The following is a 122,677-nucleotide window of genomic DNA, read 5'->3' as shown; positions in this document are numbered from 1 at the left end:
AGTAGGGTGTTTATAGTCAAACTAGACAATGGACAAATTTGCAGAAAGCACCTGGATCAAACGAGGCTGTGGTTCACAGACTGCCCTGAACAACCCACAGCAGACACCACCTTTTTCGAGCCCACAACACACACCCAAAGGATCAACGACACCACACCGGACCAGGAAATCGAACCCATCACACCCAACAGCAAGGCCAGGCTTACCTAGCAGCCCTGCAGGGCCAACAACACGCCAGCTCAGCGAGGGCACAGCCAACACACCAGAATAGACATTTGTACCGAGACGGTTCACCAGGGAAAGAAAGGCTCTCGACCGCCTCACCTTGTAAATAGTTTTCACTTTGACTTTGAGGGGGGAGTGATGTTGTGTATCTGTAAAGCATGCACTCCCATGTTCCGCCCCAGGGAGCTCATCCCCTGAAGTCCCAAGGGATCCCAGTATCCCTTCGGAGCACTGTATGTAAGCCGGCCCCTAAGTCCTGTTCCTCACTCTGGAGTGTCTTGTTAAAGACTGAGGTCACTGTTACTTTAACCTCCCTGTGTGCAGCCTCATCTGTGTTAGGAACACAATAGTTTCTATGAGATCCCCTCTCACCCTTCTAAACGCCAGTGTATAAAGGCCCAGTCGATCCAGTCTCTCCTCATATGTCAGTCCAGCCATCTCGGGAATCAGTCTGGTGAACCTTCGCTGCACTCCCTCAATAGCAAGAACGTCCTTCCTCAGATTAGGAGACCAAAACTGAACACAATATTCCAGGTGAGGCCTCACCAAGGCCCTGTACAGCAGTAAGACCTCCCTGCTCCTATACTCAAATCCCCTAGCTATGAAGGCCAACATACCATTTGCCTTCTTCACTGCTTGCTGTACCTGAATGCCAACTTTCAATGACTGATCTACCATGACACCCAGGTCTCGTTGCACCTCCCCTTTTCCTAATCTGCCACCATTCAGATAATATTCAGCCTTCGTGTTTTTGCCCCCAAAGTGGATAACCTCACATTTATCCACATTATACTGCATCTGCTATGCATTTTCCCACTCACCTAACCTGTCCAAGTCACCCTGCAGCCTCTTAGCGTCCTCCTCACAGCTCACACCGCCACCGAGTTTAGTGTCATCTGCCAGCTTGGAGATATTACACTCAATTCCTTCATCTAAATCATTAATGTATATTGTAAAGAGCTGGGGTCCCAGCACTGATCCCTGCAGCACCCCACTAGTCACTGCCTGCCATTCTGAAAAGGACCTGTTTATCCCGACTCTCTGCTTCCTGTCTGTCAACCAGTTCTCTATCCACGTCAGTACATTACCCCCAATACCATGTGCTTTGATTTTGCACACCAATCTCTTGTGTGGGACCTTGTCAAAAGCCTTTTGAAAGTCCAAATACACCACATCCACTGGTTCTCCCTTGTCCACTCTACTAGTTACATCTTCAAAAAATTCCAGAAGATTTGTCAAGCGTGATTTCCCTTTCATAGATCCATGCTGACTTGGACCGATCCTGTCACTGCTTTCCAAATGCGCTGCTATTTCATCTTTAATAATTGATTCCAACATTTTCCCCACTACTGATGTCAGGCTAACCGGTCTATAATTACCAGTTTTCTCTCTCCCTCCTTTTTTAAAAAGTGGTGTTACATTACCTACCCTCCAGTCCATAGGAACTGATCCAGAGTCGATAGACTGATGGAAAATGATCACCAATGCATCCACTATTTCTATGGACACTTCCTTAAGTACACTGGGATGCAGACTATCAGGACCTGGGGATTTATCGGCCTTCAATCCCATCAATTTCCCGAACACAATTTCCCACCTAATAAGGATATCCTTCAGTCCCTCGGTCCCCTAGTACTTCCGTGAGGTTATTTGTGTCTTCCTTCGTGAAGACAGAACCAAAGTATTTGTTTAACTGGTCTGCCATTTCTTTGTTCCCCATTATAAATTCACCTGAACCTGACTGCAAGGGACCTTCGTTTGTCTTCACTAATCTTTTTCTCTTCGCATATCTATAGAAGCTTTTGCAGTCAGTTTTATGTACCCGTCAAGCTTCCTCTCATACTCTATTTTCACCCTCCTAATTAAACCCTTTGGCCTCCTCTGCTGAATTCTAAATTTCTCCCAGTCCTCAATTTTGCTGCTTTTTCTGGCCAATTTATATGCCTCTTCCTTGGATTTAACACTATCCTTAATGTTATGTATTGATCTGTGTATCGTCCTGGTACCTTAAAAGTATAGTAAGCACAACGGTACACCACAGAGGGCGCTGTGGTGGGAGACCTGAAAGTACCTGCAAGTACAGTGGCGACAAGGAAGCGGACGAATTCCACGCAACCATGGCTACTCTGGGCTCGCTAAAGGATTTTACCGTGGGCAATGATTGTGAGGCCTTTACGGAAAGGCTTGAGTACTACTTCACAGCAAACGATCTGATGGAGGACATGAATGCACTGAGAGAGAACGTAAGGCGATATTGCTCTCCAGTTGTGGCGATGAGGTTTACTCTCGTCAGGGATTTGCTGGCACCCGGGAGCGCCAGGGACAAGTCATAAGAGGAGCTGACTGAACTCATTCGTGACCAGTTGAAACCGAAGGAGAGCATCCTCATGGCCAGATACAAATTTTACCATCACTGCAGACCCGAGGGCCAGGATGTCACCAAATATGCTGCAGATCAGGAGACTCGCGGCGCCGTGTGATTTTGGGGCATACCTTGACGAGGCTTTGCGGGACGTTTTCGTCATGGGGATTGCCCAAGAAGGCCTCCTTCACAAGCTGCTAGCCACAGAACCCACGATCACCCTGACAAAGGCCATCACCATCAGCCGGGCACATATGACCTTGACTTGCAGCACCAAACAAATGATCCACACAGTCTCGAACCCAGCAGGCACTGTCCACAGGATAGCGCCCGCCACGGACAAAACTGCAGAACGTGGCTCTGCCAGGCAGAAGAAGATGAGGTGTTGGGACTGTATACGTGCACTGATGATTCGCCCCCAGTGATAATGGAAGCAAAAATCAATGTAGTCCCTGTGAGTATGGAAGTGGACACGGGCTCGGGTCCGTCGTTGATGAGTCAGAGAATTTTTGATAAACTGTGGATTAACCCAGCTGCACGACCCAAGCTGGTTCCGGTCACGGTGAAGCTGCGTACCTACACCAGGGAACTGATACCTGTTCTTGGCAGAGCGGGGGTGCAGATATCCCACGGGGACGAGACACACAGTTTACATTTGTGGGTCGTTGCAGGCGATGGGCCGATGCTCCTCGGCCAGAAGTGGATGGGGACGGTCCGTGGGAGCTGGGAAGTCCTCACCACTCCACAGGCTGCTGCTCCCTGGGGTGCTGCCGTGCCCCGGGTCCCCAGAGAGCAGCGCCGACCGAGCTGGAGCTGTAGCCTCAATCCACCCACAGGCAAGCCCCAGCCCCGGACCTCAGGCCACAGAGATCCTGCAGCCTTAGCCCCCACAGGCAAGCAGCCCTGCAGAGGCGGGCCTAGTTGGGTGGGGGGGGGGGGGGGTGTGAGTCGGTGGGGCGCTGCGGGCGGAGTGCGAGGGATCCAGGATGGCCGGCGGATCGGAGGGGCCCACGCAGAGGGAGAGTGGGGCGGTGGCTGCAGCTGGAGGCTGGCGGCCATGACGGCCGCAGGGGATGCGGCTACGGAGGCCGCCGGAGAAGCGATGACGACGGCCGCAGGAGAGGCGGAAGTCAGGTGGCAGCGGAGAGAAGCGGAGGCTGCGGCGGCAGGGGGCATCTGGAGCGGCGGAGAGCAAGATGGCAGCGCCCAAGGAGAAGCCTCGTGGAATCCTGCTGCATCAAAGATGGCGCCTTAAAAAGGAAATGCATCCGGGAGTCTTAAAAGGGCCTTATCACGTGGTGGTCCCCACAAAGTGACTTCTGTAAGGCAAGTGCGAGTCTAAAATGAGCTATGTTAATGTGAGATGATGGATTTATAATAAAAATTTATATTTTAATGCTGAATGGTCACTGTGTTTGTGTAAAATAATGGATATGAAGTACAATTAATGATAAGAGCTAATAAGGAAATCAGGGATTCGTTACCAGTTAATAACTATTTAATGTAACTGCTCAGTGTACCCGCAACCCGTTGACGCAACATCTGTACCAGATAACATGTACCATACAAACGCACTGTCTATGCATACCTGCCTTCCGTTGGACAAACAAGGTTGAGATCCCCGGCAACGGCTTCAGGACTGGGGGGGGGAAGTGAGATGTTATGTATCGATGTGTGTATCGTCCTGGTACCTTAAATGTATAATAAGCACAATGGTACACCACAGAGGGCGCTGTGGTGGGAGACCAGAAAGTACCTGCAAGAGGCAGTATAAAAGGCTGACACCACACCTGAGAGTCACTCTGGAGTTGTTCAATAAAGGACAAAGGTCACAGCAGTTAGATTAACACCAGACCGTGTGGAGTCAGTGATTTGTGTGCTACATACACCACACTTAATTTCCCTTGTTAGCTCCAGTTGAGCTACCTTCCCCGTTTTATTTTTACTCCAGACAGGGATGTACAATTGTTGAAGTTCATCCATGTGATCTTTAAATGTTTGCCATTTCCTATCCACCGTCAACCCTTTAAGTATCATTTGTCAGTCTGTTCTAGCCAATTCACACCGCATTCCATCGAAGTTACCTTTCCTTAAGTTCAGGACCCTAGTCTCTGAATTAACTGTGTCACTCTCCATCTTAATAAAGAATTCTACCATATTATGGTCACTCTTCCCCTGCACTGCACTAAAGTTTTAATCTAGATTATATGTCCAAGTCTTTGAAGTGGCTTGAATCCACAAAAGACCAAGTCAGAGGCAAGAGTGCTTCCACAGAGCCAAGGCCAACACTGGTTTAGAATTGCTCCAACAAAGAGCCTACACAGACATGATGGGTAGAATGGCCTTCTGTGTTGTAAACTTCTATCGATATTGTGACAATCTGGCTGTCTTCATGGTCATTTTTGTTTCTGATGTTAGTCCACAAATGACCAGGTTTATTGAATTTAATTTCACCACAGTGTCAGGATTTGAACTCACAACCTCTAAATTGCTAGTCCAATATTGTAACTATTGTGCCATATGACAGAGAGAAAGCCTAAAGATTTTAAGGACTGTATTCCTTTTGTTAAAGGTAGGGGAGTTATTTTTCCTGGTAAGAATGTTGTTTGTGACAACCATGATAGGACGTCAGGTGCTCAAAAACCTCAGCTAGTAAAAGTTTGGAAACAACATTGAACAATTCTTCTCTCATGAAGAAAATGACAGTCTCACTCAAAAACAGCTGGTGCAGGTAATGAGAATATCCATTGTGGGCTATTGTTTGAAGGTAGTGTCAAGACAAGTTGCTTATGTAATGCAGAAGAATCTGTTCCATTCTATACTTGATCTGGGAATGTTGGACACTGCAAGAAGTGAAATAAGTTCCAATGCCTAAACAATGACATTTCTATAGGACAAAATTCACCACAAATGACTATTGTATGTTAGACATGACTAAATATAATTAGATTTTTTAATAGATCCAACAGTAATTGTTAAACAGAAGATGCATCTGGGCCTGGATTCCTACTTTGTGTATAAACTTACTGAGGGATCCATGCACATGTTTCAAAATGTGAATTAATTTACTTTTAATTAAACAAATATCCGATCATTATGCAGCAACAAATATATTCCTGAGGTCTTTTGTAGGACCCCTGTTGCCTCAGCTGTCCACTGGGGGGTGGAGGGAGGGAGATATTTGGAATGGTTTCGAGTTGGTTCCAGTAGTAGTTATATTTAAACAATATAATTAGCAGCACCAGCACACTGCAGCATGGAAGCAGTAAACCTGACTATCATGATGATGAAACCATCATGTTGAACGGTTGGCCAATTCGCTTCAAGGAACAACAGTTAACCATTCGTGTAATTAACTTTAGTAGCAATTAGACTGCTCTAGTATCTTAAATAAACCAATTCCCTTTAGTAAAAGTAATATTTAACATGGTAGTTTTAATCACTTTACATAAAGTAACTGTGTATGCCATCTACTGGTGAAAAAGCAACATGCATACTAAATCGCATTCTTGGAAATTCACTGTGGGTTTTATGACCAATTTCAATGTCCTGCCCCAAAAATGATATCAACTAATAATCTTTATAATTGTTGTGCCAAAGCAGAACATTAGTAGCAGGGTTGGAATTAAAACCAGATTTTGGAGAGTCCCTGGAACTCTTTTTAAGGTCACTGAGTAGCCCGAGTGAGGATGGCTGTCTGTGACACTGATTTCGCTGATAATGAAAAGGGTTGTAAAAGTCTGTAGCCGTGCGGAGTCTTTTAGTCCTCTCTTTACACTACACACTCCTTTTGCTGCAGTGGGTTTTTGCAGATTATACATGCAGAAAAAAGCTTGGCAACTCACAAAGTTGTGCAGTCTGGTCCCATCCACACAGCGCAACTTGACCGCTCGCTGACAGAGGTGTCTAATCTTGGGCCGTAAACAAAGGAGGTTTATCTGCTGAGATAGACCCAAGAGGTGATCGGCCTCACACCAGGGTTTCACTGTGTAGACCATAACCCTGTTTATTAACAAACCACTGATTAACATTAAGCAACCTTCATGGAACAAAGATTAAACATTTCAAAAACTAAGAGTACTGTAGATTTTTTTTAAAAAGCATGTTTGTTCAAGATTATTTTCTCTTTCAGTTCTGAGCTGTCTCTGGCAAACAGATGTCTGAATGTCAGGGGTTCGTCATTACCAAAAGTAATAAAACTTCTGCCTGGGTCATGTCAAGACAAAGTGTGCTTGCAGTTTTTCTTCCTACAAATTAGATTATGCTGATTTCATTTGGCTCCAATTCAATTTACAACTTTTCCTGCTCCTCCTCCTCCTCCCCTGAAGGTGCTGACTGACACATGCTGGGGTGAGGCACCTTTTGGGTATAACCTTTCTGAAACTCTTCAACATCTGTCCAGACTGCACTGATCTCGTATCTTCCAACAAACGTCTGAATGAAAGTTGTTCACCCTCCAGGCACGCAAAGAGCGTAAGGGGTGGGTCCCACACTGTACGTCAACAGCGCAAACTTGCTGGGGAGACTATGGAGCGGAAGGAACATGGACGGGAAGTCACAGCAACATCTCTGCCACTCAGCTCTTCCCCCGCTCTATCTCACATCCTGGAAAGCTTGCAATTTGTGCATGGCTTTTTTTTTTGCCCTTGCCGCCTACGTGCAGGTAAGTTTCCTGTTAGCCGCTTGCGGCCTGGTGTTTGTGCGCAACCCCGCCCCAGTGCACAGAGAGGCCAACATAGCACGGTCTGACTTTGCTTCCCGATTGTATTCCCTTCAGTGGTGCTCCAGGTTATTGGGACTGGTATCCTCATTTTTCACAGTAATTAATAACAGCGTTTGACAAACTCAGCCAGGCGAGTTTCTGCCTGTGTGCCCACTCTGTTCAGAACAAGTTATTTACCATCTTCCTCAATTAAAGGTCATCTCAGCTCCCTCAATATGTTCATTACCTGTATGCATCAAGATAATCGCAAAATGAGAGCATTAACATTTGACATTAAAAGGTAACTGATCCACTGATAGCTAAATCCAAATGAATTTAAAGAGATGCTGGTCTTCAAGAAAAAATGGTAAATCTTTGGGGGAGAGCCATTGTCATTTTTTAAATCATTGTCAGCAGCATTAGAGGGCTGTGCAATGTTTTAGACTGACAGAATTTCGGAAAGTCTGGGGTACTCTAAGCTTGCACCCAACTGGCCTTGCATGCACCCTTTCACAGTGCAGTTACCTATATACATAGGAAGGATTCGACCCTCTGAATGTTCAGCTCGTTTACAACCAGCAGCAAGTCAATGCTCACTTTCCCGGCAGATGTCACAAGGTCTTCAGTTCACCATGCCACCAATATTTGACGCAAAAAAGCAAGTTTCAGGGTGACTGCAGGAAGATATCAATGTACTGGCTGGTGGACAGAACAGTGGCAAATTGAATTCACTCTGGATAAGTGTGAGGTAATGCATTTGGGGAGGTCCACCAAGGCAAGGGAGTACACATTAAATGGTATGACTCTGAAAAGTGTAGAGGATCAAAGGGAACTTGAAGTGCAGGTCCACAAATCCTTGAAGATAGCAGGCCAGGTAAATAAAGTGGTTAAGAAGGCATATGGAATACTTGGCTTTATAAGTCAAGGCATGGAATACAAGAGCAAGGAGGTTATGCTTGAACTGTATAAAACACTGGTTAGGCCGCAGCTGGAATACTGTGTGCAGTTCTGGTCACCACATTACAGGAAAGATGTGATTGCACTGGAAAGGTTGCAGAGGAGATTTACAAGAATGTTGCCTGGACTGGAGAATTTTGGTTATGAGGAAAGATTGGAAAAGGGGAGGTGCAACAAGACCTGGGTGTCATGGTACATCAGTCATTGAAAGTTGGCAAGCAGGTACAGCAGGGAAGAAGGCAAATGGCATGTTGGCCTTCATAGCTAGGGGATTTGAGTATAGGAGCAGGGAGGTCTTACTGCAGTTGTACAGGGCCTTGGTGAGGCCACACCTGGAATATTGTGTTCAATTTTGGTCTCCTAATCTGTGGAAGGACATTCTTGCTATTGAGGCAGCGAAGGTTCACCAGACTGATTCCTAGGATGGCAGGACTGACATATGAGGAGAGACTGGGTCGACTGGGCCTGTATTCACTGGAGTTTAGAAGGATGAGAGGGGATCTCATAGAAATTCTGATGGGACTGGACAGGTTAGATGCAGAAAGAATGTTCCCGATGTTGGGGAAGTCCAGAACCAGGGTACATAGTCTAAGGATAAGGGGTAAGCCATTTAGGACTGAGATGAGGAGAAACCTCTTCACTCAGAGAGTTGTTAACCTGTGGAATTCCCTACCGCAGAGAGTTGTTGATGCCAATTCATTGGATGTATTCAAGAGAGAGTTAATATGGCCCTTATAGCTAAAGGGATCAAGGGGTATGGATAGAAAGCAGGAAAGGGGTACTGAGGTGAACAATCAGCCATGTGGTGCAGGCTCAAAGAGCCGAATGGCCTATTCCTGCACCTATTTTCTATGTTTCTATGAGATGCTGGGACTGTTTTCTTTGGAACAGAAGAGGCTAAGGGGAGACCTGATTGAAGTGTATAAAATTATCAGGGGCCTGGATAGAGTGGAAAGGACGGACCTGTTTCCTTTGGCAGAGGTGTCAACAACCAGGAGGCATAGATTTAAAGTAATTGGGGGGAGGTTAGAGGAGATATGAGGGCAAATTTCTTCACCCAGAGGGTGGTGGGGATCTGGAACTCTCTGCCTGAAGGGTGGTAGAGGCAGAAACCCTCACCACATTTAATAGATATTTGGATGTGCACTTAAAGTGCCGTAACCTACAGGGTTACGAACCGAGAGCTGGAAAGTGGGATTAGGCTGGCTAGCTCTTGTTGGGCCGAAAATGCCTCCTTCCATGCTGTAACTTTCTATGATTCTATGACTCCAGGATGACTAATATCTCTGTGGTATCCAATGATGCCAGATAACACCGGTATAATAATAAGGCACATCCAACAATCACTGAATTCAGTTTTGATATTATTTTATTACTGTTATGTCTGTAATGCACTTATGAATGACTCCAGGAGGCAATGTGTTGTACTCAAACTGTAGTGACCTTGGTCCTTCATTCGTAAGTCCAGAGTGAGGCACAAGCATGGTTGGGCAGCCTTTTATACTGGGCCCTGCACATTTATGCAGGTGACCCTCAGGTCTCCCACCGCAGTACCCTCTGGTGGACAGCCTCTGTCTCAGTGGCAGGAAACCCCAGTCTCCACCAGTTGCACCCTCTAGTGGTGTCAGCATAGTATATACACAGTGTAAACTTTGTTGATGTTACCTGATGTACTAAGTCTCCATCTTATGCAACCATACAGTGACTACACAGTGAGTATATCTATAGTCTGCATATATAACATCACTTCCCCCCCCCCCCCCAAGTCCTTTGTGCCGATTACCTTTGCACTATTTACTCTGCTTTAGCTCTCCCCAGACTTAAGTGCCAATAGCCCTTGCACCTTGGCTGTGCTTTGGCTTGGCTCTCTCCCTGTTAACCCCCAAGTCCATTTGCCACAACGTTGGGTAGTGGTTACCAGTTTGGATGGTTCGATGATGCAGTGGCGGTTCCAGTGGGTTCTGTGTGTGATCCATGTGTGTGTCCATGGCTACATACATCCATTCCCCCCGCCCCCAACAGCGAAATTGTGCAGCAGGCCCGTTACATTAACATACAGGATCAGACACAGTGCAAGTACAAAGAAAGGAAGTTACAATTTGTATCGTGACACCTTGGTTCAGTGACTTACATTTGTTACATTTTGTGGTCGTGTGCCAGGATTGGGTAGATTGCATTCATGGTTCAGTATGGTAAGTACTGAGGTAACAGTACAGGTATGCGAGGACGCAGGTTTAAGAGCAACCGCACGGGGTCCTAGTCGTCTGATGGTGGTGCTGCACCCCCAGCTAGCAAGGTGGGCTTGGTTCGCTCACCTAGCCAGGACCCCGGGCCTTTGCCATTGCCTAGTGGTGGGAAGAGCCACAGATGTGTGTGGCCTCCCTGTCCTCCTTTGAGGGCTGCAGAATCTTCTGCCTGTTCTCTAACGGTGTTGAAACCTGGCTGTTTCAGGTCCCATTTGGGGAACTCATTGGTTCTGACCTTTCGCTCACGGACATGGCCGAGGTAGCGACTGGGTCTGGGGGCTGCACCGTCTCCACCCGGGTGGTGGGCAACGGTGGCCAATTGCGCGTATTGGTGCCGTTTTCTTTTCCAGGTCCGTGGTGAATGGTGCCATCGGGTGCCTGTAGCGTGGGATAGACCTGGGGCAGGGTATCAGGATCAGTGCCTTCAGCCTCCTGAGGTCGCTGGCCTATAACTTGTGGGGACACATGGGACAGGACATCAGGATCAGCGCCTTTACCCTCCCGAATTTGTTCGCTTGCTACTTTTGGGGACACTCTATTCCTGACATCTCGCAACAACATTTTGTTCACAATCTTAATCGGTTCGTTACATTGATTGCCATGCATTCAACATCTCTAAGTTCAGTTGGTTGCAGGTCTCCCTTAAGAGAACCCTGCTGGCTTTACCCCAATCAAATCCTTTGTTAGACACCATGTGTTGGTCCCTCAGCGTTGCACCTTGTGATATGGCTGTGGACATCTTTTTTTTCAGCCACGCTGCACTTTGCTGCAGCAGTGACACCACCTTGCCTCTGTCCTCGAAGTCGACTGCCTTGATCCTTCTCTCCTGCAATTCTCTCCCTAAACCTCTCCACCTTTCTCTCCTTTTAAGATGCTCCTTAAAAATCTGCCTCAGGTCAAGCTTCTGGTCACCCATCCTGGTATCTATGTGGCTCGATGTTAAATTTTGTCTGTGCTCCGGTGAAGCACCTTGGGATATTTTACTATGTTAAAGGTTTTGTTGTAATGTGTGCAAGTGAGGACAAGATGGGATTTTATTGTGATGCCCCCCATGTTAAAATAGCCTGCTGACACTCATTGTCTTGGACTAGCCATTGATTTGGTTGAGGTATCAGTGGCTGATCCACGGAATCAGCAGGAAAAAAATTAGAGAATAAAAAAGCAGGTATTTTTGTCCAGGTAAATTTATGATTTATTTGGAGTTGCAGTTCAAGATGCAGAGTATACATTTCTAGAATTTGGACTGAGGAACGTGTACAGGGGTTTGCAACAAAGCCGTAAATACAGGACAGTAATTAACGCAATATGTGGATAGGGTACAGATACATTTGGAGGGGGGGGGGAAGGGGGTAATTATGCTATTTCTGGATAAAACAAGCTTTTTATATAGCTGTATTTTTTTGAAGAAAGGATTATTAATGATGGTGACACCAAAGTCAATCCACTTGCATTATTTGCAGTTCAAAGTCTGGTGAACAGAGAGCTTCTAAAATAAATACTGGCTTATCAGCTCTTCTGTAGCATGGCCAGAATGTATTATAAAAAAGACTGCGTAATGTTACATGCACTTAGGCTACAAGCTTAATTTATACTGTAACAAGGTTTACAGTTGCGGTCGTATCTTTTCATGTAGTTTTATTTTTTAAATTCCCATTTTTTTTTTGCCAATGTCGCTCCTTCAGTGCTGCGAGAAGACAACAGGATGGAAGTAGGGTAGATGGAAGTGTGGTCCTTTCCCTGCTAACTGTTTCACCTCCGTTTGCTGAGGTGCGTTGCCCTTTTCCTTTTTCTCACATTGATTGAGTTATAACAGATTTGCAGACTACAGGAAATCACAGACACAAAAGCTCACTATACCATTGTGCTGTGCCCGTACTGCACAGACAACCTCAGTGTGAAGCTTTCTGTCAGGGCTGATTTAATGATAAAGTGAAGGCAGATTTCAAAACACCTTTTAATACAGGGTCACTGGGAAAATCAGCCAAACACCACATATTTTCAATATGCTTTTTCATTATTGATATTAGTCTGAGCCTTTTTAAAATTAAATAATGGACTAACTTTTGTGATATAAAAATTGTAGCAATAAGGAAAAGACCAAAATTGTGTCATCATAATTATGGTTGTAACAATTAAAACATTAAAGTGTTTCAAGTGAGTCAACAGCAACTTAAGTTGGCAAAAATGATGACCTTTAAGCCATAATAATTTCCAATTTTTTTCTGTGGGAATAAACATTTGCCTTTATTTGTACTAAACGTGTGTTGGTGCATTAAACTGAGCACACAATGTACAACCTTCATGCAACCCATGAGTAGAGGTAATTGATTGTTTAGAATCATATTATTGATTAGTATTATAATGTTAATGTCAGTACGTTCATTATGTATTTTAGCCAACAGAACGGAAAATGTTTCACTATTATTACAGTAATTGAGATGGGTTGTAGAGGGGAGCCAAGGCCCTAAGCTCTGGAATTCTCTCCCTAAACCTTTCTGTTTATCTACCTCTCTTTCCTTCTTAAAACCAAGCATTTGGTCATCTGTCCTTATGTGGCTCAGTGTCAATGTCAAATTTTGTTTTATAACGCTCCTGTGAAGCGCCTGGGGACGTTTTACTATGTTAAAGGCACTATATAAATACAAGTTGTTATTGTTTGGGAGATTTAGTACTGTGGGAGAACAGAGATATATATATATATATATAGAAGTCATGGGAAATCAAAATTAAATATCAATATTGGCACAATTATGTGAAGTATTTCAGATATTTGATCTGTCATGCCACCAATACCAGCAGCACGTACACTGCAGTACTTTGCATGTAATGAGGGCTTCCTCACGCAGGTAAACAGCGCACCCTACTGGTTCCTTGCTTGCTTGCTTCTTGACATTTGATGGTTAACGATGGTCTAATTTTATGCAAATTCTCGGAAGTCTGCAGTTAGCAGAAACTAGGAAGCAGATTTATATTCTGTTGAGTTTGTTTTTATATTTAAGTCACACTGACACACATTTAAACCACACTGATTCAGTCACTCGTCACCACTTTGAAGAGCTTCCACGGTTTTGGCTGTGTAGGAAAATACTTGCAGCTTTGCTAAGTGGGTTTTGACATAACTTCAACTTAAATGTAAATGCAACTGGTCACATTGCAAACCTGATTCTCCACGTTTCAGGAGAAAATTAAAGGGCTTGAACAACAAACAATTCTGAAATTCTATCTCAAAACAAAGTTTATTTTAAAATGTAATCTCTCCTTTTTAATTGTCCACAGATTAATGATCCAGATGCAGGAATATGGATCGTAAGTATGTTTAATTACAGATTGGACTCTCTGAAACATGTTTAGTAACATTTGGGTTATATGTCAATGTTCACTAAAGCACAAAGACATTTCTCACCACAAAGTCTCCTTTAATTGTTCTTTTTTCACCAACAGGTTGCCTATTTAATCCCTGCTGCATTAACCTTCCTCGTTGGCTTGAATCCACCAATCACAGGTAGAAACCACATCGTCACTGAGTCAGTAACTGCCTCGGGTTATTTTTACTGCTGAATCCAAAAGATAATTGCGTGTAGATTGTCATCCTTGTTTTCAAATCCCTCCATGGCCTCGCTGCTCCCTACCACCGTAACCTGTTTGAGCCCGACAACCAATGTTCCCTGCAATTTTCTTTGGGCCGCGCAGCCCATTCAAAAGCCCGCCCTTGCGCATGTTTTTATTTAAAAGCCGTCTCACCAGCTGCAGGGGACCCCTGGAGCATTGCGCAGCCCCACAGCTTAAAGGGAACATTGCTTACAACCCTCTGAGATCTCTGCACTCCTCCAATTCTGGCCTCTTGGCCATCCCTGATTTTCATTGCTACACCATTGGCGGCCATGCCTTCAGCTGCTTAGGTCCTAAGCTCTGGAAATCCTTCCCTAAAACTTCTCCCTTTCTCCCTTTAAGTCGCTCCTTAAAACCTACCACTTTGACCAAGCTTTCGGTCATCGATCCTGATATCTTTTGCTATGGTTCGGTGTCAAATTCTGTTTGATTACACTCCTGTGAAGCACCTTGGGATATTTTACTATGTTAAAGGTGCTATATGTTGTTGTAGAATGTTTTTAGCCAGCCTAAATTAATGAGGTGAATTTCCAGTCTCAGGGTTAGCAGTGTATACGTGTCATTAGTTGAGATGTTTGCAATCCAATTCCGAGCGATCAGAAGTCCTCGGTAGAAAAACTGCCCGTGGTTGGCACTAAATTGGCAGTCTCGCTTAGAAAAGCTATAAACATGGCTGATGTAGAAAATGGAAAGGCCATTTCTGCAGAAGGGATGCTGTTCGAGGTGTGGACTAAGACTCTATGCTGGAGTAGAACACGGTGAGTTTAGGCCCAATTTTAACTGGCGGTAATTGGTGTTAACGGTCTCAAAATGTGATTGGTCGACTTACCGCCCTGTAAATGCTGATGCTCCAACCGCCGCCATTTTTACAGGGGCCTACCGCTGGGTGGCTGAAGTGCCCGCCTGCTTCAGGCAGTGATCCCTTTTTAATAGAAACATAGAAATTTACAGCGCAGAAAGAAGCCATTTTGGCTCTTCATGTCCATGCCGGCCGACAAAGAGCCGCACGGCCCTTGGTCAGCAGCCCTAAAGGTTACATATAAACCTATGAACAAAGACGGAAAGGCAAAGAGCACCCAGCCCAACCAGTCTGCCTCACACAACTGCGACACCCCTTATACTAAACCATTCTACACTCGACCCCAACCGGAGCCATGTGATCTCCTGGGAGAGGCAAAAACCAGATAAAAACCCAGGCCAATTTAGGGAGAAAAACTCTAGGAAAATTCCTCTCTGACCCATCCAGGCAATCGAAACTAGTCCAGGAGATCACCCTGGCCATATTCTATTCCCTGCAGTACTTACCATTATATCTGCGCCGTCCAACAAAAGGTCATCCAGTCTAATCCCAATTACCAGCTCTAAGTCCATAACCCTGCAGGTTACTGCACTTTAAGTGCCCATCCAACCATCTCTTAAAAGTGATGAGGGTTTCTGCATCCACCACTCTTCCAGGCAGCGAGTTCCAGATCCCCACAACCCTCTGCGTAAAGAAGCCCCCCCTCAAATCCCTCTAAGCCTTCCACCAACCACCTTAAAACTATGCCCCCTCGTAATAGACTCCTCCAACAATGGAAATAGACCCTTACTATGCACTATGTCCAGGCCCCTCAATAATTTGTATACCTCAATGAGGTCTCCTCTCAACCTCCTCTGTTCCAGTGAGAACAAACCCAGCCTATCCAATCTGTCCTCATAACTAAGATTTTCCATTCCAGCAGCATCCTCGTAAATCTCCTCTGCACCCTCTCTAGTGCAATCCCATCCTTCCTATAATACGGCGACCAGAACTGCACGCAGTACTCCAGCTGTGGCCTAACCAAAATATTATACAATTTAAGCATAACCTCCCTGCTCTTATATTCTATACCTCGGCCAATAAAGGCAAGTATTCCGTATGCCTTCTTAACCACCTTATCCACCTGGCCTGCTACTTTCAGGGATCTGTGGACAAACACTCCAAGGTCCCTTTGTTCATCTGCACTATTAAGTGGCCTACTGCTTAATGTGTATACCGTTCCTTATTAGCTCTCCCAAAGTGCATCACCTCACACTTCTCTGAATTAAATTCCATTTGCCACTGCTCTGCCCACCTGACCAGTAGATTGATATCCTCCTGCAGCCCATGACTTTCCTCTTCATTATCAACCACACAGCCAATTTTAGTCTCGTCTGAAAACTTCTTAATCATGCTCCATATATTCAAATCGAAATCGTTGATATATACCACAAAAAGCAAGGGACCCAGTACTGAGCCCTGCGGAATCTCACTGAAAACATCCTTCCAGTCACAAAAACATCCATCAATCATTACCCTTTGCTTCCTACCTCCAAGCCAATTTTGGCTCCAACTTGCCACTTTGCCCTGTATCCCATGGGCTTTAACGTTCATGACCAGTCTACCATTTGGGACCTTATCAAAAGTCTTGCTAAAATCGATATATACTACATCGTACGCACCTACCCTCATCAACTCTCTTGGTTACCTCCTCAAAAAATTCAATCAGGTTAGTCAAACATGATCTTCCCCGAACAAATCCGTGCTGACTGTCCCTAATTAATCCTTGCCGTTCCAAATGCAGATTTATCCTGTCTTTCAGAGTTTTTTCCAATAATTTTCCCACCACTGAGGATAGGCTGACAGGCCTGTAATTACTCGGCCTGTCCCTTTTTCCCTTCTTAAACAAGGGTATTACAAAAGCAGTCCTCCAATCCTCTGGCACCATGCCCAGATCCAAAGAGGACTGGAAAATAATGGTCAAGGCCTCTGCTATTTCCTCATTTACTTCGCTCAACAGCCTGGGATGCTTTTCATCCGAGCCTGGGGATTTACCTACTTTCAAAGCTGCTAAACCCCTTCATACTTCCTCTCTCATTATATTTATTTCATCCAGAATATCACACTGCTCCCCGATAGCAGTATCTACAGTGCCCCTTTCCTTTGTGAAAACAGATGCAAAGTTTTCGTTATGAACCCAACCAACATCTTCTGCCACCACACAAAGTTTACCCTCATCGTCTCTTATAGGCCCTAGCCTTTCTTTAGTTACCCTTTTACTCCTAATATATTTATAGAACATCTTAGGGTTTTCCTTAATTTTACTGGCTAAGAATTTCTCGTGCTCTCTCGTCACATTCCTAATATCCTTTTTAATTTTGCCTCTTAACTTCCTATATTCCTCTAAAGATTCTAAAGTATTTAGCCGTTGGTATATGACATAAGCATCCCTTTTTTTTTAATCCTTCCCTGTAAGTCCCTAGACATCCATGGGGCTCTAGAATTATTTTTCCCAGCCTTTTTCTGTAAGGGCACATGTTTGACCGGAGTCTTCCGGATCTCCTCCTTGAATGCCTCCCACTGTTCCGACACTGATTTACCCACAAATAGTTGTTTCCAGTCCACTATGGCCAAATCACTCCATAACTTAGCAAAATTAGTTCTTCCCCAATTCTGAACTTTTATTCCAGGCCTATTCTTGTCCTTATCCAATTCTGAACTTTTATTCCAGGCCTATTCTTGTCCTTATCCATAACCAACTTGAATCTGACTGAATTATGGTCACTGGCACCCAAGTACTCTTCCACTAATACCTCTTCAACCTGCCTAGCTTCATTCCCCAAAACTAAATCCAAGACCGCCCCCTCTCGTGTTGGGCTTGCTACATACTGACTTAAAACGTTCTCTTGAATGCATTTCAAGAATACTGCATCCTCTATACCCTTCACACTAAATTTGGCCCAATCAATATTTGGATAGTTAAAATCCCCTACTATTACTACCCTATGGTTTTTGGACTTCACAGCAATTTGCCTACATATTTGCTCCTCTATCTCTCTCCCACTGTTTGGGGGTCTATAATACACACCGGGCAGTGTGATCGCTTCTTTTTTATTTTTCAATTCGATCCATATGGCCTCATTTGATGATCCCTCTCACATATCATCCCTCTTCACTGCTGTAATAGTTTCGTTAATCAGTACCGCAACCCCCCCCTCCCCCCACCTTTTTACCCTGTGCAAATTATGATATGCATAGGACCACGATTACCGTTTTAGGACAGAACTGGTCAGGACATGTGTCTCCTTCCTGACGGTGCAACCAAAGAGGGCACCAAAAAGGTATATGTTGTGTATCTGTAAAGCATGCACTCCCATGTTCCGCCACCAGGGAGCTCATCTCCTGAAGTCCCAAGGGATCCCAGCATCCCTTGGGAGCACTTATATAAGCCAGCCCCTAAGGCCTGTTCCTCACTCTGGAGTGTCTTATTAAAGACTAAGTTCACTGTTACTTTAATCTCCCTATGTGCAGCCTCATCTGTGTTAGGAACACAATAACTGGTGACGAGAATACGAATCCAACGCAAAGATGCAGCAAACTGTGGGCATTCTGGAGAAGTTCTCGGAGGGTGAGGACTGGGAAGCCTATGTCGAACGGCTAGACCAATACTTTGTAGCCAACGAGCTGGACGGAGAAGGAAGCGCTGCAAAAAGGAGAGCGGTCTTCCTCACATTCTGCGGGGCACCGACCTACAGCCTCATGAAAAATCTTCTGGCTCCGGTGAAACCCACAGATAAGTCGTATGAGGAGCTGCGTACACTGGATCGGGAACATCTTAACCCGAGGGAGAGCGTGCTGATGGCAAGGTATCGGTTCTACACGTGCCAGCGATCTGAAGGTCAGGAAGTGGTGAGCTACGTCGCCGAGCTAAGACAACTTGCAGGACAATGTGAGTTTGATGGCTACCTGGAGCAAATGCTCAGAGACTTTTTTGTACTGGGCATTGGCCACAAGACCATCCTACGAAAACTTTTGACTGCAGAGACATCGACCCTCAGTAAGGCCATTGCGATAGCACAGGCGTTTATGTCCACCAGTGATAACACCAAACAAATCTCTCAGCATACAAGTGCTAGCAATGTTCATAAATTAACTGAAACTGGGTTTGCGAGTAGAAATGTACAGGGCAGAACCCACGAGTCTGCAACTTCCAGCAGGCCTCAGGTGACCCAGATGACTCAGAGTCCCCAACAAAGGATGAATGCAAGGTAATTCACACCTTGTTGGCATTGTGGAGGCTTCCATTCAGCCTATTCATGCCACTTCAAAGGGTATGTTTGCAAGAGCTGTGGAACAATGTGGCACCTCCAACGAGCTTGCAAACGAGCTGCAAGCTCTGCAAAACCTGCTAACCACCACGTGGCAGAGGAAGATCAGTCCATGGTGGATCAAAGCAATTTCAAGCCTCAGAGAGAGGAGGCAAATGCTGAAGTACACGGGGTGCAGACATTTTCGACGAAATGTCCACCTAAAATGCTAAACGTAAAATTGAATGGCTTACCCGTAGCCATGGAACTGGACACTGGCGCTAGCCAATCCATCATGAGTAAAAAGATGTTAGAGATTGTGGTGCAACAAGGTACTCAGACCAGCCCTGAGCCCCATCCACATGAAACTGAGAACGTACACCAAAGATCTCATCACTGTCCTGGGCAGCACCATAGTCAAGGTCACGGTGCACGAACTGCCACTCTGGATTGTCCCAGGCGATGGCCCCACACTGCTTGGAAGGAGCTGGCTAGGCAAAATCCGCTAGAACTGGGATGACATCCGAGCACTATCACATGTCGATGAGGCCTCATGTACCCAGGTTCTTAACAAATTTCCTTTCCTTTTTGAGCCAGGCATTGGAAACTTTTCCGGGGTGAAGGTGAGGATCCACTTGGTCCCAGAGGTACGACCCATTCACCACAAGGCGCGAGCGGTATCTCTCATGATGAGGGAGAGAGTTGAAATCGAGCTGGACAGGCAGCAACGTGAGGGCATCATCTCCCTAGTGGAATTGAGCGAATGAGCCAGCCCGATTGTTCCAGTACTTAAAAGTGATGGCACGGTCAGGATTTGCGGCGATTATAAAGTACTCGTTTCTCGCTACAGGACCAATGCCCGCTACCTAAGGTAGACGACCTATTTGCGACGCTGGCTGGAGGCAAGACGTTCACCAAGCTCGACCTGACTTCAGCCTACATGACGCAGGAGCTGGAGGAGTTCTTCGAAAGGCCTCACTTGCATCAACACGCACAAGGGACTGTTCATCTACAACAGATGCCCATTTGGAATTTGGTCGGCTGCAGCGATCTTCCAGAGAAACATGGAGAACCTACTCAAGTCAGTACCACACATGGTGGCCTTTCAGGACGACATATTGGTCACTGGTCGGGACACCGCCGAGCACCTACAAAACCTGGAGGAGGCCCTCCAGCGACTGGATCGGGTAGGGCTGCGGCTGAAGAGGTCAAAATGCGTCGTCATAGCAACAGAAGTGGAGTTTTTGGGGAGAAAGATCGCGGCGGACGGCATTTGGCCCACAGCCTCTGTCTTGGCGTCTATCAGAAACACGCCCAGGCCACACAACATCATGGAGCTGTGGTCGTTCCTGGGACTCCTCAACTATTTTGCTAACTTCCTACCGGGGTTAAGCACCCTTTTAGAGCCCCTACATGTGTTATTGCGCAAAGGTGAGAACTGGGTATGGGGAAAAAAACAAGTAATTGCTTTTGAGAAAGCCAGAAACATTTTATGCTCCAACAAGCTGCTTGTATTGTATAACCCATGTAAAAGACTCGTGCTAGCATGTGATGCATTGTCGTACGGAGTCGGGTGTGTATTACAGCAAGCTAACATTGCGGGGAAGTTGCAACCTGTCGCCTATGCTTCCAGGAGCTTGTCTAACGCCGAGAGGGCCGACAGCATGATTGAGAAAGAGGCATTAACGTGTGTGTTCGGGGCAAAGAAAATGCATCAGTACGTGTTTGGCCTCAAATGTGGGCTGGAAACCGATCACAAGCCTCTCACATCCCTGTTCGCTGAAATCAAGGGGATAAATACTAATGCCTCAGCCCGCATACAAAGGTGGGCACTTGCGCTATCAACGTATAACTATACCATCTGCTACAGGCCAGGCACCGAGAACTGTGCGGATGCTCTCAGTCGGCTACCGTTGCCCACCACGGGGGTGGAAATGGTGCAGCCTGCAAATTGTTGATGGTGGCACAGCCTGCAGACTTGTTGATGGTCATGGAAGCGTTTGAAAATGATAAATCACCTGTCACGGCCCGCCAGATTAGGACTTGGACCAGCCAAGATCCTCTGCTGTTCCTAGTAAAAAACTGTGTACTACATGGGAGCTGGGCCAGCATCCCCGTTGAAATGCAAGAGCTAATCAAGCCGTTCCAGCGGCAAAGGACGAGCTGTCCATTCAGGCAGACTGCCTGTTGTGGGGTAACTGCGTAGTGCTACCCAAAAAAGGCAGGGAGACGTTCATCTCGGATCTCCACAGCACACACCTGGGTATAGTAATGATGAAAGCGATAGCCAGATCCCACGTGTGGTGGCCCGGTATCGACTCTGACTTAGAGTCCTATGTACGGCAATGCAGCTCAGTTGAGCAACACGCCCAGAGAGGCACCCTAAGTTTGTGGTCCTGGCCCTCCAGACCATGGTCGAGGATCCATGTCGACTATGCGGGCCCGTTTCTCGGTAAAGTGTTCCTGCTGGTGGTGGATGCTTTTTCAAAATGGATTGAATGTGAAATAATGTCGGGAAGCACCGCCACCATTGAAAGCCTGAGGGCCATGTTTGCCACCCACGGCCTGCCTGACATACTGGTCAGTGACAACGGGCCATGTTTCACCAGTGCCGAATTTAAAGAATTCATGACCCGCATCAAACGTGTCACCTTGGCCCCGTTTAAACCAGCCTCCAGTGGGCAGGCAGAGCAGGCAGCACAAACCATCAAACAGAGCCTTAAACGAGTCACAGAAGGCTCGCTCCAAACCCACCTGTCCCGAGTACTGCTCAGCTACCGCACAAGACCCCTCTCGCTCACACGGGTGCCCCCGGCTGAGCTACTCATGAAAAGGACTCTCGCTGGTTCACCCCAACCTGAATGATCAGGTAGAGGCAACAAAATGTAAATGATGGTCGCGCCACTGTGTCACGGGAAATTGATCTGAATGACCCTGTGTATGTGCTAAACTATGGACGTGGTCCCAAGTGGACCGCGGGCACGGTGATAGCTAATGAGGGGAATAGGCTGCTTGCAGTCAAACTAGACAATGGACAAATTTGCAGAAAGCACCTGGACCAAACTATTTACAAGATAAGGCGGTCGGGAGCCTTTCTTTCCCTGGTGGATCGCCTCGGTACAAATGTCGGCTCTGGTGTGTTGGCTGTGCCCTCGCTGGGCTGGCATGTTGTTGGCCCTACAGGGCTGCTAGGTGAGCTTGGCCTTGCTGGGCTGTTGTGGTGTCTGCTGTTGTGGTGTCTGCTGTGGGTTGTTCAGGGCAGTCTGTGAAAACCACTTTTTTGAGCCCACAACGATCAACGACACCACTTCGGACCAGGAAATCGAACCCATCACGCCCAACAGCCCAGCAAGGCCAAGCTCACCCAGCAGCCCTGCAGGGCCAACAACATGCCAGCCCAGCGAGGGCACAGCCTACACACCAGAACAGACATTTGTACCGAGGCGATCCACCAGGGAAAGAAAGGCTCCCGACCGCCTTACCTTGTAAATAGTTTTCACTTTGACTTTCGGGGGTTGAGGGGAGTGATGTTGTATATCTGTAAAGCATGCACTCCCATGTTCCACCACCAAGGAACTCATCTCCTGAAGTCGCAAGGGATCCCAGCATCCCTTGGGAGCACTGTATATAAGTCGGCGTCTAAGGCCTGTTCCTCACTCTGGAGTGTCTTATTAAAGACTGAGGTCACTGTTACTTTAACCTCCCTGTGTGCAGCCTCATCTGTGTTAGGAACACAATAGTATAAGTTTTAAATTATTATTTCTGGGGCTAGGTGGAGCAGAAGCGCATTTTCGGGCCCCACAAAATTAATTTGGGTGGCTACTGTCCCGAACTCCACCCATTATGATCCCGACTACTCCTTCCTCGTCCCAGAATTTACCTGACTGTTGGCCAGGCAGCTTCTGGGCCACCTGAGATTGTACCGCCCTGCATCAGGCCTGTTCCTCACTCTGGAGTGTCTTATTAAAGTCTGAGGTCACTGTTACTTTAACCTCCCTGTTTGGCCAGTTCGATTTAAATGAGGCCTGGGCCTCAAAAAGCTCCCATCTCCTTGGTGCCGTAATAGGCAGGCGGCAAACCCACACACCCCCACCCCTCACACCCCGCCCATTACGAGCTGATTGGCTGCCCAGGAGGATGAACCTACTGTGTTTGCTCTGCACGTGGTCTTGCTGTGCTTGTTACTGGATGTGGAATCAGTGTTTGACCCTTCAGCAATGATAACCCTCATCTTAAACAGCACAATGATCCAACCCTCCAAGGAAATTAAATATTTTAAAATGAATGCCCACCCCCCCCCCCCCCCCCCCCATTTTCATTTGAATTTTAAACCATTTTTTTTTCCAGTTTGATGTTCGAGAAAGTGACCTGCTTCCAGGCCTCTATGAAAGAAAAAGATTTTTAAAAAAACATTTGTTCATGGGATGTGGGCATCGCTGGCAAGGCCAGCATTTATTGTCCACCCTAACTGCCCTTGAGCAGGCGGTGGTGAGTCGCCGCCTTGAACTGCTGCAGTCTGTGTGGTGGAGGAACTCCCACAGTGCTGTTAGGGAGGGAGTTCTAGGATTCTGACCCAGCGACGATGAAGGAATGGTGACATATTTCCAAATCAGGATGGTGTGTGACTTGGAGGTGATGGTGTTCCCTTGCGCCTGCTGCCCTGTCCTTCTAGGTAGTAGAGGCCGTGGATTTGGGAGGTGCTACGACCACCTGATCGTCTAATGCTCAACCACCAACATATTCTCATCAGTTCATCGCCAGCAGTCTTACCGCAGGTAAAGGTTACACAGGCAGATGGGTGTCCAACAGGAAGAGCAGTGGAAGGAAGGCAGTGCAGGGGTCCCCTGCGGTCATCCCCCTGCAAAACAGATACACCGCTTTGGGTACTGTTGAGGGGGGTGGCTCATCAGGGGAGGGCAGCAGCAGCCAAGTCCATGGCACGTGGGTGGTTCTGCTGCACAGGAGGGCAGGGAAAAGAGTGGGAGAGCTATAGTGATAGGGGATTCTATTGTAAGGGGAATAGATAGATGTTTCTGCGGCCGCAACCGAGACTCCAGGATGGTATGTTGCCTCCCTGGTGCAAGGGTCAAGGATGTCTCGGAGCGGGTGCAGGACATTTTGAAGGGGGAGGGTAAACAGACAGTTGTCGTCGTGCATATAGGTACCAACGATATAGGTAAAAAAAACGGGATGAGGTCCTACAAGATGAATTTAAGGAGCTTGGAGCTAAATTTAAAAATAGGACCTCAAAAGTAGTAATCTCACGATTGCTACCAGTGCCACGTGCTAGTCAGAGTAGGAATCGCAGGATAGCTCAGATGAATACATAGCTTGAGGAGCGGTGCAGAAGGGAGGGATTCAAATTCCTGAGACATTGGAACTGGTTCTGGGGGAGATGGGACCAGTACAAACCGGACGGTCTGCACCTGGGCAAGACCGGAACCAATGTCCTAGGGGGAGTGTCTGCTAGTGCTGTTGGGCAGGGGAATGGGAACCTATGCAGGGAGACAGAGGAAAGTAGAATGGGGGCAGAAGCAAATGATAGAAAGAAGAAAAGTAAAAGTGGAGGGCAGAGAAACCCAAGGCAAAAAGCACCACATTACATCAAAATCCTAAAGAGGAAAGGGTGTTAAAAAGACAAGCCTGAAGGCTCTGTGCCTCAATGCGAGGAGTATTCGGAATAAGGTGGACGAATTAACTGCGCTTATAGCAGTTAATGGATATGATGTAATTGGCATTACGGAGACATGGCTCCAGGGTGACCAAAGCTGGGAACTCAAAATCCAGGGGTATTCAACATTTAGGAAGGATAGATAGAAAGGAAAAGGAGGTGGGGTGGCATTGCTGGTTAAAGAGGAAATTAATGCCATAGTAACGAAGGATATTAGCTTGGATGATGTGGAATCTGTATGGGTGGAGCTACAGAATACCAAAGGGCAGAAAATGCTAGTGGGAGTTGTGTACAGACCACCAAACAGTAGTAATGAGGATGATGACAGCATCAAACAAGAAATTAGGGATGCATGCAATAAAGGTACAGCAGTTATCATGGGCGACTTTAACCTACATATTGACTGGGCTAACTAAACTGGTAGCAATGCAATGGAGGAGGATTTCCTGGAGTGTATTAGGGATGGTTTTCTTGACCAATATGTCGAGGAACCAACTAGAGGGCTGGCCATCCTAGACTGGGTGATGTGTAATGAGAAAGAACTAATTAACAATCTTCTTGTGCGAGGCCCCTTGGGGAAGAGTGACCATAATAAGGTAGAATTCTTTATTAAGATGGAGAGTGACACAGTTAATTCAGGGACTAGGGTCCTGAACTTGGGGAAAGGTAACTTCGATAGTATGAGATGTGACTTGGCTAGAATAGACTGGCGAATGATACTTAAAGGATTGACGGTGGATAGGCAATGGCAAACATTTAAAGATCACGTGGATGAACTTCAACACTTGTACATCCCTGTCTGGAGTAAAAATAAAACGGAGAAGGTGGCTCAACCGTGGCTAACAAGGGAAATTAAGGATAGTGTTAAATCCAAGGAAGAGGCATATAAATTGTCCAGAAAAAGCAGCAAACCTGAGGACTGGGAGAATTTTGTAATACGCAGAGGAGGACAAAGGGTTTAATTAGGAAGGGGAAAATAGAGTATGAGAGGAAGCTTGCTGGGAACATAAAAACTGACTGCAAAAGCTTCTATAGATATGTGAAGAGAAAAAGATTAGTGAAAACAAACGTAGGTCCCATGCAGTCAGATTCAGGTGAATTTATAATGGGGAACAAAGAAATGGCGGACCAGTTAAACAAATACTTGGTTCTGTTTTCACGAAGGAAGACACAATTAACCTTCCGGAAATACTAGGGAACCGAGGGTCTAGTGAGAAGGAGGAACTGAAGGATATCCTTATAAAGCGGGAAATTGTGTTAGGGAAATTGATGGGATTGAAGGCCAATAAATCCCTGGGGCCTGATAGTCTGCATCCCAGAGTACTTAAGGAAGTGGACATAGAAATAGTGGATGCATTGGTGATCATTTTCCAACAGTCTGTCGACTGTGGATCAGTTCCTATGGACTGGAGGGTAGCTAATATAATACCACTGTTTAAAGAAGAGAGAAAGCTGGTAATTATAGACCGGTTAGCCTGACATCAGTAGTGGGGAAAATGTTGGAATCAATTATTAAAGATGAAATAGCAGCGCATTTGGAAAGCAGTGACAGGATCGGTCCAAGTCAGCATGTATTTATGAAAGGGAAATCATGCTTGACAAATCTTCTGGAATTTTTTGAGGATGTAACTAGTAGAGTGGACAAGGGAGAACCAGTGGATGTGGTGTATTTGGACTTTCAAGAGGCTTTTGACAAGATCCCATACAAGAGATTGGTGTGCAAAATCAAAGCACATGGTATTGTGGGTAATGTACTGACGTGGATAGAGAACTGGTTGGCAGACAGGAAGCAGAGAGTCGGGATAAACAGGTCCTTTATAGAATGGCAGGCAGTGACTAGTGGAGTGCCACAGGGCTCAGTGCTGGGACCCTTGCTCTTTACAATATACATTAATGATTTAGATGAAGGAATTGAGTGTAATATCTCCAAGTTTGCAGATGACACTAAGCTGGGTGTGAGCTGTGAGGAGGACGCTAAAAGGCTGCAGGGTGACTTGGACAGGTTAGGTGTGTTGTGTCGGCATGCCTGTTCATTGTGTGATGTCTGTAACACTGTCATGCAACATTGAATGTACCCTTGTACTGTACACACCTTACCGGTACACTTGAGGGTGCTGTTGCTGGAGACCCAGGGGTTGCCTGCACATGGCAGGTAACCCAGTATAAAAAGGAACACACAGCTTGTTGGCGGCACTCAGGAGCTGCTAATAAAGCACCATACCCTGCCTCGTGGAGTCATTACTAAAGGTGCCTACATACACTACAAGGTGAATGGGCAAATGCATGGCAGATGCAGTATAATGAGGAAAAATGTGAGGTTACCCACTTTGGTGGCAAAAACACGAAGGCATAATATTATCTGAATGGCGGCAGATTAGGAAAGGGGGAGGTGCAATGAGACCTGGGTGTCATGGTTCATCAGTCATTGAAAGTTGGCATGTAGGCACAGCAAACGGTGAAGAAGGCAAATGGTATGTTGGCCTTCATAACTAGGGGATTTGAGTATAGGAGCAGGGAGGTCTTACTGCAGTTGTACAGGGCCTTGGTGAGTCATCACCTGGAATATTGTGTTCAGTTTTGGTCTCCTAATCTGAGGAAGGACGTTCTTGCTATTGAGAGAGTGCAGCGAAGGTTCACCAGACTGATTTCTGGGATGGCGGGACTGACATATAAGGAGGGACTGGATCAACTGGGCCTTTATACACTGGAGTTTAGAAGGATGAGAGGGGATCTCATAGAAACTTACAAGATTCTGACGGGACTGGACAGGTTAGATGCGGGAAGAATGTTCCCGATGTTGGGGAAGTCCAGGACCAGGGGACACAGTCTAAGGATAAGGGGTAGGCCATTTCGGACTGAGATGAGGAGAAACTTCTTCACTCAGAGAGTTGTTAACCTGTGGAATTCCCTGCCGCAGAGAGTTGTTGATGCCAGTTCATTGGATATATTCAAGAGGGAGTTAGATGTGGCCCTTGCGTCTAAAGGGATCAAGGGGTATGGAGAGAAAGCAGGAAAGGGGTACTGAGGGAATGATCAGCTATGATCTTATTGAATGGTGGTGCAGGCTCGAAGGGCCGAATGGCCTACTCCTGCACCTATTTTCTATGTTTCTATTATCAGCTCCCTTCCTTCTCTTTATTCTGAATAATGGAAGCTCAGAACATGCAGCCTTTCACTACAGGGGAAATAATCTTTCCTCATTTCCTGTAGTATTTGTGACTCAGCAGTTGTCAGATTTCCCTGATGAATGTCCTGGTTTTGGGCACTTTATTCGGAGTAGTTGCTTTTCTTATTCTGTGATCTATTGAAGCAAACCCTTCCCTCCAAACAATACAAATCTTGTTGACAGTAAATCAGGGATGAGCTGTATTGCGCATTCGTGGTTGGACTTGTGCCACTTTCACAACCCTTCTGACCTTCGCGTGTCAGAAACAACTCCAAAACAAGTGCATGTGCAGTACTGGGTTTCTGACTCCAATCATGTGGTGTTTTTCACTATTGCTCTTTGCACTAGGAGTAACTGTGTACAAAGGTGAACAGAGAAAGGTAATTATATATTTTTTCATTGAGGAATGTATCGTCTCTGGTGGAGCAGTATTTAGCATTGTTGTACTCCAGACACAGGGGAGCTCTGTCACTGAGAAATGAGGCTCCTTCTGGAGATGAACAAAAGCTAAAATCAGCCGCCCTTTTGATGAAACACTGCACTGTCCCAAACAGAATTCTCCAGTGTAAAGAAGTGTAATATGAAGGCAGCAGAAGCAGGATTTTTTTGAGTATTGAGATTTCTCATTTGTAAATATGACAGAGTTGCCTTTAAAAACAATGTAATTCATAAATAGTGACAAATTTCAAACGGCTTCAGTGTAAAATGTAATTTAGATTTTGAAAAAAATAGAGAATTTCAATTGCAATTTCCATGCAGCTAGAAGATCTGATTGATGTTGTAATTCAGCCACTGAAACTCAGGGCACACTTGAGTGGTAACTGTTATATCCCTTGTCATTATTGTTGGGTCTCCAACTAAACTGTCCACTTTTAGATCAACAAAAGTATTCACTGGCACTGAACCAAAGAAGTTGCTGGTCTTGGTGGAGGAGAGCATAATATGGTTATAGTGTCAGCCTTGGCTCAGTGATAGCATAGAAACATAGAAAATAGGTGCAGGAGGTAAGCCATTCGGTCCTTCAAGCCTGCACCACCATTCAATATGATCATGGCTTCAGTGTCCAATTCCTGCTTTCTCGCCATACCCCTTGATCCCTTTAGCCGTAAGGGCCACATCTAACTCCCTTTTAAATATATCTAACGAACTGGCCTCAACAACTTTCTGTGGTAGAGAATTCCACATGCTCGTAACTCTCTGAATGAAGAAGTTTCTCCTCATCTCGGTCCTAAATGGCTTACCCCTTATCCTTAGACTGTGACCCCTAGTTCTGGACTTCCCCAACATCGGGAACATTCTTCCTGCATCTAACCTCTCCAATCCCGTCAGAATTTTATATGTTTCTATGAGACCCACTCTCATTCTTCTAAATGTTATTGAATATAAGCCTAGTCGATCCAGATTTTCTTCATATGTCAGTCCTGTCATCCCGAGAATCAGTCTGGTGAACCTTCGCTGCACTGCCTCAATAGCAAGAATGCCCTTCCTCAGATTAGGAGACCAAAACATACACAATATTCAAGGTGTGGCCTCACCAAGGCCCTGTACAACTGTAGTAAGACGTCCCTGCTCCTATACTCAAATCCTCTTGCTATGAAGGCCAATATGTCATTTGCCGCCTTCACAGCCTGCTGTACCTGTATGCCTACTTTCAAAGACCGATGTACCATGACACCCAGGTCTCATTGCACCTCCCCTTTTACTAATCTGTCACCATTCAGATAATAATCTGCCTTCCTGTTTTTACCACCAAAGTGGATAACCTCATATTTATCTACATTATACCGCATTTGCCATGTATTTGCCCACTCACCTAACCTGTCCAAGTCAACCTGCACTCTTGTCTTTGAGTCAGAAGAGTGGATTCAAGCCCCACTCCAGAGATTTGAGCACATAATCTAGGCTGACGGAGGTGCTGCCTTTCAGATGAGAGATGAAACTTTGTGTGCCCCCTCAGGAGGCACTATTTTGAAGAAGAGCAGGGGTTATTCTCCTGGTATCCTGGGCAGCATTTAACAACAACTTGTATTTATATAGCGCCTTTAACATAGTGAAACGTCCCAAGGCGCGCTTCACAGGAGTATTATGAGATTAAAAAATTTGACACCGAGCCACATAAGGAGAAATTAGCGCAGGGATGCTTACGAGGGCAGAATTAGAGGAGTGCAGACATCTTGGGGGGTGGGGGGGGGGGGAAGGGGGAATGGGAATGGAGCAGATTACAGAGATTACAAACATCACCAGAGCAGATTATCCAGTTATTTATCACATTGCTATTTGTGGAACCTTGCTGTGTGCAAATTGTTAGCTGCATTTCCTTTCATTACAACAGTGACAACATTTCCTTGGCTGTGAAGCGCTTTTGGATGTCTTGATGTCGTGAAAGGTGCTATGTATAAATGGAAGTTCTTTCATCCATTCTATTAGCAGCTGTGAAAGGAATGGGATAAAATATGGCAACACAGAGATTTTAAGGAAATCCTGTAAAGCAGCTCATATAGACCATTTGATGTTGCCTGTCTGAATCATGATTTTTATCAGTTTATCATTACTTTTAACTTGCAGAGAACTTCATCTGGAAAAGTCTCTCAGCAATGCACATGTACGTGTGTTCCACGGTAGCAATCTTATGGGGTTGGTATCTTCGAGGTGCAAAGAACAACATTTTCCACGAAGAGGAGGGACGGTACGTAGCTGCCATTTTAACTATGTCAAAGGCAGTAACATTTCACCGCATGTCATTCATTTTAAAAGGGCATATATTTTGTTCATTTTTCTACATTAAATACGCTATATAGATGCAATTAGTTGTTATCTTGTGCTGTTTTTTCATTTTTTTTCCCCTTTTGGGTTTTTCCACATCACGCACCATTCCTTATCCAAGAGGTCGGATAGAGGTAGATGCTCCCAGGCCTTGTACCCAGGCTGTACTTGGTCCAACCTTTTTTCAACGTACGGGGTAGATCTAGGCTGACACTGCAGTGCAGAATGGATGGAGTGCTGCATTGTCAGAGATGTCATCTTTCAGATGAAATGTTGAACTGAGGCCCATCTGCCTGGCCAGGTGGATGTCAAGGCTGCTTGTGGAACTTCGCTGTGTACTAATTGGTTATTGGGTTTGTCTATATAACAAGAGTGTCTACACTTAATGTAGTAATACTTTAAAGTGCTTGAGGATGTGTTATATAAATGTATATATTTTCATGAATGATGACATGAATTATCGACAAAAGAAGTTTAATTGTTGCCTGTATTTGCTGTAGATATCTTTTTGGATTTCTTTTTTTCCATTTCCTTTTACATTTCTCAATGTTGTGAAAATAAATTCCTTTTTATGTGGGATGTTATTGTATGTGATTTGTCTGTACTTTGCACCTTCAAATCACGATGCTTTTTTGTGAGATTACTAAATGGAACCATTTTGATTCGTACTCTGTTTATCTGTTTTGTTTTGCAGGGAATTTTTGGGGTTAGTTATTATTGCTATATGGATGCTTCTGTGTCGACATTCAGGAGAGTGAGTATATACAACAGTAGTTTTCAAACTAATCATCAGACAACCAACAACCTTGGATATTTAAAGAAAAATAATACGAATAATCCATAATCTAGGTTCGGTCCCCTTTGTTCATTGCACTTCCAACAACATTCTCTCCGATACTCCTAAATCTAGAAGCTTTTTGTTTCAATACTGCCGCCCCCAAGTTTGTGCTTTCCAATATAGGACTACCAGAGATGGAGTAAGCGGTTATCTGTCAGTCAGGAAGCTCATCTCCCTGCAGAGCAATTGGATCCTCGCATTTTATCTTCTTATGGGTGAACCTTCATTCATTATCATTCTATAGCAAATCCTATCAGCCTTGTTTGCAGGACCATTGTCGTATACAACACAGAGGCAGTATTGTGGTTTGACGATAGTCCTGCCATTTGTTATGCTAAAGGCCCCAGTGATCTTAAAGAGACAGACTAGGTGCTAAACATTACAACTGTGCTTCAGAATGCAGACTACCCAAAGGAGATTCACTGGTCCTTTAAAATTGCCACTACCTCTTCTCCATTTATGGAAATATTTGAGTTAAATTTTGCTTTTCAAAACATTCATATTTTGATGACATTATGGCAGTGATTTTGCATAGGTTGCAACCATAGCCATTATGAATAGCAGCGTTCAGTATAAATTGTTAAAAAGAGAAAATTGGCTTTTCAATGAAGCACATGCACCCTGAACTTGCTCCTCATTCTTTCTATGTTCTGCCTTAGTCTTATCTCTTTGGCAACAAACATTGGATAGATGGCCTGGTTCACCATTCCGCTCTTTGGCTGGAGCCATGAGGTCAACCCGGCAAGAACACCCCAGCGAATCTACTCCCCTTCACCTGCCCCCCACCTCCAACCTCCAGGGACACACTGCTGCCTTTGCCTTGTACAGCTCAGAATGGATGGATTAAACCTGTGAATGCTGCTTGTTCGTGTTCTGACATGCAGTGCCATCTTGCTGCCATGAATTTTTAAATTATAAATGCACTTAGGGTAGCTCACTGAGTGATTACCAGCACTTTACTGTTAAATGCAATGATTCATTGAATGGAGTATTATCACTAGCTGAAGGTAGTGCCACTATTAAAAGTAAATATGTGAGGGGCTGCCAAATAGCAAATATTTTTCAAATCTCGTCACTCACAGCCCTGTGAATTCCCAAACCTGTATATAATCTGTTAGACAGCATTTTGCAGGGCTCACTCCCATTTACACTGTAGCCCAGTACACATGGCTTCAGTTCTTTGGCTCACTTCAGGATCACATTGTGCCCTGTTTCCACAGCAACACAGACCAGACCTAAATGATCAAGTTTTGTCGGTGTACACTAATCGCACCAGTGCAGGATTATCAGTAAAGGACAAGCATTAACAACTGAAGGTTGCCTTCGGTATCTCTACGAACAACCCTGCACTGGGCAAATGGCTCAGTCCTGCAGTATGGAAGGCCACAGTATCTAACTTTACCTGTGATTGCCACCCTGGTATCAAAGACACAATTTTTATGATTTTGCTGTAGCAATGGTCATGAAGCTACCTCTCTAGAATAGTCGTCAAATCATTTGCTTTCCATGTTTGCTTGGACAACTCTCTCTCTTTGTGGTTTCTGCAACCAGCTAGCTGCCTGTTTTATTTCTTGAGAACTTTCTTAATGTGTTTAATGTATATTAAATGAGAACAGTAATGTAGAAGGAAATACTTTAAAAAAACAAAGTGCTTCTCCATTAACTTGAAAGCGTGGAAGCCGCCTATAAGGAGGAATGTTTAGGTGAACACAGTGATTCATATCCATGAGGATCCAAGGTTTTATTTTGGGTCACGATGAACTAGTTAACAAATCGCCACCCAAAAATAGATTAATGTCCTTTACCCAATAGGTAGGATTATATATTTTAACTTGGCAAAGGGCAGTGCATAACCGAGAAGGACAAGGGCAGTAGACACATGGGAACACAGTCACCTCCAGGTTCCCCTCCAAGTTACACACCATCCTAACTTGGAAATATATCCACGTTTCTTCATCGTCGCTGGGTCAAAATCCTGGAATTCCCTCCCTAACAGCACTATGGGAGTTCCTTCGCCACAGGGATTGCAGCGGTTCAAGGCGACTCGTTGCCACCTTCTGAAGGGCAATTAGAAATGGACCATAAATGCTGGCTTTGCCGGCGACGCCCACATCCCAGGATCACATTTTTAAAAATTACATTGAAAGTGCTTTATAGTACTATTCCATTGTGCAATCTCAGTTGGTGATGAATTTAATTGGATTTTGTTCTTATATTTTCCAGGTATCTTAGTGGTTACAGACTTTCCATTGCAGTTTTTATTACAGTCCTGCCATTCATAACATGGCTATATTACTACATCAATAAAGAGTTGCGAGCTGCTTGGCCAGACCACTGTAGGAACACTATTTAGGCCGGGTGTAAGCCAACAATGGGACCAGGAGAAAGGTCTCAGAATTAGACTGAGGTAGATTGATTTTATTTTTAAACTGAGCCTCCAGTTTTATTTGTTATTTAGAGCTGCGATCCCAGATAATTTGGGTTTGTGAAAGAAACCTACTTTGATTTCAAGCACAGCTTTCTGTTTACATAGCATAATTTCTGAAGAATTAACTTTTAAATAATATGATTTATATTAATTGTACAATGAAAGTGTCATTTTGTCATTTGAGTTAGAAGCCCTGCTCTAGGCCTTGAACATTTAATTTGGGTTGAAACATTTTCATAAATTAATGTTTGACATAGTGGGCAGCAATAAGTCTTAGAAGCTGAATATTTCTAACTGCAATCATAATACAAGAATTTTTAGGACCAGAAAAAGATTATTAGGCCGAACAAGCCCATCCCTTTTTGTCAGGTGCCATTGATCAAACAAAAAGGGGCAGGCCTACTGTGGCTGATGGACTTCCACTGCTCAAAAAATAAAGGGTATTTTTTTCTGCACAGCCTGGAGAGAAGTTAAGTACGTCGGTATTGTTATTGTGAAATTAGCTACTTTGAGTTAAGACAGCAGTTTTAAAACAACATACAATACATGGAAACTCTCTAATGGGGAAGCAACTCTTCACAAGCTTTGAGCTTAAATTACTTTGTTGATATTGTGACACAACATTGCTGCTGCACACAGCCTTGCTGGTTCCATGTTACTGCAGTTGCCAGATTCATATCAACACTTCTGGCTCATCAAATTTAATTCATATTGTAAATTATTCTATTCAGTTATTTGCACATTTTGAAAACATTTACTGTGCTACAGATGTGCGCACACCAGTGAGGTCCAAGGTTAGGCCTAGACCTACTCAAATGTAAACTAAACCAAAATGCATTTCACATTTCTGTTTGAACACATTGTTTTTGCATTGATTTCCAAAGATCAGAGTGCATTTTCCTTTGGTATTAACTTTACAAGAAATCATACGCCGAAGACAGAAATCATTTAAAAAAAAAAACAGAAATCAAATTGCAGAAAAAAAAGAGACAAATGTAAAAATAATTACCCACAAAGAGAAGGGAAAGAAATGACCTTCCAATCTAGTGAATAAAGGAGGAACTTGTACCAACGTAACACTTTATCTCATCCTTAAACATCCCAAAATGCTTCATGGCAAATAAGTTACTTTTTTGAGGAACAGTCACTATTATTAAGTGAGCAAGTGTGGCTGAGTTTGCCTGAGATTAGGCTCCACAGAAATAAACAAAATGATAAGTTTAAATGTTTGTGGTGATGTTGATTGAGGAAGGATTGTTAGGAGAATTCCTGCTCTCCTTCATATTGTGTCTGGAGATCCTTAACATTCACCTGAACTAGCAGACAGTACCTCTTCCCAAATAAAACCTATATACTTTATTATATGTAAACCTTGTTCTCATAATTCCTCGCAATTGCATTTGTAATTATTATATAGACTGAAGGATTCCTTGTTGAATACATTGTTATAATAAAGAAATCTATATTTGTATGAAACATTGTGTATCTCCGTATTTAGGGGACGGTACAAGGTAAGATTAAAAATGTCACTTTTGGAAAGGATTTTTTTAACCTCTTTATGGTGCGCAATAATGTTTTTCCCATATTCTTGGGTAAACGGGTAGAGATTTAAGACTTGAGGAGTTTAGAAGTACTTCTCTTTTTCTGTGGCAGAGCATTCAAGGGAAGTATTATACCTTGGGTAATGCTTTAGGGGCTGAGATTCTGCTCCTGTGCCCCAGCTTCTCAATGGGGATGTGCCTTCAGCTGCTGTATAAGGTTATGCAAGGGCTTGGCATGGATGAGAAATGAATGGAACAGACACACACTTCGCAGAAGCAAACTTTGGGCCATCGTCGCAATATGTGGTACTGTTGGGTAATCCAAATCACTAAGTGAGCTATTGTCTTTTGCACCTAGTTCCACCTCTTGCCAGTAGTGTGCACAATGGTGCATTAATGTCCTCTGCGAAGGGTGCCAAATTAGGTAGGCCTCCTTGCACCCACCTTGTGCAGCTTCATTTAACCATCTCGCAAATGAGGTGAGGTGCTTTACTATTCGGTCACTTTGCCTCCACATTGGGTTTCCTTGTACTTTGTTGATGCCAGTTACTTATTGCCCCACCCCCACCTCAGGTTTGGCCAAGATCAGCATTAATTTTGAAGCTTGTTGAATATTTGTTTCCGTTTACAGACACTTTTCTAAGTGTACACATCCCTTTAATTTGGATCTGCTGGTGAGAGTTTCCACTTGCCCCATTGTGATTGCTCCCTGCACCAGGACAAAACGGAACAGTTACTTATGAAAGCAGCAAATCTGCTGCTGGAAAATATGAGATAGTTGGCTCATTGCTGCACTTGGAATTCCAGGGCCCTGATTACCACTCTATTCTGATGCACAAGCCTTTCACTGCCTGCATTTACACTGGATTCACCTTCTCTTCCACTGTAGGGTGGGGGGGGGGGGCCATCTTTTCTCTCATTGTAGGGGGTGGGCACCCTATCATTGCAAACGCATCTTCTATCGGCCCTTTTTCAAATGGGGGGGCAGTAGTTCATTAGTAGCAATTCAGTTGCCAGTCCAAAATTTTGAGTGGTGATCCATGTTATTGGCTACTTTTCAATTTGAATTTGCTCATTATCCATCTCAATCTTATAATGGTTGTTACTAAACAAACAATGGCCTAACGTTAGGAAAAGCATAGACGTATCACTGTACTGCAGAATAAAGTAAATTACCACATGAAAAACAAAATGAATATATGTATTACCAGGGATGAGCAGTGAGAGCTTTGCACGTTTTGTTTGGAGTATCTCCCCCACCCCCCAATTCTATCTTCAACAAATATACATTGATAAAAGGTTTGCTTTTAATGTTTTTACTTCAGTTGCTCCATTTAGGTTGCCTTATCTCTGGATCTCTTTGGTTATTGAAACGTATAAGATTATGAGGGGGCTTGACCGGGTAGATGCAGAGAGGATGTTCCCCCGAGAACTAGGGAACATAGTTTCAGAATAAGGGGTCGCCCATTTAAGACAGAGATGAGGAAGAATTTCTTCTCTGAGGGTCGTGAATCTGTTGAATTCTCTACCCCAGAGAGCTGTGGAGGCTGGGTCATTGAAAATATATTTAAGACAGGGATAGACAGATTTTTGAACGATAAGGGAGTCGAGGGTTATGGGGAGCGGGCAGGGAAGTGGAATTGAGGCCAAGAGCAGATCAGCCATAATCTTATTGAATGGCTTAGCAGGCTCGAGAGGCCAATTGGCCGACTCCAGCTTGTATTTCTTATGCAGACCAGATCTGTATATCAAGCGTGGTCATAATTGTGAATCAGCCTGAGAGCTGATTGGGAGTCACCTGCCAAGTGGAAACCTTGTGATCATTTTAAACAATATTTTAAGATTTCTAGGAAAAGGAAAGAAAGAACTTGCATTTTTATGTGGTGCCTTTCGTAAAACTCTGGACCAATGAAGCACTTTTGAAATATGGTCACTGTTTTAATATGGGAAACACGGCAGCAAGTTTGCGCACAACATGATTCCACAAACAGCAATCCGATAATGACCAGATCGTTATTAGTGATGTTGCTTCAGGGCTAAATAGTGGCCAGGACACTGGAAGAACTTTCCTACTCTTCAAATAGTGCCATGGGATCTTTTACATCCACCTGAAAAGGCAGACGGTTCCTTGGTTTAACATCTCATCTGTAAGGTAGCACTTTCAGCAGTGCAGCACTGGTACCGTACTGGTTTGTCGGCCTAGATTGTATGCTGAAGTTTGTGGAGTGGGACTTGAATCCACAACCTTTTGGATCAGTGGTGAGAGTACTATCACTAAGCCCAGGCTGAACTAAGAGGGCAAGAAACCTGAAAAATGTGGGACAAAATTTGAATATGAAGAATGCAAGGTCAGAAGTTGCATACTTATTCTTTCCTAATTGTTTACATGATCTTGAAATAAAGACACAGATTCTGACACGCAACAGACCGTGTCGGACTTGCATGATCTGAGAAGTTATTCTCTATCTTCTATGATAGGTCCTAATCTAATGTTGATCACACCTATCACTTTTCACATACATTCATATGGTACAGACTATTAACATGTATACAATGTATCAATATATAGAGTGATTTAGATTTTCCTGTAGTGTAGAACCCTGTCCTGAATCCTGCCTCTTCCCTTTAAAATCATTCTGTCATCGTATACGTAGATCGTGCCAAACGCATCGCTCTCTGGTGACGTTTCGATCAGACCTTCAAAAGTAAGATGGTGAATTCCATGATTGTCCAAATAGTAGCCACCATCGTGATCATGTCCTGCCATAAAACACACTACACTAGTGTGCGCGTGTAATACTGAGAGGATCTCATCATAGTTCCAGGCAACACCTTGTGAGTTTGTAGAACACGGATGGATTGGAACATGAGCTGCAATAAGACAAAAGTGTTACTTGTCTGTTATGTACAAAATTGTCAGCAGTAAAATCCAGACAATTTACACTTTATGATGTTGGATCAGATAGTTACGGCTTCAAACATCACACATACAAGCTGATGTGAAACATACTGCTGGTTTGAGTGGGTAGTAATTTTCAGGACGTGTCTGCATGCGTTGGTGGAGCATATAGACCCCCGTATGAAAAGCAATCCCAATGCTTTTGCCAACAATCTACAAAATATCTCCGAGGTTTTGTTTGCCTCAAGGATCCAATATAAATTAAACATACATTTAATGGGGCTATACTTGATTATAATCAAATAGTTATTTTCACCCTGACAAATTGTTAAATATAGGACCACATAGAAATGACATTCTACAATGGATAACGTACTATTGTAAAGAACAATATATGATAAAAATGTACAATGCTATTAGAGGCCAATTGTAGTCTTTGTTCAATTAGGTGGAAATCAGTGCCACCCGATTCTGGCTCAGTTGGTTTGCTGCTCAGTTCTCTAACTAGGCGCCAAGTGGAAAATCGCATCCACAGAGCTTCATTACTACATGCAAGTTGCATGTGCGCTCACCGGCAGGATACCAAGTGTCCAGGGTTGTAGAGAACAGATCAGGCAGGAGTTAATTTAAAGGCTAAAAAAATGGAAGGTTAAGGGGTCAAAATTGCCCTGCTGGAGGGCGATAACCCTCTAGGTCCGGGACTTCTGGCGCAGAAGTCCCGTCCCCACTGCAGAATTGCCCTTACTGCCCCTCAAAGGAAGTAGAGCGCTACTATGGTGCTGAAGGAAGCACTATGCGGATGTTCCATGTAGCACTGACTGCTTCAACGCCCGTCCCCTTCGATTAACGGGGCAGGCCGTTGTGCACTCTGCATGGCCGCTGATGGCCTCCACTCGGCCACCATGACCGCGTGCGGCTCAGCCTGCAGCCTGGCACCCAAGACGGAATGCCGGGCAGCACAACGGCGGCCCGGAACATGCTAGGGCCGCCATCATTGAGCCGACCCAAGAGTCGGCAGACAAAAAATAGAGATGGTGGCCTGGGGCGCTCCTTCCCTTTAATGAGCAGATGTCCCACGAAGCTGGCGTTGACAGCCGCTCACACCAGCCTCACTGCCTGCGGGCCAGTTTCCCCCACAGGGCATTCAGGGGTCGGCGCAACATGGTGAAGGGTTGCCGCTCACTTCATCGATGGTTCCGGGCAGCCACCCCCCCCCCCCCTCCCTTGCAAACTCCCGAGCAATTTCCTGGTAGGTGGCAGCACACCTGTCCCCCAGGAAAAAAATGTCTTGCGCCCCCCCGAAGGCACTAACGGGGCTATTAAAAGGGGAAATTTTGCCCCCTAAGGGTTTTTTGGTCCATTTCTGTTTTTGTAATTCAAATCATCGCTCTCTGCTGTCACTTGGACTCTTACAAGGCCTTGTGCCAATTGTTCTTACAGTAACATTGACAACAAAAATGTAATAGTGTCAATTCTACAATCTACAAACTTCTAAAGAGGAAGCGTTTTATCACCTAAGCATTACTGGTTTTCTTATGTCCTGCTGTTTTTGATCGAGGTAAACTTTCACCTTCCACCTAAGATGTCTCAATTAAATACAAATCAGGAATCTACATCAAAATAATTAACTCCTGCTGTTGGGTAGATCATCACAGTTCAAGTGGACAATCACCCAGCAGCACAATTAGACTTATTACCAAACTTGGTTGTAGCTGGAGAGCGCATTTTGAACTATACAACCATTGAGTAAAGTACTGCTGGTCTGTCAGTAGTAGTGGTTGTAGTTAGAAAATTTCAAGGTGATGAATTAAATGCATCAACAAGAAGCTTATAAAAATCTATTTTCTTACAACATTGGATCCAATGGTCTGGATTCACCTAGTGACAGCACTATGGGGCCAATGATGCAATGCCGACCTACACAGTAGTGACTGTGCCTGCCCTCAGTAAACTGACATCCCATAATGTGAGGTCAGCTCTTTAACGTAACTTTATGATACTCCCATCACGTAGCCCGATGTGCTGGGGTGGGGGGGACACTTTAGGTGACAGCAGCCAGTTAAGGGTTGTTGAGCATTGGGAGTATGTTCTGGCATAAGTGGAGGGGGCCATGGGCTCCACTGGACAAAGGATTCCTTTTTTCACCGTGGCTTCCCTTTCAGTTTTCGATCCAAGTATGTACTGTGTAGCTGTAAGATTCTCAGGTTCTCCAGGTGCATTATGGAAATGCTCCCTCATTTTTTTTCCCTCTGAGCCTGTATGTGTACAGGCCCTTTAATGCCAGACATCATGGGAACATGGCAGGCCACAGGCTTCTACACCCGACAAGCTTTGGCGCTTTAGGAGACCACCATTGCTTTATTGGTCCCTGAGTTTTAGGCCTTGCTCTTTTGAAGATCATAGGGGTGGGGTGTGGGGGTGTAGTGATTAATAATGTTCCACAAGTTATTACTGAACACCAGAAATGACTCATTTCAGAAAAATAAAAACGCAACAAGCAGAACAAAAATTTTAAGTTCTAAGTGTGCTAGTGCACGTCATACCTAACATATTTAAAACGTACCTTGTAAGAGAGAAAATAAAGTTAGCAAAACCACGATGATTTCAGTAGTTAAGTGTCACAAAAGTTCTAAACAAGTAGGAGAAAATTTCCTCTGCATGCTGTGTGTAGCAAGATCATAACCTTATTTACAAAGAATGTGTTTACAATTTCATTACATGCAGGAGATTGCCACCCCCCCACTCCCCCCCACTCCCCCCTCCCTCACAGTGATATCAGAAAACTGATAACCTGGGAAAGCTGGAAATGTATGTTGGGAATGACGAGCCCAATCCCAATGTATGTGTCAGTGAAAGGGGATAATCAAATAGCTTTGAACTGTTGGGGGAAAAAAACGTTTGTACCCAAGTTGTTCACCATTAAATACCATGCAATATTCCTACTGACAATATTTAATTTGAACCACAGCTTTGATTAAGATGCTGTACAAACAGATACTGATGTGTGTGTTTATTCCGATCAAGTCTATAATATTGTATTATTAATAGTCTTGTACACATATATTCTAAAATGTAAGCATTGTGCTTATATATATTTTGCTAAACCATCACTTACCGGCAACTGTAACCTTCTCCAGGTTATTATCAGAGAAAGTTAGTACTTTGTTTAACCATTCCAATTGCTCCTGACTGAAACCTCCATTGAATGCCACAAAGCGTTTATCCAGCCCAGCGAGTCCTGTTAATTAAATATTTTAGAACTTTTCAATTATCAAGTCGTAACGATTTTAAACATTTGAAAACACTGCAAACATTTTTAAAATGCTACTAGGAAACATACAACAACTCAATATCTTTTATTTTTTTTTAATATCTTGGTCCTTCCCCAATTTTTACACATTTGGCCACATGAAGTCATTAAGCATGGTGCTGCAAAAGCCATCGTTATTTCATTGAAATTCCAAAAGCGTTGGTCCCTCTTCAATATTTCTGAGACCGAACTTGAAAAAGACATTGGGCCAAAATTACAAGGCCTCCCATACTCACACTCTGGCAGAACTGAGCCAAAAGGTCCGAAAAATAGCCCAAGACTCCAATATGCCATATATTGCTTTTCGTCTTAGCAATTTACCAACAAACGCACAAAAAAAACAGATTTGCATTTATATAGCGCCTTTCACGACCACTGGACGTCGCAAAACGCTTTACAGCTAATGAAGTACTTTTGAAGTGCAGTCACTTGTAATGTAGGAAACACGGCAGCCAATTTGCGCACAGCAAGCTCCCACAAACAGCAATGTGATAACGACTAGCTAATCTGTTTTAGTGATGTTGATTGGGAGATAAATATTGACTGGGATAACTCCCCTGCTCTTCTTCAAAATAGTGCCATAGGATCTTTTACGGCCACCCGAGAGAGCAGACCGGGCCTCAGTTTAACGTCTCTTCCAAAAGACGCCACCTCTGACAGTGCAGCACTCCCTTGGTACTGCACTGGAACATCAGCCTAGTTTTTTTTTTGCACAAGTCTCTGGAGTGGGACTTGAACTCACATCCTTCTGACTCAGAGATTAAAGTACACATGCATATGGTGTATGAACATGCCCTGTATCCATAACTCATTTTTTATTCACTAATAAGAAATGCAATTAGCCACTTCTGGATTCCCAATGAGCTATAAATGGCTAGCATATTGGACAACATTGCTGTATAACAATAATCTAATTAATAGCAGAATAGATTCAGAAGGAGAAGATCCTGCCTGACCAACCTCCTTGACCTCTGAAAAATTGACATCCCAAATGAAGCAGCCATATAAGAACATAAGAAATAGAAACAGGAGTAGGCCATACGGCCCCTTGAGCCTGCTCCACCATTCAATAAGATCATGGCTGATCATGGACTCAGCTCCACTTCCCTGCCCGCTCCCTATAATCCCTTATCGTTTAAGAAACTTTCTATTTCTATCTTAAATTTATCCAATGTCCCAGTTTCTATACCTCTCTGAGGCAGCGAATTCCACAGATTTACAACCCTCAGAAGAAATTTCTCCTCATCTCGGTTTTAAATGGGCAGCCCCTTATTCTAAGATTATGCCCTCGAGTTCTAGTCTCCCCCGTTAGTGGAAACATCCTCTCTGCATCCACCTTGTCAAGCCCCCTCATAATCTTATACATTTTGATAAGATCACCTCTCATTCTTCTGAATTCAAATGAGTAGAGGCCCAACCTACTCAACCTTTCCTCATAAGTCAACCCCCCCTTCGCCGGAATCAACCTAGTGAACCTTCTCTGAACTGCCTCCAAAGCAAGTATATCCTTTTGTAAATATGGAAACCAAAACTGCGCGCAGTATTCCAGGTGTGGCCTCACTAATACCCTATATAGCTGTAGCAAGACTTCCCTGCTTTTATACTCCATCCCCTTTGCAATAAAGGCCAAGATACCATTGGCCTTCCTGATCACTTGCTGTACTTGCATACTATCCTTTTGTGTTTCATGCATAAGTACCCCCAGGTCCCGCTGTACTGCGCAATTTTTCTCCATTTAAATAATAACTTAATCTTTGATTTTTTTCTGCCAAAGTGCATGACCTCACACTTTCCAACATTATACTCCATCTGCCAAATTTTTGCCCACTCACTTAGCCTGTCTATGTCCTTTTGCAGATTTTTGTGTGTCCTCCTCACACATTGCTTTTCCTCTCATCTTTGTATCATCAGCAAACTTGGCTACATTACACTCGGTCCCTTCTTCCAAGTCATTAATATAGATTGTAAATAGTTGGGGTCTCAGCACTAATCCCTGCAGCACCCCACTAGTTAGTGGTTGCCAACCAGAGAATGAACCATTTATCCTGTCCCAGTACAATTTAGCTTCGAAAGGATTTGTTCCACACAAGAGACTATTACAATTCCATACAAGAAGAATTAATTAAACTAAAAGTTGTGAAGATTAAGGGTAAACTATGGGAATGGATGAGAAACTGGCAGAAGGATAGGCAGTAACAAATATCTGCTAGAGTAGTTATGTCATAATGGAGGGGGTGCGGGGTGGGGAGGGGTTGATATTGAGTGGGGTGACTGCTGGGACCAAAACTAATTCCAACTGACAGAAATTACCTGGATTTAGAAACCCAATGCAATGCAAAGTTGTCAAATTTGCAGATGAGACTAAACTAGGGAGAGGGGGAGAGGAATCAGAGGCAGCTCAGAAATTACAGAATGAGTTGGACAAGATATGCAAGTTAGCAGAAAAATGGCAGATGGAGTTGAATGCAGACAAATGCAAAGTGCTAGATGTAAGAAAGAAAAATAGTTGACATGCATAGTCCATGAATGATGTTGAAATAAATAAGGATGAAAATGAAAAAGACCTAGTAGAGTTGACACCAAACTCCAATGCAGAACAACAAACAACTAAGCCAATAGGATGTTGAACTACAGCCAAAACAGTAAAATATAAGCCAGAGGGGATAGTGATCAAACTGGACAATGCTCTGGTCAGACTGCACCCTGAATAATGCATTGTGGTCACCAAGAAACAAGGGAAACATTCAAACATTGAAGATACTGAAAAGAAGAGCCACAAGATTGATCCCTAGTGCCAGAGATCTGAGTTATGAGGAAATGCTGGAGAGACTTGGGCTTTTCATCCTAGAATGAAGGTGTCTGAGAGATGACCTGATAGTGTTATATAAAATTGTTAAGTGTATAGCAATGGTTACCCATGAATATTACAACTGCAGGAACAGAACTAGGGGACAAAGGTTTAAGTTGGTAAAAGGTAATTTTAGGACTGATATCAGGAAATGCTTCTTCACACAAAGAGTGAGCAACACATAGAATAGACTCTGAGATAGAGTAGTGGAGGGAAATAAACCTCTGGAAAAATGTAAAAAGCAACTGGATGCTGTAGTGAAGGAAAATGTTAAAATCTCTCTGGCTAGATGTATTAAGATGAATGGCCATCCTTATCGATAATTATCATGTGATCTTGACCGGAACTCTGCTCACATCTGTAAGCACACAGTCAGAATTTCTCCTGGATCTGACCATCTAAATTGTGCCCAAGCAGTATTGACAACATACTGATACTGCAAATGGACAGTTGCGCACAATCTGAAATCAGTGTGAAAATTAACTACATGCTAAAAAGGACAGAGTCCAACCAACAGACCAAAATTAACCTATAAAATACTTAGATGATTCTATAAAAAATAAAACTCAACATTGGAACTATGCCCCATGATCCCCCAAAATGTCTGCGCTCCTCTAATTCTGCTCTCTTGAGCATTCCTGATTATAATCACTCAATCATTGGTGGCCGTGCCTTCGGTTGCCTGGGCCCCAATCTCTGGAACTCCCTGCCCAAGCCTCTCTGCCTTGCTTTTCTTCTTCTTCAAGATGCTCCTTAAAACATACCTCTTTGACCAAGCTTTTGGTCACCTGCGCTAATTTCTACTTATGCGGCTCGATGACAAATTGTTTGTCTCATAATACTCCTGTGAAGCACCTTGGGACGTTTCACTACATTAAAGGCGCTATATAAATACAAGTTGTTGTTGCTGTTAAGAAAAATGCATGAAACATAAGACATGATCGCTGGGAAATTAAAAAAAGAGCAAAAGAAAGCTGGTGTTGCTTTCAATAATTCATTCCAGAATTATAAAATAACATTCATGAGTAAACCAAAATTGATAGTTTAATATTGGAAACCAAAAAATAAAGTTACACCCCTGTATATAGATGAAACCTTAAATTACCTTTTGAGCTATTAAGATCTTCATTTTTGTTGTATGACTTCAGTATCTCCATTGACGCACAGTGTTTCTTGCTGGAATATTTCCTTCCCAGAATGCTGAGATCGTATGTGTCAGTTATTATGAATCGAAACTTAGGAAAAGGGCTAAAATGGTAACCATAAAATACCTCAGATTCATCAGGGTCGAAGTCTGTCTTAATGCTGCAACTGTCCATACTTTCGGAGGTTATGTCATTTCCCAGGTGCTTGCTATTGAGAGCCGATTTAAATAAACACTCCCTGTCAAAATTATACAATTCGTGGTTTCCCCAGATATGGTGCACTGGAGACGTACAGTTTGCAAATTCATTTATTACTGTTTGAAGCGCATATTCTGATGACTTCAGCTGTGAATTGCATCCATCAATGATGTCGCCAAGCTGCAGAATAAACTTGGGTGTGGTGGGTTCTTCATTCCATCCCTTGACAGCATTGCGCAGCAGATGAAGGCTGTTCCTATAATAACGCCTCTTTGTGTGTGTGTCATTGTAACCATTATCTGCATTGGCATATTGAATGTCTGTTATGACGCCAAAAGTTAAATCCAGTTGTTTACTCTCATTTGCTTCAGTCGCCATTCTTTCAAAAGTTTAAATTCCACATACCTTGCCAGTTGCCACCATCTGAAAAATATAAAACTTAGGTTTGAAAATTACTCAGTTCTGATTTAAGTTTGTTTAATCATTATTGTTAAGTTCATACCACCCGACAATGTTATATTGGTGATCTACAGATCTACAGATAATCTATTGCTTTGATACCAGAGCCATATTTGCAAAGCACTTCCCTCGATCTTGAGACTCAGATCCATAATGCTGCTCCATGTGGCCAAACTCACTCCTTTTCAAGAGGTTTTCCTATGTCATTTGATAAGATGACACACAAGACATTTTATTATGAAAGTTGAGACACAGGGCATTAACAGGAATGTAACCACATGTACAGAGGAATGGTTGGGGAATACAAAGCACAGATCACGTTAAAGGATGTTTCTGGGATTGCAGGATATAGGTAGTATTGTACCACAGGTATTTGTGCCACAACTTTTCTTTCATTTATATGAATAAATCTGGACATAAGTACAAGAGGAGTCCATTATTAAAGAAGCCGTAGCAGGACATCTGGAAAAGCAAAATTCGGTCAGGCAGAGTCAGCATGGATTTATGAAGGGGAAGTCATGTTTGACAAATTTGCTAGAATTCTTTTAGGATGTAACAAACAGAGTGGATAAAGGGGAACCAGTGGATGTGGTGTATTTGGACTTCCAGGAGGCATTTGACAAGGTGCTACATGAAAGGTTACTGCACAAGATAAAGGTTCATGGGGTTGGGGGTAATATATTAGCATGGATAGAGGATTGGCTAACGAACAGAAAACAGAAAGGCGGGATAAATGGTTCATTCTCGGGTTGGCAACCAGTAACCAGTGGGATGCAGGGATCAGTGCTGGGACCCCAACTATTTACAATCTATATTAACAACTTAGAAGAAGGGGCTGAGTGTAACATTGCCAAGTTTGCAGACGATACAAAGATGGGAGGAAAAGCAATGTGTGAGGAGTACACAAAAAAATCTGCAAAAGGACATAGACAGGCTAAGTGAGTGGGCAAAAATTTGGCAGATGGAGTATAATGTTGGCAGAAAAAAAACAAAGAGCAAATTCTTATTTAAATGGAGAAAGATTGCAAAGTGCTGCAGTACAGTGGGACCTGGGGGTACTTGTGCATGAAACACAAAAGAGTGGTATGCAGGTACAACAAATGATCAGGAAGGCCAATGGAATTTTGGCCTTTATTGCAAAGGGGATAGAGTATAAAAGCAGGGAAGTCTTGCTACAGTTGTACAGGGTATTGGCGAGGCCACACCTGGAATACTGCGTGCAGTTTTGGTTTCCATATTTATGAAAGAATATACTTGCTTTGGAGGCAGTTCAGAGAAGATTCACAAGGCTGATTCCGGAGATGAAGGGCTTGACTTATGAAGAAAGGTTGAGTAGGTTGGGCCTCTACTCATTGGAATTCAGAAGAATAAGAGGTGATCTTATCGAAACGTATGATTATGAGGGGGCTTGACAAGGCGGATAGAAACAGAAAATAGGTGCAGGAGTAGGCCATTCGGCCCTTCGAGCCTGCACCACCATTCGATAAGATCATGGCTGATCATTCACCTCAGTACCCCTTTCCTGCTTTCTCTCCATACCCCTTGATTCCCTTAGCCATAAGGTCCATATCTAACTCCCTCTTGAATATATCGAATGAACTGGCATCAACTACTCTCTGCGGTAGGAGATTCCACAGGTTAACAACTCTCTGAGTGAAGAAGTTTCTCCTCATCTCAGTTCTAAATGGCCTACCCATTATCCTAAGACTGTGTCCCCTGGTTCTGGACTTCCCCAACATCGGGAACAATCTACCCGCATCTAACCTGTCCCGTCCTGTCAGAATCTTGTATGTTTCTATGAGATCCCCTCTCATCCTTCTAAAGTCCAATGTATAAAGGCCCAGTTGATCCAGTCTCTCCTCATATGTCAGTCCAGCCATCCCGGGAATCAGTCTGGTGAACCTTCGCTGCACTCCCTCAATAGCAAGAATGTCGTTTCTCAGATTAGGAGACCAAAACTGAACACAATATTCCAGGTGAGGCCTCACCAAGGCCCTGTACAACTGCAGTATGACATCCCTGCTCCTATACTCAAATCCCCTAGCTATGAAGGCCAACATACCACTTGCCTTCTTTACTGCCTGCTATTCCTGTATGCCAACTTTCAGTGACTGATGAACCATGATACCCAGGTCTCGTTGCACCTCCCCTTTTCCGAATCTGCCACCATTCAAATAATATTCTGTTTTTGCCCCCAAAGTGGATAACCTCACATTTATCCACATTATACTGCACCTGCCATGCATTTGCCCACTCACCTAACCTGTCTAAGTCACCCTGCAGCCTCTTAGCATCCTCCTCACAGCTCACACCACCACCGAGTTTAGTGTCATTTGCAAACTTGGAGATATTACACTCAATTCCTTCATCCAAATCATTGATGTATATTGTAAAGAGCTGGGGTCCCAACACTGAGCCCTGCGGCACTCCACTAGTCACTGCCTGCCATTCTGAAAAGGACCCATTTATCCCGACTCCGCTTCCTATCTGCCAACCAGTTCTCTATCCACGTCAGGATATTACCCCTAATATCATGTGCTTTGATTTTGCACAACAAAGTGGGAACTTGTCAAAAGCCTTTTGAAAGTCCAAATACACCACATCTACTGGTTCTCCCTTGTCCACTCTATTAGTTACATCCTCAAAAAATTCCAGAGGATTTGTCAAGCATGATTTCCCTTTCATAAATCTGTGCTGACTTGGACCGATCCTCTCACTGCTTTCCAAATGCGCTGCTTTTTCATCCTTAATAATTGATTCCAACATTTTCCCCACCACTGATGTCAGATAACTGGTCTATAATTACCCGCTTTCTCTATCCCTCTCTTTTTAAAAAGTGATGTTACATTAGCTACCCTCCAGTCCATAGGAACTGATCCCAAGTTGATAGACTGTTGGAAAATGATCACCAATGCATCCACTATTTCTATGGCCACTTCCTTAAGTACTCTGGGATGCAGACTATCAGGCCCCGGGGATTTATCGGCCTTCAATCCCATCAATTTCCCTAACACAATTTCCCACCTAATAAGGATATCCTTCGGTTCCTCCTTCTCACCCTCGGTCCCCTCGTACTTCCGGAAGGTTATTTGTGTCTTCCTTCATGAAGACAGAACTAAAGTATTTGTTCAATTGGTCTGCCATTTCTTTGTTCCCCATTATAAATTCACCTGAATCCGACTGCAAGGGACCTATGATTGTCTTCACTAATCTTTTTCTCTTCACATATCTATAGAAGCTTTTGCAGTCAGTTTTTATGTTCCCGGCAAGCTTCTTCTCGTACTCTAGTTTCCCCCTCTTAATTAAACCCTTTGTCCTCCTCTGCTGAATTCTAAATTTCTCCCAGTCCTCAGGTCTGCTGCTTTTTCTGGCCAATTTATATGCCTCTTCCTTGGATTTAACACTATCCTTAATTTCCCTTGTTAGCCACGGTTGAGCCATCTTCCCCATTTTATTTTTACCCCAGACAGGGATGTACAATTGCTGGAGTTCATCCATGTGATCTTTAAATGTTTGCCATTGCCGATCCACCGTCAACCTTTTAAGTATCATTTGCCAATCTATTCTAGCCAATTCACGCCTCAAACTATCGAAGTTACCTTTCCTTTTGTTCAGGACCTTAATTTCTGAATTAACTGTGTCACTCTCCATCCTAATAAAAATTCTACCATATTATGGTCACTCTTCCCCAAGGGGTCTCGCACAACAAGATTGCTAATGAGTCCTTTCTCATTACACATCACCCAGTCTAGGATGGCCAACTCCCTGGTTGGTTCCTCGACATATTGGTCTAGAAAACCATCCCTAATACACTCCAGGAAATCCTCCTCCACCGCATTGCTACCAGTTTGGTTAGCCCAATCAATATGTAGATTAAAGTCACCCATGATAACTGCTGTAACTTTATTGCACGCATCCCTAATTTCTTGTTTGATGCTGTCCCCAACCTTACTACTACTGTTTGGTGGTCTGTACACAACTCTCACTAGCGTTTTCTGCCCCTTGGTATTCTGCAGCTCCACCCATACCGATTCCACATCATCCAAGCTAATGTCCTTTCTTACTATTGCATTAATTTTCTCCTTAACCAGCAATTCCACCCCGCATCCTTTTCCTTTCTGTCTATCCTTCGTAAATGTTGAATACCCCTGGATGTTGAGTTCCCAGCCTTGGTAACCCCGGAGTCATGTCTCCATGATGCCAATTACATCATCCCATTAACTACTATCTGCGCAGCTAATTCGTCCACCTTATTCCGAATACTCCTCGATGAGGCACAGAGCCGTCAGGCTTGTTTTTCTAACATACTTTGCCCCTTTAGAGTTTTGCTGTAATGTGGCCCTTTTTGCCTTTTGCTTTAGGTTTCTCTGCTCTCCACTTTTACTTTTCTTCTTTCTATCTTTTGCTTTTGCCCCCATTCTACTTCTCTCTGTCTCCCTACATAGATTCCCATCCCCCTGCCATATTAGTTTAACTCCTCCCCAACAGCACTAACAAACACTCCCCCTTGGACATTAGTTACGGTCCTGCCCAGGTGCAGAACCTCCGGTTTGTACTGGTCCCACCTCCCCCAGAACTGGTTCCAATGTCCCAGGAATTTGAATCCCTCCCTGCTGTACCACTCCTCAAGCCACGTATTCATCTGAGCTATCCTGCGATTCCTACTCTGACTTCCTCCCTAAATTCGTCTTGTAGGACCTCACCCCTTTTTTTTAAACCTATATCGTTGGTACCTATATGCACCACGACAACTGGCTGTTCACCCTCCCTTTTCAGAATGCCCTGCACCCACTCCGAGACATCCTTGACCCTTGCACCAGGGAGGCAACATACCATCCTGGAGTCTCGGTTGCGGCCGCAGAAACGTCTATCTATTCCCCTTACAATTGAATCCCCTATCACTATAGCTCTCCCACTCTTTTTCCTGCCCTCCTGTGCAATAGAGCCACCCACGGTGCCATGAATTTGGCTAATGCTGCCCTCCCATGATGAGTCATCCCCCTCAACAGTACCCAAAGCGGTGTATCTGTTTTGCAGGGGGATGACCGCAGGGGACCCCTGCACTACCTTCCTTGCATTGCTCATCCATTCCCTATGTGACCGTGTACCCTTTTCCTGCGGTAAGACCAACTCACTAAACATGCTATTCACGTCATTCTCAGCATTGTGCATGCTCCAGAGTGAATACACCCGCAGCTCCAGCACCGCAATGCGGTCCGAGAAGAACTGCAGCCAGATACACTTCCTGCATATGTAGTCATCAGGGAGACTGGAAGTGCCCCCGACTTCCCACATAGTACATAACACGTGTCCGAGCTCTCCTGCCATGACTTAACCCCTAGATAAACTTAATTAGGCAACATCAATGCTAAAAGATCACTTACCGATAGAGAAAAGAAAAAGAAAAGCTACTTACCAATCACCAGCCAATCACTTACCCCCTTGGCTGTGACGTTATCTTTCGATTTCTTTTTTGCCTTTTCACCCTGCTGCAGCTGCTCCAGCTGGCCTCTCCGATCTCCTTCTGGGCCTTTTGTAGGCCTCTGACGTCCCCAGACTCCCTGCTGCTCCCTGGATGCAGAGAGGATGTTTCCACTGATAGGGGTGACTAGAACTTGGGCATAATCTTAGAAAAAGGGGCCGCCCATTTAAAGCTGAGATGAAGAGAAATTTCTTCTCTGAGGGTTGTGCTTCAGAGAGCTGTGGAAGCTGGGACATTGACTAAATTTAAGACAGAAACAGACAGTTTCTTAAACGATAAGGGAATAAGGGGTTATGGAGAGCGGGCAGGGAAGTGGACCTGAGTCCATGATTGGATCAGCCATGATCGTATTAAATGGCGGAGCAGGCTCGAGGGGCTGTATGGTCTATTCCTGCTCCTTTTTCTTATGTTCTTATGATATTGAGGTTTGTTTAAGATACCAAATTAGAGGGCATGGCAAACTGTAGCAGAGAATGCAGAAGGTTGCATTAATGTTGCCTTATTAGATGAATTCATATTTGAAGACCATGATCTAGTGGTATCTGAAGTTTGAGATACAGCCAATTAATGAGTGCATGGACCTAAACGTTATAGGCCAATTTCCTTCTTCAGCACCTAGGTATGAGAGATTGGTGGGCGGCAGCCTGCTTTGCAACTTTGGGCACAAGCTGCCTATGGTTTTTAAAAAAAAATTTAATGGTGTAAAACCGTGAACTACTTGTGCCCAGATTTGTGATAAATGCTACTGCCCTCTCCATGCTGTTAGGTCTGTCTATTGTAAAAGACAATTCGCCCAAATAGGTGACTCGAGGACCCGTGTTATGGCACCTGTGTCATCCAGCAAGAGTTTGGTCATCTCGATCCATAGGCTTACTTACATAAAATGCTGCAGTCCCAATACTCCTCTCCCTGCATAAAATACTGCACTCCCAGCACAGCTACAACCCTGACATCTACTCAACAAAGTGGAAAACTGCCCAGGTATGTCCTGTCCACAAAAAGCAGGACAAATCAAATGGGGCCAATTACCCTGCCAACAGTCTACTCTTAATCATCAGCAAAGTAGTGGAAGGTGTCATCTACTGTGCTAGCAAGCAATACTTACTCACCAATAACCTGCACACCAGTGCTCAGTTTGTCTTCTGCTAGGACCATTCAGCTTCAGACCTCATTACAGCCTTGGTCCAAACATTGACGAAAGAGCTGAATTCCAGAGGTGAGGTGAGAGTGTGCCCTTGAGCAGGCAGCATTTGACCGAGTGTGGCATCAAGGACCCCTAGTAAAATTTAAGTCAATAGGAATAATTGGTAAAATTTTCCACTGGCTAGAGTCATACCTAGCACAAAGGAAGATGGTTGTGGTTGTTGGTGGCCAATCATCTCAGCCCCAGGACATCGCTGAAGGAGTTCCTCAGGGCAGTGTCCTAGGCAGAACCATCTTCAGTTGCTTCATCAAAGACCTTCCCTCCATCATAAGGTCAGAAGTGGGGATGTTTGCTGATGACTGCAGTGTTCAATTCCATTCGCAACTACTCAGATAATGAAACAGCCCAAGCCTGCATGCAGTAAGACCTGAAAAATATTCAGACTTGGACTGATAAGTGGCAAGTAATATTTGCGGCACACAAGTGCCAGGCAATAACCATCTCCAACAAGTGAAAGTCTCACCACTGCCCCTTATCATTCAATGAAATTACACCTACCACCAACAACCTGGGGTTCAGCATTGACCAGAAACTTAACTGGACCAGTCACATAAATGCTGTGGCTACAAGAGCAGGTCAGAGGCTGGGTATTCTGTGGCATGTGCCTCACCTCCTGACCCCAAAGCCTTTCCACCATCTGCAAGGCACAAATCAGGAGTGTGATGAAATACTCCCAACTTCCTTGGATGAGTGCAGCTCCAACAACACTCAAGAGGCTTGACACCATCCAGGACAAAACAGCCCGCTTGATTGGCACCCAATCTATCACCTTAAACATCGACTCCCTCCACCACTGGTACACCGATGCTGCAGTGTGTACCATCTACAAGATGCACTGCAGCAACTCATCAAGGCTTTTTCGACAGCACCTCCCAAACACACGACCTCTACCACCTAGAAGGACAAGGGCAGCAGGCTCATCGGAACATCACCACCTCCAAGTCACACACCATCCTGACTTGGAAATATATCGTCGATCCTTCATCGTCGCTGGGTCAAAATCCTGGATATCCCTCCCGAACAGCACTGTGGGAGAACCTTCACCACACAGACTGCAGCGGTTCAAGGCGGCGGCTCACCACCATCTTCTCAAGGGCAATTAGGGATGGGCAATAAATGCTGGCTTTGCCAGCAACACCCATATACTGTGAATGAATATTAAAAAAAACTCTCAATGCTGCGCTTCCTACATAAAATACTGCACTCTAGGACCACTTCATCCTGTGAAGTGCTTTGAATAACATCGACGTGATAAGGCGCTATATAAATTCAAAAATATTGTTATACTGCTTCGTTTTTTAGTCGTACAGCGCAGTCTTAATTTAAACAAACCTGTGTGTTTCATTGAGAACAAGGAAATGTGACTGTAGATTTACAAGCATTAAATGCTCTTTGCGAACGGCTGAACTGTACCTGCTGCAGAATGACTTAGTGTATGTAGGAGAGATAACTGGCGCTCCGATAACAGCACTTCGCAATCTCTAACGGGAACAGTAATTCCACTGTCGAAATCTACATCAACAAAGTGCTCCACGCAAGGTTAGAGAAATTCACAGAGATCCGATAGTACTAACCCAGACAGGGAGCTGACCATGCCACCTCATAGACACAGTATTAGGTCCATCATTTCCATTGATTCTACTGCAGCGATCTTACGAGGGAAGCCCATGTACATCATTTCCGCCAGCTGGACAAATTGCAACAAACTGGGATCCTTCAAATGTGTTTCATTTCCTGATGGGAAAGGATTGTTGGTAATGCCGTAACTACATCATCTAAAAGTCAAATTCAATTTGGAGCAATTTACCGACACTGTTTGATTTCAGATTAAATATGTAAATTACATTTTAAGGATGATAATTTACATTTAATGCATACCTACCAACCTACAAAAGCCCAAAAGGGGATGACCAACAGCTTCAAAAAAAATGAGCCATGTTCACCAAAAAATTGACTTAAAAAAAAACTGTGTAAAGACCTGCTTGAAAGTGAATAAGTTAAATTAATCTTTAGTACATTGCATTTCAAAACTTTAATTGTCCTGTTAGGATCTCATTCCACAGTTTAGCTTGTTTTCTGTGAAAACCGAAACCCAGTGGCCTCATTAAAAATTTCAAGAGCATATATGGTGACTCTAAAGTGTCCTTTATACAGCCCATTGTGCCGGACACTGAATGGTGGGAGGCTTTTCGATGTGGTTTCAGTGTCAAAGCTTCTAATGTAAATTGTAGCTTATAATTGAGCCAAGGTGCAGCATGGATGTGAACGGTAAGCATTCAAAAGACCATATTATTATTTTTGATTGGGCAAAAAATATAAAAGAGAATCAGGTTATGAGAAAATACTTTGACAGGCAAGCTTGGAATAGGAAAGTTTTGGGCAGCCTTATCTTGGCCTACCATCTTCATTCCACTTTTAGAACAAACTTCTCTGGGTTGGTGACAGGGTAGATGCAGAGAAGATGTTTCCCCTCGTGGGGGAATCTAGAACTAGGGGGCATGGTTTCAGAATAAGGGGTCGCCCATTTAAAACAGCAATGAGGAGGAATTTCTTCTCAGAGGGCCGTGAATCTTTGGAATTCTCTGCCCCAGCCAACTGTGGAGGCTGGGCCATTGAATGTATTTAAGGTGGAAATAGACATATTATTGAATGATAAGGGAGTCAAGGGTTATGGGGAGCAGGCAGGGAAGTGGAGTTGAGGCCAAGATCAGATCAGATCAGCCCAGCCATGACCTTATTGAATGGTGGAGCAGGCTTGAGGGCATACACCTGCTCCTATTTAATATGTTCTGACAGAATACATAAGCAATCTCAGTCAAATTTGTTACACCACTCTTTTCTGGAGAAGGTGCTTTACAAATTTAGGTTCGCACTAGATACTCTCTCGGGTTCAACGGCCAGTCTCCTTTCTTAAGTGGACCCCACGCCCCTTACTTCCCAAGATCCAGACCAGTGACCCAGGAGCTGTAACAATGGAACTCCTTGTATAAACTGTATACAGTAATCCTGCACATGCCACCACATGCAGTTCTCCAATCTTCCAAAAGGTGGTTGGATCAACACTTAAATGAGACAAGGACAAATATAAATTGCCAATTTGTTTATTTTTAAGTATCATTGGAATCAATTTTCACTGGTTTCAAGCTTTAAATACCCAACGTTTTTTTAAGTGATAAATCAATTTTTTTAAAGTTTCATCCTAAATTTGAGAAAATATTTTGAAATTTCCCATCTTTTTCTTCCCAAATATCAGATTGACAAATTCACATGTATCCCATCTGTTACATCAACAACCACGCTGTGTATTTTCCACACAGTGCCAAGGTCACTGATGTGATGCACACCCACTCTGGACCCAATTTTCATCAGGACAAGGAATGACTGTGGGAATGATTATTTTTCAAATATTATAGCAGATGGCAAGTTTTCATTCCAAGGTAGGTATGCAACAAGAACAGCAGAGTACAGACACTGTTACCACACCGATTGTCCCCTGGAGACTGAGGTCATCAAAGGCTTACTCAGGTTATACACCAAGGTATTGTTTACTGAAAGCAAGATTGCAACCTGTACGTGATCTTGAATTATTTGTATTTTTCCACCCATCACAGTAGCAGGTATGCAGAAGCTGGAATAAACCTTGGTTCTTCTCTTTGACTATTAAGTGAGAGTCTGATAGTGAGCCCCATAAAAGTAGTGTTTGTGAGTTGTGCAAATAATTGTGAGTTGTCATTTAGCTCGAATGTACCTTCAAGTTCCATGCTTGTTTACTTGAGCTTTAGTGATGTTCAAAATGAAAACTGACTTTACTGCTTTCTCCAAAATTACTCATTTTTTGGGTCAAATTTCCCAAATATTTTCTCCCTATTTTATACTTAAAAATAAACCCTGAAAAAATAGTTATGTCAGAAAAACTGACTTTAAAGATCTTTATTTAACTTACAAATAATAAGTGAACAAACTGAGTAAGGAATACAACAAATTACAACTTATTTCTTAACATTCCTTGTAACATTGAAACTAATAAATACACCACATTAACCCCAGCAGTGAGCCAAGCACAACCTTTCTCATCAATAATTACCCTGAATCTGATCTACCTTAAGGGCAGCACAATCATTCGGTGTCTGACTGCCTTACCAGATCCTCCAGACGGTCCTAGGCTACATCCTTGTGTATTTTGTTCCTAAGTTGGACAGGAAACCAATGGCTTGACCTCTAACCCTCAACATGCATGGAAAGTGACCAGATGAGCCACCTACCACTCTCTTCAGTGAGGCATTCGAGATACTGACTGCTGAGCACAAATGCAGGCGCATTTCAACACTGTTTACTGGGATGTTTTAGTCAACCTATCTTGTCTCAAGCAATTTGGACAGAAGCTTCATCTGAATTCTATTCCATCTTTCCTAGAAGCTGTGTGTTGCAAATTTAACCACTTGTGACCTGAATTTAATCTAATGACATTTTGATATACATTGCATCCAAACTCTTTCATGGACAAAATATTCAGAAATCCAACAATCTGACAATGACTGTGTTGAAGATGGCAGTGTCCTTTCCTTCACTTCTTCAGCATGAAAGAATGAACTTGCATTCATATAGCACCTTCTCACAACCTCAGGATGTCCCAAAGTGCTTCCATTAAAGTAAAGCATAGCCACTATTGTTATGCTGGCAAACGTTGCTGACGATTGTGCAATGCAAGGTTCCACAATCTACAAATGAGATGAATTACCAATTAAATGGTTTCTCCTTTTTTTTGTTGAGGAAAAGAATGTTGGCTAGGAGAGTGAGAAGAACTCCCTGCTCTTCAAAGTAATGCCATGAGACCTTTCATTTCCACCTCAATAGGCAGACAGGACCTCATTTCAATGTCTCATCCAATGAATGGTACCTCTGATAATGTAGCACTCCATCAGTAATGTACTGATTTTCAACATCGTATCATTCTTGTTAATTTATATCTAGACTTATCCTTATAACTTCAATCTCATTCTGACACAGATATTCATTGAGCTTTTTAACACAATTTACATTACCTTTAATGGGAGTTTATTCCATATATATATAATATATATATACACATACACACTCTTCCTTGAGGAAGACGTTTCTTCTGTCTTAAATCTCAATTACATTGGCCAGTTTTGTACTCTAGTTCTACGAGCACAGCTGAACTTGAATAAGCTGTTTACATCAACATGTTAAAGATTTGGATTATGTCCCTTCTAAATCATGTCTTTAATGGGAAAAGCCTAATTCTGTGAGGAGCTCCTTATAGTTTTCATCCTTTCCCCTCTTCTCTGGACCCTCTAAACTGTATCAGTATCCAAAACTACAGTGTGCTGCAAAAATGCCCTTTCCAGTGCTTTCGAATCAAGATGCTTCAAGCAGTATCCTACTATTTGAGCAACTTTATTAATAGCCTCCCTGACTAGATACCTTGTAGTATTTGGTAATCAAAAAGCTTTTATTTGTCCTACCTCTGCACATGGACACCTGGCCACTGTGGAGCCTATGGATAAACGTGAGCTTAATTACTGCCATGATATTTTGATGTATATAAATGAAGTGAAGCTTGTGAAATAACCAAAATAGGACATTTCCTGTACCAAGCTGCATATCTCATTTCTGCAATTAAATTCCATCTCCATTCTTTAGCTCACCCTCTTTATTTTCTAGGTCCATTTGGTACTATTAATCTACCCTTATCAGAGAAACTTACAGGAGGTGGTCATTCGGCCTATCGCTCTTTGAAAGAGCAGTTGTGCTTATTCCCACATCCTCTGCTTTTTTTCCTTAACCCTGTAAGTTTCTCATCCTCAAGGATCTGTCCAAATCCCTTTGAAAATGATTTATGAAATCAGCTTCTGCCACCTTTTCAGGTAGAGCATTCCAGATTTTGAGACAACTCAGTGAAAAGAATTCTCAACTCCCCTGTAGATCTTTTGCCAATGATTTTAAATTTATAACCTCTGGTTTATTGACTCACTTGCCGGAGGAAACAGCTTTTTACTATCTACTCCATCAAAACCCCTTATCAGCTTGCAAACATCTATTAGGTCACCTCTTAAACTCCTCTGTTCCAAGGAAAACAATCCTAACTTTTCCAAACTCTATCCATAACTGACATTCCTCATCCCTGGTAACATCCAGGTAAACCTCCTCTGTACCCTTTTCTAAGGCCTTTCCAACTTTCCTGAAGTCTGGTGCCCAGAATTGTCCAGTTGAGGCCTAACCAGAGACTTATAAGGTTCTAGCGTAATCTCTTTGCTTTTATATTCTATACCTCTATTTATAAACCCAAAAAACCTCTGTGCTATTTTAACCACCTTTAAGGATTTGTGTATATGCTCATCTACACTTTTGAAAATCGTGCCATTTATAGTATGCTGTCTTTCTATATTAGTCCTCCCAAAGTACATCACTTCACACTTCTCTCTGTTGAACTCCATCTGCCGTGCTTCTGCCCAATTCACCATCCTGTCTATATGTCATCCTGAAGTCTACAACTATCCTCATCACTATCTACTACAATGCCAAGTTTGAAATCATCTGCAAACTTTATAATGCTGCTCTCTACACCCAAGTCTAGGTCATTTATAGAAATTAGAATGAATAATGGATCCAAAACTGACCCTTGAAGAACACCACTGCAAATCACCTCCCAGTCTGAAAAGCTGTCCATCCACCATCGCCCTCTGCTTTCAGTCACTGAGCCAATTCTACATCCACATCACCACTTTACCCTTAATTCCAAGGGCTTCCATCTTCTTAACAAGCCTCCTGTCCTGCACTTTATCAAATACCTTACGAAAGTATATAACATTTATACAACACCTACTGCACTATCTTGATCAAACTTCTCTGTTATCTATATTAAGGTACAGGATCACATAACTTCAGCAAATTTTCTACTATTAAACTTGCACCCAACTGAAAGAAAGTGTTCAAAACAAGAAATCTGTGACTAGCAGGGGTCCACTATGTTTATGTATATATAATTTAATAACAGCTGACTTGAACCTCATTACAAGGTCATGGTAAAATGAAAGGATTCAGATTAAATAGTAAAATGCCGAAGCAAAGCAGTTTTATAAAGTCACGACTCCAGAGACTGTAGCGGTTTATCTTCTTGACATCAGGTGCATATTTCTTTGCTGTTCGTTTAAATTTTCAACCACTATCAAATTTGCGACTGAATGCGAATCTTCAGCTGCCAGTGGAAATTTGCCATTAAAAGTTATTTTTCATCCTCCTATTAACTCCCTTGGATTAAGTCTTCCACTAATACTGCAATGCTCTCTCACTTGAGTTTGGATATTAAATTTACAGCAAACAATGCAAGGCACACAGCATCATATTCTACATCACAGCCTATATTCTCTAGAGTTTAGGTGATCTCATTGAAACATACAACATTCTTACAGGGCTTGACAGGGTAGATGGGACCAGGGATCACAGTCTTCGAATAAGGGGGTCTGCTATTTAGGACTGAGATGAGGAGAAATGTCTTCACTCAGAGGGTGGTGAATCTTTGGAATTCTCTAGCCCAGAGGGCTGTGTATGCTCAGTCGTTGAGTATATTCAAGATAGAGATAGATCGATTTTTGAAAATTAAGGGAATTAAGGGATATGGGAATAGTGCAGGAAAGTGGAGTTGAGGTAGAAGATCAACCATAATCTTATTAAATAGCGGAGCAGGCTCAAGGGGCCGAATGGCCTACTCTTGCTCCTAATTCTTATGTTCTTTTATGATAGAGGTCTTTGTGCCACACTACATTACAAGATAGAAAACCATTCATTTATGTTTTCCGTAGTGTAGAACTCTCTTTCGAATCCTGCCCCTTCCCTTTAAGATCATTCTGTCTTCATATACATGAATGGTACCAAACGCACGGCTCTCTGGTGATGTTTCGATCACACCTTCAAAGGTAAGATGGTGAATTCCATGATCGTCCAAGTAGTAGCCACCATCGTGATCATGTCCTGCTATAAAACACACTACACTAGTGTGCGCGTGTAATACTGAGAGGATCTCATCATAGTTCCATGCAACGCACATTGGATCTGTAGATTCTGGGTGAACAGGAAGATGACCTGCATTAAGAAAACAGTTTACAATTATATCATCTTTCCCCTTTCATCATAGATACATGCCTTTCACGCCTTCAACTGAATTGCTCAATACCTGGTCAAAATATAAAGAAACAAATCACTCTATCCATCTTTCAGTACTTCAGTCAAACCCGTATAAAATAAGGGTGCAGCAGCTATATGACAGGTATCAATTTGTGACCATTAGAGCAATGTAGAGTTGACAGAACACTTGTACTGTGACTATGCCTCTCTCTCTAAATCAGAGTAAACAGAACTGTGCATGTCTGTGCTTTCCACGCACAGCATGCAAATCTTGGTTTAATTTTAATGTTAGTGGGGAACCAATAGGGGAGCCAATCTCTGCTAACATTAAAAAGTCTTAAAACGAAGCTCAAGTTAAGGTCTAAAATGAAGTTCCTAAGGTATCTACTGCTAAAACTATGAAGCACCTTAATATAGGTGACTTCATGCTTGACTTATTTTGCATATCCTGCATCAATATGCAGTTCTAGTTGCTTTGTATTGTTGCAATATTTGTAGTCTAATTGGCTTATAAGATGAATACTAAGGAAAGCAAGGGCCGAATGGCCTACTACTGCTCCTACTTTCTATGTTTCTATGAATGGTAGATAAAAGTAAAAATATCATATTACAATTTTGCTAAAAATACTGGAGAGAGAAAATTTCAGAAACACATTTACAATGCCATCCACGCAACCAGAGGTGCCTTTGCTAGAAGCAGCATTCTTGACTTAGGTTCAGGGTTGACCCGTTAATCTGCTCTTTTGTGGCGCTGATTGAGGGAGGAATGTTGGCCAGGAAATTGGGACAACTCCCTGCTGTTCTGTTAGCAAACTTGCTGCTGAAGTGAGCACGTCATAAGATCTTCATCCAGCTGAACAACCGAACGTGACCTTAGGATGAGATATTACATTAAAGATTGCAACTGCGACGGTGCAGGTCAGTCCCACATGGATTGTCAACCTAGATTATGAGCTGACATAAGGGACGTGAATCTCAACCTACTGATTCAGAGATAAAAGCTGATACACAGTCAAGTGGAAGATAACGCTGCCGAGAGTGAGTGGCATCCTCAGCGATTTGGGTAAATTCCCTCGGCAAAATCTCCAATTTTCTCCATGGAAGTGAAAGATGGGCTTTTTCTTAATTGCTGGATGGGAAAGCAACTACTGTCTGGATTCGAGATTTGACTCTAAACACATACTGGGTAGCAGACCCGTAACGTTTTTTTGTACAATCCTTGTATTGTAGGTTTAAATACTTGTGCATGTATTTTAAGTGTCAGCTTGGCTCAGTTGGTAGCACTCCTGCCCAAGTCAGAAGACTGTGGGTAGCACTCTCACCTCTTAATGAGAAGATCCTGGGTTCAAGCCCCACTACGGACATGAGCACTTCATCTCAGCTGACACTTCAGTATTGAAGAAAAGCTGCATTGTTGGGTGTGTCCTCTGTCAGATTAGATGTTAATCCAAGGTCCTGGCTGCCTGGTCAGGTGGGTGCAAAAGATCAGGAGTTTCCTGGTGTCTGGTCAACATTTCTTCCTCAGTCAACACTACCAAAAACAGATTATCTGATCATTCACTCATCCATTTGTTGTTTGTGCGACCTTGTTATATTCAAAAAGCAATCCATTGGTTGTAAAATACTTTAGGGAATTCTGAGGATGTGATAAGGTGCTATATAAACGAATAAATGTCCATAAAAATTTTAGCACAATGAACAATACGAGTAAGATTAAGGCAATGTAAATGTAGGTCCAGCTCCAGTTATTGCAAGTCTCTGTGATAAGCACACAAGGACGATGTCATCCTGGCCAATAATATAGAAACATAGAAACATAGAAAATAGGTGCAGGAGTAGGCCATTCGGCCCTTCTAGCCTGCACCGCCATTCAATGAGTTCATGGCTGAACATTCAACTTCAGTACCCCATTCCTGCTTTCTCGCCATACCCCTTGATCCCCCTAGCAGTAAGGACCTCATCTAACTCCTTTTTGAATATATTTAGTGAATTGGCCTCAACAACTTTCTGTGGTAGAGAATTCCACAGGTTCACCACTCTCTGGGTGAAGAAGTTCCTCCGCATCTCGGTCCTAAATGGCTTACCCCTTATCCTTAGACTGTGACCCCTGGTTCTGGACTTCCCCAACATTGGGAACATTCTTCCTGCATCTAACCTGTCTAACCCTGTCAGAATTTTATATGTTTCTATGAGGTCCCCTCTCATTCTTCTGAACTCCAGTGAATACAAGCCCAGTTGATCCAGTCTTTCTTGATAGGTCAGTCCCGCCATCCCGGGAATCAGTCTGGTGAACCTTCGCTGCACTCCCTCAATAGCAAGAATGTCCTTCCTCAGGTTAGGAGACCAAAACTGTACACAATACTCCAGGTGTGGCCTCACCAATGCCCTGTACAACTGTAGCAACACCTCCCTGCCCCTGTACTCAAATCCCCTTGCTATGAAGGCCAACATGCCATTTGCTTTCTTAACCGCCTGCTGCACCTGCATGCCAACCTTCAATGACTGATGTACCATGACACCCAGGTCTCTTTGCACCTCCCCTTTTCCTAATCTGTCACCATTAAGATAATAGTCTGTCTCTCTGTTTTTACCACCAAAGTGGATAACCTCACATTTATCCACATTATACTTCATCTGCCATGCATTTGCCCACTCACCTAACCTATCCAAGTCGCTCTGCAGCCTCACAGCATCCTCCTCGCAGCTCCCAACTTAGTGTCATCCGCAAATTTGGAGATACTACATTTAATCCCCTCATCTAAATCATTAATGTACAGTGTAAACAGCTGGGGCCCCAGCACAGAACCTTGCGGTACCCCACTAGTCACTGCCTGCCATTCTGAAAAGTACCCATTTACTCCTACTCTTTGCTTCCTGTCTGACAACCAGTTCTCAATCCATGTCAGTACACTACCCCCAATCCCATGTGCTCTAACTTTGCACATCAATCTCTTGTGTGGGACCTTGTCGAACGCCTTCTGAAAGTCCAAATATACCACATCAACTGGTTCTCCCTTATCCACTCTACTGGAAACATCCTCAAAAAATTCCAGAAGATTTGTCAAGCATGATTTCCCTTTCACAAATCCATGCTGACTTGGACCTATCATGTCACCTCTTTCCAAATGCACTGCTATGACATCCTTAATAATTGATTCCATCATTTTACCCACTACCGATGTCAGGCTGACCGGTCTATAATTCCCTGTTTTCTCTCTCCCTCCTTTTTTAAAAAGTGGGGTTACATTGGCTACCCTCCACTCCATAGGAACTGATCCAGAGTCAATGGAATGTTGGAAAATGACTGTCAACGCATCCACTATTTCCAAGGCCACCTCCTTAAGTACTCTGGGATGTAGTCCATCAGGCCCTGGGGATTTATCGGCCTTCAATCCCATCAATTTCCCCAACACAATTTCCCGGCTAATAAGGATTTCCCTCAGTTCCTCCTCCTTACTAGACCCCCCGACCCCTTTTATAACCGGAAGGTTGTTCGTGTCCTCCTTCGTGAATACCGAACCAAAGTACTTGTTCAATTGGTCCGCCATTTCTTTGTTCCCCGTTATGACTTCCCCTGATTCTGACTGCAGGGGACCTACGTTTGTCTTTACTAACCTTTTTCTCTTTACATATCTATAGAAACTTTTGCAATCCGTCTTAATGTTCCCTGCAAGCTTCTTCTCATACTCCATTTTCCCTGCCCTAATCAAACCCTTTGTCCTCCTCTGCTGAGTTCTAAATTTCTCCCAGTCCCCAGGTTCGCTGCTATTTCTGGCCAATTTGTATGCCACTTCCTTGGCTTTAATACTATCCCTGATTTCCCTTGATAGCCACGGTTGAGCCACCTTCCCTTTTTTATTTCTATGCCAGACAGGAATGTACAATTGTTGTAGTTCATCCATGCGGTCTCTAAATGTCTGCCATTGCCCATCCACAGTCAACCCCTTAAGTATCATTCGCCAATCCATCTCAGCCAATTCACGCCTCATACCTTCAAAGTTAGCCTTCTTTAAGTTCTGGACCATGGTCTCTGAATTAACTGTTTCATTCTCCATCCTAATGCAGAATTCCACCATATTATGGTCACTCTTCCCCAAGGGGCCTCGCACAACGAGATTGCTAATTAATCCTTTCTCATTACATAACACCCAGTCTAAGATGGCCTCCCCCCTAGTTGGTTCCTCGACATATTGGTCTAAATGTGTACAAGGATGGAATGAAGGAGGATATTTTGGCTTCCTATTGTGTTTCAAATTTTGAGTAAACATAGTTGGTGAAATATTTGTCCCAGAATGGAAAACTGCACATATCCTGACCTACACATTTGCTTCAAGCTCAAGGTTTTAGGTTTGCTGTACTTAAAGAAAATCTTTCTGCTCAAGGGCTCCCCATAAATTCTAAACTACATGTTCCTTTCACATGCGCAGTGACTCCTTATAAATTTCCAGCATCTTCTATTTTTTATTTTAAAAGAAAACCCAACCAGCAACTTCAGAGTGACCCACACAACCTATGTCGAAGCCACTCATCAACTATGTAGCTGGCGCTGTCTATAATTATAATCAGTGGTCACATCAGTCTCAACAATGACCATAAGGATTCAAAGTAGAAATTACAGTAGTCCAAAAGGATGGATATCTGCTTTGTTTTTGGACACAGAAATGTTAGATATGTTTAAAGTGCCAAACTGGAGTCGCACAAAGACTGTACAATGAGAGATACACATTGTACAGAAAACACTTCAGCTTTTGGGTCTGAAAAACTTTTATTGGTATTTCAAAACTATCTTTTGATGTGCCGTAATATTGCTGTAAATGTGGCGATTTTGGATGCATATCAACATGACAAGGGATCAGAAATAAGGTGGGTGATCTGACACCTGAGCACACCGAAGACAAGAAATATTAACCGTAGCCAATGCAAAGCTGAGTTTAAAACTGTTACTAGCTTGTTTATAATGTGAGCACAGAGTCCATACTCTAGGCATTTCGCCCAACATTAACAATGTAACCTACTCCAAGCAGAGCTAGGCAGTGTCACTTGCACCGGTGACCTGCTCATCATATTCCATAGGTATTGGTAAAAGACCTATTCCTGTAATATCATGACTTCCTTAGGCACATGATTACATTTTAAACGTTATCTTTTGGATTTACTGATTCTCTTTCATCATTTCTATTCCAAGAGAACAAGTCTGATTTACTTAAACCTAGGTTACTATCAGAGCTTGGTAATGTACAAATGCATAATAAACATAATTACTGAAATGAGTTCTTCTATTTTGTTAAACACACTTACCAATGACGGTCACCTTTTCCTGGTTATTATCAGAGAAAGTTAGTACTTTGTTTAGCCACTCGAGCTGCTCTTGACTGAAACCTCCATTAAACCCCACAAAGCGTAAATTCAGTCCAGTGAGGCCTGTCAATTAAATATATGGAACTATTACATTTTCAACACAGCTTGATTCACTACAGCAATGCTACTAGAATTCCCTATTGCTAATTATATATTCTTTGATTTTTGTAGCAATTTTTACATTTCTTTTGTTATTTGTGCACTTTGTACTCATGTAAACAAAACCAATAATTGAATTGTGACATGAATATTTCAAACATAAATTTTGTTAGCATTACACATGACACATAGCCATGGAAAATGTATAATTACATGACTATTCTCCAAAGACAATAAATTAGTTAAAATTAACGCCGGCACTGATTTTTATAGTTGTCAATGGTACAACTGCCATGCAGGTGGATAAAGCTGTAATTCAATTCCAGGTTTTGAAATAAATCCTTAAATCGTTCAAACTTTGCTTGTGGTTTGCAATAGCATCAGAATCCTTCAATTGGGTTTCAGTCCTTTTAGATAGTTATTATTCTATGTATAATTTTTTTGACATTTCTATCAGATGGGCTTTTGGAAGCATTTTATTAACAGGCGTGTACAACTGTAATGACTATGAAAACTAAAGAGAGCTACGAGAAACAGAAATATAGGTTTTCAGTGCAAATTCATGGGCAAATCTTGTCCACACCCAATAAGGGTTTCTCCTTCTGAAAGGATTAAATGAAGGAAAAAGGATAGAGACACACTGGAGAAGGTTCAAAAAGATTGACAAGGATGATACCAGAAATTCTAACTATCAGGAAAGGATGAACATGCTGGATCTCCTTCTCTTGAAAAGAGAAAGTTGAGGGATGACCTAATAGAGATCTTTAAAATTATTTTGATAAAGTGGACACAGAGAGAGTGTTTCCACTTGTGGGGAAGAGCAAAACTAGAGGCCATCAATGTAAGATAGTCACCAAGAAATCCAATAGGGAATTCAGAAGGAACTTCTTTACCCAGAAAGTGGTGAGAATGTGGAACTCGTTACCACAGGGATTAATAGATGCATTTAAGGGGAAGCTAGATAAGCATGAGGGAGAAGGAAATAGAGGGTTATGCTGATAATGTTAGATCAGGAAGGATGGGAGGCTCAAGTGGAGCATAAACAACCGCATGGACTGGTTGGGCTGAATGGCCTGTTTCTGTGCTGTAAATTCTGTGCAAAAAAAAAGTAATGGTCTTCATGTCCACAATCCAAGGAGGATGTACAACAGGAGATGACCACAAATAAGTAGAGATTAGGAAAATTGATGTGTATTAAGTTTTTAAAAAATTAAGATGTTATCCTGGCAGTCATGAAACAAATGATGACTTTGCTTTCGCAGTTCCCATTTTAAATGCAGTTAACTTCATATCGTCTTATGTTATTCTATACTAGCAGGTGACTACTGCCTAAGCACCTGCCTATGCTTTCCTTAAGCTTGAACCAAGGTGGCCTCTCAAGATGATTCACTCTCTAATTTTCCCTCCCATTTTCTGGGGCAGCCTTCAGCCCGAAAAGGTAGACTGCAGTTAGGGACACTGGTGCTAAGCTACTGGAACCTGTTCACATTATTAGATAATACTAGTCGATCTCCTGTGGCGTTGTACATGGAGAGTCAAGACTGTGTATAGTATTGAGGGGAAGTAGGGTTAGAGGGCGGAGATATATAGACCAGAGTATGCAAAATATAATCCCGCTAATGTTCCCACTGCACGAGACTGGCAGGCCGTGCAGCTGTCTGCCAGTCTCGCGCAGCCCGGGACCAGCTTTTCCAATGTTAAATTTCATTGTAGCGCATAACTTTGAATGGGCCACGCAGCCCGTTATAGGGGCCGCACAAACAAAATAAAAGTCGGGGGAATATTTTTTGAAATCATATACATTCTGTTCTCATTTTTATATTATAAATTCGTTTGCTCACTTTTACAATGGGAACTGTCTACATAAACGAGTCACAGTATAATTACATTCTCCTGCCAATAATGTTGCCGGAGAGAGTTGCCAGTGCACAATTGCTGCCAACGTGATCGGGGCCCAGGAGAGACGAGAGTTCGAGGCCCAGGGGCAGCAAGGGCCAGCCCACACTGCGATATGTGTGCGCACTAGGTCAGTGCAGCAGAGCTGGCCTCCAGTCGTCTTGGTTAATCCCTGCCACTGGACCAAGACCCGCCTATGATGATGAGCAACACCCCCATGAGGGGAAGATTGTAATTACAACCTGACAAGTTTTACATAGACTGTTCCATTTTAAATGTGGCCATCATACTTTTTTTTTTAAATGGAGAAAGTTGATAGAAAGTTGATAGAAAGTACACACAAGCTAAAGCCAAAATTGCACGACAAACAGATATAAAATAACTATTTACCCATGGGGCTATTAAGGTCTTCATTTCTGTTGTTTGATGTCAGTATCTGCATTGAATCACTGTGTTTCTTACTCATCTTGTTCCTTCCCAGAATGCTGAGATCATGTGTGTCAGTTAATATGAATCGGAACTTAGGAAAAGGGCTAAAATGGTAGCCATAAAACGCCTCAGGATCATCAGGGTCGAAGTCTGTCTTAATGCTGCAACTGTCCATGTTATCGGAGGTTCTGTCTTTTCCCAGGTGCTTGCTATTTAGAGCTGATTTAAGTAATAGCTCCCTGTCAAAATTATAAAACTCATGATTTCCCCAAATATGGTGCACTGGAGACACACAGTTTGAAAATTCATTTATTACTGTTTGAAGCGCATCATCTGAAGACTTTAGCTGTGAATTGCATCCATCAATGATATCGCCAAGCTGCAGAATAAACTTGGGAGCGGTAGGTTCTTCATTCCATTCTTTGATAGCACTGCGTAGCAGGCGGAGGCTGTTTCTATAGTAACGTTCTCGTGTCCTTGCATAGTTAAAGCCATTCTCTACATTAGCATATTGAATGTCTGCTATGACTCCAAAAGTAAAATACAGGTTGTTTTCAGCTGCTTCAGTCTCCATTCTTTTAAATATTTCACTTCCACATGCCCACCATCTAAAAAAAAAAGAGGTAAGTGAAAATAGTAACCTGGATTGAATATAAGACAGGCTATTGCCGAGTGCAAGTACAGAGCAGTCTGGATCTATAGCAACACTCTATAAATTGAGAGTGGTAGGACATGGGTTTATGCTGATTTTATGATCTTGGGCCAGATAATCAAGCAATGACTCTATGCAGATGCAAAGTGCTGTCCAAGGGGAAGGGGGAAATGCAGTCCCTGTTGCTATCTGGGCAAAAATGGCAAGTTTGTCAGAACTTTTCTAAAACATAAACCTGGTTTGTAAAATAGAGGACTCTTTTTGGCTCACCTACATTTATCTTGTTATGTGATGGCATTAACTGTGATTTTTTTTCAAGAATTTGCTTCAGCAGCAAAGGATACACCAGAAACAAAGGCACGATCCTAACCCTGTCTGCCCATTCTGGTAGGTGCTAAAAAACCCAGTATCTGCTGGAAGTTTCTCTGGTGTCCTGAACAGTATCCCACCCCCCTTCAACTAACACCATCAAAATAGATCAACTGTTCAATCATTTTCATTGCCCTCATTATTGCCGTTGTCACTTCTAGACTCAACTACTCTCATGCTCTCCTGGCCAGCCTCTCATCCCCCAGCTTCTCTAAACTTCAGCTCATCCAAAACTCTGCTGAGTGTATCCAATCCTACACCAAGTCCCTGACTATCTATCATCCCCATTCTTATTGATCCTATATTAGCTCCCAGTCCTCACTCCACTCTGCAACATCCTTCAGCCCTTGGCCACCCTTCCCCAAAGGTTCTGTTCCTCAGACCCTCCATTCTCCCCACTGCCTTCAGCCACATAGGCCCCATGCTCTGGAATTCACTCCTAATATCTCCTCCTTTGGCTTTACATCTATTTTTCCGTACACCTCTGCGAAGTGCCTTAGGATATAAAATGTGTGAGCTGTTGTCAGACCTTGTTGTGCATGAAATGGCTGCTGCAAGTACCTAAGAACTGTCATCCAATTCAAAGTAGCTCATTGCACGAGATGTTTTGAAGGGACCAATAATGTTTTAAATAAGTGCGTGACTCCCGTTTTCACTACTGGATGTTAATGTATCAGCCATAGTAGCACCCACGCCTCTGAGTCAGAAGGTTGTGGGTTCAAGTCCCACTCCAAAGACTTGAGCACATAATCTAGACTGACACTCCAATGCAGTGCTGAGGGAGCACTGCACTGTCAGGGATGCCATCTTTCAGTTGAAATGAGGTCCTGTCTGCCCGCTCAGGTCTACGTAAAAGATCCCATGCCACTATTCAAAGAAGTGCAGGGTGCCCTAGCCAATATTTTTCGCTCAGCCAACATCACTAAAGCAGATTATCTGCTCATTATCACATTGCTGTTTGTGAGATATTGCAGTGCGCAAATTGGTGGCTGCGTTTCCTACATTACAACAGTGACTACACTTCAAATTGGCTGTAAAGTGCTTAGGTGAGAGCTCATGAAAGGGGCTAGATAAAAGATCATCTTTAGTACAACCCTATTCACAATGGAAGCACACAGAGTAATAACATTTCCCTTTCAGGAAAATAGATCCATTTTATTTGAGATGATATATATATATATATCCCAAATGCAAACGGTTATGCTGCCATCTATTCCCAGAAATAATCACTAGCTGCCAACTACTGCCAGAAATAACCAGTCTGTGAGACCTGTCACCAGCTCCTCTGACCAGCAGCACACAGAGACCGGGGAAATCCAGCCAGCCAGCACCTGGCTGCTGTCAGTGGCCCACAGCCGGCAGCCTGGTACCAGACTGCAGCCTCAGGCCAGCGCTTCACCCGGACCCTCACCCACCCAACCACTCCCCCCAATCCTCAACCACCCACTCCCACAAACCCTCACCCCCCCACTCCCGGATCCGGACCTTCACCCACCCGGACCCTCACCCACCCACCTGGACTCCCGGACCCTCACCCATCTGCTCTCCTGGACCCTCCCGCTCCCCCGGACCCTCACCCACCCGCTCCTCTGGACCCTCAACCCCCCCAGATCCTCACCCACTCACTCACTCCCCCCCAGACCCTCACTCACTCCCCCCAGACCCTCACCCACCCGGACCTTCACCCCACCGGACCCTCACTCACCCGCTCACTCTCACCTACCGCGCACCCACCGCCCCGGCACCACCATTCGAGTCACTGCTTCCAGCCCCGCCCACCGCCATCTGCATCACTTCCGGCATCTGGTTGCCCAGAAACCGATTGTGTTCGTCTGTGACGTCAGTTCTTGCCTTTCTGGGAAATTGCATCAACCTGCCAGGAACCACCCGCTGCTTCCGGGTTCAGCCGGCTCAGGGCCATTCCTGGGAATAGTCTGTTCCTGGCCATTCCTGGGGATAATCTGTTCATGGCCATTCCTGGGGATAGTCTGTTCTTGGCCATTCCTGGGAATAGTCTGTTCATGGAGATAGTCTGATCATGGTTATTCCTGGGATTAGTTGTTTAATGGCTATTCTTGGGATTAGTTGGTTAATAGTTATTCTTGGGGGTTAGTTGGTTAATGGCTATTCCTAAGGTTAAAGAAAGACTTACATTTATGTAGCGCCTTTCACAATCACCGGACATCTCAAAGCACATTACAGCCAATGAAGTACTTTTGGAGTGTAATCACTGTTGTAATGTGGGAAATGCAGCAATTTGCACACAGCAAGCTCCCACAAACAGCAATGTGATAATGACTAGATAATCTGTTGTTGTTATGTTGATTGAGGGATAAATATTGGCCAGGATACCAGGGATAACTCCCCTGCTCTTCTTCAAAAAAGTGCCATGGGATCTTTTACACCCACTTGAGAGAGCAGACGGGGCCTCGGTTTAACGTCTCATCTGAAAGATGGCACCTCCAACAATGCAGCACTCCTCAGCACTGCACTGGTGTGTCAGCCTAGATTTATTTGCTCAAGTTGCTTAATGGCTATTCCTGGGGTTAGTTGGTTAATGGTTATTTTCGGGAGTAGTTGGTTCATGACTATTCCTTAGATTAGTTGGTGTAGTGTATGAAATGATACAATGAACTCTGTACTGTGCGCCAGTAACTAGGTGTAACCTCGTCAGTCTTTAATGACTTTCAGAAGTGAAGATACATAAGAACATAAGAATTAGGAACAGGAGGAGGCCATCTAGCCCCTCGAGCCTGCTCCGCCACTCAACAAGATCATGGCTGACCTGGCCGTGGACTCAACTCCACTTACCCGCCTGCTCCCCATAACCCTTAATTCCCTTATTGGTTAAAAATCTATCTATCTGTGATTTGAATACATTCAGTGAGCTAGCCTCAACTGCTTCTCTGGGCAGAGAATTCCACAGATTCACAACCCTCTGGGAGAAGAAATTTCTTCTCGACTCGGTTTTAAATTGGCTCCTCCGTATTTTGAGGCTGTGCCCCCTAGTTCTAGTCTCCCCGACCAGTGGAAACAACCTCTCTGCCTCTATATTGTCTATCCCTTTCATTATTTTAAATGTTTCTATAAGATCACCCCTCATCATTCTGAACTCCAACGAGTAAAGACCCAGTCTACTCAATTTATCATCATAAGGTAACCTCCTCATCTCCGGAATCAGCCTAGTGAATCGTCTCTGTACCCCCTCCAAAGCTAGTATATCCTTCCTTAAGTAAGGTTACCAAAACTGCATGCAGTACTCCAGGTGCGGCCTCACCAATACCCTGCACAGTTGCAGCAGGACCTCGCTGCTTTTGTACTCCATCCCTCTTGCAATGAAGGCCAACATTCCATTCGCCTCCCTGATTACCTGCTGCACCTGCAAACTAACTTTTTTTGGGATTCATGCACAAGGACGTAGGACTGCTCCTGGGCACGGCCAAGGGTGCCATCAGCCGGTCCAGGCAGCGGGCAGTCGAGGGGGTCGTTCAACCTGACTGCCTGCCTCTCTTCCGCTCTTACATCCGGTCCAGGGTGTCCTTGGAGATGGAGCACACGGTGTCCACCGGTACGCTCGCGGCCTTCCGCGAGAGGTGGGCACCGGAGGGACTGGAGTGCATCATCACGCCCGGCAACCAAATTTTAATTTGATTTTACGTTTTAAAGTTTAATTTGTTTTCATTGCCGGTGCTTTTAGTGTCCCCCTCCCCTTTTATAGGGGGCACTAGAAAAATTTGATTTTAGCGCCCCAAAAAAAAAAGGGGGGGCCTTGAAAATGTCTGCTGTGTCACCCAGGTCGGGTGGCATGGTTTTAATGTTTATGTTTTTGCAGGTAAACTCAAAAGAGTTTCATGCACAAGGACCTCCAGGTCCCTCTGCACCGCAGCATGTTGTAATTTCTCCCCATTCAAATAATATTCCCTTTTACTGTTTTTTTTCCAAGGTGGATGACCTCACAGTTTCCGACATTGTATTCCATCTGCCAAACCTTAGCCCATTCGCTTAACCTATGTAAATCTCTTTGCAGCCTCTCTGTGTCCTCTACACAACCCACTTTCCCACTAATCTTTGTGTCATCTGCAAATTTTGTTACACTACACTCTGTCCCCTCTTCCAGGTCATCTATGTATTGTAAACAGTTGTGGTCCCAGCACCGATCCCTGTGGCACACCACTAACCACCGATTTCCAACCCAAAAAGGACCCAATTATCCCGACTCTCTGCTTTCTGTTAGCCAGCTAATACATTTCCTCTGACTCCACGTACCTTTATCTTCTGCAGTAACCTTTTGTGTGGCACCTTATCGAATGCCTTTTGGAAATCTAAATACACCACATCCATCGGTACACCTCTATCCACCATGCTTGTTATATCCTCAAAGAATTCCAGTAAATTAGTTAAACTTGATTTCCCCTTCATGAATCCATGTTGCGTCTGCTTGATTGCACTATTCCTATCTAGATGTCCCGCTATTTCTTCCTTAATGATAGCTTCAAGCATTTTCCCCACTACAGATGTTAAACTAACCGGCCTAGAGTTACCTGCCTTTTGTCTGCCTCCTTTTTTATACAGAGGCATTACATTAGCTGCTTTCCAATCCGCTGGTACCTCCCCAGAGTCCAGAGAATTTTGGTAGATTATAACGAATGCATCTGCTATAACTTCCGCCATCTTTTTTAATACCTTGGGATGCATTTCATCAGGACCAGGGGACTTGTCTACCTTGAGATCCATTAGGCTGTCCAGCACTACCCCCCTAGTGATAGTGATTGTCTCAAGGTCCTCCCTTCCCACATTCCCGTAACCAGCAATTTTTGGTATGGTTTTTGTGTCTTCCACTGTGAAGACCGAAGCAAAATAATTGTTTAAGGTCTCAGCCATTTCCACATTTCCCATTATTAAATCCCCCTTCTCATCTTCTAAGGGACCAACATTTACTTTAGTCACTCTTTTCCGTTTTATATATCGGTAAAAGCTTTTACTATCTGTTTTTATGTTTTGCGCAAGTTTACTTTCGTAATCTATCTTTCCTTTCTTTATTGCTTTCTTAGTCATTCTTTGCTGTCGTTTAAAATTTTCCCAATCTTCTAGTTTCCCACTAACCTTGGCCACCTTATACACATTGGTTTTTAATTTGATACTCTCCTTTATTTCCTTGGTTATCCACGGCTGGTTATTCCTTCTCTTACCACCCTTGTTTTTCACTGGAATATATTTTTGTTGAGCACTATGAAAGAGCTCCTTACAAGGGTGAAGTTTAGTTTATATACCGGTCTCAGCACGAGTGTACCTATGACCCTAGAACCTCCGACGGTAGAGCCCCCTGGTGGTGGGCAGACCTCATGTACATACATCATTTCCTCCCCCCCCCAGTTCTTGGCACAAGTCCATATTACAAGTTCAGATGGTCCGGAGCCCTTCGCTCCTTAGTTGACCGTCCCAGTGCTTTCCGAATCTCTCACGATTTGGGGCTGGGTGTTGACCACAGTGGGTTCTTCTGATGACTGGACGTGAGTTGGTTGGTCGTCTCAGCTCGCAGTGTCTTCTTCCAACTGTTCTGGTTCGTCGGTGTGTCTTAGCTTGATTTGATCAATGTGTTTCCTGCACAACTGCCCATTCTTGAGCTTAACCATATAGACCCGGTTACCCTCCTTATCTGTAACATTGCCCGGGAGCCACTTGGGCCCTTGACCATGGTTAAGTACACACTGGGTCATTTACAGATATGTCGTGTGACACTGTGGCGTGGTCGTGATACCACTGCTGGCGTTGATGTCGGGTTTCGAGATGATCGTTAAGGTCAGGATGAACTAGAGAAAGCCTGGTTTTGAGGCCTCTCTTCATCAATAGTTCCGCAGGCGGGACCCCAGTGAGCGTGTGTGGCCTTGTCCTGTAACTGAGCAGTATGTGTGACAGACGTGTCTGCAAGGAACCGTGAGTTACGGGTTTCAGGCTCTGCTTGATGGTTTGAACTGCCCACTCTGCTTGACCATTGGACGCTGGATTGAACGGGGCTGACCTCACGTGTTTTATGCCGTTGCATTTCATGAACTCTTGAAACTCCAGGCTCATGAAACACGTTCCGTTGTCGCTGACAACGATGTCTGGCAAACCATGTGTGGCAAACATGGCTCTCAGGTTCTCAATGGTGGGAGTGGAAGTGCTGGATGACACGATCACACATTCTATCCATTTGGAGTATGCATCCACCAGCACGAAAAACATTTTACCGAGGAAGGGGCCCGCAAAGTCGATGTGGATTCTAGACCACGGTTTGGATGGCCATGACCACAGACTGAGCGGGAGCTTCCTTTGGGGCATTGCTTAACTGCATGCAAGTGCTGCACTGATGCACACATGACTCTAAGTCCGAGTCAATGCCAAGCCACCAAACATGGGACCTGGCGATGGCCTTCATCATGACAATACCGGGATGCGTACTATGTAACTCCCGTACAAATCTCGCCTTGCCTTTTTGGGCATTACAACACGATTACCCCACGTGGCAACTGAGCCAAAGGTGGGCAGCAGAAACATTACAAGGACACCCTCAAAGCCTCCCTGGTGAAGTGCGACATCCCCACTGACACCTGGGAGAACCTGGCCGAAGACCACCCTAGGTGGAGAAAGTGCAACCGGGAGGGCGTTGAGCTCTTCAAATCTCAACGCTGCGAGCGAGAAGAGGTCAGGTGCAGGCAGCGGAAGGAGCGTGTGGCAAATCAGTCCCACCCCCCCTTCCCCCCGACGAATGTCTGTCCCACCTGTGACAGGGTCTATGGCTCTCGTGGTGGACTGTTCAGCCACCAAAGAACTCACTTTAGTAGTGGAAGCAGTCTTCCTCGATTCCGAGGAACTGCCTATGATGACCCCACAGTAAACAGTCGGACTGGATGGAAAGCTCATCTTTGCGATGGCTGTACGGTTTGGTTTCATCACCCATTTCCTTGGGGATGATCGACCAGTTCCCGTTAAGAACACAATGTTTTACAACCAATAGTGTCGGACCCTGGTTGGTCCAGGTCTTAACTTGTTGAGCAGTGACAGGCGACCCTTCACTCTCAAATGGCCACGAGTAGCTCTGTGGGGAAATTGGCGTTTCCACCTCCGGTGTGGGCAACGATAACCGGCTCAATGCATCAGCACAGTTGTCGGTGCCTGGTCTATGGCGAATGACATAATCATAGGCAGATAATGTCAGCGCCCATCTCTGGATGCATTGGTATTGATACCTTTATGTTCTGAGAACAATGATATAAGCAGCTTGTGATCGGTTTCCAGCTCAAAGCAAGCCCAAACAGGTACTGGTGCTTTTTTTTACCCCTTAAACACATGCTAAAGCCTCTTTCTCTACCATGCCGTTCGCTCTTTCTGCCTTGGACAGGCTTCGAGATGCGTATGCAACTGGTTGTAGTTTGCCTGACTCATTGGCTTGCTGGAGTACGCAGCCACCCCATAGGACGACGCATCACAGGTCAAAACTAGATGCTTGCAAGGGTCATGCAGTACCAGTAGCTTGTGGGAACACAACAGATTTCACACCTTCTCAAAGGCTCAGTCTTGAAGTTCACCCCACACCCAGTCGTCTCTTTTCCTGAGCAGCTTGTGCAAAGGCTCTAATACTATGCTCAATTTGGATAAGAAGTTACCGAAGTAGTTGAGAAGACCCAGGAATGAATGCATTCTGGGGTCTGGGCGCATTTTTGATGGCCTCTGTTTTCACATCTGTAGGTCTGATTCCGTCTGCAGCAATCTTTTGTCCAAGGAATTTGACCTCTGGTGCCACGAAAATGCACTTCGAACGTTTCAGCCTGAGTCCCACTTTGTCCAGATGACGCAGAACCTCTTCCAGATTGTGCAGGTGCTCGCCGGTGTCACGACCTGTGACTAGGATGTTGTCTTAGAATATCATGGTCCTGGGGAAGGATTTCAATAGGCTCTCCATGTTTTTCTGTAATATGGCTGCCGCCAAACGAATGCCAAAAGGGCATCTGTTGTAAATAAACAGTCCTTTGTGCGTGTTGATGCACATAAGTTTCTTTGATGATTCAACCAGTTCCTGTGTTCCATGTAAGCCGATGTTAGATCCAATTTTCCCCCGGCTAGTGTTGCAAACAGGTCATCAGCTTTTGGTAGCGGGTATTGATCTTGTTTCGAAACTCGGTTGATCGTGACCTTGTAGTCTCCACAAATCCTGACCGTGCCGTCGCTCTTTAACACCGGAGCAATGGGGCTGGCCCATTCATTAAATTCGACCGGTGAGATGACCCCCTCACGTTGTAGCCTATCCAATTTGAGCTCGACCTTTTCTCTCATCATGTGCGGGACTGTCCTGGCTTTGTGATGGATGGGCCTTGTGTCTGGGCCTAGGTGAATCTGCACCTTGGATCCCTTGAAGCTGCCAATTCCCGGTTCAAACAGTGAAGGAAATTTGCTCAGCACTTGAGCACACATATCATCATCCGCTGATGACAAAGCTTTGATAGCGTACCATTTTATTTTCTCGAACCAACTCCTGCCGAATAACGATGGGCCATTGCCCAGGATAATCCATAACGGTAGATCATGAATCGCTCCCTCGTACGACACTCTTACTGCTGCACTACCGATCACTGGTATGAGCTCTTTGATGTAGGTACACATTTATCGGACTCAGCTTGGGTCTCACTGCCTTGGTCTCTCACAGCTTTTCGAAAGTCCTCTGGCTCATTATCGATTGACTCGCACCCGTGTCTAATTCCACGGATACCGGCACGCCATTTAATTTTACCTCCATCATTATCGGTTGGCTCTTTGTTAGGAACACATGTACGCTATACACTTCCTCCTCGGAGCTCTCAAATGCCTTCTGCATCGCCAGATCCACGCTGAATTGATCATCATCCACATGGTGTGTCGCAGCTCGCTTGCTCCACTGCGGACACATCCACTGAAGAGGCCCCGTCTTCGCACACCCTCTGCGTACATACTGCCTGAAGCGGCACTGATGGGGTCGGTGATTGCCCCCGCAACACCAACACGTTGAGCTCGGATTTCCGCCTTATGGCAGGCTTTGAGTGGCTCCCGTTCTCGCATACGCAGATGAGTAGGCCCTCGATGGCGAACTTTGAGCGGCTCCCGTTCTCGCATACGAAGTCGGGTAGGCCCTCGATGGTGAACTTTGAGCGGCTCCCGGTCTTGCAGGCGCAGTCGAGTAGGCCGTGCTATGTGCAGCTCTGCTGGCCGTCGATACAGTACTTGCCATTGAGTTCCTGTTTTGTCGCACTATCTGCTTCGTGCTTTTCTGCGCGGACATGCAAGCCTGGGCGATGGTGATGACCTTGCTGAGGTCCGGTGTCTCCGCAGCCAGCAGCTTACTTAAGATCGCCTCGTGGTTGACCCCGATCACGAAAAAGTCACACAGCATGTCTTCCAACACAGGCCCAAATTTGCAAAGCCCTGCAAGACGTCTCAGGTCGGCAACAATTGCCGCTACGTCCTGGCCTTCTGGACGAACATGTATAGAGAAGCGATATCTGGATATGAGGATTCCTTCCGTGGGTTTAAGGTGTTCGTGAACTAGAGCACACAGTTCTTTGTAATCCTTTTCTGTAGGAAGAGTGGGTGAGAGCATATTCTTGATGAGTGCATAGATCGTGCGGCCACAGACGGTGAGAAGAACTGCCCTGCACTTCTCTGCATCCTCGTCTTTGTTTAGGTTGTTTGCCATGAAATACTGGTCAAGACGATCCATGAAATCTCCCCAATCCTCTCCCTCATTGAATCTCTCGAGAATTCCAACAGTACTTGATCATGCTGTGCTCGCCATACTTTTGCGTGGGTTCGTATTTGCCTCGTCGCCAGTTATAGTATATGAAATGATACAATGAACTCCGTACTGTGAGCCAGTGACTAGGTGTAACCTGGTCAGTCTTTAATGGCTTCCAGAAGTGAAGATACAAAGGTGAAGTTCAGGTTATATACCGGGCCCAGCACGAGTGTACCTGTGACCCTAGGACCTCTGACGGTAGTGCCCCCTGGTGGTGGGCAGATCTTATGTACCTACATTACAGTTCGTAGCTCATGGTTATTTTGGGAATAGTTGGTTAATGGCTGTTTCTGTGAATAGTTAGTTAATGGCTATTTCCGGGTTTAGTTTGTTATTTCTGGGTATATTTAGGTGATATGGGCTATTTCTCAGTTCAATTTGTGTTATTGGCCATTTCTAGCTATAGTCGGCAGCTATTGGTTATTGTTAGGCATAGTTGGGTGTTATATTAGGTCAAATTATCATGGTTAAAAAAACAGCAGCAATCTAACAAAGACAGAGCCATTTTGCCACAGAAATGCCGCGCGTTTCTGTGCATAATTGGGCATTTGGGGGTCTTTATAATTATGGGTATTCTTATGTATCTCAGTATGTTTAATTTTTGAGTATTTCTCTTTCCAATTTTGAAATGCACTTTACAAAAACACACATTGCTGATCTCAGCCCAGATTGGTACAATTGGCCACAATGGCATCTGGGCTCGGGAGGAACATAACAAAATAGCCAATTTTTAATTGCTATGCAGTTACTCCTATTTCAATAAAACGGGGCCTTGAAGAGCCGAGGGCCCAGGGGCAACACGGGCAAGCCCACACTACGATATGTGTACGCGCTAGGACCGTGCAGCAGAGCAGATCTCCAGTCATCTTGGTTAATCCTTGCCACTAGACCAAGACCTAGTTCTGTCAAGCCCGTGTGGTGGCTGGTGTGCAACGGCCACCACATGTTAAAAAAATTCACGCACAGGCATCTTCCACCCCCTCAATTGGAGTTCAGGACTGGAACATCGGGTCCTTCATCGAAACACCTTTGAACTCATGAAAGCGAGTCATCCTCGTTTGAGGGACCACCTATGATGATGATGATAATAACAAATGCATGTGTTGGAAGACAGCATTAGCTTTAGCTCTAATCCCCACCCCTCCCCTATACTCTTGACTCATTGGAATTCAGAAAAATGAGAGGTGATCTTATCGAAACATATAAGATTATGAGGGGGCTTGACAAGGTGGCAGCTGATGGTTTACATTTTGGTTTGGATATCAGCTAATGTTCATACTGCAGAATATTTCTTATTGTAGTTTGTGGTTCAATCTAAATTTTAAAAACAAATTGATTCATTAAAAAGAAATGATAAATTAACCTAATTTTCATACTACTTTTGAATAAAAACATGATTTAGAAAATGAGCAATGGTGGAAATAACTGATTAAAATAAATATACATTTTGCAATGGAGGTCGATTTCTGTAATTCGAACATATATCGTGGGACATGTAATGACTAAGACCCTGGCCGAAGACCACCCGAGGTGGAGAAAGTGCATCCGGGAGGGAGCTGAGATTTTTGAATCTCAGCACTGCGAGCGTGAAGAGGTCAAGCGCAGGCAGCGGAAAGAGCGTGCGGCAAACCTGTCCCACCGCCCCCCGACAAATATCTGTCCCACCTGTGACAGGTGGCTCTCGTGTTGGACTGTTCAGCCACCAAAGAACTCACTTTAGTAGTGGAAGCAAGTCTTCCTCAACTCCGAGGAACTGCCTATGATGATGACTTTATATATATAGTAAATCGCAGTTTTCAAAATGACGATGTATTGGAGAATTACATTTAACCGTTGTAGCAATGTTATCACAGATATCTTATGTTCAAGGTAGGCAACTTTAGTTCGGAATGTTAGTATTCAATTTCAACTTGGCGCTGACCAAAGCTGTAATATTCACAATAAAGTCAAATAACCCAGGCAGTGAGCAGAAAATGTTAAGTGTTTGGATATTGCTGCATGTGTTACGATGTTGGGGGGGCTGGAAGGAGGAGGAGGCTCCGAGTCTGTTACCGGATGTATTCAGTGAAGGTCATGCACGGCTCACAATGGCGCTGTTGGTGCAGCTCTGGAGGCGGACGAATGCTCTTTCCAGAGGTTTTGATCGGCAAGTTTTCTGTGAAGTTGCAAGGGCGTCCTCGCTTTGCTGCAGGATAACCGCCCAACATTGCAGCCACCCGGTCTTACTGGCAACACATGCGCGGTGCGCTGCAGCAGCGGTGAGTTACAGACCAGGAAATGCTCAACAGTCAACATGCAGGGTCGGACCAGGCGTCCCTCAACACGGCTTTCAGAAAGGCTGCCAGCTCCGAAATTGAACAGCGAACAGCAGCAACGCGCGGGGGGCGGGGATCATGACCTGAGTGATGAAATGGTCTTTGTTGCTGATGACCATTGGTGGAAACCTTTATGTATCCACACCACAAGGCACAGGAACAGGGAAAGACTGGCATTTGGACATCAGACGATTCATGTCTGGTTTATGCATTTCAGGGATTTGCAGAAAGGCTGGCTGGGTGGCGATCACAAGGTCACAGTGCAGAGTTTTTTTTCTGTCTTTGCTGAAATCCCTCAGGAATCTGCTGCTAATGTGTGAATTCAGTAATTAACAATGGGGATGCAAAGTGCTAGGAGAAAATGGCAGCATAACTTTGTGGGGTCCAGTCCCGAATACACTAAAACCATGCTGGGCATGCAATTTATGCCATTTTGGCGTGAAGTGACGTTTAAAGGCCTTGTCGGTCCTCTTAAGCACCTCAAGCACTTACTGCAGAATTATTTTTTAATATTACTAGACATCGGTCAGGGATTGGCACTCTTCTTGTGGGCTTACCTGTACAATACTGACTCTTGCCTGGCAGAGTACGATTAGCAGCCCACAATATAACACAAGACTTGCCAACTGAACTCTACGGCTACTGTTCACAATATAATTACAACCTTGGAAACATGGTAAACAACAACGGCAAATTGTATTTATATAGCACCTTTAACATAGTACAACATCCCAAGGCCCTTCACATAAGCGTTATAAAACAAAATTTGACACCGAGTCACATGAGATATTTGGGCAGATGCCCAAAAGCTTGGTCAAAGAGGCAGGTTTTAAGGAGCGTCTTAAAAGAGGAAAGACAGCGGCAGAGGTTTAGGGAGGGAATTCCAGAGCTTTGAGTCTTGGCAGCTGAAGGCACGACCACCAATGGTGGAGTGATTAAAATCAGGGATGCTCAAGAGGCCAGAATTAGGGGAGGAATGTAACATAAGGGGCTTCTATTTACTTTCCAGTGCTCTTTGCAATTGTATGGGAAGATCCACCTACTGCAAAATGATAAGATGTTACTGAGTAGAAAATTTGAGACAAAAATAGTCCAATGACCACCATTCCAGGAGAAAATAATTTATATCTGAAGTTTTTGTAGTTTCTAATGTATTCTCCTACACTTTATTGGTACAGAGACTTCAATAACATGGGCATTAAGAGTGACTCATTACTGCCTGCCATATAAATCTGGGGCTCCTACTATTTACAGCTAGAGTATAGAGCTACCAGAAATAAAAATCTTTGTTTCGTAATGCTCAAAATTTTGCATAGTGAAATAAACATTGTGGTTTGTAGTTAATCTTTAGTAAGAAGCAGTACTTAGTTTTACTCAGTACCTGATAAATTGGGTTTAAATTAATTATTCATTGGATCATTTTGAAGACATCTTATAAATGTTACAAATGTTTGATTTGACAAATTACTGTCAATGAAGCAATGGTGTCATTAAATGAGCTACTCAATTTTATCTGGGAATTTTAAATCTATATCATGGGTTGACTTACAGCTTTGTTTACAATGGCCATGGGATGATTTTGGAGCCAAAGCGTCACCTGACTGGTCAACCTACAATAATCTGAAAGATATTAGAATTCCTAGTGAGGGCGTTGACATACAATGTGTTTCTTGTTCCTATTCAGCCTTGACTCTCGCCTCTGACTCAGAAGGTTGCGAGTCCAAGCACTACTCCAGGACTTGAGCACAAAATCTAAGCTGAGGCTCCAGCGCAGTACTGAGGGTATTTTGCATTGTCAGAGGTGCCTTCTTTTGGATGAGACGTTAAAATGAGGCCCAATCTGCCTGACATTGGCCATTGGTAAAGATTGGTATTATTCGACAAAAGAGTTCTCCCAATGTCCTGAACAATATTTATCCTTTAACCAATATCATTTAAAAAAAACCCACAATATCTGGTCATGATCTCACAGCTGTTAGACCTTGCAGAGCACATTTGCATACAAAACAGCAATGACTCCACTTTAAAAGTATTTCATTGGCTGGAATGTGCTGAGTATGGGCAAGTTCGTTCATTTTTCTTTTCGTGTTTGTACAGGTCAGTAAAGACCTTTGCCCAATATGGAAGTTTACCAAATACACCGCGCACAATCTCCACTACTTCAGTACAGTGCCTCCGTCACCGCCTGGACAGAAACCAAAGAGTGGCACTAAAAAGGCTGGGGTAAGTGAGGCTGTGTTTAGTTATGATGAATAAAATAGGAATGTCGATTGAAAATTCACTGCAAAATAGTTGTATAGACTATGGGATAGATTTTGCTGTTTCTGCGCCTGCACAGGCGTGCGGTCCTCCCTACCTGATGTTCCATTATGCACTAAGCCCTGGCGATTCAATACACACAGGCCCAACAACAGTAAAATCTAGCCCCAAATTTCGTGTATGGATTGTGTAGATAGAGTGCATCCGTATCAAATATTTGAATGAATCAAATGTAGTTGGCTAGTTGAACGAACCAGTTTTACTCTATCCATTGCATAGAATCTATTGAGTAAATGTTGCTGTGAAGGCGCAAGACAGGTCATTAACGTCTGTAGTTGAATAGTAACAAATCAAAATATTATGCATGCAAATGATTCTGAGAATATCATTACTAAATAACCAGGATCATTTTAAAGCTGGCCGTCTGTTTACAGTTTGTTTAATACTATTTGTTTTTATCTGAGACATTTTCTCTGTTACTTAGTAGCCTGTTACATGGAAGTCCTTAGCAATCACTTTTGCTGTAGGAGGAACACTGTTGGCCATCATGAAATACTTCAAGAAAGAAAAAGAAGAAAGTAAGTCTCGCCTACAACATACTTTTACCATATAAAGGAACTTTTAAAAGTTGAAAATCAGTATGTGGGACCACAGTGTCCAGCATCTAGGAGAGTCGCATTAATGGGGAAAAAAAATCATTTTGACTGCCCACTGGCTCCCCCTCGGATATATCGCCCCGGCAGCTTCTCCGTGACGCCTGCTTTCCCTGTCGGTAGTAGCGCCAGCCGCTACGGCAGGTGAAAGCAGTCAAGTTCGCGCCCGCGACACTACCAGTCGCTGCACACACTTGACGTCACCAAGTTGGTGGCGCTAGTGTGCGCAGCGTTATCTGATGGCACTGCCGCTAAACCGCCACTGAAGTTCGCGGGAGGCACTGACATCGCGGCGCTCGGGCAGTAAACGCTTAGTGGCCAGTTAGTGCCCCTCTCGGGTGCTAATGGATGGCATTAAGCAAATGAATTTCTAGCCCTTAGAATTGTTTGTGCTGCAGGGTTAATGGAACCCTCTCTGCCTGGAAGAAGCATTTAATTCTGTTTGAGTGCATCCCAGTGAGATACAGGAATGGATATTGTGTTTGCATGCTAATATACAACTCTCAATATCCCTGATTGTTCTCCTGCAGGTTTCGCTGCAGCACATATCTCCTGGGACTGAGATAATGGGAAGCCATCCGATCTCAAGTCCGCACAGAAGCTAATTCTGATTGCATGCTAAGAGGAGAGCGAGAGTGAGAGGAGAACTGGCAGGGAAATTTCTGCTGTCAGCCTGAAATTATAACCATGGCAATGTGGGGAACCTAAGCACACACCATTTTTAACACTTCACTTTGTTTTCTGCCAATTATATAGTGTTGAATTGCCTGTGTGCGCTCCATGAAATGCTTTTTGGCAGTCATTTTTTATGTTCCGTGTAGAACATGTTAGAGTAAAGGTGAACAGGATGGTTGAAATGGAATGAAGATCATGTACAAATGTTGGTGTTTCATTTTCTAATATATGCATTTGTTCCCAATATATCCTGAGGTACATTGTATTGAGATCTATTATGAAGATGTATATATTTGACAACACAGAAAACAGTTTCCTGAAAATGTATTCGAAGCTGTGAGATATACATGATATGGTGCCAATCTTTTTTTTAATTGACTTTGTTTAGAGATTGAGAAGGAGCGAACCCGTAGTATTGGAAAGCCAGCACTTGGAGGACCCTTTTCACTCATCGATCATACACGACAACCCAAGTCGGACAAAGACTATCTTGGACAGTGGGTCTTGATTTATTTTGGGTTCACACACTGTCCAGACATCTGTCCTGAAGAACTGGAGAAAATGATTAATGTCGTGGATGAAATAGGTAAAGATTTCAGCAAAGGATGCAGTGCATGGTGATTTGAAAATACATACCAGAGAGTAAACACAGGTGTTGTGGTTCAAACTGATTTTATTTAAAATCTAATTGATTTGTAATGTATCAATGGGATACAAGATGTATTTAAAGTGTATTTTGTGTGTGAACGAACATTACAACATTACAATGCCATTGAGGGATTACAGTGTAGATTTATAAATAATAGTATGGAACATAATGTGGAGAAATGTGAAGTTATCCACTTTGGTAGGAAAAGTAGAAGAGCAGAGTATTTTTTAAATGGTGAGCGATTGGACAATGTTGTTATTTAGAGGGACCTGGGCATCCTTGTACATGCAGGTACAGCAAACAATTAGAAAAGTAAATGGTATGTTGGCCTTTATTACAAGAGAATTTGAGTATAAGAGTAAAGACTGCAATTATATAGGGCCTTAGTGAGACCACACCTGGAGTATTGTGTACAGTTTTGTTCCCCTTACCGAAGGAAGAATATACTTCCCATAGAAGGAGTGCAATGAAGGTTCACCAGACTGATTCCTGGGAGGATGGGATTGTCCTGTCAGGAGAGATTGAGTAGACTAGGCCTATATATTCTCTAGAGTTTAGAAGAATGAGAGGTGATCTCATTATAATATACAAAATACTTACAGGGCTTAACAGGGTAGTTTCAGGGAGGATGTTTCCCTGGCTGGGGAGTCTCAGAATAAGGGGTTGACCATTTAGGACTGAGAGGAGGAGAAATTTCTTCACTCAGTGGATGGTGAATCTTTGAAATTCTCTACCTCAGAGCGCTGTGGAGGCGCAGTCCTTGAGTATGTTCAAGACAGAGAGCGATACATTTTTCGATATTAAGGGAATCAAGGGATAAGTGATAGTGCAGGGAAGTGGAGTTGAGGTAGAAGATCAGCCATGATATTGAACGGCAGAGTAGGCTCGAAGGGCTGACTGGCCTAATCTTGCTCTTATTTCTTATGTTCTGAGTATAGTACCCAGGAGTTTATGCAAGGTTATGTTTTAGTGCATTTTTCACTGTTTTGTAGTATAAGGTTCTTCACTAACTTTTTATTGAGGGCCACAGTTTATATCTCTCTTGGGGTTGGGGGAAGGGTGGGGAGGCGGGTATGAATGGAGGTCTAGAGAAACATTGAGCAGCAGGTCCTCTGAAGCCTACAGTCAAGTGAGAGTTGAGCCTCAGGTGGCACCAGAGTTGTACTCTGAGTACTTCCCTAGGAAAATTGTGTTATTTTGTGTGTGTTTTTGTTCTGTTGTGTACCTCACTCTAGCACATTAAATAGTGGATTCCCAGGTAGCTATTGTGGTGAAGGTTAAATACATAGGCCTGCCGCTCGATTGTGCTGTTTTTTTCGGCGCAGTTCACAAGGTATCGGCGAAACTGGCGCAAAAGATCACAGAATTTTAAGACCAAATTACGTTCAGTGCAACTCGAGTTTCTGCAATCTTTTGCGCTAGTTTAAAGAACATTGTGCTAGAAGTTGGCCCTGCCCACAAAACTGGCCACGCCTCCAGGGTGAATTAATCACCATTGGGAGTTTCCGCTAATTGCGCTCGTTTGCGAAGGCTCCAAAAATTAAGCTGGAACATTTGGGTGCAAGGACATTAATAGGTACGTTTCCAAAGGTTTTGAATTTTCTTTTAAAATTTGCTAAGGAACTATCTATTCTACTCCAATCTAACTAGAAAATAGTTTTAGAAAAATGTCAATAGACATTTTCACTGATTTTAAAATCAGGTTACTTAGGTGGTGGACGCTGTCATTTAAAAAGCTTATTTTTTGTGATAAACCCATTTTCAGCTGGATTAATCAAACTTTACCAAGTTACCACTCTTAAAAATATCAACCAATTTTTTAAAAAGCAAAATTAAAAAGAAAAAATGCATTTCATAACACTGTCTGATTGCGTTGGTTCAATGCTGATTTTGCATTTGCTGATATACAAATGAGTTTGAGCAGAAACTCAAGGGGGAAAAAATACACTTTTCAAAGCGGGAGCAATTTGTGCCTGTTTCGCTGATTGTGCCCAAAGTGGAAACTCTACCCCATAATTTATTTGCTTTTGATTTATGTCGGAATTTGTTGATGTCGATTTGTTGCGGAATTTAACACCGTTTCAGAAAAGGAGTTGAAGATTTGACCATTTAAAATGCAATTCATGAAGAATCTGATTAAAAGGGTGCCAAGAGGTGGAATTCTAGCTTTCAGCATCAGGTGGCACTAATACTTGTTGCAACTTGTTCCCCACAGTGCAATGTTGACCGTTGTATGTTCAAGCTGTAGGACTCCCAAATCTGGGGCGGAGCTATGTGGGTATTGGAATTTTTGATCAGGCGATCAATTTCAGTGTCACATACTTTGAACTTCTGCATCCAGTGGCCACCCCAGTGATTGGAGTGTGTAGTGCATGTCCAAAACCATGTTATTATTTAATTTAATAAATTTCCCTTTTCCTTTATGGTTTAAGTTTTTTATTAGTTGTGCCCCTTTAAAAAGGGGGAAAATGTATTTGTTTTTTAGTTGATAGAGGCAACCAGTGTCTCCTTATTGGTTATTTTAGAAAAAGCCACGTCATTAACCTCTGCTGGTCACTGTTAGTTTCAGGTTAGTTATTGACAGAAGACCATTTTGGGTCAGCTACGTGAGGACATAAATTGTGCATTACCTAAATTGACCTTTGTGCCAAACGCAAATATATTTGCAATTAATTGTATGAGAGGAAGCTTTGCTTTTTAAACAAGGGATAGGTTTTTTTGGGCTTCCTTGTCTGTAGGTTAAGAAACAGTTGTGCACTAACTGTGGTGCTTTAAGGCTCTATTTGTACCGTATAAAACAACACTAATAGTAACAGTGATTAGATATGGGCGAGTGAGGATTTCAGTGTGAAGCTTTGTTTTAAAATCAAACCCTTAATAAAATATAAGGTGAAAATATGAATTTGGATTAAAAGTTAATTCTTGGGTTTAGAATTAAGACATTGAAGGAATTTGTACAATTTGTGAACATCATGTAATAAACATAATAAATAATAACCGTAGAATCACAGAAATGTAGTTATATACAAGCTTATAGGAGAAACAAATGGAAGGAGGTTAAGATAACAAAAAATACAATTTCCAATTTTATTCAAATATTGACATATCTGTAATATAATATCAGTAATATAATATAAAAGTTTAGTCATTACTTTTTAGGAAAAAGCTTTTGGTAAATTCCAGTCTTCTGCTGTCATTATAAGAGAGAGATTTAAAAGGAACAGAATCTATATTTTTGTGTGCAAAGATGCTTTTGAGTATAAATCCTGGCCGAGGGGCTGTTCGATTACTTAGTTCTACATGTTTAGAGGAAGTGTAGTGAGTCATTGTAACTTATGTAGTGCAGCCACACGTGTGAAATGTATAATGTTGTGCAACGATTAGATATCTCCGTCTAGTTTAGAGTGATCTTATTTTCTCTATTATATTTCTTGTTACAGACAAAATCCCCTCTTTGCCAAATCTGACACCTCTTTTGATCACAATTGATCCGGACCGCGATAATGTTGAGGCCATGGCAAGATATGTTCAAGGTAGGTTGGCTAATCTTTTAAAGACATAGAAAATCGGAATTACACAGCAGATCAGTCAGCATCCTCAAGTTATCGTTTCCGGTCTAATCCTTTCTCTTTACAGATGCTGCCTGATCTGTGCACTTGTACCATTTTCTGTTGTTCTTTCACGATTCCCAGCATTTGCAGGGTATTTTTGTTTTTATCTGACTGTCGATTTCTACAAAAAAAATATTTTCTGGAGGCCAGATCTTGCATCCATGACAAAGGAAGAAGGCATTAGATTAAGTACTTAACTTGCTGTGTAGCGTTAAAATCTTCATTGCCTGTACAGGGCTAGTGGGAGGAGCTTCAGCCACTTGGTCTTGAAGTTGCCATATTTATTTTTGCAGCTCTTGTGCATTTGCTGTTGTTGAACCTATCATATACTGATCCTACAAATCCCCTGGGAGGACAGACGCACCAACATTAGCGTCCTCGATCAGGCTAACATCCCCAGCATTGAAGTACTGACCACACTTGATCAGCTCCGCTGGGCAGGCCACATTGTTTGCATGCCAGTCACGAGACTCCCAAAGCAAGTGCTCTACTCGGAACTCCTTCATGGCAAACGAGCCAAAGGTGGACAGGGGAAACATTTCAGGGACACCCTCAAAGCCTCCCTGAAAAAGTGTAACATCCCCATTGACACCTGGGAGTTCCTGGCCAAAGATTGCCCTAAGTGGAGAAAGTGCATCCGGGCGGGCGCTGAGCACCTTGAGTTTCATCGCTGAGAGCATGCAGAAATCAAGCGTAGGCAGCGGAAAGAGCGTGCAGCAAACCTGTCCCAGCCACCCTTTCCCTCAACGACTATCTGTCAAAGGCTCTCGTATTGGACTGTTCAGCCATCTAAGGACTCGTTTTAAGAGTGGAAGCAAGTCTTCCTCGATTCCGAGGGACTGCCTATGATGAAGATACTTTTAAAGAATGTGAAGGTGTTGTCTGTTTCCTCAGGTGATTTGCTTCAGTAAAAGGACTCTCAAGTGGTAAACTTTGATTCTCCTCAGGGTTCTGAACACTTGATTAGGTGCAAGAACGTTGTGTGTAGTTTGGTTGCTATAGCAACCCAAGTGAAAATTCCAGAAACGAGACTTACTATGCAGGATGACTTGGTGCAAAGCTGTAGCAACATCTGAGGGTTATTTACATTTTTTAAAATGTGAATGCTTGAAATCTGAAATAAAAACAAAAAATGCTGGAACCAGACAGCTGGTCAGTCAACACCTGTAAGGGGATAAGACAAGTTATTTACAGTTCAGGAGTGTATCTCTTCTGCTAATGGGTTACAGTCCCAAAACATCAACAGTCTTGTTTCTTTACAGATGCTTCCTGACCGGTTTTGCATTTCCAGCATTTTCTGCCCTAAATTTTAAATGGGTACATTCCAGACCAGTCTGCCATAAGCAGATAGGTTGGGCAACATTTATAGTCCATCACAACAGTGACTGCATTTCAAACATAATGCATTGACTGTAAAGTGCTTTGGGACATCCTGCAGATGTGAAAGGCGTCATATAAATGCAAGTCCTTTGTTTTACTATGCAAGTCTTTTTAATGAAAAGTGAATAGAGTAATGTGATACAAATGAATCTTTGATTCTTTCTCTCTAGAGTTTTCTCCAAAGTTAATTGGCTTAACAGGGTCACGAGAGCAAATAGACCAGGTGTCAAAGGCCTACAGAGTCTATTATAGCCAAGGACCTAAAGATGACGACAATGATTATATTGTAAGTAAATTTCCATGTGCCAGTGTATGTTTTCATTTTAAAACATAATAAAATAGTAACCGTTTCATGCAGGAGGAAACTTTCAATCCATTTAGCTCACCTATCCACAGTATTCCCTTAGTGCATTTCTAATTAACCCTGAATCCCATTTGTTGACATTGACCTGTCTTGTTTCTTATTGAAAATCACTAAGGTTTCTTGTTCTACCACCTGTGTCAGTAATCTATTCCACATACTTACCAACCTTTTAGTAAAAAACTGTTTCTTTTGTTGTCCGTAATCTGTAAATAGGATTCCTTGTGCTTAAATTCTGCACACTTGCGAAAGCTTATTTGGATCCAACTTGTCCAAACCTCTCATTATTTTAAACATTTCTATCATATCCCTTCTCAGTCTTCTCATTTCAAGAAAGCCAGGGTAGTGAATATTTCCTCGTACGTCATTCCATCATGTTCTGGGATAAACCGTGCAGCCCTTCTCTGTACGTACTTCAATATCCTTTTTGAAACAGGAAAACCAAAACTGCCGCAGAACTCCAGGTGTGGTCTGACCAGAGCCAAATACCGTTTTAAAATGACCTCTATTTATATGTTTATACCCCTTGCTCTACATCTCAATATTCTGTTTTTTTTAAAACAGTCTGGGAGCATTGTGCTGATGGTTTTAGTGCCATGTTCATGAAAAAAAACCTCCAAGATCTCTTTTTTCAGCTGGAACATCTCAAATACATTCCCATTTAGCACATAATCCATATCATCCTTCTCTCCGCCAAATCTCACAGTTACATTTCCCTGTCTTCACTTACAATGGCCATGTTTAAGCTTGACGATCCTTTTTAAATCTGTGCACATTCATATTCTTCACTTAACACAGCTACCTATTTGGTATTGTCTTCAAATTTGAACACTGGGCACAATTTGTTCCTCTAAATCAGTTATAAAAATTTAAAACAACGGTCCCAACACTGAACTTAACCTATTGTACAGGACATTGTCAAACGCTTTCCTTATATCCAAGTAGTTAATGTCCACTCTCTCCCCTATATGAACATCAATCGCACCCCTATTTATTAGGTCTGTCATCTCCTCAAAAAAATCCAATAAGTTAGTCAAGCATGACCTCCCACTCCTAAAACTTTCCTGTAACAGATTAGCTCATGCCCTTCAAAATGCTCCCTTATAATGGGCCCAAGTTTCCACATGATTTGCGCCTGATTTTTAGGAGCAACTGGTGGAGAACGGACTATCTTAGAAATCGCAATTCTCCACATTTTTTTTTCTGCAGTTCTAGTCAGGTAGAACAGTTCTACTTTGGAACAGAATTTTTTCTTCAAAAGGGGGCGTGTCCGGCCACTGACGCCTGATTTGAAAGTTTCCACAGTTTCAACAGTCTCCTCAATATATTCTCTTTTGAGATTTAAAAAACTTTCTGTCTGTGTTCACTTTTAAACTGTACCCCTCTCTGGCTCTCTTCCCCCCTCCCCCCCCTCCCCTCCTCTCTGGCTTCTCCCCTTGCCCCCCCCCCACTCTGGCCTCTCCCCATCTCTCCCTCTCTCCCCCTCTCTGACTCCCTGTCTCTTTCTCTTCCATTACTTTCGTGAACACTGTTGTAAAATAACAGTTAAGTACTTAAAGCAATTTCTTTATCTTTGGAAGCCACTGTTACTTTTTAAGAAAGAAATATGGCGTCTTTCACGACCACTGGACGTCTCAAAGCGCTTTACAGCCTATGAAGTACTTTTTGAAGTGTAGTCACTGTTGTAATGTGGCAGCCAATTTGCACAGAGCAAGGTCCCACAACAGTAATGTGATAATGACCAGATAAACAGTTTTTGTTATGTTGATTGAGAGATAAATATTGGCCAGGACATCAGGGGATAACTCCCCTGCTCTTCTTTGACATAGTGCCATGGGATCTCTTGTATGCACCTGAGAGAGCAGATGGGGCCTCGGTTTAACGTCTCATCTGAAAGACGGCACCTCTAGCAGTGTAGCACTCCCTCAGCACTGCACTGGAGTGTTAGACTTGATTTATGTGCTCAAGTCCCTGGAGTAGGACTTGAACCCACAACCTTCTGACTCAGAGGCGAGTGAGCTACCCACTGAGCCACAGCTGACACTGGTGGACCAACGCCTCTTTTCGCCCTTTGTTTTACTTTTATGATGTTGAGAAGTTTGTTTTTTCCCTGTCTCGGCTGAATATTGGCTAAAATACAGCAAGTGTGACAACAGGGGCCTCAGAGTGGTCTGCAAACCCTGCATCTTCGATACTGTGAAGCGGATATTACAAGGCAACCACTTTGCCGTGTCATTCTCGCACAGTCAGTGCCCTAAAATGGATGTCATTGGAGCTTTTTCAATACCAATTTAAAACAAATTAACATAAGATAATCTGGACAGCAGTATAGATCATGGTAAAGTTAATCATGTATTCACTGTACTTACTCTAGTGATAGAAGAGCATCTTATCATTCATTCTTCATTCTCCTCGACGCAGGTTAGCAATTGTAGGTGCTCGTGTGTTTTTGAACCCCCCCCCCCCCCAGGAATGAGAAAGGTCCCGCACGGGCCGTTCCCTAGCTTCTCCATGGTAAATAACACGCATGCGTGGAAATTTAAAGGGACCATGCACTAAAAGAAATAGGCTGTGCAGATTACAGGGAACATTGGTTGGGACTGTCGCTTAGAACTTTTATACAGTGAGCAAAGAGAGAGTTGGAGCTAGATACTATACTAGATACCAGATATTAAGTGTTTTGTAACTCATTTGGACCAATTTGTAACTAAACTTTAGCATTGATTGTTCCTTTGGAGGCCGGGGTACTTTTGAAAATAAGGCCTATATTCTCAAATTACGTTAGTGGTTGTTTTGTAGTTTTCTTGTGCTTTTTTTTAAGCTGCTTTTTGGATTCCTTTGCTCTTAAATGTGTAACAATGAGACACAATGGATGTATTATATGTATCCCATATGGAAGGCATTCAGCCAATTGATGGAGCTACATGTAAGTGCCCAAAACACACACTAAGGTTCAGATCAGCATAGGCTGGAGGTTTCAACTTGGATCTTTCTAGTCTGTAGTGTTCAGTTCCACAATAGCCAGTGCATTTAGCCACCAGGGGAATTTTTGAATTGTTTTTACTCTTGTAGGTACACCTATTATGGTGCACCTTGATTTCAGCCTCAAAACATTACTGTACAATTACGAATACTCCATTTTAAGCACCAATATTTTGGGTCTTTTGAAACTGAATTACAGAATTTTGAACAAGATCAAAAAGCTTCTTTGTTTACTCGACAATATTTAAGAGGCGAACCTCAATGAGACTGTTGAAGGAGAGGATAAAGGCTGAACAGAAAAGGAAAAGTCTGTTTATTTTTAAAAACATTAGAGCCTACAAAGAGATATAGTCTTTTCAGTTATAATATAGATATATAGCAAGGAATTCTGTTGCAAAAAGTGTTAACCTTCCTTTATATTGTCTATTTGTTTCAGGTTGACCATACAATAATCATGTATCTCATTGGCCCCAATGGAGAATTTCTGGAGTATTATGGTCAGAACAAGAAGAGTGCCGAGATTTCTGGTTCCATAGCTTCGTACATGAGAAAGTTCAAACTCAAGTAATAAGAAAACTTGATTGCGCAAAAGTTTTTTTTTGTAAAATCAAGCTGAACATTTCTGGAAAATAATCTGTACAGTATTTCAAATAATAAAATTTAAATAATGGTCTAAAGTTCTTAGGCTACGGGTACATGTTCATATTTACAGACTTGCTGCTTTTGAAAATATGGGTACATGTCAAAAACGAACAAAGTTAGAATCATAAAATAAAATCTGGAAATGCACAGCATCTGTAAAGAGAAAATATTTGTGCTAATACTTCAAGTATGTACCCTTCATCAGAACTTTGTTAGAATCACGAAAAGTTACAGCACAAATATAGGCCAATTCCCCATTAAATCTGCACCAGTGTTTTTCTTCACATGAGCCACCTCATCCAGTTCCACACTCCTGCTCGTTGTCCATACTCTTTGATATTCCTCTTTTTCAAGCAACTATCTGATTCACTTTTTAAGGAATTTATGAGCTCTGCTGCAACCACGGGTTGTGGCAGAGATTTCCATGCCCGCTATAGAGATATGTTTTCTAACCTTCTCTTTAATTCTTTGTGTGATTGTTTACATTTATGTCCTCCTATTACTGTCTTGACAGCTAGCAGAAGTAATAGAAAAGCAAATTATAATTTAAATGGAGAAAAATTGCAAAGTGCTGCAGTAGAGAGAGACCCGGTGGTCCTTGTACATGAAACACAAAAAGTTAGTATGCAGGTATAGCAAATAATCAGGAAGGCAAATGGAATGTTGGCCTTTATTGCAAGGGGATAGAATATAAAAGCAGAGAAGTCCTGCTACAATTGTACAGGGTATTGGTGAGGCCACACTTGGAGTACTGCATACAGTTTTGGTCTCTGTATTTAAGAACATAAGAAATAGGAACAGGAGTAGGGCATACGGCCCCTCGAGCCTGCTCCGCCATTCAATAAGATCATGGCTGATCTGATCATGGACTCAGCTCCACTTCCCTGCCCACTCCCCATAACCCCTTATCCCCTTATCGTTTAAGAAACTGTCCATTTCTGTCTTAAATTTATTCAATGTCCCAGCTTCCACAGTTCTCTGAGGCAGCAAATTCCACAGATTTACAACCCTCTGAGAGAAGAAATTTCTCCTCGTCTCTGTTTTAAATGGGCGGCCCCTTATTCTAAGATCATGCCCTCTAGTTCTAGCCTCCCCATCAGTGGAAACATCCTCTCTGCATCCACCTTGTCAAGCCCCCTCATAATCTTATACGTTTCGCTAAGATCACCTCTCATTCTTTTGAATTCCAGTGAATAGAGGCTCAACCTACTCAACCTTTCCTCATAAGTCAACCCCCTCATCTCCGGAATCAACCTAGTGAACCTTCTCTGAACTGCTTCCAAAGCAAGTATATCCTTTCATAAATATGGAAGGATATACTTGCATTGGAGGCTGTTCAGAGAAGGTTCACTAGGTTGATTGTGGAGATGAGGGGGTTGGCTTATGAAGATAGGTTGGGCCTATACTTATTGGAGTTCAGAAGAATGAGAGGTGATCATATTGAAACTTATAAGATTATGAGGGGGCTCGACAAGGTGAATGCAGAGAGGATATTTCCACTGATAGGGGAAACTAAAACAAGGGGATATAGTTGTCGAATAAGGGGTCGCTCATTTAAAACTGAGATGAGAAATTTCTTCTCTGAGGGTTGTAAATCTATGGAATTCTCTGCCTCAGAGGGCTGTGGAGGCTGGCTCATTGAATATATTTAAAGCGGAGATAGATAGATAGATTTTTGAGCGATAATGAAGTAAAGGTTTATGGGGAGTGGGCAGGGAAGTGGAGCTGAGTCCATGATCAGATCAACCATGATCTTATTGAAAGGTGGAGCAGGCTCGAGGGACCGTGTGGCCTGCTTCTGCTCCTATTTCTTATGTTCTTCTTATGTTCTTATTAATCTATTACCTTACTGTAATCCTTCACAACCTTGGAGACCTCTGTCAGATTACCCCTTAACCTTTTCAGTGCTAATGAAAAAAGCCCCAACTTCTCAAATCTCTCATCATTACTATTAAGCGCCTTGGGACATTATACCAAGTTAAAGGCACTATATAAATAATAGTTATTATTATAGCCCTGCTGCCCCAGCAATACCCTAATGAATCTTAGTACGCCTTTTCTATTACTTTTCTATTCTTCCTGATGGAATTTCCAAAACTACACACTACAGCACGACTAAGGTCCTGTACAAGTTCAACATTATCTCCTTTTGTTTTGTGCACCTCTAGGTTTGTACCTCCAATCCTGGCCTCTTGCACATCCCCAATTTTTAACTCCCTAGCATTGGCAGCTGTGCTTTCAGCTGCTGAGGTCCTAAGCTCTGGAATTCCCTCCGTAAACCTCTCCGCCTCTCCTTTTAAGATGCTCATTAAAACCTACCGCTTTCACCAAGTTTTTGGTTATCTGTTCTAATATCTCCTTATGTGACTCTGTGTCAAATGTTGTTGTACTATTAGAGACACTATTATAAGTGCAAGTTTTTGTAGTTATGAAACCAAGGGTTCAGTTTGCCTTTCTGTGACCATATCTACTTCTGCTGCCACTTTTAATGTCTTGTGTATCTGCACACCAAGATCCCTTTGTTCCCTTGGTCCATTTAGTATCTTGTTATTTAAGTTGCATTTCTTTTTCCAGTTCTTGCTTCCAAAATGTATGCTATCACATTTTCCTACATATAACTCCAACACTCTCTGCTCATTCTGCTAGTTTATTTATATCCTGCAATCTCACAATCCTCATCACAATTTGCCACACCTTCCAATTTGGTATCAGCAAATACCAACATTGTTTCTTCAGTCAAGATCATCTATGTATTTAGTAGATAAGAATGGCTTCAAAACAGAACCCTGTGCAACATCAATCATGTTATACGGACAAACAATTCTGCAAGGTCCCACAAACAGCAGTGAGATGAATGGTCATTTAACTGGTTGTTTTGGTGGTACTGGCTAAAGGAGAAATGGTCAGAACACTGGGAGAATTCCTTACTCTTCAAATAGTGGCATGGGTTCTTTAATACAACCCCACCCATCTAAACCATTGGAATTGGCAGACATAACATTGGTTTAACCTCTCTCTCATTTAATCAATGGCATCTCTGACAGTGAGAGACTTTTGGGCTAGATTATAAGCTCAAGCATGGTATGGAGTTCAAACCCACAACCTTCTGACCCAGAAGCATGACTGCTACTAACTGAGCTAAGGTGATGCATGATGGCAAATTTAATACTTGCTTCACTTTAGTCTCTTCCTCTTCTGAAGACCTGGAGTCATGTTGGGCTATAGTTCCAAGAATACAGGCGGTCCTCTGGTTCCTCAAACAGTTGGCCATTCTTCAATGTGTGACCCTAGATAATGTTAGTAGGCCTCTCAACTGGGGCGGGAGGGGATCGATGGGGGCAGGGGAAACAAAAGCCAATCGCAGTTAAGCCTGATCTGTACTAGACGTCAATGTAAATGCACTTTCTAGAAAGATCTTGATGGATAAAGAGTGGGAGACACAGCTAATGTTTACCTCCCCATCACTGGAGTGCTATTGTACATAAGTTTCTAGCACAGTAAGTGGTGGATTTAAAGATCTTTGTTGTGTGTACACCCATACTGCTCTGATAGAATAGTGCATTCCATTACTTCCAAGTTCTAAGCATTATTTTTGCCTATAAATCATTATTAACCGTATCTAAAATCTCTTCCTATTTGATTCATACAGTGTCCATTTATCCAATATATTTTCAGGACACATTTATTAGTCGACTGGACCGAACTGAATCTTTCAGATCTTGCAGCCAGACCTGGAATATTGCATGTAATGCAGCCACACATGCTGTATACAGAGCAGTAAATACGTCAATTATGTCCTGGAATTCAGCCTTTGCATGTGCGCAGACGCAGGCGTCATCCGCATACTGTTGTTCGACGACATAGGTTGGAATGGTCTTGGACCTGGCCTGGAAATGGCGAAAGTTGAGCAAGTTCCCACTGGTTCTGTAGTTTAGTTCCACTCCAGCGGGGAGCTTGTCGACTGAGGTGGAGCATAGCAGCGAGGAAGATTGAGAAGAGGGTTGGGGCGATGATGCAGCCCTGCTTGACCCTGGTCCGGATGTGGATTGGGTCTGTGATGGATCCATTAGTAAGGATCACGGCCTGCATGTCGTCGTGGAGCAGGCAGAAGACGGTGACGTACTTTTGGGGGCATCTGAAACGGTGGAGGACGCTCCATAGACCCTCATAGTAGGCCTTTGTAAGGTTGAAGAAGACCATGTATAAGGGCTGGCGCTGTTCCCTGCATTTTTTCTGCAGCTGTCGTGCTGCAGAAATCATGTCCGTTATGGCCCGTAGGAGACAAAATCCACACTGTGACTCTGGGAGGAACTCATCGGCCACAGGGAGACACGAGACTCCCAAAGCAAGCACTCTACTTGAAACTCCTTCACGGAAAACGAGCCAAAGGTGGGCAGCGGAAACGTTACAAGGGCACCCTCAAAGCCTCCCTGATAAAGTGCAACAACCCCGCTGACACCTGGGAGTCCCTGGCCAAAGACCGCCCTAAGTGGAGGAAGTGCATCCGGGAGGGCGCTAAGCTCCTTGAGTCTCGTCACCGAGAGCATGCAGAAATCAAGCACAGGCTGCGGTAAGAGCATGCGGCAAACCAGTTCCACCCACCCCTTCCCTCAATGACTATCCCATCTGTGACAGAGACTGTGGTTCTCATTTTGGACTGTACAGCCACCTAAGAACTCATGTTAAAAGTGGAAGCAAGTCTTCCTCGATTCTGAGGGACTGCCTATGATGATAATACAGAGCAACTCTTTAAATAGTATTTCTGGCAACATTCCATTTGCATTGTGGCCTTTCAACAGTTGCGAGAGTTAACTTGCGAACATAATTCATAAATTTAATATAGTAAAAGTAAATATGAGAGACTGTACCTTTTGTTTAGTGATATTGAGAATATTCTAATGCAAAAATAAATTACCAGGCAGGCATCTTTGTGAAATGGACATAACTAGTACGATGAGGTAAGGTCTAGTTACTATTTGAGATGAATTACAGAGGTCAGTTATGCAGGAAAATTTCCAAGAAGTGATCTTAATTATACAGCAGTCAGTGGGAATAAATGTCATTTAAATTAAGCTAGACACTTGGCATCTCTCTATTATCTTCAACTATTTATTTGGGTGGGATCAATTTTCTTTTAAGACTATTAAAACGGCTTGAATTTGCATTTGGTAAAATAAAACCACGATATGGTTTCTGTTCCTTCGAACATTCCACAGACTTTAGTACCTTTATCTTTGGTGATGATTAAAGCATAATAAAATTAAATGCTATCTGGAAGCTTTTCACAGTGTATGGTTCACCATGTTTGAGTGACAAGACCAGCAGGTTAGAGTTATAGAAAATCACCACTGCATCAACTGCCTGGGATCAGTACATGAACAATAAGGGAACTATTAGAGATCTTGCAGGTAGGATTATTATTCTATAGTCAGCTTTATATAGATCTGTGTTTCTCAAGTTGTTGTCTTTCTATAGAGCTTCAAGATTTAAATGGTTAATTTGACTGAAAATGAAACATCTAGGGCTAGAACCTCCACTTTTGCGGTTATCGCCCCAAAATGGGTGATATTTCCAGCATGGGCAGTAAAAAAGGTTTTTCAGATCGCCGGCTTCTCGCCCATTCTCAAACCACCTCGTCTCCACTTTTGAAAATGGGCATTACTGCGATCAATATAAAATGGGCGGTAGCGTTAAATCTCGCTGATCTTCTGCCGTAAAGTGTGGCCGTCCTTAGCAACGGCATGGCAACGCTCGATTCCCGTGATTCTGGAGGTCAAGGGTCACCATGACATGCGCAGAAGAGACAGAGGGAGCTCAGAGGGACTGAAGGCGTGGCTGGGTGTGGTGTGGCTGCTTTGGGAGGAAGGAGGGAGACTTTAGAGCTTCACAGCAAGTAGGCAAACAAAAAGTAGGTGTTACCAGCCACATATTTGACCAAATTTGGCCTATAATGGAGAGGAGAGGCATCACAACACGCTGTAGAGACTGATGCTGTAGAGAGCAGTAAGGTGGGAGAGGAGCACATTGGAAGCTGCAAAAGAGCCAGGAGGTTCTCGGACGAGGCAAATGCCTCCCTCCTGCAGGAGGTCGAGTTACGCTGCGGTGATTTGACACAGGGAGGGCATGGGAAGCCCACCCCAAAGGCCTACCAGAGGATATGGACCGAGATAGCAGAGGTGGTCTCGTCAGCGACCAAAGCGGTGCATGAGGGCAACCAATGCCGCAAACGATGCAACGATCTTGTGGGATCCGCAAGAGTAAGTATTATATTGATTTACATGTACTTATGTATTTATATAATTTGATTTGTAACAGTCATGACTGACTATCAGCAGATGTGAGGTCTTGCACTTTTACCGGGAATGTTTTACTCAAAGCCTGCGGTCACGGTGTATGTCTTTCGGTAAAAAATAATAATAATCATAATAATCATGATTACATCTGTCGGTTATGTGTTGCATCAGTGTCTGTGACAGTACCTAGCAATGATATCACGCAATGATCTCATGCCATACCGTCCTGTCACCTTTTACAGAAGAAACTATCGATGATGAGGTCTGTACAGAGACGAATGGGTGGGGGCCACCAGTCCCCAGCGACATCACAGAGATGGAGGAGCGAGTGCTCGCACTCGTGGGGAAGCACTCCCGGACAGCCACGGATGCATCTGCAGACCCTGAAGTGATGCCACGTGAGTAAAGCTTACACCGTTGTGTTATATAAAGTCTATAGATGCCACACCCACTCATATCCGACCAATCATATATGATAGATGATTTCTAAAAGTGTCATAGAGATAATGTTAGTCTAATGAAAATCATTGCAATGCACAATGTATTGATGATCATGAAATGTGATGTCTGTGATGATTTTGATAGCGGTGGTGCTTTTGTCGTGCATATGCTGTGTGTAGCGCTGGACTCACCTTGTCACCCTAGCAGCCCCTTCTCCTCTAATAACCTCATTTGTGTTTTGCAGCTCAGCCAGCAGTGCGGCCCCAGGCAAGACCACAGAGGCCAGAAGGTGGGGGCGAGGGGCAGGAGTCGGCAGATGATCCTACTACATCTGGTGCTGAGGAGCTCCGATTCTCACCCGTCAATCCGCTGGGTCTATTCTCCACGGATGAGAGCGCGGACTTCGAAGAACCTGCATCACCATGCTCCAGAAGCCATTCCACCCCAAGGCCATCTAGTGGTCCTCCGATCATTCCCGCCTCCACTCTGGAGGTACCGGCCTCAAGCACCTCTCCACAGGGCACCCCATTTGTCCCCAGAACGGCGCCGACCCCGCGGAGGCCTTGTGGACACGGCAGGTCTGTTCTACAAGCGCGACATGACAGCGGAGAGATGGTACAGTTGTCCAGGAGGACTGTAGACATTGGTGACCAGCTCATCAAAGCATTGGGGGGGCATATCCCAACAGCTGGCCACCATGACCGAGTACATTCTGTGCACGGCGGAGTCCCTGGATGCGATAGCCAGGAACACTACTGCCACAGGCCTCCCCGTGGTCCCCGAGCGCAGCACTCCATCCCTAGGTTCCGCACCACCACTGCATCTGCATCAGAGAATGTTGCCCCCTCGGCACCCCCCCGCTCCCTTAACCGTTGAACCACTGCATCTGCCTTCATCCCCCTCAATGAGGCTCCGCCTGAGGAGCTCCTCGGCCAGGCGCCGTGGAGCGAGGAGGAGAAGGGGTAGAGACGGGGAGAAGGAGAGGGGGGAAGGAAAGTGAGGTGCATGTGTGCAGGTGATGGCTGTGTTATATCTCCATCTGTGTATGCAATTTGTTGCAATGTATGGGGGCTGGGGACCACGCTCCTGCTTTGCCTTTGTATTCTGTGTTGCTGGACATGTTGAACATGTGATTTATGTCAAAGGTGGAAAAAGTGAGGTGTGGGCGGGGTTTGGGTGTTATTGGCTGCGATACTTATGATTTCAGACCAATGTTGGTATTACATTTTTGTTATTGAACATAATCTTGTAGCGCATTGTCTCAGATAGCTGGACCATTACACACTGGTGATTCCTTACCATGAAAGGATGAAATACAACTTAACATCAATCAACATAAACTTTAACTGGCACCAAGGTGATGGGCACCATTGATGTCTGAGCTGCACACACACAGCTGTGTGTCAGCGTTGTCACTCACATCAGCGCTCCTTCAGGCAAATCTTTCCGATATCAGCTTCTCACGTAAGAGTGGAATTTAACAAATGCCAGCCACACCGCTAGCGTTCGTTCCGATTAGTTTCAATTTTTGTGGCCGTTTTTTAAGCGAGCGATATTGTGGGCGATATGTGTGCGAGGTGGTGAAATTAACAATGGGCACTCTCCATGGCCGCTAGTTTGGGTAAATATGCACTTTACAACAAAAAACAGTGGGCGGGCGTTAATATTGAATCTCGGCGTTAAATCCGTGCGGAAAGTAACGCTGGCTGATATTATGGCCGTTGATTTTGCCCATTTTGCTGATTCCGCCCAAAAAAAGTGGGCAGGAGGTAATATTTTTTCCCGCCGTTAAGCACATGAGGAAAGTAACGCTCGGCGATAAGTTTCCTAAAAATGCCCGTCAGTTTCCATTTTGTGCCAAAATGGGTGATATATGGGCATTATATGTCACTTCAGCGGTAAAATGGGCGTTAAGTGGGCGTTAAGCATGCAAAAAATGTGGAGGTTCTAGCCCCTAATATTATTTGAAGATTCCCGATTTGACTTTTAGATTGTAAAATCATCGGATGTATGGGAAAAATGATAGAAATAAGAATTCTCTCAAAAAATATATATACATACAAATGTTCAAGGTCAGAAAAAAAATCTATGGCCCGGATTTTGCGTTGAGAATACTGGTGAGGCTAACAGCGCTAACAGTTATGGAGTAAATCAGTCAGCAACTTCCGGAGTCCGCACATGTGAAATTAAACGCGGACATCAGGAAATTGCAGTCCGAGGTACCCTGCTCCATCACAGGCTGCACTATAATGGTATCTCACTGATAGACTCAGCTTTGAAAGACTTGTAGGGCGTTACTTACCCACAGGTTGTGGTACTTACCGACTAGTTCACCAGTAAACAAGACAGAAAAAGTTTGGGCTGATACATTCAGGTGTAAATGAATTTTTAGTGACGTGATAAATCATAATTACTGCCAAATAACCTCTCTGGCACGGAATGTAATTTTACAAGTGTGGAGTCTCATTCCTTCAGAATTTAATTAGTGTTGGAGATTTTTTTAAAGTTTAAATAACATTATTTTTTACTTTTTCTTTCTGTCTCTTCATCCCATCTTTCATTCCCTCTCTATTTTGCTTTCTGTACATGATTTAAATCTAATTTCTATTTCCTGGTTTAGGCTCTGCGGCCGGAATGTTCCCAGCCCTGCAAGTGTGGGTTTGGCTTTGATTGACAGCGGGTCGGGATCTCCTGTAAACCCGCCTCCATGTGAGTTTCTCAGCTGTCAGGTCTGCGTATCGCAAACCTGACAGCAAGCAGCGGGCCAGTAAATTAAGGTTGTTGAGCGGTAGTTGAATGCTACTTAAGAGGGTTAAAAGCAGGCACTTACAATTTTACCAACTTTTTGTCAGGTTTTCTGTCCCTCGGGTAACATGCCAGGTAAGTATGTCGGGTTCTCAGTGACTCTCTATTGCTTTGGCAAGTTGACAGCTGCAGAAGTGGTATAAAAGTTACCATTTCACAGTTATTCACTTTCCAATGCGATAAGCTAAAACCTTCAGGATTTGGAAGGAACTTTTGAGATGTATACAGGTTGGAAGTGTTTGCAGTGAACTCTCTAGTCACTGTCACCTCTTTGGAGCAAGCTCTCTCACCAGTGACAGATCACTTCTGTCATGTCAACCTCACCTGCCATCTATTCCAGCAGAAAATCTCACCTTGCTCCTCAGAATTCCACGACGATTAGCCCCAAACACCAACATCACTAAACACGCCAGCATCATCAACAACAATACCAACCCGTCTCCGCAATCACCTGATGTTGCACAGGACACAGGGCATCAGTACCCGACCACATTGCTGCCCAGGAGGCCAGGGATAGCCTCACCTTGGCTATATTTGCTTCACTTGACGCTGTGCACCCTGGCTGACACATGATGTGCCAGGTTGGCAATGGCCCACACCAGCACCATAAAACATCCCTGAAATGCCCAAGCCATTCCTTTCACTTATCACCATTGTGTGGAGTTCCTTTTTGTCTGACCATTCACCACAACTCAATAAGCTACTTCCAAAGCTGCACAGAAATCTGCCCAAGAACACAAAATGTTCAACATAAAGATTTGCAGTAATGTTTCGTGATCTACTGAGATCATTGAAAGGTTCGTGCCACTGCAGCCAACTCTGACAACATCTCTGCTTGTGCCGTCCTGTGCAATGTGCAACCAGGCTGCGTTGGTGTCCTGGGGAGGTCTCTTCCATCCATTGGAAGGGAAGAGAACCTTCCTGCATGCTGTGACTCCCTCCATAATCATCTGGAGGGAGTCATGGGAGAGCTTGGGTGCAGCCCTGTGCAACTTTGTGCAGCTTGTCAGTGTTTGCAGCAGCTCAATACTGCAGAACACTGACAGAACTGTCCATTTCTTTTTGAAAGTTGTAATTATACGATATAGTCTCCTGTCTCTTTTACTGCTGGTTACCCATTTAAAGGTTTGTCTGAAAGTTGATTCAGGTGGACATATGGGTGCTCAAGGTCCCCACCTGACCTCCAACTGCTGGTTGCCATTTTCAGGTGAGAAACGAGTGACCAGCAGTTGAAAGACTATATTTCTTATAGTTAAGAATGTGAGCTACCGAGTTGACAGTTTACATTCGTCACTTCTACTTTGATCTAAACATTCTTCATCCTTTTCTACTTTTCTCAAACAATGTTAAATTCAGCCAAAAATGTCCTTTAAGTAATTTCCATGAATATCCCCATCCTCAATGATGGCGGAGCCCAGCACATGAGTGCAAAAGACAAGGCTGAAGAGTTTGCAACCATCTTCAGCCAGAAGTGCCAAGTGGATGATGGATATTGGCCTCCTCCTGAAGTCACCACCATCACAGCAGCCAATCTTCATACAATTCGATTCACTCCATGTGATATCAAGAAACAGCTGAGTGCACTAGATACAACAAAGCCTCTGGGCCCTGACAACATCCCGGCTGTCGTGCTGACGACTTGTGCTCCAGAACTAGATGCGCCTCTAGCCAAGTTGTTCCAGTACAGCTACAACACTGGCATCTATCCGACAATGTGGAAAATAGGCCAGGTATGTCCTGTCCACAAATCCCCATCCAATTACCGCCCCATCACTCTACTCTCAATCATCAGCAAAGTGATGGAAGTTGCCGTCGACAGTGCTATCAACCGGCATTTACCAATAACCTGCTCATCGATGCTCAGCTTGGGTTCTACCAGAACCACTTGGCTCCAGACCTCATTACAGCCTTGGTCCAAACATGGACAAAAGAGCTGAATTGCAGAGGGGAGGTGAAAGTAACTGCCCTTGACATTGAGGCAGCATTTGACCGAATGTGGCATCAAGGAGCCCTAATAAAACTAAAGTCAATGGGAATCGGGGAAATCTCTCCACTGGTTCAAGTCATACCGAGCACAAAGGAAGATGGTTGTGCTTGTTGGAGGTCAATCAGCACAGTCCCAGGACATTGCTGCAGGAGTTCCTTATGGCAGTGTCCTAGGTCCAACTATCTTCAGCTGCTTCATCAATGACCTTCCCTCCATTATAAGGTCAGAAGTGGCAAAGTTTGCTGATGACTGCACAGTGTTTAGTGTCATTCATGACTCCTCAGATAATGAAGCAGTTCATGACCACATGCAGCAAGACCTAGACGACATTCAGGCTTGAGCTGATAAGTGGCAAGTAACATTTGTGCCACAAAAGTGCCAGGTAATGACCATCTCCAACAAGAGAGAGTCTGACAACCACCCCTTGACATTCAATGGCATTTCCATCACCAAATCCCCCACCATCATCCTAAGATTCACCATTGACCAGAAACTTAAACTGGACAAGTCACATAAATACTGTGGCTACAAGAGCAGATCAGAGGCTGGGTATTCTGCGGCGAGTGTCTCACCTCCTGACTCCCCAAATCCTTTCCATCATCTACAAGGCATAAGCCAGGAGTGTGATGGAATACTCTCCAGTTGCCTGGATGAGTGCAGCTCCAACAACATTCAAGGAGCTCAACACCATCCAGGACAAAGCAGCCGCTGGATCGGCAGCTGATCCACCACATTAAGCATTCACTCCCTCCACCACCGGCGCACCGTGGCTGCAGTGTGTACCATCTACAAGATGCACTGCAGCAACACCCAAACCTGTGTTCTCTACCACCTAGAAGGACAAGGGCAGCAGACACATGGGAACACCATTACCTCCACATTCCCTTCCGAGTTACACACCATCCTGACTTGGAAGTATATCAACAACAACAACAACAACAACACCTTTTATTTTTTAGCACCTTTAACGTAGTAAAACATCTCAATGCGCTTCACAACAGTGTTACAAGACAAAACAGATAAATTTGATAACGAGCCACATAAAAATAAATTATGGCGGATGAACAAAAGCTTGTTTAACGAGATAAGTTTTAAGGAGCGTCTTAAAGGAGGAAAGAGAGGTGGAAAGGTTTATGGAAGGAGTTCCAGAGCTTGGGGTCCAAACAGCTGAAGGCACGGCCACTGATGGTTGGGCAGTTATAATGAGGGATGTTCAAGAGGGCAGAATTTGAGAAGCGCAAACATCGCGGGGGTGGGGGAGGGGGGGGGCGGTTGTGAGGCTGAAATAGATCACAGAGATAGGGAAGGGTAAGGCCATGGAAGGATTTGTTATCGAGGATGAGAATTTTGAAATTGAGGCATTGTTCTTTCATCATCATTGGGTTAAAATCCTGGAACTCTCTCCCTAACAGCACTGTACTTTTACCAAACAGACTGCAGCGGTTCAAGCAAGCGGCTCACCACCACCTTCTCAAGGATAATTAGAGATGGGCAATGAAAGCTGGCCTTGCCAGCAATGCCCACATCCCATAAACAAATAAAAAAAGACTTTTCCTTATCAAATTCAACGCATTACATGTGGCACTCTGACCATCTCTCTTCCTTGAGCTTTAACGTTTTATGATTAAGATGATCCCAAGTACTTTTGTAATTTGTTATTATTTGAGACGGACCTTACCTCGGTGGGTGCCTTACATCCATGGTTAATTGTAAATGACCACGGCACGTATTATTGTTGGTATAATCATCCAAGTTTGAATACTGAGAGGGAAATTCTTTGTTTGAAGGATACCATCGGATCATCTGTATGCATGGTTTGCTATTTAATTTGAGTATAAAAATTGCACAAGAAAATTAACAGAATGATTGGATATGCCACAGCTTTCCTATATGGGACCGGGATAGCAATAGTAAACAAGAAGCCTGTGAGATTTTGGAATTCAGGCTGAAGTACACTGAGCTAGGCTAGAAGGAAGTAAAATCAGAGAAATGGTTGTAGCAATGAACAGGAAAGACACAAAGTATAAACCGGGCTTCCAACAGTAGCTGTGAATAAGATAAGATTTATACAAGTTTCCAGCACCACCTTCATAAGTTTGACTTGCTCCAGTACTTACAGATCAAGAATATTTCAGTGGTGAATTGTAGCAGTGCCCCTCTCAGACTGACTGGGGGCGGGGGGAGGAGTTGGCTAACCCCCGAAAACGGGCATGGGCATTGCAGGGGACCTGAAATCGCGAGTGTCTAGCGCTACTTAAAGGCACCCTATATCTCTTAAAGGGGAGGTGCAATGTGGCTGGCATAGTTGGTGGGAGTCCTTTGTGAGCTGAATCTGTGCTGTCAAACATTGAAAAATGGCTGAACATGGTACAGAGTGTGCACCAAGGTTTTCTGATAATGCGCTGGAGGCCTTGGTGGAAGAGGTGGAATGGAGGACAGATGCCCTGTATCCACAGGGGGTCAACAGGCCCTCCAGGCACATGCTCAGGAGGAAAGAAATAATGGTGGATATCAATGCTTGGAGTGTTGCTCCTTGGACATGGATACAGTGCAGGAGTTGTCAAGGTGAGTGACTTCATCTTCAAATGGCCGATCCTACCAACTGCACCACTAGTCTCATCATCTTCATAGGCAGTCCCTCGAAATCGAGAAAGACTTGCTTCCAGTCTAAAAGTGAGTTCTTAGGTGACTGAACAGTCCAATACGGGAATTACAATCTCTGTCACAGGTGGGACAGACCATCATTGAAGGAAAGGATGGGGGAGTCCGGTTTGCCGCATGCTTCTTCTGCTGCCTGTGCTTGCTTTCTGCATGCTCTCGACGAGACTCGAGATGCTCAGCGCCCTCCTGGATGCTCTTCCTCCACTTAGGGCGGTCTTTGGCCAGGGACTCCCAGGTGTCGGTGGGGATGTTGCAGTTTATCAAGGAGGTTTTGAGGGTGCCCTTAAAATGTTTCCTCTGCCCACTTGCGGATCGCTTGCCGTGTAGGAGTTCCAAGTAGAGCACTTGCTTTGGGAGTCTTGTGTCGGGCATGCAGACAATGTGGCCCGCCCAACAGAGCTGGTCGAGTGCTCAATTCACTCCCCATCAACCACCTACCAACAATGTCTATCAATCATTATCAACCCTTCAATTCATATGGTTTATCTCCCCCTCATACACACAGCTCTGTTACAAGCCTTGCACCCACAACTCAAAGCTTGCACACACTGGCAGCTATTCAACCATGACAGCCACATCACCCAAACATATTGCATGGCAAACACTGATACACATCCCTTTTTCTTGCAGGAGAAGGTAGTGCATAACAGGAAGCAACAGGAAAGAACCGGAGAAAGACAAGCATGCCTTCATGTTTTAATACCCATGGAGGAGACGTTACTGGCCATCATGGAAAGGGGCATCACTGAGGCCATCACTGGTGGCATTGAAGCAATTAATGATGAGGCTATCCGTGTACCTAATCCTCCATCTCTCATCCTCCTTCCTCTCCCTCAATCTCTTGAGTGAGAAGCTGCAGAGGGTGTAAGCATGCACTCTTACTTTCTCCTCTCCCCTCACCACAACCCATCCCTTGTCCCTTTTTCAGTTCACATAGCCATAACTGAAACCTGCTCAGTCAGTGGAGGGCGAGGTCACACACTAGTTCTGCTGCAGAGGATTCAGATGAGGACTTTGATGGGCCAGGCTGCAGAAGGCTGATGGGTGTACATAACCAAATATTTGGTGCACTGGAAACATGCCAGAAAGACTAGGCTCAATGTCAAGGAACATGGTAGAGTCCAGCACCAACTTGGCACAGGCTTTGCACAGTTCTTGGAGCCTATCGTTTATACCACAGGCCAGGCACCGAGAACTGTGCGGATGCTCTCAGTCGGCTACCATTGCCCACCACGGGGATGGAAATGATGCAGCCTGCAAACTTGTTGATGGTGGGGCAGCCCGCAGACTTGTTGATGGTCATGGAAGTGATAAATCAACTGTCACGGCCCGCCAGATTAGGACTACAACCAGCCAAGATCCTCTGCTGACCCTAGTAAAAAACTAGGATGCTGGGCCAGCATCCCTGTTGAAATGCAAGAGCTAATCAAGCCGTTCCAGCAGCGAAAGAATGAGCTGTCCATTCAGGCAGACTGCCTGTTGTGGGATAACCGCGTAGTGCTACCCAAAAAGGGCAGGGAGACGTTCATCTCGGATCTCCACAGCACACACCTGGGTATAGTAATGATGAAAGCGATAGCCAAATCCCACGAGTGGTGGCCCGGTATCGACTCTGACTTAGAGTCCTGTGTATGGCAATGCAGCAAATGTGCTCAATTGAGCAACACGCCCAGAGAGGCACCACAAAGTTTGTGGTCCTTGCCCTCAGACCATGGTCGAGGATCTATGTCGACTATACAGGCCTGTTTCTCGGTAAAATGTTCTTGGTGGTGGTGGATGCTTTTTCAAAATGGATTGAACGTGAAATAATGTCGGGAAGCACTGCCACCATTGAAAGCCTGAGGGCCATGCCACCCACGGCCTGCCTGACATACTGGTCAGTGACAACGGGCCATGTTTCACTAGTGCCGAATTTAAAGAATTCATGACCCGCAATGGGATCAAACATGTCACCTCGGCCCCATTTAAACCAGCCTCCAATGGGCAGGCAGAGCGGGCAGGGTACAAACAATCAAACAGAGCCTTAAACGAGTCACAGAAGGCTCACTCCAAACCCGCCTGTCCTGAGTACTGCTCAGCTACCGCACGAGAACCCACTCACTCACAGGGGTACCCCTGGCTGAGCTACTCATGAAAAGGACACTTAAAACCAGACTCTCGCTGGTCCACCGCAACCTGCATGATCAGGTAGAGAGCAGGCGGCAGCAACAAAATGTTAATGATGGTCGCGCCACTGTGTCACAGGAAATTGATCTGAATGACCCTGTGTATGTGCTAAACTATGGACATGGCCCCAAGTGGATCGCGGGCACGGTGATATCTAAAGGAGGGAGTAGAGTGTTTCTAGTCAAACTAGACAATGGACAAATTTGCAGAAAGCACCTGGACCAAACGAGGCTGCGGTTCACAGACTGCCCTGAACAACCCACAGCAGACACCACCTTTTTCGAGCCCACAACACACACCTAAAGGATAAACGACACCACCCCGGACCAGGAAATTGAACCCATCACGCCCAACAGCCCAGCAAGGCTAGGCTCACCCAACAGCACGCCAGCCCAGCGAGGGCACAGCCAACACACCAGAACAGACATTTATACCGAGGTGGTCCACCAGAGAAAGAAAGGCTCCACACCAAAAGGGATGAGTTTACAGATGTTTCAATGAAGGACCGATATTCCAGACCTATACTCCAATTGAAGGGGTGGAAGATGCCTGTGCGTGGATTTTTATAATGTGAGGTGGCCGTTACACATCAGCCACCACACGGGCTTGACAGAGCTAAGCCTTTATCTAGTGGCAAGGGTTAACCAGGACAATTGGAGACCTCTCTGCTGCACGGACCTAATGCGCACACATATCGCACCTGGAGTATTGTGTACAATTTTGGTCTCCTTACCTAAGGAAGGATATACTTGCCATTGAGGGAGTGCAACGAAGATTCACTGGACTGATTCCTGGGATGGGGGATTGTCCTATGAGGAGAGATTGAGTTGACTAGGCCTATATTCTCTAGAGTTTAGAAGAATGAGAGGTGATCTCTGTGAAACATACAAAATTCTTGCAGTGCTTGACAGGATAGATGCAGGGAGGATGTTTTCTCTGGGTAAGGATTCTAGAACCAGGGATCACAGTCTCAGAATAAGGGTCTGCCATTTAGGACTGAGATGAGGAGAAACTGCTTCACTCAGAGGGTGGTGAATCTTTGGAATTCTCTACCAGAGCCCTGTGGAGGCTCCGTCTTTGAGTATATTCAAGGCAGCGATCGACAAATTTTTTTGGATATTAAGGGAATCAAGGGACATGGGGATAGTGCAGGAAAGTGGAGTTGAGGTAGAAGATCAGCCATGATCTCATTGAATGGTGGAGCAGGCTCGAGGGGCCGAATGGCCTACTCCTGCTCTTAATTCTTATGTTCTCAGTGCTCCAACAAACCAAATCTTCTAACAGGTGATCGTGGCTGGAGATGTCAGCTGGTTACATGCAGCTGCTGTCTGCCGAGGAGGAGCAAGGGAGGAGTCATCTCAGCCCCTTGCCTGGATTCAGCACATTCCAATGTCAGAGACAGGGGATTTGCAAGGCTTACGCTGAGACAGGTGACGCCTGATGCATTCTCGAGGTGAAATATCACGCTCCTTGGCAATGAGGGAATACACCAATAAAAGCTGTCAGAAATAAGCTGCGATGTCAGAGTTAAAAGCGGAAGTCTGCCCGTTGCAGGAACTGTGACTCCCGGCGAGTCTCCGGGATGAAAAGGATGATATCTCCACACAGCCCGTCCGGTCACAGGAAGGCTCGTTAGAAACAGAGCAAAATGCTATATTTGAAATTTGAACACTTAAAAAAAAATTCCAATGGATAAGATTGCTAAATCTGACCAAATCGTTTTTTCTATTTCGATTTATTTACTGAGAATCTCATGTAAAATCCGCCTGGTCGAGAAATAGAGTTTTAATGAACTGGAATATCCCATTATCCGCGGTACATTGAATGGATGGGGAATCGAGAAGCAGTTAGCAATGAGAATACCACCTTCGCTTAAAGTCCCGTCCATTATTATGGAGCGAATAAATAATTATATTTTATTTATGATTAGATTAATAAGATCAAGGCTGCGAATTCTCAGCGGATAAGTTACACTGCAGGATCACATCTAATGTGCAAAAAGGCACACCGAGAGTCAGTACAGTAGAGTTAGCAGCGTGAATATTGTAAATAAAGTCCTTAGAAGTAATTGTCATCAAGTAGCTGCGTTTTCTTAAATATATTTGTGGCTTTGTAAAGTTAACTTTATCCTGTCAACAGATTAACTGTGAGTGGAATTCAGAATTGATTCGTTGGATGTGAAAAGCTTTGAGACACCTCGGGCGGGTGATCAGGCGCTATTTAAATGCAAGCTCTTATCAATTTGTGTAGTTGCTTTTGTACTCTATGGGGCCGAAATTGGTCGACATACCACCACACACTGCCCGCGGACCGCCAGCATACCGACCAAAAAATGCGATTTTCATCGCATACCGCCAACTTACCACCGGAGCTGCATACCGTCCTGGAAAAGGTGGTTTTACACGATGGGAATGGGCGGAGTGCTCGGAGCCGCCATTTTGGAAATTAGAAACTGTCAGCTAAAGCAGCACCTCTGTATCTCTGAGGTGAACAGCGATTTAGTGCGATTTTGATTCGAAAAAGGTAATTTACTATTTGAGTAAATTATTAAGCTAGAAAAGCATTTTATTAATATTTTTTTGATCGAAAAATATTATGCAAATTTAAAAAGAAAAGGGCCTGTATTATCTCAGCCTGTATTGATGACAACCTGTCTAATGGAGGAACCAGATGTGAGGAAGTTTATTGAGCAGAGTTATAAGGCTCATGGAAGAGGTCGCAGAATGATGATGATGAGGAGAAGGCTTTACCTGCAAATGATCTTCAGGGAGAAGCGCTCATACTTGGACCGATCGACAGCGTGTCCGAAGGCTGTGCTTCAGAAAAGAGGTTATCACTGAGATTTGCCAGCTCATTAAGGCAGACCTGCAGCCTGGTAGCACCAATATTACTGCATTCTCTGTCGAGATGAAGGTGACTGTGGCATTTTCTTTTTATGCATGTGGGTCTTTTCAATCATCAGCTGGGGACATATGCGCTATTTCTCAGTACGCTACTCATCGGTGCATTCGACGGGTAACCGAAGCACTATATGCACGCCGGACAGAATTTATAAACTTCCCAATGATGAGGGAGGCTCAGAGTGAGAGGGCTTTGGGATTTGCATGCATTGCTGGTTTCCCCAAGGTGCAGAGTGCTGTTGTCTGTACCTATATTGCCCTGCGAGCACCATTACAGGAGGCATAGGTGTACTGAAGCCGTAAGGGATTTCACTCCCTCAATGTACAGCTCGACTGCAACCATACCCAGCGCATAATAGCAGTGAATGCCAACTTTCCAGGAAGCATCCATGATGCGCACATTTTGCTTGAGAGCACTGTGTCTGACATGTTGAAGTCTGAGCCACAAGGTAAACGCTGGATGCTGGGTGACAAAGGGTACGGCCTCACCACCTGACTCTTGACCCCCCCTGCGGAACCCTCAGACAGAACCCGAGCAACGATACAATAAAAGCCATATAGCCACATGCAACATAATTGAAAAGACAATTGGAGTGCTGAAGCAGCGCATTCGCTGCTTGGACCACTCGGGAGGCAGGCTGCAATACCACCCTGAGCAGGTTGCTCAGTTCACAGTGGTGTGCTGCATGTTGCATAATTTAGCAATCATGTGGGGACAGGAATTGCCACAGGGGACTGTGGATGTTATGTCTTTAGATGCTCTGATAATGACTCCACGAGGCAATGTGTTGTACTTGAACTGTATTGACCTTAGTCCTTTATTGATAACTCCAGAGTAAGGATCACACCTGGTAGCCTGCCTTTTATACTAGGCCAGGCACACCTGTACAGGTAACCTACAAGTCTCCCACTGAGGTGTCCCCTGGTGGCATACCTTGTAATAATACAACCAGTAACCATGTAGGATACATGACATCACTCTCCCCAAGCCTTTAGTGCAAATCGCCTCTGCATCGACTGTGCTCTGGGCTTAGCTCTATCTGGTTGACTCTTGGAGGGTTGTTTCCATCTTGGGCGAGTAGGTGGTGTTTCGTTGGCAGTGGAGGTGCTGGTGGTTTCTGTTTGTGCGTCCATGACCACTCCATTCTCTCCCCCACACCCCACATATAGATTATGCCGGTGTCGCATTACATTCATATACATTCAAGTCCAGAAAAAAAAATTGCATTTACATCATTACATTTGTGGTACAGTTGTGAGGCAAGTACATTTGACTGGTGAGGTACATGCTTGATATATACTTGGAATCAGTACTGGTGTGTGAAGACAAACTAGTACCAGAACTGCTGGATGGTGTCCAGGTAGTCTGGTGGTGGCGCGGTGCCTAGTGTTGGCAGTTGAACCTGGTTGGCTCAAGTTGCCTGCTCTCGGGGCCTTGGCCGTTGCTCTTACCGTTGGGCAGGTTCACAGATGCCTGTGACCTCCCTGTCCTCTCCTTGCGCCCCAGGTTGCTGCTGCTCCCTGAGGAGCAGTCGTCTGGCAGTGCACAGGGAACTGTTGACTCGCTTGCCTAGGCGTTATTTGGTTTGGGATCCTGGCTGGTCCCGGTCCCATTTGGGAGAATCGTTGCGGGTGACCTTTTGTTCCCGGGTGTAGCCTTGGTGGCGATAGAGTCTGGGGCTGCGCCTTAGCACGGTTTGCTCTTTCAGACTCATGGCGGTTGGTGCCATCGGGTGCCTCAGAGGTGGAGCCGATCGGGAGCAGGGTATCGATACTGGTGCCGTTGCCCTCCTGAGCTCGCTTGCTCTGCGGCTTGTATATATTAACTGCTTGTGGCCACACTCAATGGTGCATAACTCTGGTCCTAGGGATGCAGGCTGCTACATTGGGTAGTTCGCTGGACCTGTGTGCTCCCGATGGGTGTCTGCCCGCTGCATTGACTGTATGCAGTTGAAATCCTACAGCGCACAACGTTTCATTACTCATAGTAAATAACCTGTAGCTCCGATCGCGATCGCGCGACTTTTCTTTGCTTATTGCATGAACACAGCTCTGATCATCAATTACACATTTTACATCTAACACACAGTTGCTATTACATTGAGACTTTTCTTTGCTTATTGTATGTACACAACTCTGATCATCAATTGCACATTTTACATCTAACTCACAGTTGCTCTTACATTGATTGAGAGTGTGCAACTGTCCCTTTAAGTGTGGTGGATTGCAGGCCTCCTTTAAGAGAGCCTTGCTATCTTTACCCCAATCCTCTTCTTCGTTTGGTGCCACATGTTGCTCCATCAGCACTGCATCTCGTGGTCTGGTTGCCACCATCTTTTCCTTCAGCGCATCACCTCGTGGTTTGGGCACCATCTTTCCTCCATCCACGATGTCGAATGCGGTGATCCTCTTCTCCCCGGGTTCTGCCACCGAAGCTGGGCAGTCACCTTTGGATCTGATTTTCTTCCTCCAGAGTCCTGCCACAGGAGCCTGGAAGGTGCGTTCGGGTCGTCTCAGCTGGATCATCTCCACGCAGTCATGCTGAGTGGTCTGTGCCTCGGGTGCTGTGCTGGTCTGCTCTCTGGTGCTGGGTCCACCCTCAGGTGAGGGCTTGCTTTGCCTCTGAGCGTGGAAGACGTCGATCGCTGGAGCGATGAAATCTTCCCAACTCCAATGGATCTTCTCCATCCATCTTCTTCCGAGTAGCCTTGGTTCATCACCTGCAACAATCCACAGAGGTAACCTGTGCACTGCGCCATCATGGAGTACCTTTACATCCATACTACCAACGACTGGGATAAGTTCATCGGTGTAGGTGCGCAGCTTTGCCTGAACCGGGACCAACTTGGGTCGTTCAGCTTGATTGTCCCTTAGCCTCTCAAAGGCTTCTTGATTCATTACTGACTGGCTCGCCCCCATGTCCACTTCCATGAAGACGGGAACACTATTTATCACAACTTCCATCCTCAATGGGGAACGCTCGGTGGTGCAGGTAAACATGCCATATACCTCATCGTGGGGCTGAGCTGCCTTTCTGACTATCGTTTCATAATCTGCGTTGGATTCATCTGCAGACTCTTCATCAACACAGTGAGTCATATTTCTTTTACACATTCGCTGGAGGTGGCCCTTTGTGCTGCAGCCTTTACACACATAGTCTTTAAAGCGGCACTGGTGAGCCCTGTGATTCTCTCCGCAATGCCAGCATGGAGCTACTCGGTTAGCCCCCCTCGGCGGACTCTGAGTTAAGGGGCTCAGGGGCCTGTTCTCTCTTCCCTGAGAAGGTTTACGTTCTACAGTCCAGCCTCTAAAAGGCGCCACACTGTTCACAGTACTTGCCGGATTTGAGTCCTGAGGATGAGTCATCTGCCTAGAGCCACACGTCAAGGTCATGAATGCCTAGCTCACGGAGATGGCCTTCTGTAGTGTGACTGTGGTATCCACCGATAGTAGCTTATGAAGAAGGCCCTCATGGCCGATTCCAATGACAAAAATGTCCCGCAGCACTTCGGTGAGGTGGTTGCCAAAATCACATGGTGCCGTCAGCCTCCTGAGGTCTGCAGCTTATTGCACGATTTCCTGGCCTTCGGGCCGTCGGTGGGTGTAAAACCGGTGTCTGGCTGTGAGGATGCTCTCTTTGGGCTTGAATTGTTCTTGGATCAACGTTACAAGCTCCTCGTACGTCTTGGTCATTGTCTTCGCTGGTGCCAGCAAGTCCCTGACGAGGCCATAGACAGTGGGCCCACAACTGGTTAGCAGGATAGCTCTCTGCTTATCAGCCAGTGTGGCCGGATAATCGCCTGCCAAGTCGTTTGCTGTGAAGAAATGGTTGAGCCTCTCCACAAAGACATCCCAATCATCACCATCGACGAACTGCTGCAACGTACCAAGGGTAGCCATTTTGACGTGACGGTCCATAATCTCGTCGCCAATTGTTAAGTCTTTAGATGCTCTGATAATGAATCCATGAGGCAATGTGTTTTACTTGAACTGTCGTGACCTTAGTCCTTTATTGATAACTCCAGAGTGAGGATCACACCTGTTGGCCTGCCTTTTATACTAGGCCTGGCACACCTGTATAGATAACTTACAAGTCTCCCACTGAGGTGCCCCCTGGTGGCACACCTTGTAATAGTACAACCAGTAACCATGTAGGATACATGACAGTGGGACCATCTGAGGAGAGAGTGCAGGAGACGGAAGAGGAAGAAGAGGACAATGAGGAGCAGGAGGATGACGAGGAGCTTGCAGATGAACCCATGGCATTACCCCCCTAACACCACAGTGGAGGGCACGCGGAGCGTATGCCACTGCAAAATTACGTCAGCAGCTCATAAATGAACACTTTGCTTGAATGTGGAGAGCTGCATTTTGGGACCCTCATGACTGTTACCTCAAAGGTTTGACACTGTACAAGAGTGGTTAAATTCAATTCAAACATTTATCTAAAAATTTAAAAAATATACAACAATTTAAAAACTTTGTAAAAATTAACAACTGTTACAACTTTAATAAAAACTTTTACAAAACTTACAAAACTTTAACACCAACTTTAACAAACATTTTACAACTTTAATAACAAACTCTTTACTTTTCCCGCCCACGCCCTCTGCCCCTTTCCCGGCCGCGTGGTACACCACCCTTGGGACTGTTCCCCACTTACTTACTGCCGCCCTTCGGTTTCCCAGTGCCCGTGGGTATGGGCATCCCTGGGTTTATACCAAGCCGCCGTCCAGCACCGCACCCCAAGTGCCACTGCTGTCGTTGGGGGCACGGGGGGCGGGGGAGTGAGACTTTGCAGGTGCAATAACTGGGGCCTCAGGAGAAGCTCGCGATGTGGAAGGCGAGGCTTCAGAGCCAGGCTATGATGTCAGCTCCCCACCCGCCGGTGCTGTTCACCTGACTACTATGACACATGGGGGTTCCGTGCCATGTCCCAAACCTGTCGATTGCCGCATGGTTTCGATGGCGCCGGCAGTTCGCTCCATCTCAGCGATCATACGCAACCTTTACTCCGATTGCCGCTCTGATAGAGCCGCGATGTTAGTGGCTATCGTAGTCATGGCCTTGAGCAGCTCTCGACCTAGGTCGACGCTGGCCTGTGACAGGCGCACCATGTCCTGGTACACGCCTGCAGCAACCTCCGTCGCTGCGACAAAGGCGCTGCAACACTGGGGGTGCTGTGCTGCGCACAGCTTGGTCTGGCAGAGGACCCATGGAGGAATCCCCTGATATAGACTCCGTGGTGGTGGAGGATGTACCAGCTGTCCCAGATGGAGCTGGTGCATCCTTCTCCACCTCCACTGGATGCAGGATCAGTGGCTCTTCTTCCTCTTCTTCATCAGGAGAGGGCTGGGTGATGCCAGAGGTGAAGATAGTGGGTCTGTCATCGATGTCACTGTGGTCTGAATCATCTGAGACTGGAAGTACAAAACAACATTTAAAAAAGCTTGGCAGCAGGGAAGGGGTGAGGGTTACATTAATACATAGTACAGTGACTTATCGCGGTCTTACTTAAATGTCCACCACTGCTACAGTACTACATTACATATCACAGAAAGAATACATATATGCATTGCATTACATGCCCCCAACATTCCAATACATCACATGAGGCCAACTTTACAGTGCAATAAAATTACATTACATTACATCAGGCCAACATTACAGTTACATTACATGACATGAGAAGACCACAACACAGACTGCATTTTATTGAACTTACCATCCTGTGTGAGTGGGTCAGCTCCAATGCCGGTGCTGGCACGGTTGCTATCCCCGACCAGGGTCAGGGCACGGATCTCGATATCTGTAAGCGGCTCCTGGGTTGTGGCCCCCCTCCATCACCTCTCTCCACCCCAGCCCCGTGCAACACTGATCGGCCGCCATTGCAGATGTCTTCCTCTGCAGAAAGTAAAGTAAATCAAAGTATAAATCTTCAATTCATTTAACATAGCGCACACACACACATTAAAAAAGTACTGCGTTGATCCTCGTCATTGCCTGAAAAGCATGAATACATCGCCTTAACCTTAAGATAAATAAGATCATCCATGTGAAACGGAACCTACATTTACATGGTATATGGCACATGGGGGGCGGGGGGGAGCATAAATAAAATCATTACTTACTCTTGCAAGCCTCATCAGCTCACTCCACCTCTTACGACACCTTTACCCGGTGCGTACCATCGTACGTTTCGAGGACACAGCCTCCCCGAACTCGTCCCAAATTAGGTTGTACTTCTTTGGGAGGGGCTTTCCACGACCACCCATGGTGAGGTCAGAGTACCTCTCTGTGATGTGCTCCAGAAGGGCAGGTAGCTCCATTTCATCGAAGGCAGGCGCCCTCAACCTCCCCTCCTTCTCGATATTCCTCACTTGGATGTTTTCTTTAACATTGGCATAATTTTTTTTCTGGATATTACACATTACACCAAAATTCTAAAGGGGCAAAGTGTGTTAAAATGACAAGCCTGAAGGCTCTGTGTCTCAATGCAAGGAGCATTCACAATAAGGTGGCCGAATTAACTGCGCAGGCAGCAATTAATGAATATGATATAATTGGCATCATGGAGACATGGCTCCAGGGTGACCAAGGCTGGGAACTCAACATCTAGGGGTATTCAACATTTAGGAAGGATAGACAGAAAGGAAAAGGAGGTGGGTTAGCATTGCTGGTTAAAGAGGAAATTAACGCAATGATAAGGAAGGACATTAGCTTGGATGATGTGGAATCTGTATGGGTGGAGCTGCGGAATACCAAAGGGCAGAAAACGCTAGTGGGAGTTGTGTACAGACCACCAAAAAGTAGTAATGAGGTTGGGGACAGCATCAAACAAGAAATTAGGGATGTGAGCAATAAAGGTACAGCAGTTATCATGAGCGACTTTAATCTACATACAAATTGGGCTAACCAAACTGGTAGCAATACGGTAGAGGAGGATTTCCTGGAGTGTATTAGGGATGGTTTTCTAGACCAATATGTCGAGGAACCAACTAGAGGGCTGGCCATCCTAGACTGGGTGATGTGTAATGAGAAAGGACTAATTAGCAATCTTGTTGTGCGAGGCCCCTTGGGGAAGAGTGACCATAATGTGGTAGAATTCTTTATTAAGGTGGAGAGTGTTGTGTCCTTACACACTACAGCAAATCAACACGAGGCACATACTGGACACAAGGTCACTCTGTGACCTGTACCTTTATTCACAGGACCAAGAAGTGATGACCCTGCATGGGACCTCCTTTATATACCTGGATGACCAGCTGAGAAGTGTCTCTCACAAGTTCATCCCCTGTGGTCAAGGTGTGTCGCTGAATTCAACGGGCAAAATTATACCCTCTCTTAGCAACCTGTCCAACTCGCTCTCAATTTTCTCCCGCAGTGTTGTTACATCAAGGTTACAGTTACATGAAGGTTACAAACATGACGTCTTTGGGTCAAAGATTGAGTCTTTCAGGTGGTCGAAGCTCTCTCGTGGAGCGCCGCAGTTGGGGCTCTGGTTGTTGAGCCTTGGTGTGCGTCTTTGTCACCTGTGGTGATTCCGGCTCGTCCGGGCTGGCCGCAGGGACTGTGCATGCTGCTGAATGTTCTTGTTGCTCGTTCATTGGCAGTGGTGTGGGCAGCATCTCATGATCTTCCTCAGGTTCCTCAGTGTCCATACTGAATCTTTTTTTACTTGGTCCAGATGCTTGCGGCATATCTGTCCATTGTTGAGTCTGACCACTATGACCCTATTCCCCTCTTTACCAATTACAGTACCCTCGAGCCACTTGGGCCCCACAGTGTGATTGAGAACAAATATAGGGTCATCAATTTCTATACATCTCCCCTTTGAGTTATGGTCGTGGCACTCATTTTGGGACTGGTGCTTGCCCTCAACAATTATGACAGGACTGGATGAATGAGGGACAGCCGAGTTTTAAGTGTACGTTTCATGAGGAGTTCCCAACTCCCGTGAGCGAGTGCGGTTGGGACCTGTAGGTCAGCAGGAGGCGCAATAGACG

General features: G+C 44.2%; 4 protein-coding genes across 8 annotated transcripts; 2 read left to right on the top strand and 2 right to left on the bottom strand.

Moving 5' to 3' along the window:
* The first annotated feature begins 6,947 nt into the window (after nt 1-6,947).
* On the top strand, nt 6,948-35,483 carry tmem220 (transmembrane protein 220). 2 transcript variants are annotated; one of them, XM_070857543.1, is made up of 6 exons: nt 6,948-7,250; nt 13,769-13,798; nt 13,934-13,994; nt 30,589-30,709; nt 31,481-31,540; nt 33,848-35,483. In XM_070857543.1, exons 1-6 carry the CDS (start codon nt 7,131-7,133, stop codon nt 33,975-33,977), a joined length of 522 nt encoding a protein of 173 aa, XP_070713644.1. In that variant the 5' UTR covers nt 6,948-7,130; the 3' UTR covers nt 33,978-35,483. The 2 variants fall into 2 exon arrangements, with proteins under 2 accessions (XP_070713644.1, XP_070713645.1); XM_070857544.1 differs by lacking the exon at nt 33,848-35,483 and adding an exon at nt 32,284-32,778.
* LOC139226646 (manganese-dependent ADP-ribose/CDP-alcohol diphosphatase-like) lies at nt 34,745-54,950 on the bottom strand. Its single transcript, XM_070857542.1, has 4 exons — nt 54,713-54,950; nt 45,756-46,416; nt 41,608-41,730; nt 34,745-38,464 (listed from the first exon to the last, which is right to left on the bottom strand). The coding sequence occupies exons 2-4, from the start codon at nt 46,369-46,371 to the stop codon at nt 38,169-38,171; spliced, it is 1,035 nt and encodes a 344-aa protein (XP_070713643.1). The 5' UTR covers nt 46,372-46,416; nt 54,713-54,950; the 3' UTR covers nt 34,745-38,168.
* Nucleotides 54,951-57,053: 2,103 nt separating this feature from the next.
* On the bottom strand, nt 57,054-71,880 carry adprm (ADP-ribose/CDP-alcohol diphosphatase, manganese-dependent). Of its 4 annotated transcripts, XR_011587300.1 has the most exons (5): nt 71,810-71,874; nt 69,027-69,673; nt 66,582-66,704; nt 62,606-62,814; nt 61,153-61,241 (listed from the first exon to the last, which is right to left on the bottom strand). XR_011587300.1 is itself a non-coding variant. In XM_070857541.1 (4 exons), exons 2-4 carry the CDS (start codon nt 69,637-69,639, stop codon nt 60,943-60,945), a joined length of 1,035 nt encoding a protein of 344 aa, XP_070713642.1. In that variant the 5' UTR covers nt 69,640-69,673; nt 71,792-71,880; the 3' UTR covers nt 57,054-60,942. The 4 variants fall into 4 exon arrangements, 3 of the variants coding, with proteins under 3 accessions (XP_070713642.1, XP_070713640.1, XP_070713641.1); XM_070857541.1 differs by lacking the exon at nt 62,606-62,814 and having other exon boundaries at nt 57,054-61,241; nt 71,792-71,880; XM_070857539.1 differs by lacking the exon at nt 62,606-62,814 and having other exon boundaries at nt 57,054-61,241.
* A 10,075-nt stretch (nt 71,881-81,955) lies between these two features.
* sco1 (synthesis of cytochrome C oxidase 1) lies at nt 81,956-95,471 on the top strand. Its single transcript, XM_070858168.1, has 7 exons — nt 81,956-82,149; nt 84,304-84,429; nt 84,953-85,043; nt 86,182-86,379; nt 89,883-89,975; nt 91,604-91,719; nt 95,213-95,471. Exons 1-7 carry the CDS (start codon nt 81,979-81,981, stop codon nt 95,342-95,344), a joined length of 927 nt encoding a protein of 308 aa, XP_070714269.1. The 5' UTR covers nt 81,956-81,978; the 3' UTR covers nt 95,345-95,471.
* Nucleotides 95,472-122,677: the final 27,206 nt, after the last annotated feature.

The sequence above is a fragment of the Pristiophorus japonicus genome, chromosome 16 (genome assembly GCF_044704955.1).
Source record: "Pristiophorus japonicus isolate sPriJap1 chromosome 16, sPriJap1.hap1, whole genome shotgun sequence".
NCBI lineage: Eukaryota > Metazoa > Chordata > Chondrichthyes > Pristiophoridae > Pristiophorus > Pristiophorus japonicus.
Note: the sequence above shows the minus strand (reverse complement) of the source record. Positions and strands in the feature narration are given on the sequence as shown.

Bases quoted from the DNA above. Each gene is read 5' to 3' on its own strand.
- adprm (XM_070857539.1), bottom strand. From the start codon at position 71,871: ATGGCGGTGGGCGGGGCTGGAAGCAGTGACTCGAATGGTGGTGCCGGG. The intron at 66,705-69,026 runs GTAAATAGTTAT...TTTAATTGACAG, and splicing joins AGACCTTAATAGCCCCATGG to GCCTCACTGGACTGAATTTA. The intron at 61,242-66,581 runs GTAAGTGTGTTT...TTCTTAATGCAG, and splicing joins GGAAAAGGTGACCGTCATTG to GTCATCTTCCTGTTCACCCA.
- LOC139226646 (XM_070857542.1), bottom strand. From the start codon at position 46,371: ATGGCGACTGAAGCAAATGAGAGTAAACAACTGGATTTAACTTTTGGC. The intron at 41,731-45,755 runs GTAATTTAAGGT...TTTAATTAACAG, and splicing joins AGATCTTAATAGCTCAAAAG to GACTCGCTGGGCTGGATAAA. The intron at 38,465-41,607 runs GTAAGTGATGGT...GTCTTATTGCAG, and splicing joins GGAGAAGGTTACAGTTGCCG to CTCATGTTCCAATCCATCCG.
- tmem220 (XM_070857543.1), top strand. From the start codon at position 7,131: ATGGACGGGAAGTCACAGCAACATCTCTGCCACTCAGCTCTTCCCCCG. The intron at 7,251-13,768 runs GTAAGTTTCCTG...AATTGTCCACAG, and splicing joins CCCTTGCCGCCTACGTGCAG to ATTAATGATCCAGATGCAGG. The intron at 13,995-30,588 runs GTAGAAACCACA...TTTAACTTGCAG, and splicing joins CTTGAATCCACCAATCACAG to AGAACTTCATCTGGAAAAGT.
- sco1 (XM_070858168.1), top strand. From the start codon at position 81,979: ATGGCGCTGTTGGTGCAGCTCTGGAGGCGGACGAATGCTCTTTCCAGA. The intron at 84,430-84,952 runs GTAAGTGAGGCT...GTTACTTAGTAG, and splicing joins GTGGCACTAAAAAGGCTGGG to CCTGTTACATGGAAGTCCTT. The intron at 89,976-91,603 runs GTAGGTTGGCTA...CTTTCTCTCTAG, and splicing joins CATGGCAAGATATGTTCAAG to AGTTTTCTCCAAAGTTAATT.